The sequence below is a fragment of the Leuresthes tenuis genome, unplaced genomic scaffold, assembly GCF_036924035.1.
Source record: "Leuresthes tenuis unplaced genomic scaffold, fLeuTen1.0.hap1 SCAF_2, whole genome shotgun sequence".
Lineage (NCBI taxonomy): Eukaryota > Metazoa > Chordata > Actinopteri > Atheriniformes > Atherinopsidae > Leuresthes > Leuresthes tenuis.
The window spans coordinates 29,275,095-29,418,665 of NW_027325356.1; the positions used below are offsets into that span (position 1 = coordinate 29,275,095).

Below are 143,571 nucleotides of genomic sequence, written 5' to 3' on the forward strand. Positions count from 1 at the left end.
TTACCATCCTAAAAATGCATCCTCCAACTAGCACAAGATGAACTCAATTTGAGAAAAGGTATGGAAGACCATTTGTACTCCCACAGTCAAAACACAGTCATCAACTGACATGATGAAGAAAAAAAGAAAAAGAGAAGAAACCTTAGCAGTATACAAATATTAACAAGTAGAGAGATCTCTTCTGTTTAGTCTGTTCCAGGTGAACCGGTGAAGGAATCTCTGAAGACAGTAAAAACCGGGGACTGGATCATCATCAAAGTGATAAAGAAAAAGAACTGGTCCAGCCCAATGGGGGGAAGGTCCATTTCAGGTACTACTTACATCACCCACAGCAGCTGAAGGACTTCTTGGATTCACTTATCACATTGTACCACGACCTTCAGAAGTAGGGAAAGATTATTTACCCACCACTGTTTTCTGAGGCAAAAGTCTGACTACAAAGGGGAATTCTCTCAACAGGAGGGGGTTCATCTCAACCTCAGTGAAGAAAACAACGGCTAACATGAGAACATAGGGTGTGACTAAAATAACCATACAGAGTACCACCACTGTCCCCTTGACATAGAAAGTGCCACACTAGTAATAACATTTATTTAAACTTGGAGATAAATGGAGAAAATAATCTCATATACAATAGCTGAGACAGAAAAAACAAAAAAATTTTGAAGACACGATTAAAACAACATTTAGAACATACAATAAGCTTAAAAGGAGTGACAAAGCTGCGACTGCGAAGGCATAGAAGTCTAATTAAAAACAGGAGCAGTAGGACAGACTTTTCTGATATCTGAGTAAGCTCTGGGAATCAAATTTAGATAATGATCAGACTTGGCCTTTCTTATTTCTGCTGTACCTTTATTTCTAAGCTTCCTAAAAGCAAGGCAATGACCCGGGTCCCTCATATGCCCAGCTAGCATCCAAGGTTTATTTATTTTTTAAGTAAAGAACACAGTTCTGACGAAAGCCAGGGACTAGACCTGTTCTAAGTTCTATACTTTTTAAAAGGGGCGTGTTTATCAACTATGGAATTAGAAGATTTACAAAAATGGTCAAGTGCTAGATCTTCATCTGGGATTTTAACAGTGTCATGAGTATAACTGTTCAACAGATCAGTTAAAAAAAAATCCTGCTCATGGAGATGTTTCAGGATCTGGATACCAAGCGTGGACCTAATGTTTTCATTTTTGCAATTCTGATACAGGCTATTGAGCAGTGATAACTAACACCAAGTTCAGATACTGCGGATTTTCTACCTTTGATTTGTTAAGATTGAGCCAATCAGGGACAACCTTGAAGGATCTCTTAAGATGGTTTTGTAGGATCAGTAATTACCTGAGAAAGGTTGATATTGGTACACACCTTTTTTAAATTATCAGAGGCAGAGTTCAACTTGTTTAAATTAAAATTGCCACACAGAGATTGGGTTTAGGCCACATGCACACAGAATGACATCAACAAATATAAGAAATATTAAACATTTACACATAGATTTTTGAATACATGTAGAGGAATGATACTTTGAAATGTGCTCATTGCGGAGTTATGATGAGTTGAGTAATGAACTATTCTGGGAAAGAGGTTCTATTCCCAGCATCATGATGGACACTCCTGATATAGAAGGTTTCGCTAACGCATTGGAATTGTTGTACTATTTTCATATGCATGTGCAATGAAGAATTGCTTGCTGCTGATAAATGCAAAGAAGAACAGCTTACACATATATGCTCACATATAGGCTGCTGAATGCAATGAAGACCTGCTTATCCAGTAAAGTTCAATGTCAATGTGTAATATTCAATTAGGATTTGCAAAACAGTGAAGTTAAACAATGAATGGGTCCATAGTCGGTATGACAAGACTACAGGATTATTTACCTGGGTGTACGTTCAAACAGAGATGAGAAAATTGCGATAAATAATTGTTTGTTTGTTTGTTAGTATGTATATGAATGTTATGTGTATAAACTGTGTTGAGTTGTAGTTACTCAGTAGTGTCTCAGTGAAACAACCGACGGGGGAAGCCTTGCGGTGACAACAAAAGCAGTGTTTTACTGATCAGTCAAGTTGCTCCAGTGTACTCCATACAAACCGGTTGGTTACTGAAGGGATAAAAAATGGGGAATACTTGTTTTAAAGCAAACAAGGAATTAGATGGGAAAAATACATGTTTTAACGGGACCCAGACAATATTAAATACTCAGACAGATGGGAGAAGAAGTGTAGTTTTGTAGGAAATCACAAAATTATTACATAAAATTAGTGAAATCAATTGAAGAATGCCTTTCTGAAGAGCTGTTTACCACAGATGAGCAGCTTTGCGACCAAGCACATTGTAGATCGCTTTACTGCCAAAATGATCTAATTTAATGGATTGGTTTAGACATGCATAACAGCATTTTAAGAACAAAGAGAGAAACAAAAAGGGACAACGCTTCATGGTGGAATGTGATGTATAAATAACTGTGTTAGGAGAGACCATTTGAGCACCACAGCCATTTCGCAGCACAGGGACAGCAGTCCAAGTTAAAGGATCTCCCACGTGGTATCACCTGTCACACTGTGTCAAGGCATCAAAAGAAGAAAAAATCACCAAACTCAAGGACAAAGAGACGAAGACTCCGGTGAACGAAGAGAGAGGACTGACAAACCAGAAATACAAAAGGATGTTCGATATCAAGATCCGAAAGAAGAGGCTAACAATGCCACGAACACTTACGATGCTGGGAATGATGCCAGCAATGAACAGAGAAGAAGATTCAGTGTCATCAATCTGCAATACGTGCCTCTAATGAGGGGGTGAATATAGAATCCTCAACGATTACAACGTCTCTGGGAACTGTGACAACAACAAAGTTTAAACCATTTTGATATATATTGTAACCTATTGGCGAAGGAATAGTGCTGAAAATGAGGTAAATCTAATCCACCACTGTCCTTGGTCTTCTGTAGGGTTTTTAAACTAATACGTGGTGGTTTTGTTTTTCCACAGAAATTTGGAGATCCATGAATCTAGTGACTTAAACCAAGTAGCAGATGGTTTTATGGGGATCATTGAGAACAAATAGTTAACTTTTGGTAGTATCATCATTTTAATGGTTGTAACTCTCCCCATAAGTGATATAGGTAAGGACTTCCAACGAGAGAGCTCGTCCTCTACTCTCTTTAATAATTGCAAATAATTTAGCTTTGTTAGCTCTGAGAGCCTGGAGGAAATGTTTATGCCTAAATATCTAATATTTCCTGACTGTAAAGTGATCACAGGTATATTCTGGACCCTACAGTTAATGGGCAGAACTGTGGTCTTAGACCAGTTGATAGAGTAGTCACAAAGTGCAGAGAATTTATTTATGAGTGTGATAGTGTGAGTGAGAGACGTCTGTGAGTTCTAAAGGAAAAGTAATACATCATCAGCATAAAGACTTATTTTATGTTCAATATTTTGGGGTTGGATGCCTTTAATATTTCTATCTTGTCTGATAGCAGCTGCTAAAGGTTTGATGAAAAAAGCAAAAAGTGAGGGAGAAAGTGGGCAACCCCGTCTTGTACCTCTCTGCAGACTGAAGCTTGGAGAAGCTTGATCATTTGTCCTGATACTTGTATTTGGGGAGCTATATAATATCCTTATCCAGTTGATGAAGTGTGACACAAACCCGAATTTGTTTAATGTTGCGAATAAAAATTTCCAGTTCACTCCATCAAATGCTTTTTCTGCATCTAGAGAGTCGATTATGGTTTCCAAGTTGTTGATGGTAGAAGAGTATGAGAAAAAGCGGGTGAGAAAAGGTGCGAATTTCCAAACATACATGATCAAAAGCAGGAGTGGATGTGTTCGGCTACAAGAAGGTTTGAATGCCCGACCATAGTTTGTAAAAAGCGGGTAAGAAAAGGTTCAAATGCCCGAACATACACCATCAAAAGAGGGAGCGGAGGTGTTCCGCTGTAAGAAGGTGTGAATGTCTGACCGTAGTTGGTAAAAAGCGGGTAAGAAAAGGTTAAAATATCCGACTGTACACAATCAATAGCGGGAGCGGAGTTTTTCGGCTAAAAGAAGGTGTGAAATGGTTGGGCATTCCCACCTTTTTTTAACCATTTTTCAGGAATTATTGGTGGACATTCACACCTTCTTACAGCTGAACACCTCCGCTCCCTCATTTAATGGTATATGTTCGGGCATTCTAACCTTTTCTTACCCGCTGTTTACAAACTATGGTCGGACATTCAAACCTTATGTAGCCGAACACATCCACTCCTGCATTTGATGATGTATGGTTGGGCATTCGAACCTACTTGTTGTCCACTTTTCATTAATTATGGGTGGACATTCACACCTTGTCGCAGCCAAACACCTCCGCACCCTGTTTTAATCATGTATGGTTTAACATTTGCACCTTTTCTCACACGCTTTTTACTATTGTCGGCCATTCACAGCTTCCTCTCCACCATACTTGTATGGTGGGACATTCACACCTACTTGCAGCCGAACACCACCTCTCTCGCTTTTGATGATGTATGGACCGGCATTCTTACCTTTTATAACACATTTTTCAGCAATTATGGTCGGAGATTCACACCTACTCACAGCCGAACAACTCCGCTCCCGCATTTGATGGTGTATAGTCGGGCATTCTCACCCTTTCTCATCAGCTTTTTGCAAATTATGATCTGACATTCACACCTACTTTCAGTTGAACAGCTCTGCTCCCGCTTTTGATTATGTTTGGTTGGATATTTGCACCTTTTCTTAACTGCTTTTTACAAACTTTGTTTGGACGTTCACACCTTCTTGTAGCCGAACACATCAACTCCTGCTTTTGATGATGTATGGTTGGGCATTCGCACTTTTTTTTTACCCATTTTCCAGGAATTATGGGTGGACATTCACACCTTCTTGCAGCTGAACACCTCCTCTCCAACTTATGATCATGTGCAGTTTGATATTCGAAAATTTTCTATCATGTTTTCCAGCAATTATCGATGGACATTCAGACTTTCTTGCAGCTGAACACCTCCGCTCCCTCTTTTGATCATACATTGTCGGGCATTCGCACCTTGTCTTACCTGCTTTTTAGAAACCATGGTCGGACTTTCACACCTTTTAGTAGCCAAACAACTCCGCTCCCGCTATTGATTGTGTACAGTCGGGTATTTTAACCTTTTCTTACCCGCTGTTTACCAACTATGGTCGGACATTCACACCTTCTTACAGCGGAACAACTCCGCTCCCTCTTTTGATAGTGTATGTTCGGGCATTCAAACCTTTTCTTACCCGCTTTTTACAAACCATGGTCGGACTTTCACACCTTCTTTTAGCCGAAAAACTCCGCTCCCGCTATTGATTGTGTACAGTCGGATATTTTAACCTTTTCTTACCCGCTTTTTACCATCTACGGTCAGACATTCACACCTTCTTACAGCGGAACACCTCCGCTCCCTCTTTTGATGGTGTATGTTCGGGCATTTGAACCTTTTCTTACCCGCTTTTTACAAACTATGGTCGGGCATTCAAACCTTCTTGTAGCCGAACACATCAACTCCTGCTTTTGATCATGTATGGTTGGACATTCGCACCTTTTCTCACCCGCTTTTTCTCATAGACTATTCTACCATCAACAACTTGGAAACCATAATCGACTCTCTAGATGCAGAAAAAGCATTTGATGGAGTGAACTGGAAATTTTTATTCGCAACATTAAACAAATTCGGGTTTGTGTCACACTTCATCAACTGGATAAGGATATTATATAGCTCCCCAAATGCAAGTGTCAGGACAAATGATCAAACTTCTCCAAGCTTCAGTCTGCAGAGAGGTACAAGACAGGGTTACCAACTTTCTCCCTCACTTTTTGCTATTTTCATCAAACCTTTAGCAGCTGCTATCAGACAAGATAGAAATATTAAAGGCATCCAACCCCAAAATATTGAGCATAAAATAAGTCTTTATGCTGATGATGTATTACTTTTCCTTCAGAACTCACAGATGTCTCTCACTCACACGATCACACTCATAAATAGATTCTCTGCACTTTGTGACTACTCTATCAACTGGTCTAAGACCACAGTTCTGCCCATTAACTGTAGGGTCCAGAATATACCTGCGATCACTTTACAGTCAGGAAATATTAGATATTTAGGCATAAACATTTCCTCCAGGCTCTCAGAGCTAACAAAGCTAAATTATGTGCAATTATTAAAGAGAATAGAGGACGAGCTCTCTCGTTGGAAGTCCTTACCTATATCACTTATGGGGAGAGTTACAACCATTAAATTGATGATACTACCAAAAGTTAACTATTTGTTCTCAATGATCCCCATAAAACCATCTGCTACTTGGTTTAAGTCACTAGATTCATGCATCTCCAAATTTCTGTGGAAAAACAAACCCTTAGTTTAAAAACCCTACAGAAGACCAAGGACAGTGGTGGATTAGATTTACCTCATTTTCAGCACTAGTCCTTTGCCAATAGGTTACAATATATATCAAAATGGTTTAAACCTTGTTGTTGTCACAGTTCCCAGAGACGTTGTAATCGTTGAGGATTCTATATTCACCCCCTCATTAGAGGCACGTGTTGCAGATTGATGACACTGAATCTTCTTCTCTGTTCATTGCTGGCATCATTCCCAGCATCGTAAGTGTTCGTGGCATTGTTAGCCTCTTCTTTTGGATCTTGATATCGAGCATCCTTTTGTATTTCTGGTTTGTCAGTCCTCTCTCTTCGTTCACCGGAGTCTTCGTCTCTTTGTCCTTGAGTTTGGTGATTTTTTCTTCTTTTGATGCCTTGACACAGTGTGACAGGTGATACCACGTGGGAGATCCTTTAACTTGGACTGCTGTCCCTGTGCTGCGAAATGGCTGTGGTGCTCAAATGGTCTCTCCTTCATCATATACACAGTTATTTATACATCACCTTCCACCATGAAGCGTTGTCCCTTTTTGTTTCTCTCTTTGTTCTTAAAATGCTGTTATGCATGTCTAAACCAATCTATTAAATTAGATCATTTTGGCAGTAAAGCGATCTACAATGTGCTTGGTCGCAAAGCTGCTCATCTGTGGTAAACAGCTCTTCAGAAAGGCATTCTTCAATTGATTTCACTAATTTTATGTAATAATTTTGTGATTTCCTACAAAACTACACTTCTTCTCCCATCTGTCTGAGTATTTAATATTGTCTGGGTCCCGTTAAAACATGTATTTTTCCCATCTAATTCCTTGTTTGCTTTAAAACAAGTATTCCCCATTTTCTATCCCTTCAGTAACCAACCAGTTTGTATGGAGTACACTGGAGCAACTTGACTGATCAGTAAAACACTGCTTTTGTTGTCACCGCAAGGCTTCCCCCGTCGGTTGTTTCACTGAGACACCACTGAGTAACTACAACTCAACACAGTTTATACACATAACATTCATATACATACTAACAAACAAACAAACAATTATTTATCGCAATTTTCTCATCTCTGTTTGAACGTACACCCAGGTAAATATTCCTTTAGTCTTGTCATACCGACTATGGACCCATTCATTGTTTAACTTCACTGTTTTGCAAATCCTAATTGAATATTACACATTGACATTGAACTTTACTGGATAAGCAGGTCTTCATTGCATTCAGCAGCCTATATGTGAGCATCTATGTGTAAGCTGTTCTTCTTTGCATTTATCAGCAGCAAGCAATTCTTCATTGCACATGCATATGAAAATAGTACAACAATTCCAATGCGTTAGCGAAACCTTCTATATCAGGAGTGTCCATCATGATGCTGGGAATAGAACCTCTTTCCCAGAATAGTTCATTACTCAACTCATCATAACTCCGCAATGAGCACATTTCAAAGTATCATTCCTCTACATGTATTCAAAAATCTATGTGTAAATGTTTAATATTTCTTATATTTGTTGATGTCATTCTGTGTGCATGTGGCCTAAACCCAATCTCTGTGTGGCAATTTTAATTTAAACAAGTTGAACTCTGCCTCTGATCATTTAAAAAAGGTGTGTACCAATATCAACCTTTCTCAGGTAATTACTGATCCTACAAAACCAATCTTAAGAGATCCTTCAAGGTTGTCCCTGATTGGCTCAATCTTAACAAATCAAAGGTAGAAAATCCGCAGTATCTGAACTTGGTGTTAGTTATCACTGCTCAATAGCCTGTATCAGAATTGCAAAAATGAAAACATTAGGTCCACGCTTGGTATCCAGATCCTGAAACATCTCCATGAGAAGGATTTTTTTTTAACTGATCTGTTGAATAGTTATACTCATGACACTGTTAAAATCCCAGATGAAGATCTAGCACTTGACCATTTTTGTAAATCTTCTAATTCCATAGTTGATAAACACGCCCCTTTTAAAAAGTATAGAACTTAGAACAGGTCTAGTCCCTGGCTTTCGTCAGAACTGTCTTCTTTACTTAAAAAATAAATAAACCTTGGATGCTAGCTGGGCATATGAGGGACCCGGGTCATTGCCTTGCTTTTAGGAAGCTTAGAAATAAAGGTACAGCAGAAATAAGAAAGGCCAAGTCTGATCATTATCTAAATTTGATTCCCAGAGCTTACTCAGATTTCAGAAAAGTCTGTCCTACTGCTCCTGTTTTTAATTAGACTTCTATGCCTTCGCAGTCGCAGCTTTGTCACTCCTTTTAAGCTTATTGTATGTTCTAAATGTTGTTTTAATCGTGTCTTCAAAAGTTTTTTGTTTTTTTTTGTCTCAGCTATTGTATATGAGATTATTTTCTCCATTTATCTCCAAGTTTAAATAAATGTTATTACTAGTGTGGCACTTTCTATGTCAAGGGGACAGTGGTGGTACTCTGTATGGTTATTTTAGTCACACCCTATGTTCTCATGTTAGCCGTTGTTTTCTTCACTGAGGTTGAGATGAACCCCCTCCTGTTGAGAGAATTCCCCTTTGTAGTCAGACTTTTGCCTCAGAAAACAGTGGTGGGTAAATAATCTTTCCCTACTTCTGAAGGTCGTGGTACAATGTGATAAGTGAATCCAAGAAGTCCTTCAGCTGCTGTGGGTGATGTAAGTAGTACCTGAAATGGACCTTCCCCCCATTGGGCTGGACCAGTTCTTTTTCTTTATCACTTTGATGATGATCCAGTCCCCGGGTTTTACTGTCTTCAGAGATTCCTTCACCGGTTCACCTGGAACAGACTAAACAGAAGAGATCTCTCTACTTGTTAATATTTGTATACTGCTAAGGTTTCTTCTCTTTTTCTTTTTTTCTTCATCATGTCAGTTGATGACTGTGTTTTGACTGTGGGAGTACAAATGGTTTTCCATACCTTTTCTCAAATGGAGTTCATCTTGTGCTAGTTGGAGGATGCATTTTTAGGATGGTAAACAGTAAACCCAATATTTCCCATTTCTTCCATGATTTTTTTCAGTCTTGACTTAATTATTCCATTGTGTCTCTCCACAAAACCTGCTGATTGTGGATGATATGCACAGTCGTTTCTAAGGTCTATTTTAAGTTCTTTGCCATCAGTGAGATGACGTTGTTTACACAGTGTGTCAAATTATCACTGAAGATCTTTTCAGGAATTTCAAATGTAGAAATGATTTATTTTACCCGTGCTTTTGCTACTGAGAGTGCATCGGCTTGTGCACATGGAAATATTTCAGTCCATTTGGTAAAAACCTCTGTTGTCACTGAGCAGAATCGTTTCCCTTAACATTAATTTAGTTCAATGAAATCTACACAATAATGAAATAATGAAATCCAAACAAATATGTTGAAAAAGATACACTGGCTTAGGGAATTATCTTCGTTTTGGTCTTAGATTGCCCTGTTGATTGTATTTTGCACATATTTGACCTGCTAGACAAAACTTTATTCATTTACTTATTCTAAAAAGAAATTATTTTAGACCTGGAACGATCCATCTTTTATTTTTTATGGAACTCCAAATGGGAAAGGTTGAGGAGGGAAGTACTGAAGAAGCCAAAAGTGAAGGGAGGGAAAGCAGTACCAGATCTGTATTTGTTTTTAGGAAGTCTCTTTACCTCTGTCCAATTAAAGTGTGCAATTAACCCATCCAAAAACCCAGCGGCAGCTGCAATGGCAAGATTATGGATGGGGGCCTACATGAGAAGATTACGACTTTTACCATCAGACCTGAAAGTACCTGTGTCTTTTAATCTAACAAAAAGTTATGCTTTTATAAAGACATTTTTAAACCATTTTAATTTAGAACAAGAAGATGTACAAGTTTTAACGTGCCATCGATCTTTGCTCTCTGTTGTGCAGGAGCGGGCCCCAGTGAGTCCAGTGCTTGGGCTCACTCTTGGCGAGCCCTCAACAGTTTGGCGCAGTGTGAACCTTTCAGCTCTTCTGAACAGACTTTGGGATTTGTCATGGATGGTGGCTCACAAGATTCTCCCAGTCAGGTCATGCACTCCAGGGGTATGTCGGCGACGGCCACCTGCCCCCGTCCAGGTTGTGGCGCGCCTGAGACGGTGAGGCATTTCTTCTGGGAGTGCAGTGCTGCTGTGGACTTGTGGGCAACAGCCGACTCCTTAAATTTCCCGTACTTACCAGCAAGAGAGGTCCTGTCAGCACAACTGGTGCTTTATGGGGTGAGTCAAAATCAGAACCTCAGGAAAGAGGAATTTGTCAAAAGGTGGCTCACCCTGGCCGCCATCAAAGACGCCATATGGACCTCAAGAAACTTGCTGGTAAGAAGGCACAAGCAGATTCCCCCCGTGGCTGTGATCCAGATGGCAGTAGCAACAGCCCAAGAGGCTGCAGGCCGAGGACGCAGCCACAAAGAAGCATCGCCTCTGTGCTCACTCGGACGAAGGAGCCGGAGTCACACGAAAAAAAGGTCCAAGCAATAGCAGAAGGCAGAGAAGCAATAACTGTCCACTGGTTCACGTCCGAGGGCCCTTCCTGGCACAATGCGCACTTGTAGCGGTGTTCTTTTTATGGCCATAGGTGGCCAGAGTGTCACTTTGCACCTCCGCCCACCCGCTGCACTGAGCACTCTTCAGCCCTTAAATGGCATAACTTTGCACTCCCGCACGCTCCAGCGAGCACCATTCAAGCAACATCGGCACAGTCGCAACAAGTAAGGCAACTCTACTCAGAGAAGTCACTCTGCACAGTAACAAGATTTCTTTTTCACAGACAGAAAGGGCTTCACCCGCAAAGGTAAAGCCTGCCAAAATTAGAAACAACTCATTAGTGCTGCTCTCCACGGAAGTGTTTAGTAAAAGGCGAAAGACTTGTACGTTATGAAGAGAAACCAGAGTACGATTATCCATCACTGCGGGAGCAGGGCATCAGGCTAGTTGGCATAGCCACCTTCCCCATGGTGAGCTTTGCTTGGTTGAGATGCTTGCTCCCCCCCCTTGCTCCTCGGCTGACCAAGTAGGAACAATCGGGCCCTATTCGATGGCTGCCTTGTCTTTTACTCTGTGCAAAAGACAAGGCAGCCACAAACACCACGGGAACACCGTATTGAGGCTTTGTTCTGACCGCTCATTCGGTGTCGCGTTTCTTTCAAGCAATTCTCCCGGTTAGCCCGCAATCGGCTCGCTCCCAGATTCGTGTTAAAGTCCACTTCGCATTCACTCTCTTTTCTCAGCAGATTAAAAGAAAGTTTCATCTTGGGCTCCCTGAAACTTCCATCCTGCACCGCTGTTTGCTTTTGCACAAGAGCAGAGAAGAGCGCACCGTTCCCAGTGGCACTGCAGTACCGGGTCGATGCTTGGAGTGAACGGAGCAAGCTCCTTTTTCAACTCCTATTGCTAAAAATCCATTTAATATGTAGTCCTCGTATAGAGGACATATCAGATATTAAACTGAGTCTTTATGGTGTTATTTCACCCATTAACACTTAAGGTACCTCATACAGTGGCTGTGATATGGTTACTTAACAAAATATCTTTACCAGACATCTCTCCTACATAACTGTTCTTCTTTCACAGCCACACCTTGTTGTCGAGAGATGTGCTACACTTAATCCATCCACACTGCTACCTACCCCACAGATGGAAAGCCTCATGATTGCATGTCAGAAATACCCATCAGAAATACCCATCAGGCCAGACTTAGCTGATACAACGTTGTACTTTGTAGAATGAGAAAAAACTTCTTCAGCAATAAGCATCTCTCGACATATGACGAAATACAGATTTTGCTATAAAATTAATTCCTTCTATCGTTTGTCCTCCTTATTTATCCACTTCAAATCGAGTTTGAACAATTAAAAAAATTTTGTAGTTTTAGAAAGAACAACTTAATCTTCAGCAATCAGTATAAAAAGAAGGTAAGAAAAGGTGCAAATGCCAACCATACATCACTAAAAGGTGGAGCGGAAGTATTCGGCTGCAAGTAGGTGTGAATGTCCGACCATAATTTGTAAAAAGCTGATGAGAAAGGGTGAGAATGCCTGACTATACACCATGAAATGCGGAAGCGGAGGTGTTCGGCTGCAAGAAGGTGTGAACGCCCGACCAAAGTTTCTAAAAAGCAGTTAAGAAAAGGTTTGAATATCCATCCAAACATAATCATAAGCGGGAGCAGAGCTGTTCGACTGTAAGTAGGTGTGAATGTCAGATCATAATTTGCAAAAAGCTGATGAGAAAGGGTGAGAATGCCCAACTATACACCATCAAATGCGGGAGCGGAGTTGTTCGGCTGTGAGAAGGTGTGAATCTCCGACCATAATTGTTGAAAAATGTGTTAGAAAAGGTAAGAATGCCGGTCCATCCATCATCAAAAGCGAGAGAGGTGGTGTTCGGCTGCAAGTGGGTGTGAATGTCCAGCCATAATTACTCACAAACGGGTGAGAAAAGGTAGTATTGCCAGACCATACATGATCAAAACAGGGAAGCGGAGGTGGTTCAGCTGCAAGGAGGTGTGAATGTCCAACTAAAGTTCAAATATATTAACAAAAGCGGGAGGAGAGGTCTACGGATGAGAGTGGTTGAGAATTTCCAACCATAATCTATGAAATGCGGTGAAAAAAAGTGGGTGTGAATATCCCACCATACAAGTATGGTGGAGAGGAAGCTGTGAATGGCCGACCATAGTTTGCAAAAAACGGGTAAGAAAAGGTTCGAATGCCCGAATATATACCATCAAAAGCGGAAGCGGAGGTGTTCGGCTGCAAGAAGGTGTGAATGTCCGACCAAAGTTTGTAAAAAGCAGTTAAGAAAAGGTTCGAATATAAGGATGGACCGGCATTCTTACCTTTTCTAACACATTTTTCAACAATTATGGTCGGAGATTCACACCTTCTCACAGCCGAACAACTCCGCTCCCGCATTTGATGGTGTATAGTCAGGAATTCTCACCTTTTCTCATCAGCTTTTTGCAAATTATGATCTTACATTCACACCTACTTGCAGTCGAACAGCTCTGCTCCCGCTTTTGATTATGTTTGGTTGGATATTCGAACCTTTTCTTAACTGCTTTTTACAACCTTTGATCGGACGTTCACACATTCTTGAAGCTGAACACCTCCGCTTCCGTTTTTGATGGTGTATATTCGGGCATACGAACCTTTTCTTACCCGCTTTTTACAAACCATGGTCGGACATTCACACCTTCTCTTAGCTGAACAACTCCGCTGCCTCTTTTGATTGTGTACAGTCGGATATTTTAACATTTTCTTACCCGCTTTTTACCAACTATGGTCGGACATTCACACCCTCTTACAGCGGAACACCTCCGCTCCCTCTTTTGATGGTGTACGTTCGGGCATTCGAATCTTTTCTTACCCGCTTTTTACGAACTATGCTCGGACATTCAAACCTTCTTGTAGCCGAACACATCCACTCCTGCTTTTGATGATGTATGGTTGGGCATTCGAACCTACTTGTTGCCCGCTTTTCATTAATTATGGGTGGACATTCACACCTTGTCGCAACAAAACACCTCCGCTACCTGTTTTGATCATGTATGGTTGGACATTTGCACCTTTTCTCACCCGCTTTTCGCAAACTATGGTCGGCCATTCACAGCTTCCTCTCCACCATACTTGTATGGTGAGATATTCACACCCACTTGCATCCGAAGTCCTCCGCCCCCACTTTTGTTTATATTTAGTCGGTCATTCGCACCTTACCTGCTTATGGCAAAACTATGGCCTTCTTGCAGCCTAACACCTCTGATCTCGCTTTTGATGACGTAAGGTTGGGCATTCAGACCTTGCTTCACCTGCTTTTCACCAAATATAGTCGGACATTCACACCTTCTAGCAGCCGAACACTTCCGCTCCACCTTTTAGTGTTCTATCACACTTTCCCCCGCCCCCCATTTTATAGATTATGGTTGGAAATTCTCAACCACTCTCATCCGAAGACCTCTCCTCCCGCTTTTGTTAATATATTTGAACTTTAGTCGGACATTCACACCTACTTGCAGCCGAACACCACCTCTCTCGCTTTTGATGATGTGTGGACCGGCATTCTTACCTTTTCTAACACATTTTTCAGCAATTATGGTCGGAGATTCACACCTACTCACAGCCGAACAACTCCGCTCCCGCATTTGATGGTGTATAGTCGGGCATTCTCACCCTTTCTCATCAGCTTTTTGCAAATTATGATCTGACATTCACACCTACTTGCAGTTGAACAGCTCTGCTCCCGCTTTTGATTATGTTTGGTTGGATATTCGCACCTTTTCTTAACTGCTTTTTACAAACTTTGGTTGGACGTTCACACCTTCTTGTAGCCGAACACATCCACTCCTGCTTTTGATGATGTATGGTTGGGCATTCGCACTTTTTTTTTACCCATTTTTCAGAAATTATGGATGGACATTCACACCTTCTTGCAGCTGAACACCTCCTCTCCAACTTATGATCATGTGCGGTTTGATTTTCGAAAATTTTCTTTCATGTTCTCCAGCAATTATTGATGGACATTCAGACCTTCTTGCAGCTGAACACCTCCACTCCCTCTTTTGATGGTTTATATTCGGGCATACGAACCTTTTCTTACCCGCTTTTTAGAAACCATGGTCGGACTTTCACACCTTCTCTTTGCTGAACAACTCCGCTCCCTCTTTTGATTGTGTACAGTCGGGTATTTTAACCTTTTCTTACCCGCTTTTTACCAACTATGGTTGGACATTCACACCTTATTACAGCGGAACACCTCCGCTCCCTCTTTTGATCGTGTATGTTCGGGCATTGGCACCTTGTCTTACCCATTTTTCAGTAATTATGGGTGGACATTCACACCTTCTTGCAGCTGAACACCTCCTCTCCTGCTTATGATCATGCGCGGTTTGATATTCGAAAATTTTCTTTCATGTTTTCTAGCAATTATCGATGGACATTCAGACCTTCTTGCTGCTGAACACCTCCGCTCCCTCTTTTGATCATACATTGTCGGGCATTCACACCTTGTCTTACCCGCTTTTTAGAAACCATGGTCGGACTTTCACACCTTTTAGTAGCCGAACAACTCCGCTCCCTGTTTTGATCATTTATGGTCTGGCAATACTACCTTTTCTTACCCGTTTGTGAGTAATTTTGGCTGGACATTCACAGCTTCTTGCAGCCGAACACCTCTTCTCCCGCTTTTGATGATGAATGGTCCGGCATTCTTACCTTTTCTAACACATTTTTCAGCAGTTATTGTCGGTCATTCACACCCTTTCCCATCAGCTTTTTGCAAATTATGATCTGACATTCACACCTACTTGCAGTCGAACACCTTTGCTCCCGCTTTTGATTATGTTTGGTTGGATAATCGAACCTTTTCTTAACTGCGTTTTACAAACTTTGGTCGGACGTTCACACCTTCTTGCAGCTGAACACCTCCGCTTCCGCTTTTGATGGTGTATATTCGGGCATTCAAACCTTTTCTTACCCGCTTTTTACAAACCATGGTCGGACTTTCACACCTTCTTTTAGCCGAAAAACTCCGCTCCCGCTATTGATTGTGTACAGTCGGATATTTTAACCTTTTCTTACCCGCTTTTTACCATCTACGGTCAGACATTCACACCTTTTTACAGCGGAACACCTCCGCTCCCTCTTTTGATGGTGTATGTTCGGGCATTTGAACCTTTTCTTACCCGCTTTTTACAAACTATGGTCGGGCATTCAAACCTTCTTGTAGCCGAACACATCAACTCCTGCTTTTGATAATGTATGGTTGGACATTCGCACCTTTTCTCACCCGCTTTTTCTCATAGACTATTCTACCATCAACAACTTGGAAACCATAATCGACTCTCTAGATGCAGAAAAAGCATTTGATGGAGTGAATTGGAAATTTTTATTCGCAACATTAAACAAATTCGGGTTTGTGTCACACTTCATCAACTGGATAAGGATATTATATAGCTCCCCAAATGCAAGTGTCAGGACAAATGATCAAACTTCTCCAAGCTTCAGTCTGCAGAGAGGTACAAGACAGGGTTACCAACTTTCTCCCTCACTTTTTGCTATTTTAATCAAACCTTTAGCAGCTGCTATCAGACAAGATAGAAATATTAAAGGCATCCAACCCCAAAATATTGAGCATAAAATAAGTCTTTATGCTGATGATGTATTACTTTTCCTTCAGAACTCACAGATGTCTCTCACTCACACGATCACACTCATAAATAAATTCTCTGCACTTTGTGACTACTCTATCAACTGGTCTAAGACCACAGTTCTGCCCATTAACTGTAGGGTCCAGAATATACCTGCGATCACTTTACAGTCAGGAAATATTAGATATTTAGGCATAAACATTTCCTCCAGGCTCTCAGAGCTAACAAAGCTAAATTATGTGCAATTATTAAAGAGAATAGAGGACGAGCTCTCTCGTTGGAAGTCCTTACCTATATCACTTATGGGGAGAGTTACAACCATTAAAATGATGATACTACCAAAAGTTAACTATTTGTTCTCAATGATCCCCATAAAACCATCTGCTACTTGGTTTAAGTCACTAGATTCATGCATCTCCAAATTTCTGTGGAAAAACAAACCCTTAGTTTAAAAACCCTACAGAAGACCAAGGACAGTGGTGGATTAGATTTACCTCATTTTCAGCACTAGTCCTTTGCCAATAGGTTACAATATATATCAAAATGGTTTAAACCTTGTTGTTGTCACAGTTCCCAGAGACGTTGTAATCGTTGAGGATTCTATATTCACCCCCTCATTAGAGGCACGTGTTGCAGATTGATGACACTGAATCTTCTTCTCTGTTCATTGCTGGCATCATTCCCAGCATCGTAAGTGTTCGTGGCATTGTTAGCCTCTTCTTTTGGATCTTGATATCGAGCATCCTTTTGTATTTCTGGTTTGTCAGTCCTCTCTCTTCGTTCACCGGAGTCTTCGTCTCTTTGTCCTTGAGTTTGGTGATTTTTTCTTCTTTTGATGCCTTGACACAGTGTGACAGGTGATACCACGTGGGAGATCCTTTAACTTGGACTGCTGTCCCTGTGCTGCGAAATGGCTGTGGTGCTCAAATGGTCTCTCCTTCATCATATACACAGTTATTTATACATCACCTTCCACCATGAAGCGTTGTCCCTTTTTGTTTCTCTCTTTGTTCTTAAAATGCTGTTATGCATGTCTAAACCAATCCATTAAATTAGATCATTTTGGCAGTAAAGCGATCTACAATGTGCTTGGTTGCAAAGCTGCTCATCTGTGGTAAACAGCTCTTCAGAAAGGCATTCTTCAATTAATTTCACTAATTTTATGTAATAATTTTGTGATTTCCTACAAAACTACACTTCTTCTCCCATCTGTCTGAGTATTTAATATTGTCTGGGTCCCGTTAAAACATGTATTTTTCCCATCTAATTCCTTGTTTGCTTTAAAACAAGTATTCCCCATTTTCTATCCCTTCAGTAACCAACCAGTTTGTATGGAGTACACTGGAGCAACTTGACTGATCAGTAAAACACTGCTTTTGTTGTCACCGCAAGGCTTCCCCCGTCGGTTGTTTCACTGAGACACCACTGAGTAACTACAACTCAACACAGTTTATACACATAACATTCATATACATACTAACAAACAAACAAACAATTATTTATCGCAATTTTCTCATCTCTGTTTGAACGTACACCCAGGTAAATATTCCTTTAGTCTTGTCATACCGACTATGGACCCATTCATTGTTTAACTTCACTGTTTTGCAAATCCTAATTGAATATTACACATTGACATTGAACTTTACTGGATAAGCAGGTCTTCATTGCATTCAGCAGCCTATATGTGAGCATCTATGTGTAAGCTGTTCTTCTTTGCATTTATCAGCAGCAAGCAATTCTTCATTGCACATGCATATGAAAATAGTACAACAATTCCAATGCGTTAGCGAAACCTTCTATATCAGGAGTGTCCATCATGATGCTGGGAATAGAACCTCTTTCCCAGAATAGTTCATTACTCAACTCATCATAACTCCGCAATGAGCACATTTCAAAGTATCATTCCTCTACATGTATTCAAAAATCTATGTGTAAATGTTTAATATTTCTTATATTTGTTGATGTCATTCTGTGTGCATGTGGCCTAAACCCAATCTCTGTGTGGCAATTTTAATTTAAACAAGTTGAACTCTGCCTCTGATCATTTAAAAAAGGTGTGTACCAATATCAACCTTTCTCAGGTAATTACTGATCCTACAAAACCAATCTTAAGAGATCCTTCAAGGTTGTCCCTGATTGGCTCAATCTTAACAAATCAAAGGTAGAAAATCCGCAGTATCTGAACTTGGTGTTAGTTATCACTGCTCAATAGCCTGTATCAGAATTACAAAAATGAAAACATTAGGTCCACGCTTGGTATCCAGATCCTGAAACATCTCCATGAGAAGGATTTTTTTTTAACTGATCTGTTGAATAGTTATACTCATGACACTGTTAAAATCCCAGATGAAGATCTAGCACTTGACCATTTTTGTAAATCTTCTAATTCCATAGTTGATAAACACGCCCCTTTTAAAAAGTATAGAACTTAGAACAGGTCTAGTCCCTGGCTTTCGTCAGAACTGTCTTCTTTACTTAAAAAATGAATAAACCTTGGATGCTAGCTGGGCATATGACCCGGGTCATTGCCTTGCTTTTAGGAAGCTTAGAAATAAAGGTACAGCAGAAATAAGAAAGGCCAAGTCTGATCATTATCTAAATTTGATTCCCAGAGCTTACTCAGATTTCAGAAAAGTCTGTCCTACTGCTCCTGTTTTTAATTAGACTTCTATGCCTTCGCAGTCGCAGCTTTGTCACTCCTTTTAAGCTTATTGTATGTTCTAAATGTTGTTTTAATCGTGTCTTCAAAAGTTTTTTTTTTTTTTTTTGTCTCAGCTATTGTATATGAGATTATTTTCTCCATTTATCTCCAAGTTTAAATAAATGTTATTACTAGTGTGGCACTTTCTATGTCAAGGGGACAGTGGTGGTACTCTGTATGGTTATTTTAGTCACACCCTATGTTCTCATGTTAGCCGTTGTTTTCTTCACTGAGGTTGAGATGAACCCCCTCCTGTTGAGAGAATTCCCCTTTGTAGTCAGACTTTTGCCTCAGAAAACAGTGGTGGGTAAATAATCTTTCCCTACTTCTGAAGGTCGTGGTACAATGTGATAAGTGAATCCAAGAAGTCCTTCAGCTGCTGTGAGTGATGTAAGTAGTACCTGAAATGGACCTTCCCCCCATTGGGCTGGACCAGTTCTTTTTCTTTATCACTTTGATGATGATCCAGTCCCCGGGTTTTACTGTCTTCAGAGATTCCTTCACCGGTTCACCTGGAACAGACTAAACAGAAGAGATCTCTCTACTTGTTAATATTTGCTAAGGTTTCTTCTCTTTTTATTTTTTTCTTCATCATGTCAGTTGATGACTGTGTTTTGACTGTGGGAGTACAAATGGTCTTCCATACCTTTTCTCAAATGGAGTTCATCTTGTGCTAGTTGGAGGATGCATTTTTAGGATGGTAAACAGTAAACCCAATATTTCCCATTTCTTCCATGATTTTTTTCAGTCTTGACTTAATTATTCCATTGTGTCTCTCCACGAAACCTGCTGATTGTGGATGATATGCACAGTCGTTTCTAAGGTCTATTTTAAGTTCTTTGCCATCAGTGAGATGACGTTGTTTACACAGTGTGTCAAATTATCACTGAAGATCTTTTCAGGAATTTCAAATCTAGAAATTATTTATTTTACCCGTGCTTTTGCTACTGAGAGTGCATCGGCTTGTGCACATGGAAATATTTCAGTCCATTTGGTAAAAACCTCTGTTGTCACTGAGCAGAATCGTTTCCCTTAACATTAATTTAGTTCAATGAAATCTACACAATAATGAAATAATGAAATCCAAACAAATATGTTGAAAAAGATACACTGGCTTAGGGAATTATCTTCGTTTTGGTCTTAGATTGCCCTGTTGATTGTATTTTGCACATATTTGACCTGCTAGACAAAACTTTATTCATTTACTTATTCTAAAAAGAAATTATTTTAGACCTGGAACGATCCATCTTTTATTTTTTATGGAACTCCAAATGGGAAAGGTTGAGGAGGGAAGTACTGAAGAAGCCAAAAGTGAAAGGAGGGAAAGCAGTACCAGATCTGTATTTGTTTTTAGGAAGTCTCTTTACCTCTGTCCAATTAAAGTGTGCAATTAACCCATCCAAAAACCCAGCGGCAGCTGCAATGGCAAGATTATGGATGGGGGCCTACATGAGAAGATTACGACTTTTACCATCAGACCTGAAAGTACCTGTGTCTTTTAATCTAACAAAAAGTTATGCTTTTATAAAGACATTTTTAAACCATTTTAATTTAGAACAAGAAGATGTACAAGTTTTAACGTGCCATCGATCTTTGCTCTCTGTTGTGCAGGAGCAGGCCCCAGTGAGTCCAGTGCTTGGGCTCACTCTTGGCGAGCCCTCAACAGTTTGGCGCAGTGTGAACCTTTCAGCTCTTCTGAACAGACTTTGGGATTTGTCATGGATGGTGGCTCACAAGATTCTCCCAGTCAGGTCATGCACTCCAGGGGTATGTCGGCGACGGCCACCTGCCCCGGTCCAGGTTGTGGCGCGCCTGAGACGGTGAGGCATTTCTTCTGGGAGTGCAGTGCTGCTGTGGACTTGTGGGCAACAGCCGACTCCTTAAATTTCCCGTACTTACCAGCAAGAGAGGTCCTGTCAGCACAACTGGTGCTTTATGGGGTGAGTCAAAATCAGAACCTCAGGAAAGAGGAATTTGTCAAAAGGTGGCTCACCCTGGCCGCCATCAAAGACGCCATATGGACCTCAAGAAACTTGCTGGTAAGAAGGCACAAGCAGATTCCCCCCGTGGCTGTGATCCAGATGGCAGTAGCAACAGCCCAAGAGGCTGCAGGCCAAGGACGCAGCCACAAAGAAGCTTCGCCTCTGTGCTCACTCGGACGAAGGAGCCGGAGTCACACGAAAAAAAGGTCCAAGCAATAGCAGAAGGCAGAGAAGCAATAACTGTTCACTGGTTCACGTCCGAGGGCCCTTCCTGGCACAATGCGCACTTGTAGCGGTGTTCTTTTTATGGCCATAGGTGGCCAGAGTGTCACTTTGCACCTCCGCCCACCCGCTGCACTGAGCACTCTTCAGCCCTTAAATGGCATAACTTTGCACTCCCGCACGCTCCAGCGAGCACCATTCAAGCAACATCGGCACAGTCGCAACAAGTAAGGCAACTCTACTCAGAGAAGTCACTCTGCACAGTAACAAGATTTCTTTTTCACAGACAGAAAGGGCTTCACCCGCAAAGGTAAAGCCTGCCAAAATTAGAAACAACTCATTAGTGCTGCTCTCCACGGAAGTGTTTAGTAAAAGGCGAAAGACTTGTACGTTATGAAGAGAAACCAGAGTACGATTATCCATCACTGCGGGAGCAGGGCATCAGGCTAGTTGGCATAGCCACCTTCCCCATGGTGAGCTTTGCTTGGTTGAGACGCTTGCTCCCCCCCCTTGCTCCTCGGCTGACCAAGTAGGAACAATCGGGCCCTATTCGATGGCTGCCTTGTCTTTTACTCTGTGCAAAAGACAAGGCAGCCACAAACACCACGGGAACACCGTATTGAGGCTTTGTTCTGACCGCTCATTCGGTGTCGCGTTTCTTTCAAGCAATTCTCCCGGTTAGCCCGCAATCGGCTCGCTCCCAGATTCGTGTTAAAGTCCACTTCGCATTCACTCTCTTTTCTCAGCAGATTAAAAGAAAGTTTCATCTTGGGCTCCCTGAAACTTCCATCCTGCACCGCTGTTTGCTTTTGCACAAGAGCAGAGAAGAGCGCACCGTTCCCAGTGGCACTGCAGTACCGGGTCGATGCTTGGAGTGAACGGAGCAAGCTCCTTTTTCAACTCCTATTGCTAAAAATCCATTTAATATGTAGTCCTCGTATAGAGGACATATCAGATATTAAACTGAGTCTTTATGGTGTTATTTCACCCATTAACACTTAAGGTACCTCATACAGTGGCTGTGATATGGTTACTTAACAAAATATCTTTACCAGACATCTCTCCTACATAACTGTTCTTCTTTCACAGCCACACCTTGTTGTCGAGAGATGTGCTACACTTAATCCATCCACACTGCTACCTACCCCACAGATGGAAAGCCTCATGATTGCATGTCAGAAATACCCATCAGTGTTTTACCCAGGCCAGACTTAACTGATACAACGTTGTACTTTGTAGAATGAGAAAAAACTTCTTCAGCAATAAGCATCTCTCGACATATGACGAAATACAGATTTTGCTATAAAATTAATTCCTTCTATCAGCCTGCCGTTTGTCCTCCTTATTTATCCACTTCAAATCGAGTTTGAACAATTAAAAAAATTTTGTAGTTTTAGAAAGAACAACTTAATCTTCAGCAATCAGTATAAAAAGAAGGTAAGAAAAGGTGCAAATGCCAACCATACATCACTAAAAGGTGGAGCGGAAGTATTCGGCTGCAAGTAGGTGTGAATGTCCGACCATAATTTGTAAAAAGCTGATGAGAAAGGGTGAGAATGCCTGACTATACACCATGAAATGCGGAAGCGGAGGTGTTCGGCTGCAAGAAGGTGTGAACGCCCGACCAAAGTTTCTAAAAAGCAGTTAAGAAAAGGTTTGAATATCCATCCAAACATAATCATAAGCGGGAGCAGAGCTGTTCGACTGTAAGTAGGTGTGAATGTCAGATCATAATTTGCAAAAAGCTGATGAGAAAGGGTGAGAATGCCCGACTATACACCATCAAATGCGGGAGCGGAGTTGTTCGGCTGTGAGTAGGTGTGAATCTCCGACCATAATTGCTGAAAAATGTGTTAGAAAAGGTAAGAATGCCGGTCCATACATCATCAAAAGCAAGAGAGGAGGTGTTCGGCTGCAAGTAGGTGTGATTGTCCGACTAAAGTTCAAATATATTAACAAAAGCGGGAGGAGAGGTCTTCGGATGAGAGTGGTTGAGAATTTCCAACCATGATCTATAAAATGCGGGGGAAAAAAAAGGTGTGATAGAACACTAAAAGGTGGAGCGGAAGTGTTCGGCTGCAAGAAGGTGTGAATGTCCGACTATATTTGGTGAAAAGCAGGTGAAGCAAGATCTGAATGCCCAACCTTACATCATCAAAAGCGAGATCAGAGGTGTTTGGCTGCAAGAAGGCCATAGTTTGCCAAAAGCGGGTAAGGTGCGAATGACCGACTAAATATCAACAAAAATGGGGACGGAGGTCTTCGGATGCAAGTGGGTGTGAATATCCCACCATACAAGTATGGTGGAGAGGAAGCTGTGAATGGCCGACAATAGTAAAAAGTGTGTGAGAAAAGTGCAAATGTCAAACCATACATGATTAAAACAGGGAGCGGAGGTGTTTGGCTGCGACAAGGTGTGAATGTCCACCCATAATTAATGAAAAGCGGGCAACAAGTAGGTTCGAATGCCCAACCATACATCATCAAAAGCAGGAGTGGATGTGTTCGGCTACATAAGGTTTGAATGTCCGACCATAGTTTGTAAACAGCGGGTAAGAAAAGGTTTGAATGCCCGAACATATACCATTAAATGAGGGAGCGGAGGTGTTCCGCTGTAAGGTGTGAATGTCCACCAATAATTCCTGAAAAATGGTTAAAAAAAAGGTGGGAATGCCCAACCATACATCATCAAAAGCAGGAGTGGACGTGTTCGGCTACAAGAAGGTTTGAACGTCCAACCAAAGTTTTTAAAAAGCAGTTAAGAAAAGGTTCGAATATCCAAGCAAACATAATCAAAAGCGGGAGCAGAGCTGTTCGACTGCAAGTAGGTGTGAATGTAAGATCATAAATTGCAAAAAGCTGATGAGAAAGGGTGAGAATTCCCGACTATACACAATCAAATGCGGGAGCGGAGTTGTTCGGCTGCAATTAGGTGTGAATCTCCGACCATAATTGTTGAAAAATGTGTTAGAAAAGGTAAGAATGCCGGGTCCATACATCATCAAAAGCGAGAGAGGTGGTGTTCGGCTGCAAGTAGGTGTGAATGTCCAGCCATAATTACTCACAAACGGGTAAGAAAAGGTAGTATTGCCAGACCATACATAATCAAAACAGGGAGCGGAGGTGGTTCAACTGCAAGAAGGTGTGAATGTCCGACTAAAGTTTGTAAAAAGCGGGTAAGACAAGGTGCGAATGCCCAACAATGTAAGAGGTTTTCAGGAGGTTTTCAGCTGCAAGAAGGTCTGAATGTCTGAATTATGGGTGGTCTGAATGTCCACCCATAATTCCTGAAAAATGGGTAAAAAAAGGTGCGAATGCCCAACCATACATCATCAAAACAGGGAGCGGAGGTGGTTCAACTGCAAGAAGGTGTGAATGTCCGACTAAAGTTTGTAAAAAGCGGGTAAGACAAGGTGCGAATGCCCAACAATGTAGGAGGTTTTCAGGAGGTTTTCAGCTGCAAGAAGGTCTGACTGTCTGAATTATGGGTGGTCTGAATGTCCACCCATAATTCCTGAAAAATGGGTAAAAAAAGGTGCGCATGCCCAACCATACATCATCAAAAGCAGGAGTGGATGTTTTCGGCTGCAAGTAGGTGTGAATGTCCAGCCATAATTACTCACAAACGGGTAAGAAAAGGTAGTATTGCCAGACCATACATGATCAAAACAGGGAAGCGGAGGTGGTTCAGCTGCAAGAAGGTGTGAATGTCCAACTAAAGTTCAAATATATTGACAAAAGAGGGAGGAGAGGTCTACGGATGAGAGTGGTTGAGAATTTCCAACCATAATCTATGAAATGTGGTTAAAAAAAGGTGTGATAAAACACTAAAAGGTGGAGCGGAAGTTTTCGGCTGCAAGAAGGTGTGAATGTCCGACTATATTTGGTGAAAAGCAGGTGAAGCAAGGTCTGAATGCCCAACCTTACATCATCAAAAGCGAGATCAGAGGTGTTTGGCTGCAAGAAGGCCATAGTTTGCCATAAGCGGGTTAGGTGCGAATGACCGACTAAATATCAACAAAAATGGGGGCGGAGGACTTCGGATGCAAGTGGGTGTGAATATCTCACCATACAAGTATGGTGGAGAGGAAGCAGTGAACGGCCGACCATAGTTTGCAAAAAGCGGGTGAGAAAAGGTGGGAATGCCCAACCATACATCATCAAAAGCAGGAGTGGATGTGTTCGGCTACAAGAAGGTTTGAATGTCCGAGCATAGTTTGTAAAAAATGGGTAAGAAAAGGTTCGAATGCGCGAACATACACCATCAAAAGAGGGAGCGGAGGTGTTCCGCTGTAAGAAGGTGTGAATGTCCGACCTTAGTTCGTAAAAAGCGGGTAAGAAAAGGTTAAAATACCCGACTGTACACAATCAATAGAAGGGGGGTAATTGTTCGGCAACGAGAAGGTGTGAAAGTCCAACCATGGTTTGTAAAAAGCGGGTAAGACAAGGTTTGAATCCCGAATATATACTATCAAAAGCGGAAGCAGAGGTGTTTGGGTGCAAGAAGGTGTGAACGTCCGACCAAAGTTTGTAAAAAGCAGTTAAGAAAAGGTTCGAATATCCAACCAAACATAATCAAAAGCGGGAGCAGAGCTGTTCGACTGCAAGTAGGTGTGAATGTCCACAACGTTGTTCTTTGTTGAAATCGATATAGACATTGATAAATATGAAGGACAAAGCAGTTTCCACTTGGTTTGAGTGAAGGAATTCATTTTATACATAAAATCCCAAATCGTGCAGAACGTATGAAAAGAAGCTTATTCTCGGATTCCTCGTCCTTCACTGTTGCACTTTCTTCTACTGCAAAATACAATGTTTTTCTTTGTTGAAGTCGATCTAGACATTGATAAATATGAAGGACAAAGCAGTTTTAACTTGGTTTGAGTGAAGGAATTCATTTTATACATAAAATCCCAAATCATGCAGAACGTATGAAAAGAAGCTTATTCTCGGATTCCTGATCCTTCAGTGTTGCTCTTTCTTCTATTGCAAAATCCAATGTTCTTCTTTGTTGAAGTCGATCTAGACATTGATAAATATGAAGTTAAAAGCAATTTTAACATAGTTTGAGTGAAGGAATTCATTTTATAGTAAAATCCGAAATCGTGCAGAACTCATGAAAATAAGCTTATTCTCGGATTCCTGCACCTTTTGATTGGTTCTTTCTTTTACTGCACAGTCCAATGTTGTTTTTTGTTTAAATCTATCTAGTCATTGATAAATATGAAGGTAAAAGCCGTTTTAACATAGTTTGAGTGAAGGAATTCATTTTATAGATAAAATCCCAAATCGTGCAGAACTCATGAAAGTAAGCTTATTCTCGGATTCCTGAAACTTTAGATTTGCTCTTTCTTTTACTGCAAAGTCCAATGTTGTTTTTTTGTTTAAATCTTTCTAAACATTGATAAATATGAAGGACAAAGTAGTTTTAACATAGTTTGAGTGAAGGAATTAATTTTATACATAAAATCCCAAATCATGCAGAACGTATGAAAACAAGCTTATTCTCGGATTCCTCGTCCTTCACTGTTGCACTTTCTTCTACTGCAAAATACAATGTTTTTCTTTGTTGAAGTCGATCTAGACATTGATAAATATGAAGGACAAAGCAGTTTTAACTTGGTTTGAGTGAAGGAATTCATTTTATACATAAAATCCCAAATCATGCAGAACGTATGAAAAGAAGCTTATTCTCGGATTCCTGATCCTCCAGTGTTGCACTTTCCTATCCTGCAAAATACAACGTTCTTTGTTGAAATCGATTTAGACATTGATAAATATGAAGGACAAAGCAGTTTTCACTTGGTTTGAGTGAAGGAATTCATTTTATACATAAAATCCGAAATCATGCAGAAGATATGATAATAAGCTTATTCTCGGATTCCTGATCCTTCAGTGTTGCTCTTTCTTCTATTGCAAAATCCAATGTTCTTCTTTGTTGAAGTCGATCTAGACATTGATAAATATGAAGTTAAAAGCCGTTTTAACATAGTTTGAGTGAAGGAATTCATTTTATAGATAAAATCCCAAATCGTGCAGAACTCATGAAAGTAAGCTTATTCTCGGATTCCTGAATCTTTAGATTTGCTCTTTCTTTTACTGCAAAGTCCAATGTTGTTTTTTTTGTTGAAGTCGATTTAGACATTGATAAATATGAAGGACAAAGCAGTTTCCACTTGGTTTGAGTGAAGGAATGCATTTTATACATAAAATCCCAAATCATGCAGAACTCACGAAAAGCTTTTTCTCGGATTTCTGAACCATTAGTGTTGCTCTTTCTTTTACTGCAAAATATAACGTTGTTTTTTGTTGAAATCTATCTAGACATTGATAAATACCAGCCGATCAACTCCACTCCCACATTTGATGGTGTATAGTCAGGAATTCTCACCTTTTCTCATCAGCTTTTTGCAAATTATGATCTTACATTCACACCTACTTGCAGTCGAACAGCTAACTGCTTTTTACAACCTTTGGTCGGACGTTCACACCTTCTTGAAGCTGAACACCTCCGCTTCCGTTTTTGATGGTGTATATTCGGGCATACGAACCTTTTCTTACCCGCTTTTTTACAAACCATGGTCGGACATTCACACCTTCTCTTAGCTGAACAACTCCGCTGCCTCTTTTGATTGTGTACAGTCGGGTATTTTAACATTTTCTTACCCGCTTTTTACCAACTATGGTCGGACATTCACACCCTCTTACAGCGGAACACCTCCGCTCCCTCTTTTGATGGTGTATGTTCGGGCATTGGAATCTTTTCTTACCCGCTTTTTACGAACTATGCTCGGACATTCAAACCTTCTTGTAGCCGAACACATCCACTCCTGCTTTTGATGATGTATGGTTGGGCATTCGCACTTTTTTTTTACTCATTTTTCAGGAATTATGGGTGGACATTCACACCTTCTTGCAGCTGAACACCTCCTCTCCCACTTATGATCATGTGCGGTTTGATATTCGAAAATTTTCTTTCATGTTTTCTAGCAATTATCGATGGACATTCAGACCTTCTTGCTGCTGAACACCTCCGCTCCCTCTTTTGATCATACATTGTCGGGCATTCACACCTTGTCTTACCCGCTTTTTAGAAACCATGGTTGGACTTTCACACCTTTTAGTAGCCGAACAACTCCGCTCCCGCTATTGATTGTGTACAGTCGGGTATTTTAACCTTTTCTTACCCGCTTTTTACCAACTATGGTCGGACATTCAAACCTTCTTGCAGCGGAACAACTCAGCTCCCTGTTTTGATCATTTATGGTCTGGCAATACTACCTTTTCTTACCCGTTTGTGAGTAATTATGGCTGGACATTCACAGCTTCTTGCAGCCGAACACCTCTTCTCCTGTTTTTGATGATGCCTTTTCTAACACATTTTTCAGCAATTATTGTCGGTCATTCAAACCCTTTCCCATCAGCTTTTTGCAAATTTTGATCTGACATTCACACCTACTTGCAGTCGAACACCTTTGCTCCCGCTTTTGATTATGTTTGGTTGGATATTTGAAACTTTTCTTAACTGCGTTTTACAAACTTTGGTCGGACGTTCACACCTTCTTGCAGCCGAACACCTCCGCTTCCGCTTTTGATGGTGTATATTCGGGCATTCAAACCTTTTCTTACCCGCTTTTTACAAACCATGGTCAGACTTTCACACCTTCTTTTAGCCGAAAAACTCCGCTCCCGCTATTGATTGTGTACAGTCGGATATTTTAACCTTTTCTTACCCGCTTTTTACCAACTACGGTCAGACATTCACACCTTCTTACAGCAGAACATCTCCGCTCCCTCTTTTGATGGTGTATGTTCGGGCATTTGAACCTTTTCTTACCCGCTTTTTACAAACTATGGTCGGGCATTCAAACCTTCTTGTAGCCGAACACATCCACTCCTGCTTTTGATCATGTATGGTTGGACATTCGCACCTTTTCTCACCCGCTTTTTCTCATAGACTATTCTACCATCAACAACTTGGAAACCATAATCGACTCTCTAGATGCAGAAAAAGCATTTGATGGAGTGAACTGGAAATTTTTATTCGCAACATTAAACAAATTCGGGTTTGTGTCACACTTCATCAACTGGATAAGGATATTATATAGCTCCCCAAATGCAAGTGTCAGGACAAATGATCAAACTTCTCCAAGCTTCAGTCTGCAGAGAGGTACAAGACAGGGTTGCCCACTTTCTCCCTCACTTTTTGCTATTTTCATCAAACCTTTAGCAGCTGCTATCAGACAAGATAGAAATATTAAAGGCATCCAACCCCAAAATATTGAGCATAAAATAAGTCTTTATGCTGATGATGTATTACTTTTCCTTCAGAACTCACAGACGTCTCTCACTCACACGATCACACTCATAAATAAATTCTCTGCACTTTGTGACTACTCTATCAACTGGTCTAAGACCACAGTTCTGCCCATTAACTGTAGGGTCCAGAATATACCTGCGATCACTTTACAGTCAGGAAATATTAGATATTTAGGCATAAACATTTCCTCCAGGCTCTCAGAGCTAACAAAGCTAAATTATGTGCAATTATTAAAGAGTGTAGAGGACGAGCTCTCTCGTTGGAAGTCCTTACCTATATCACTTATGGGGAGAGTTACAACCATTAAAATGATGATACTACCAAAAGTTAACTATTTGTTCTCAATGATCCCCATAAAACCATCTGCTACTTGGTTTAAGTCACTAGATTCATGCATCTCCAAATTTCTGTGGAAAAACAAACCCTTAGTTTAAAAACCCTACAGAAGACCAAGGACAGTGGTGGATTAGATTGACCTCATTTTCAGCACTATTCCTTAGCCAATAGGTTACAATATATATCAAAATGGTTTAAACCTTGTTGTTGTCACAGTTCCCAGAGACGTTGTAATCGTTGAGGATTCTATATTCACTCCCTCATTAGAGGCACGTGTTGCAGATTGATGACACTGAATCTTCTTCTCTGTTCATTGCTGGCATCATTCCCAGCATCGTAAGTGTTCGTGGCATTGTTAGCCTCTTCTTTTGGATCTTGATATCGAGCATCCTTTTGTATTTCTGGTTTGTCAGTCCTCTCTCTTCGTTCACCGGAGTCTTCGTCTCTTTGTCCTTGAGTTTGGTGATTTTTTCTTCTTTTGATGCCTTGACACAGTGTGACAGGTGATACTACGTGGGAGATCCTTTAACTTGGACTGCTGTCCCTGTGCTGCGAAATGGCTGTGGTGCTCAATTGGTCTCTCCTTCATCATATACACAATTATTTATACATCACCTTCCACCATGAAACGTTGTCCCTTTTTGTTTCTCTCTTTGTTCTTAAAATGCTGTTATGCATGTCTAAACCAATCCATTAAATTAGATCATTTTGGCAGTAAAGCGATCTATGATTTAACAATCTATGATAGCTTTTGATTGTGTATATTCGGGCATTCGAACCTTTAGATTTGCTCTTTCTTTTACTACAAAGTACAACGTTGTTGTTTTTGTTTAAATCTTTCTAGACATGGTAAATATGAAGGACAAAACAGTTTTAACATAGTTTGAGTGAAGGAATGCATTTTATACGCAAAATCCAAAATCATGCAGAACTCACGAAAAGCTTTTTCTCGGATTTCTGAACCTTTAGTGTTGCTCTTTCTTTTACTGCAAAATACAAAGTTGTTTTTTGTTGAAATCTATCTAGACATTGATAAATACCAGCCAAACATCTCTGCTTCGATTATGGTTCGGCATTCTTACCTTTTATCACCCGCTTTTTACAAACTATAGGCAGACATTCACACCTTGCAGCTTAACAAACTCCGCTCCCTGTTTTGATTATGTATGGTCTGGCAATACTACCTTTTCTTACATGTTTGTGAGTAATTATGGCTGGACATTCACACCTTCTTGCAGCCGAACACCTCCACTTCCGCTTTTGATGGTATATATTCGGGCATTCAAACGTTTTCTTACTCGCTTTTTACAAACCATGGTCGGACTTTCACACCTTCTTGTAGCCGAACAACTCCGCTCCCACTATTGATTGTGTACAGTCGGGTATTTTACCTTTTCTTACCCGCTTTTTACCAACTATGGTCGGACATTCACACCTTCTTACAGCGGAACACCTCCGCTCCCTCTTTTGATGGTGTATGTTCTGGCATTGGCACCTTTTCTTACCCGCTTTTTACAAACTATGCTCGGACATTCAAACCTTCTTGCAGCTGAACACCTCCACTCCTGCTTATGATCATGTGCGGTTTGATATTCGAAAATTTTCTTTCATGTTTTAAAGCAATTATTGATGGACATTCAAACCTTCTTGTAGCCGAACACATCCACTCCTGCTTTTGATGATGTATGGTTGGGCATTCGTACCTTTTTTTACCCATTTTTCAGGAATTATGGGTGGACATTCAGATTTGAAGTGGATAAATAAGGAGGACAAACAGTCTTAAGTCAGGCTGATAGAAGGAATTCATTTTATTGCAAAATCTGTATTTCGTCATATGTCGAGAGATGCTTATTGCTGAAGAAGTTCTTTCTCATTCTACAAAGTACAACGTTGTATCAGTTAAGTCTGGCCTGGGTAAAACACTGATGGTTATTTCTGACATGCAATCATGAGGCTTTCCATCTGTGGGGTAGGTAGCAGTGTGGATGGATTAAGTGTAGCACATCTCTCGACAACAAGGTGTGGCTGTGAAAGAAGAACAGTTATGTAGGAGAGATGTCTGGTAAAGATATTTTGTTAAGTAACCATATCACAGCCACTGTATGAGGTACCTTAAGTGTTAATGGGTGAAATAACACCATAAAGACTCAGTTTAATATCTGATATGTCCTCTATACGAGGACTACATATTAAATGGATTTTTAGGAATAGAAGTTGAAAAAGGAGCCTTCTCCATTCACTCTTAGCATCGACCTGGTACTGCAGTGCCGCTGGGAACGGTGCGCTCTTCTCTGCTCTTGTGAAAAAGTAAACAGCGGTGCAGGATGGAAGTTTCAGGGAGCCCAAGATGAAACTTTCTTTTAATCTGCTGAGAAAAGAGAGTGAATGCGAAGTAGACTTTAACACGGCTCTGGGAGCGAGCCGAGTGCGGGCTAACCGGGAGAATTGCTTGAAAGAAACGCGACACCGAATTAGCGGTCAGAAAAAAGCCTCAATCGGGTGTTCCCGTGGTGTTTGTGGCTGCCTTGTCTTTTGCACAGAGTAAAAGACAAGGCAGCCATCGAATAGGGCCCGATTGTTCCTACTTGGTCAGCCGAGGAGAAAGGGGGGGGAGCAAGCGTCTCAACCAAGCAAAGCTCACCATGGGGAAGGTGGCTATGCCAACTAGCCTGATGACCTGCTCCCGCAGTGATGGATAATCGTACTCTGGTTTCTCTTCATAACGTAAAAGTCTTTCACCTTTTACTAAACACTTCCGTGGAGAGCAGCACTAATGAGTTGTTTCTATTTTTGGCAGGCTTTACCTTTGCGGGTGAAGCCCTTTATGTCTGTGCAAAAGAAATCTTGTTAATGTACAGAGTGACTTCTCTGAGTAGAGTCGCCTTACTTGTTGCGACTGTGCCGATGTTCGAAGCTGGAGTGCAAAGTTGTTACTTGAATGGTGCTCGCTGGAGCGTGCGGTAGTGTAAAGTTATACCATTTAAAAGGGCTGAAGAGTGCTCAGTGCAGCGGGTGGGCGGAGGTGCAAAGTGACACGCTGGCCACCTATGGCCATAAAAAGAACACCGCTACAAGTGCGCATTGTGCCAGGAAGGGCTCTCGGACGTGAACCGGTGGACAGTTGTCGCTTCTCGGCCTTTTGGCTAAGATCAAATGTAGTATCGGTTCTTATCAGTTTAATATCTGATATGTCCTCTATGCGAGGATTACATATTAAATGGATTTTTAGCAATAGGAGTTGAAAAAGGAGCTTGCTCCGTTCACTCCAAGCATCGACCCGGTACTGCAGTGCCGCTGGGAACTGTGCGCTCTTCTCTGCTCTTGTGCAAAAGCAAACAGCGGTGCAGGATGAAACTTTCTTTTAATCTGCTGAGAAAAGAGAGTGAATGCGAAGTGGACTTTAACACGACTCTGGGAGCGAGCCGAGTGCGGGCTAACCGGGAGAATTGCTTGAAAGAAACGCGACACCGAATTAGCGGTCAGAAAAAAGCCTCAATCGGGTGTTCCCGTGGTGTTTGTGGCTGCCTTGTCTTTTGCACAGAGTAAAAGACAAGGCAGCCATCGAAAAGGGCCCGATTGTTCCTACTTGGTCAGCCGAGGAGAAAGGGGGGGGAGCAAGCGTCTCAACCAAGCAAAGCTCACCATGGGGAAGGTGGCTATGCCAACTAGCCTGATGACCTGCTCCCGCAGTGATGGATAATCGTACTCTGGTTTCTCTTCATAACGTAAAAGTCTTTCACCTTTTACTAAACACTTCCGTGGAGAGCAGCACTAATGAGTTGTTTCTATTTTTGGCAGGCTTTACCTTTGCGGGTGAAGCCCTTTATGTCTGTGCAAAAGAAATCTTGTTAATGTACAGAGTGACTTCTCTGAGTAGAGTCGCCTTACTTGTTGCGACTGTGCCGATGTTCGAAGCTGGAGTGCAAAGTTGTTACTTGAATGGTGCTCGCTGGAGCGTGCGGTAGTGTAAAGTTATACCATTTAAAAGGGCTGAAGAGTGCTCAGTGCAGCGGGTGGGCGGAGGTGCAAAGTGACACGCTGGCCACCTATGGCCATAAAAAGAACACCGCTACAAGTGCGCATTGTGCCAGGAAGGGCTCTCGGACGTGAACCGGTGGACAGTTGTCGCTTCTCGGCCTTTTGGCTAAGATCAAATGTAGTATCGGTTCTTATCAGTTTAATATCTGATATGTCCTCTATGCGAGGATTACATATTAAATGGATTTTTAGCAATAGGAGTTGAAAAAGGAGCTTGCTCCGTTCACTCCAAGCATCGACCCGGTACTGCAGTGCCGCTGGGAACTGTGCGCTCTTCTCTGCTCTTGTGCAAAAGCAAACAGCGGTGCAGGATGAAACTTTCTTTTAATCTGCTGAGAAAAGAGAGTGAATGCGAAGTGGACTTTAACACGACTCTGGGAGCGAGCCGAGTGCGGGCTAACCGGGAGAATTGCTTGAAAGAAACGCGACACCGAATTAGCGGTCAGAAAAAAGCCTCAATCGGGTGTTCCCGTGGTGTTTGTGGCTGCCTTGTCTTTTGCACAGAGTAAAAGACAAGGCAGCCATCGAAAAGGGCCCGATTGTTCCTACTTGGTCAGCCGAGGAGAAAGGGGGGGGAGCAAGCGTCTCAACCAAGCAAAGCTCACCATGGGGAAGGTGGCTATGCCAACTAGCCTGATGACCTGCTCCCGCAGTGATGGATAATCGTACTCTGGTTTCTCTTCATAACGTAAAAGTCTTTCACCTTTTACTAAACACTTCCGTGGAGAGCAGCACTAATGAGTTGTTTCTATTTTTGGCAGGCTTTACCTTTGCTGGTGAAGCCCTTTATGTCTGTGCAAAAGAAATCTTGTTAATGTACAGAGTGACTTCTCTGAGTAGAGTCGCCTTACTTGTTGCGACTGTGCCGATGTTCGAAGCTGGAGTGCAAAGTTGTTACTTGAATGGTGCTCGCTGGAGCGTGCGGTAGTGTAAAGTTATACCATTTAAAAGGGCTGAAGAGTGCTCAGTGCAGCGGGTGGGCGGAGGTGCAAAGTGACACGCTGGCCACCTATGGCCATAAAAAGAACACCGCTACAAGTGCGCATTGTGCCAGGAAGGGCTCTCGGACGTGAACCGGTGGACAGTTGTCGCTTCTCGGCCTTTTGGCTAAGATCAAATGTAGTATCGGTTCTTATCAGTTTAATATCTGATATGTCCTCTATGCGAGGACTACATATTAAATGGATTTTTAGCAATAGGAGTTGAAAAAGGAGCTTGCTCCGTTCACTCCAAGCATCGACCCGGTACTGCAGTGCCGCTGGGAACTGTGCGCTCTTCTCTGCTCTTGTGCAAAAGCAAACAGCGGTGCAGGATGAAACTTTCTTTTAATCTGCTGAGAAAAGAGAGTGAATGCGAAGTGGACTTTAACACGACTCTGGGAGCGAGCTGAGTGCGGGCTAACCGGGAGAATTGCTTGAAAGAAACGCGACACCGAATGAGCGGTCAGAACAAAGCCTCAATACGGTGTTCCCGTGGTGTTTGTGGCTGCCTTGTCTTTTGCACAGAGTAAAAGACAAGGCAGCCATCGAAAAGGGCCCGATTGTTCCTACTTGGTCAGCCGAGGAGAAAGGGGGGGGAGCAAGCGTCTCAACCAAGCAAAGCTCACCATGGGGAAGCTGCCTATGCCAACTAGCCTGATGACCTGCTCCCGCAGTGATGGATAATCGTACTCTGGTTTCTCTTCATAACGTAAAAGTCTTTCACCTTTTACTAAACACTTCTGTGGAGAGCAGCACTAATGAGTTGTTTCTATTTTTGGCAGGCTTTACCTTTGCGGGTGAAGCCCTTTCTGTCTGTGCAAAAGAAATCTTGTTAATGTGCAGAGTGACTTCTCTGAGTAGAGTCGCCTTACTTGTTGCGACTGTGCCGATGTTACTTGAATGGTGCTCGCTGGAGCGTGCGGGAGTGTAAAGTTATACCATTTAGAAGGGCTGAAGAGTGCTCAGTGCAGCGGGTGGGCGGAGGTGCAAAGTGACACTCTGGCCACCTATGGCCATAAAAAGAACACCACTACAAGTGCGCATTGTGCCAGGAAGGGCTCTCGGACGTGAACCGGTGGACAGTTGTCGCTTCTCGGCCTTTTGGCTAAGATCAAGTGTAGTATCTGTTCTTATCAGTTTAATATCTGATATGTCCTCTATGCGAGGACTACATATTAAATGGATTTTTAGCAATAGGAGTTGAAAAAGGAGCTTGCTCCGTTCACTCCAAGCATGGACCCGGTACTGCATTGCCGCTGGGAACTGTGCGCTCTTCTCTGCTCTTGTGCAAAAGCAAACAGCGGTGCAGGATGGATGTTTCAGGGAGCCCAAGATGAAACTTTCTTTTAATCTGCTGAGAAAAGAGAGTGAATGCGAAGTGGACTTTAACACAACTCTGGGAGCGAGCCGAGTGCGGGCTAACCGGGAGAATTGCTTGAAAGAAACGCGACACCGAATGAGCGGTCAGAACAAAGCCTCAATACGGTGTTCCCGTTGTGTTTGTGGCTGTCTTGTCTTTTGCACAGAGTAAAAGACAAGGCAGCCATCGAATAGGGCCCGATTGTTCCTACTTGGTCAGCCGAGGAGCAAGGGTCTCAACCAAGCAAAGCTCACCATGGGGAACGTGGCTATGCCAACAAGCCTGATGCCCTGCTCCCGCAGTGATGGATAATCGTACTCTGGTTTCTCTTCATAACGTACAAGTCTTTCGCCTTTTACTAAACACTTCCGTGGAGAGCAGCACTCATGAGTTGTTTCTATTTTTGGCAGGCTTTACCTTTGCGGGTGAAGCCCTTTCTGTCTGTGCAAAAGAAATCTTGTTACTGTGCAGAGTGACTTCTCTGAGTAGAGTCGCCTTACTTGTTGCAACTGTGCCGATGTTGCTTGAATGGTGCTCGCTGGAGCGTGCGGGAGTGCAAAGTTATACCATTTAAGGGCTGAAGAGTGCTCAGTGCAGCGGGTGGGCGGAGGTGCAAAGTGACACTCTGGCCACCTATGGCCATAAAAAGAACACCGCTACAAGTGCGCATTGTGCCAGGAAGGGCCCTCGGACGTGAACCAGTGGACAGTTATTGCTTCTCTGCCTTTTGGCTAAGATCAAGTGATCCACTGCTATTGCTTGGACCTTTTGTTCGTGTGACTCCGGTTCCTTCGTCCGAGTGAGCACAGAGGCGATGCTTCTTTGTGGCTGCGTCCTTGGCCTGCAGCCTCTTGGGCTGTTGCTACTGCCATCTGGATCACAGCCACGGGGGGAATCTGCTTGTGCCTTCTTACCAGCAAGTTTCTTGAGGTCCATATGGCGTCTTTGATGGCGGCCAGGGTGAGCCACCTTTTGACAAATTCCTCTTTCCTGATGTTCTGATTTTGACTCACCCCATAAAGCACCAGTTGTGCTGACAGGACCTCTCTTGCTGGTAAGTACGGGAAATTTAAGGAGTCGGCTGTTGCCCACAAGTCCACAGCAGCACTGCACTCCCAGAAGAAATGCCTCACCGTCTCAGGCGCGCCACAACCTGGACGGGGGCAGGTGGCCATCGCCGACATACCCCTGGAGTGCATGACAGATCTGACTGGGAGAATCTCGTGAGCCACCATCCATGACAAATCCCAAAGTCTGTTCAGAAGAGCTGAAAGGTTCACACTGCGCCAAACTGTTGAGGGCTCGCCAAGAGTGAGCCCACGCACTGGACTCACTGGGGCCCGCTCCTGCACAACAGAGAGCAAAGATCGATGGCACGTTAAAACTTGTACATCTTCTTGTTCTAAATTAAAATGGTTTAAAAATGTCTTTATAAAAGCATAACTTTCTGTTAGATTAAAAGACACAGGTACTTTCAGGTCTGATGGTAAAAGTCGTAATCTTCTCATGTAGGCCCCCATCCAGAATCTTGCCATTGCAGCTGCCGCTGGGTTTTTGGATGGGTTAATTGCACACTTTAATTGGACAGAGGTAAAGAGACTTCCTAAAAACAAATACAAATCTGGTACTGCTTTCCCTCCCTTCACTTTTGGCTTCTTCAGTACTTCCCTCCTCAACCTTTCCCATTTGGAGTTCCATAAAAAATAAAAGATGGATCGTTCCAGGTCTAAAATAATTTATTTTTTGAATAAATAAATGAATAAAGTTTTGTCTAGCAGGTCAAATATGTGCAAAATACAATCCACAGGGCAATCTAAGACCAAAACGAAGATAATTCCCTAAGCCAGTGTATCTTTTTCAACATATTTGTTTGGATTTCATTATTTCATTATTGTGTAGATTTCATTGAACTAAATTAATGTTAAGGGAAACGATTCTGCTCAGTGACAACAGAGGTTTTTACCAAATGGACTGAAATATTTCCATGTGCACAAGCAGATGTACTCTCAGTAGCAAAAGCACAGGTAAAATAAATCATTTCTAGATTTGAAAATCCTGAAAAGATCTTCAGTGATAATTTGACACACTTTGTAAACAACGTCATCTCACTGATGGCAAAGAACTTAAAATAGACCTTAGAAACCACTGTGCATATCATCCACAATCAGCAGGTTTCGTGGAGAGACACAATGGAATAATTAAGTCAAGACTGAAAAAAATCATGGAAGAAATGGGAAATATTGGGTTTACTGTTTACCATCCTAAAAATGCATCCTCCAACTAGCACAAGATGAACTCAATTTGAGAAAAGGTATGGAAGACCATTTGTACTCCCACAGTCAAAACACAGTCATCAACTGACATGATGAAGAAAAAAAGAAAAAGAGAAGAAACCTTAGCAGTATACAAATATTAACAAGTAGAGAGATCTCTTCTGTTTAGTCTGTTCCAGGTGAACCGGTGAAGGAATCTCTGAAGACAGTAAAACCCAGGGACTGGATCATCATCAAAGTGATAAAGAAAAAGAACTGGTCCAGCCCAATGGGGGGAAGGTCCATTTCAGGTACTACTTACATCACCCACAGCAGCTGAAGGACTTCTTGGATTCACTTATCACATTGTACCACGACCTTCAGAAGTAGGGAAAGATTATTTACCCACCACTGTTTTCTGAGGCAAAAGTCTGACTACAAAGGGGAATTCTCTCAACAGGAGGGGGTTCATCTCAACTTCAGTGAAGAAAACAACGGCTAACATGAGAACATAGAGTGTGACTAAAATAACCATACAGAGTACCACCACTGTCCCCTTGACATAGAAAGTGCCACACTAGTAATAACATTTATTTAAACTTGGAGATAAATGGAGAAAATAATCTCATATACAATAGCTGAGACAGAAAAAACAAAAAACTTTTGAAGACACGATTAAAACAACATTTAGAACATACAATAAGCTTAAAAGGAGTGACAAAGCTGCGACTGCGAAGGCATAGAAGTCTAATTGAAAACAGGAGCAGTAGGACAGACTTTTTTGAAATCTGAGTAAGCTCTGGGAATCAAATTTAGATAATGATCAGACTTGGCCTTTCTTATTTCTGCTCTACCTTTATTTCTAAGCTTCCTAAAAGCAAGGCAATGACCCGGGTCCCTCATATGCCCAGCTAGCATCCAAGGTTTATTTATTTTTTAAGTAAAGAAGACAGTTCTGCGAAAGCCAGGGACTAGACATGTTCTAAGTTCTATACTTTTTAAAAGGGGCGTGTTTATCAACTATGGAATTAGAAGATTTACAAAAATGGTCAAGTGCTAGATCTTCATCTGGGATTTTAACAGTGTCATGAGTATAACTATTCAACAGATCAGTTAAAAAAAAATCCTGCTCATGGAGATGTTTCAGGATCTGGATACCAAGCGTGGACCTAATGTTTCATGTTCGCAATTCTGATACAGGCTATTGAGCAGTGATAACTAACACCAAGTTCAGATAATGCGGATTTTCTACCTTTGATTTGTTAAGATTGAGCCAATCAGGGACAACCTTGAAGGATCTCTTAAGATTTTGTAGGATCAGTAATTACCTGAGAAAGGTTGATATTGGTACACACCTTTTTTAAATGATCAGAGGCAGAGTTCAACTTGTTTAAATTAAAATTGCCACACAGAGATTGGGTTTAGGCCACATGCACACAGAATGACATCAACAAATATAAGAAATATTAAACATTTACACATAGATTTTTGAATACATGTAGAGGAATGATACTTTGAAATGTGCTCATTGCGGAGTTATGATGAGTTGAGTAATGAACTATTCTGGGAAAGAGGTTCTATTCCCAGCATCATGATGGACACTCCTGATATAGAAGGTTTCGCTAACGCATTGGAATTGTTGTACTATTTTCATATGCATTTGCAATGAAGAATTGCTTTCTGCTGATAAATGCAAAGAAGAACAGCTTACACATAGATGCTCACATATAGGCTGCTGAATGCAATGAAGACCTGCTTATCCATCCATCCATCATCTGCCGCTTATCCGGGGGTCGGGTCGCGGGGGCAGCAGCTTGAGCAGAGAAACCCAGACGTCTCTGTCCCCGGCCAGTAAAGTTCAATGTCAATGTGTAATATTCAATTAGGATTTGCAAAACAGTGAAGTTAAACAATGAATGGGTCCATAGTCGGTATGACAAGACTACAGGAATATTTACCTGGGTGTATGTTCAAACAGAGATGAGAAAATTGCGATAAATAATTGTTTGTTTGTTTGTTAGTATGTATATGAATGTTATATGTATAAACTGTGTTGAGTTGTAGTTACTCAGTAGTGTCTCAGTGAAACAACCGACGGGGGAAGCCTTGCGGTGACAACAAAAGCAGTGTTTTACTGATCAGTCAAGTTGCTCCAGTGTACTCCATACAAACTGGTTGGTTACTGAAGGGATAGAAAATGGGGAATACTTGTTTTAAAGCAAACAAGGAATTAGATGGGAAAAATACATGTTTTAACGGGACCCAGACAATATTAAATACTCAGACAGATGGGAGAAGAAGTGTAGTTTTGTTTCCACAGAAATTTGGAGATGCATGAATCTAGTGACTTAAACCAAGTAGCAGATGGTTTTATGGGGATCATTGAGAACAAGTAGTTAACTTTTGGTAGTATCATCATTTTAATGGTTGTAACTCTCCCCATAAGTGATATAGGTAAGGACTTCCAACGAGAGAGCTCGTCCTCTACTCTCTTTAATAATTGCACATAATTTAGCATTGTTAGCTTTGAGAGCCTGGAGGAAATGTTTATGCCTAAATATCTAATATTTCCTGACTGTAAAGTGATCGCAGGTATATTCTGGACCCTACAGTTAATGGGCAGAACTGTGGTCTTAGACCAGTTGATAGAGTAGTCACAAAGTGCAGAGAATTTATTTATGAGTCTGATCGTGTGAGTGAGAGACGTCTGTGAGTTCTGAAGGAAAAGTAATACATCATCAGCATAAAGACTTATTTTATGCTCAATATTTTGGGGTCGGATGCCTTTAATATTTCTATCTTGTCTGATAGCAGCTGCTAAAGGTTTGATGAAAATAGCAAAAAGTGAGGGAGAAAGTGTGTAACCCTGTCTTGTACCTCTCTGCAGACTGAAGCTTGGAGAAGTTTGATCATTTGTCCTGACACTTGCATTTGGGGAGCTATATAATATCCTTATCCAGTTGATGAAGTGTGACACAAACCCGAATTTGTTTAATGTTGCGAATAAAAATTTCCAGTTCACTCCATCAAATGCTTTTTCTGCATCTAGAGAGTCGATTATGGTTTCCAAGTTGTTGATGGTAGAATAGTCTATGAGAAAAAGCGGGTGAGAAAAGGTGCGAATGTGCAACCATACATGATCAAAAGCAGGAGTGGATGTGTTCGGCTACAAGAAGGTTTGAATGCCCGACTATAGTTTGTAAAAAGCGGGTAAGAAAAGGTTCGAATGCCCGAACATACAGTATCAAAAGAGGGAGCGGAGGTGTTCCGCTGTAAGAAGGTGTGAATGTCCGACCAAAGTTTGTAAAACGCAGTTAAGAAAAGGTTCGAATATCCAACCAAACATAATCAAAAGCGGGAGCAAAGGTGTTCGACTGCAAGTAGGTGTGAATGTCAGATCATAATTTGCAAAAAGCTGATGGGAAAGGATGTGAATGACCGACAATAATTGCTGAAAAATGTGTTAGAAAAGGTAAGAATGCCGGACCATTCATCATCAAAAGCGGGAGAAGAGGTGTTCGGCTGCAAGAAGCTGTGAATGTCCAGCCATAATTACTCACAAACGGGTAAGAAAAGGTAGTATTGCCAGACCATAAATGATCAAAACAGGCAGCGGAGTTGTTCAGCTGCAAGAAGGTCTGAATGTCCATCAATAATTGCTAGAGAACATGAAAGAAAATTTTCGAAAATCAAACCGCACATGATCATAAGTGGGAGCAGAGGTGTTCAGCTGCAAGAAGGTGTGAATGTCCACCCATAATTACTGAAAAATGGGTAAGACAAGGTGCCAATGCCCGAACATACACCATCAAAAGAGGGAGCGGAGGTATTCCGCTGTAAGAAGGTGTGAACGTCCGACCAAAGTTTCTAAAAAGCAGTTAAGAAAAGGTTTGAATATCGATCCAAAAATAATCAAAAGTGGGAGCAGAGCTGTTCGACTGCAAGTAGGTGTGAATGTCAGATCATAATTTGCAAAAAGCTGATGAGAAAGGGTGAGAATTCCCGACTATACACCATCAAATGCGGGAGTGGAGTTGTTCGACTGTGAGTAGGTGTGAATCTCCGACCATAATTGCTGAAAAATGTGTTAGAGAAGGTAAGAATGCCGGTCCATACATCATCAAAAGCGGGAGAGGTGGTGTTCGGCTGCAAGTAGATGGGAATGTCCAGCCATAATTACTCACAAATGGGTAAGAAAAGGTAGTATTGCCAGACCTTACATGATCAAAACAGGGAGCGGAGGTGGTTCAGCTGCAAAAAGGTGTGAATGTTCGACTAAAGTTTGTAAAAAGCGGGTAAGACAAGGTGCGAATGCCCGACAATGTATGATCAAAAGAGGGAGTGGAGGTGTTCAGCTGCAAGAAGGTCTGAATGTCCATCAATAATTGCTAGAGAACATGAAAGAAAATTTTCGAAAATCAAACCGCACATGATCATAAGTGGGAGCGGAGGTGTTCAGCTACAAGAAGGTGTGAATGTCCACCCATAATTCCTGAAAAATGGGTAAAAAAAAAGTGCGAATGCCCAACCATACATCATCAAAAGCAGGAGTGGATGTGTTCGTCTACAAGAAGGTGTGAACGTCCAAACAAAGTTTGTAAAAAGCAGTTAAGAAAAGGTTCGAATATCCAACCAAACATAATCAAAAGCGGGAGCAGAGCTGTTCAACTGCAAGTAGGTGTGAATGTCAGATCATAATTTGCAAAAAGCTGATGAGAAAGGCTGAGAATGCCCGACTATACACCATCAAATGCGGGAGCGGAGTTGTTCGGCTGTGAGTAGGTGTGAATCTCCGACCATAATTGCTGAAAAATGTGTTAGAAAAGGTAAGAATGACGGTCCATACATCATCAAAAGCGAGAGAGGAGGTGTTCGGCTGCAAGTAGGTGTGATTGTCCGACTAAAGTTCAAATATATTAACAAAAGCGGGAGAAGAGGTCTTCGGATGAGAGTGGTTGAGAATTTCCAACCATGAACTATAAAATGCGGGGGAAAAAAAAGTGTGATAGAACACTAAAAGGTGGAGCGGAAGTGTTCGACTGCAAGAAGGTGTGAATGTCCGACTATATTTGGTGAAAAGCAGGTGAAGCAAGATCTGAATGCCGAACCTTACATCATCAAAAGCGAGATCAGAGGTGTTTGGCTGCAAGAAGGCCATAGTTTGCCAAAAGCGGGTAAAAGCCGAACAACTCCGCTCCCGCATTTGATGGTGTATAGTCAGGAATTCTCACCTTTTCTCATCAGCTTTTTGCAAATTATGATCTTACATTCACCGCTACTTGCAGTCGAACAGCTCTGCTCCCGCTTTTGATTATGTTTGGTTGGATATTGGAACCTTTTCTTAACTGCTTTTTACAAACCATGGTCGGACTTTCACACCTTCTTGTAGCCGAACAATTCCCCCCCTTCTATTGATTGTGTACAGTCGGGTATTTTAACCTTTTCTTACCCGCTTTTTACCAACTATGGTCGGACATTCACACCTTCTTACAGCGGAACACCTCCGCTCCCTCTTTTGATGGTGTAAGTTCGGGCATTCGAACCTTTTCTTACCCGTTTTTTACAAACTATGCTCGGACATTCAAACCTTCTTGTTGCCGAACAGATCCACTCCTGCTTTTGATGATGTATGGTTGGGCATTCGTACCTACTTGTTGCCCGCTTTTCATTAATTATGGGTGGACATTCACACCTTATCGCAGCCAAACACCTCCGCTCCCTGTTTTACTCATGTATGGTTGGACATTTGCACCTTTTCTCACACGCTTTTTGCAAACTATGGTCGGCCATTCACAGCTTCCTCTCCACCATACTTGTATGGTGGGATATTAACACCCACTTGCATCCGAAGACCTCCGCCCCCACTTTTGTTTATATTTAGTCGGTCATTCGCACCTTACCCGCTATTGGTAAACTATGGCCTTCTTGCAGCCAAACACCTCTGATCTCGCTTTTGATGACGTAAGGTTGGATATTCAGACCTTGCTTCACCTGCTTTTCACCAAATATAGTCTGACATTCACACCTTCTTGCAGCCGAACACTTCCGCTCCACCTTTTAATGTTCTATCACACCTTATTTTTCACCGCATTTCATATATTATGGTTGGAAATTCTCAACCACTCTCATCCGAAGACCTCTCCTCTCGCTTTTGTTAATATATTTGAACTTTAGTCGGACATTCACACCTTCTTGCAGCTGAACCACCTCCGCTCCCTGTTTTGATCATGTATGATCTGGCAATACTACCTTTTCTCACCCATTTGTGAGTAATTATGGCTGGACATTCACACCTACTTGCAGCTGAACACCACCTCTATCGCTTTTGATGATGGATGGACCGGCATTCTTACCTTTTCTAACACATTTTTCAACAATTATGGTCGGAGATTCACACCTTCTCACAGCCGAACAACTCCGCTCCCGCATTTGATGGTGTATAGTCAGGAATTCTCACCTTTTCTCATCAGCTTTTTGCAAATTATGATCTTACATTCACACCTACTTGCAGTCGAACAGCTCTGCTCCCGCTTTTGATTATGTTTGGTTGGATATTCGAACCTTTTCTTAACTGCTTTTTACAACCTTTGGTCGGACGTTCACACCTTCTTGAAGCTGAACACCTCCGCTTCCGTTTTTGATGGTGTATATTCGGGCATACGAACCTTTTCTTACCCGCTTTTTACAAACCATGGTCGGACATTCACACCTTCTCTTAGCTGAACAACTCCGCTGCCTCTTTTGATTGTGTACAGTCGGGTATTTTAACATGTTCTTACCCGCTTTTTACCAACTATGGTCGGACATTCACACCCTCTTACAGCGGAACACCTCCGCTCCCTCTTTTGATGGTGTATGTTCGGGCATTCGAATCTTTTCTTACCCGCTTTTTACGAACTATGCTCGGACATTCAAACCTTCTTGTAGCCGAACACATCCACTCCTGCTTTTGATGATGTATGGTTGGGCATTCGAACCTAGTTGTTGCCCGCTTTTCATTAATTATGGGTGGACATTCACACCTTGTCGCAACCAAACACCTCCGCTACCTGTTTCGATCATGTATGGTTGGACATTTGCACCTTTTCTCACCCGCTTTTCGCAAACTATGGTCGGCCATTCACAGCTTCCTCTCCACCATACTTGTATGGTGAGATATTCACACCCACTTGCATCCGAAGTCCTCCGCCCCAACTTTTGTTTATATTTAGTCGGTCATTCGCACCTTACCCGCTTATGGTAAACTATGGCCTTCTTGCAGCCAAACACCTCTGAACTCGCTTTTGATGATGTAAGGTTGGGCATTCAGACCTTGCTTCACCTGCTTTTCACCAAATATAGTCGGACATTCACACCTTCTTGCAGCCGAACACTTCCGCTCCACCTTTTAGTGTTTTATCACACCTTTTTTTTCACCGCATTTCATATATTATGGTTGGAAATTCTCAACCACTCTCATCCGAAGACCTCTCCTCTCGCTTTTGTTAATATATTTGAACTTTAGTCGGACATTCACACCTTCTTGCAGCTGAACCACCTCCGCTCCCTGTTTTGATCATGTATGATCTGGCAATACTACCTTTTCTCACCCGTTTGTAAGTAATTATGGCTGGACATTCACACCTACTTGCAGCTGAACACCACCTCTATCGCTTTTGATGATGGATGGACCGGCATTCTTACCTTTTCTAACACATTTTTCAACAATTATGGTCGGAGATTCACACCTTCTCACAGCCGAACAACTCCGCTCCCGCATTTGATTGTGTATAGTCGGGCATTCTCACCCTTTCTCATCAGCTTTTTGCAAATTATGATCTTACATTCACACCTACTTGCAGTCGAACAGCTCTGCTCCCGCTTTTGATTATGTTTGGTTGGATATTCGAACCTTTTCTTTCCCGCTTTTTACAAACCATGGTCGGACATTCACACCTTCTCTTAGCTGAACAACTCCGCTGCCTCTTTTGATTGTGTACAGTCGGGTATTTTAACATTTTCTTACCCGCTTTTTACCAACTATGGTCGGACATTCACACCCTCTTACAGCGGAACACCTCCGCTCCCTCTTTTGATGGTGTATGTTCGGGCATTCGAATCTTTTCTTACCCGCTTTTTACGAACTATGCTCGGACATTCAAACCTTCTTGTAGCCGAACACATCCACTCCTGCTTTTGATGATGTATGGTTGGGCATTCGAACCTAGTTGTTGCCCGCTTTTCATTAATTATGGGTGGACATTCACACCTTGTCGCAACCAAACACCTCCGCTACCTGTTTTGATCATGTATGGTTGGACATTTGCACCTTTTCTCACCCGCTTTTCGCAAACTATGGTCGGCCATTCACAGCTTCCTCTCCACCATACTTGTATGGTGAGATATTCACACCCACTTGCATTCGAAGTCCTCTGCCCCAACTTTTGTTTATATTTAGTCGGTCATTCGCACCTTACCCGCTTATGGCAAACTATGGCCTTCTTGCAGCCAAACACCTCTGAACTCGCTTTTGATGATGTAAGGTTGGGCATTCAGACCTTGCTTCACCTGCTTTTCACCAAATATAGTCGGACATTCACACCTTCTTGCAGCCGAACACTTCCGCTCCACCTTTTAGTGTTTTATCACACCTTTTTTTCACCGCATTTCATATATTATGGTTGGAAATTCTCAACCACTCTCATCCGAAGACCTCTCCTCTCGCTTTTGTTAATATATTTGAACTTTAGTCGGACATTCACACCTTCTTGCAGCTGAACCACCTCCGCTCCCTGTTTTGATCATGTATGATCTGGCAATACTATCTTTTCTCACCCGTTTGTAAGTAATTATGGCTGGACATTCACACCTACTTGCAGCTGAACACCACCTCTATCGCTTTTGATGATGGATGGACCGGCATTCTTACCTTTTCTAACACATTTTTCAACAATTATGGTCGGAGATTCACACCTTCTCACAGCCGAACAACTCCGCTCCCGCATTTGATGGTGTATAGTCAGGAATTCTCACCTTTTCTCATCAGCTTTTTGCAAATTATGATCTTACATTCACACCTACTTGCAGTCGAACAGCTCTGCTCCCGCTTTTGATTATGTTTGGTTGGATATTCGAACCTTTTCTTAACTGCTTTTTACAACCTTTGGTCGGACATTCACACCTTCTTGAAGCTGAACACCTCCGCTTCCGTTTTTGATGGTGTATATTCGGGCATACGAACCTTTTCTTACCCGCTTTTTACAAACCATGGTCGGACATTCACACCTTCTCTTAGCTGAACAACTCCGCTGCCTCTTTTGATTGTGTACAGTCGGGTATTTTAACATTTTCTTACCCGCTTTTTACCAACTATGGTCGGACATTCACACCCTCTTACAGCGGAACACCTCCGCTCCCTCTTTTGATGGTGTATGTTCGGGCATTCGAATCTTTTCTTACCCGCTTTTTACGAACTATGCTCGGACATTCAAACCTTCTTGTAGCCGAACACATCCACTCCTGCTTTTGATGATGTATGGTTGGGCATTCGAACCTACTTGTTGCCCGCTTTTCATTAATTATGGGTGGACATTCACACCTTGTCGCAACCAAACACCTCCGCTACCTGTTTTGATCATGTATGGTTGGACATTTGCACCTTTTCTCACCCGCTTTTCGCAAACTATGGTCGGCCATTCACAGCTTCCTCTCCACCATACTTGTATGGTGAGATATTCACACCCACTTGCATCCGAAGTCCTCCACCCCCACTTTTGTTTATATTTAGTCGGTCATTCGCACCTTACCAGCTTATGGCAAAACTATGGCCTTCTTGCAGCCAAACACCTCTGATCTCGCTTTTGATGATGTAAGGTTGGGCATTCAGACCTTGCTTCACCTGCTTTTCACTAAATATAGTCGGACATTCACACCTTCTTGCAGCCGAACATTTCCGCTCCACCTTTGTTCTATGGGGCATTCACACCTTTTTTTTAACCGCATTTTATAGATTATGGTTGGAAATTCTCACACACTCTCATCCGAAGACCTCTTCTGCCGCTTTTGTTAATATATAGTCAGGCATTCGAACCTTTTCATACCCGCTTTTTACAAATTATGGTCCGACATTCACACCTACTTGCAGCCGAATACTTCCGCTCCACCTTTTAGTGATGTATGGTTGGCATTTGCACCTTTTCTTACCCTCTTTTTATACTGATTGCTGAAGATTAAGTTGTTCTTTCTCAAACTACAAATTTTTTTTAATTATTGAAACTCGATTTGAAGTGGATAAATAAGGAGGACAAACAGTCGTAAGTCAGGCTGATAGAAGGAATTAATTTTATAGCAAAATCTGTATTTCGTCATATGTCGAGAGATGCTTATTGCTGAAGAAGTTCTTTCTCATTCTACAAAGTACAACGTTGTATCAGTTAAGTCTGGCCTGGGTAAAACACTGATGGTTATTTCTGACATGCAATCATGAGGCTTTCCATCTGTGGGGTAGGTAGCAGTGTGGATGGATTAAGTGTAGCACATCTCTCGACAACAAGGTGTGGCTGTGAAAGAAGAACAGTTATGTAGGAGAGATGTCTGGTAAAGATATTTTGTTAAGTAACCATATCACAGCCACTGTATGAGGTACCTTAAGTGTTAATGGGTGAAATAACACCATAAAGACTCAGTTTAATATCTGATATGTCCTCTATACGAGGACTACATATTAAATGGATTTTTAGGAATAGAAGTTGAAAAGGAGCCTTCTCCATTCACTCTTAGCATCGACCCGGTACTGCAGTGCCGCTGGGAACGGTGCGCTCTTCTCTGCTCTTGTGAAAAAGCAAACAGCGGTGCAGGATGGAAGTTTCAGGGAGCCCAAGATGAAACTTTCTTTTAATCTGCTGAGAAAAGAGAGTGAATGCGAAGTAGACTTTAACACGGCTCTGGGAGCGAGCCGAGTGCGGGCTAACCGGGAGAATTGCTTGAAAGAAACGCGACACAGAATTAGCGGTCAGAAAAAAGCCTCAATCAGGTGTTCCCGTGGTGTTTGTGGCTGCCTTGTCTTTTGCACAGAGTAAAAGACAAGGCAGCCATCAAAAAGGGCCCGATTGTTCCTACTTGGTCAGCCGAGGAGAAAGGGGGGGGAGCAAGCGTCTCAACCAAGCAAAGCTCACCATGGGGAAGGTGGCTATGCCAACTAGCCTGATGACCTGCTCCCGCAGTGATGGATAATCGTACTCTGGTTTCTCTTCATAACGTAAAAGTCTTTCACCTTTTACTAAACACTTCCGTGGAGAGCAGCACTAATGAGTTGTTTCTATTTTTGGCAGGCTTTACCTTTGCGGGTGAAGCCCTTTCTGTCTGTGCAAAAGAAATCTTGTTAATGTACAGAGTGACTTCTCTGAGTAGAGTCGCCTTACTTGTTGCGACTGTGCCGATGTTCGAAGCTGGAGTGCAAAGTTGTTACTTGAATGGTGCTCGCTGGAGCGTGCGGTAGTGAAAAGTTATACCATTTAAAAGGGCTGAAGAGTGCTCAGTGCAGCGGGTGGGCGGAGGTGCAAAGTGACACTCTGGCCACCTATGGCCATAAAAAGAACACCGCTACAAGTGCGCATTGTGCCAGGAAGGGCTCTCGGACGTGAACCGGTGGACAGTTGTCGCTTCTCGGCCTTTTGGCTAAGATCAAGTGTAGTATCTGTTCTTATCAGTTTAATATCTGATATGTCCTCTATGCGAGGACTACATATTAAATGGATTTTTAGCAATAGGAGTTGAAAAAGGAGCTTGCTCCGTTCACTCCAAGCATCGACCCGGTACTGCAGTGCCGCTGGGAACTGTGCGCTCTTCTCTGCTCTTGTGCAAAAGCAAACAGCGGTGCAGGATGGAACTTTCTTTTAATCTGCTGAGAAAAGAGAGTGAATGCGAAGTGGACTTTAACACGACTCTGGGAGCGAGCTGAGTGCGGGCTAACCGGGAGAATTGCTTGAAAGAAACGCGACACCGAATGAGCGGTCAGAACAAAGCCTCAATACGGTGTTCCCGTGGTGTTTGTGGCTGCCTTGTCTTTTGCACAGAGTAAAAGACAAGGCAGCCATCGAAAAGGGCCCGATTGTTCCTACTTGGTCAGCCGAGGAGAAAGGGGGGGGAGCAACCGTCTCAACCAAGCAAAGCTCACCACGGGGAAGGTGGTTATGCCAACTAGCCTGATGACCTGCTCCCGCAGTGATGGATAATCGTACTCTGGTTTCTCTTCATGACGTAAAAGTCTTTCACCTTTTACTAAACACTTCCGTGGAGAGCAGCACTAATGAGTTGTTTCTATTTTTGGCAGGCTTTACCTTTGCGGGTGAAGCCCTTTCTGTCTGTGCAAAAGAAATCTTGTTAATGTGCAGAGTGACTTCTCTGAGTAGAGTCGCCTTACTTGTTGCAACTGTGCCGATGTTACTTGAATGGTGCTCGCTGGAGCTTGCGGTAGTGTAAAGTTATACCATTTAGAAGGGCTGAAGAGTGCTCAGTGCAGCGGGTGGGCGGAGGTGCAAAGTGACACTCTGGCCACCTATGGCCATAAAAAGAACACCACTACAAGTGCGCATTGTGCCAGGAAGGGCTCTCGGAACGTGAACCGGTGGACAGTTGTCGCTTCTCGGCCTTTTGGCTAAGATCAAGTGTAGTATCTGTTCTTATCAGTTTAATATCTGATATGTCCTCTATGCGAGGACTACATATTAAATGGATTTTTAGCAATAGGAGTTGAAAAAGGAGCTTGCTCCGTTCACTCCAAGCATCGACCCGGTACTGCAGTGCCGCTGGGAACTGTGCGCTCTTCTCTGCTCTTGTGCAAAAGCAAACAGCGGTGCAGGATGGAACTTTCTTTTAATCTGCTGAGAAAAGAGAGTGAATGCGAAGTGGACTTTCACACAACTCTGGGAGCGAGCCGAGTGCGGCCTAACCGGGAGAATTGCTTGAAAGAAACACGACACCGAATGAGCGGTCAGAACAAAGCCTCAATACGGTGTTCCCGTTGTGTTTGTGGCTGCCTTTTCTTTTGCACAGAGTAAAAGACAAGGCAGCCATCAAATAGGGCCCGATTTTTCCTACTTGGTCAGCCGGGGAGAAAGGGGGGGGAGCAACCGTCTCAACCAAGCAAAGCTCACCACGGGGATGGTGGTTATGCCAACTAGCCTGATGACCTGCTCCCGCAGTGATGGATAATCGTACTCTGGTTTCTCTTCATGACGTAAAAGTCTTTCACCTTTTACTAAACACTTCCGTGGAGAGCAGCACTAATGAGTTGTTTCTATTTTTGGCAGGCTTTACCTTTGCGGGTGAAGCCCTTTCTGTCTGTGCAAAAGAAATCTTGTTAATGTGCAGAGTGACTTCTCTGAGTAGAGTCGCCTTACTTGTTGCAACTGTGCCGATGTTGCTTGAATGGTGCTCGCTGGAGCGTGCGGGAGTGCAAAGTTATGCCATTCAAGGGCTGAAGAGTGCTCAGTGCAGCGGGTGCAGTGACACTCTGGCCACCTATGGCCATAAAAAGAACACCGCTACAAGTGGGCATTGTGCCAGGAAGGGCCCTCGGACGTGAACCAGTGGACAGTTATTGCTTCTCTGCCTTTTGGCTAAGATCAAGTGATCCACTGCTATTGCTTGGACCTTTTTTTCGTGTGACTCCGGTTCCTTCGTCCGAGTGAGCACAGAGGCGATGCTTCTTTGTGGCTGCGTCCTTGGCCTGCAGCCTCTTGGGCTGTTGCTACTGCCATCTGGATCACAGCCACGGGGGGAATCTGCTTGTGCCTTCTTACCAGCAAGTTTCTTGAGGTCCATATGGCGTCTTTGATGGCGGCCAGGGTGAGCCACCTTTTGACAAATTCCTCTTTCCTGATGTTCTGATTTTGACTCACCCCATAAAGCACCAGTTGTGCTGACAGGACCTCTCTTGCTGGTAAGTACGGGAAATTTAAGGAGTCGGCTGTTGCCCACAAGTCCACAGCAGCACTGCACTCCCAGAAGAAATGCCTCACCGTCTCAGGCGCGCCACAACCTGGACGGGGGCAGGTGGCCGTCGCCGACATACCCCTGGAGTGCATGACAGATCTGACTCGGAGAATCTCGTGAGCCACCATCCATGACAAATCCCAAAGTCTATTCAGAAGAGCTGAAAGGTTCACACTGCGCCAAACTGTTGAGGGCTCGCCAAGAGTGAGCCCACGCACTGGACTCACTGGGGCCCGCTCCTGCACAACAGAGAGCAAAGATCGATGGCACGTTAAAACTTGTACATCTTCTTGTTCTAAATTAAAATGGTTTAAAAATGTCTTTATAAAAGCATAACTTTCTGTTAGATTAAAAGACACAGGTACTTTCAGGTCTGATGGTAAAAGTCGTAATCTTCTCATGTAGGCCCCCATCCAGAATCTTGCCATTGCAGCTGCCGCTGGGTTTTTGGATGGGTTAATTGCACACTTTAATTGGACAGAGGTAAAGAGACTTCCTAAAAACAAATACAAATCTGGTACTGCTTTCCCTCCCTTCACTTTTGGCTTCTTCAGTACTTCCCTCCTCAACCTTTCCCATTTGGAGTTCCATAAAAAATAAAAGATGGATCGTTCCAGGTCTAAAATAATTTCTTTTTAGAATAAATAAATGAATAAAGTTTTGTCTAGCAGGTCAAATATGTGCAAAATACAATCCACAGGGCAATCTAAGACCAAAACGAAGATAATTCCCTAAGCCAGTGTATCTTTTTCAACATATTTGTTTGGATTTCATTATTTCATTATTGTGTAGATTTCATTGAACTAAATTAATGTTAAGGGAAACGATTCTGCTCAGTGACAACAGAGGTTTTTACCAAATGGACTGAAATATTTCCATGTGCACAAGCAGATGTACTCTCAGTAGCAAAAGCACAGGTAAAATAAATCATTTCTAGATTTGAAAATCCTGAAAAGATCTTCAGTGATAATTTGACACACTTTGTAAACAACGTCATCTCACTGATGGCAAAGAACTTAAAATAGACCTTAGAAACGACTGTGCATATCATCCACAATCAGCAGGTTTCGTGGAGAGACACAATGGAATAATTAAGTCAAGACTGAAAAAAATCATGGAAGAAATGGGAAATATTGGGTTTACTGTTTACCATCCTAAAAATGCATCCTCCAACTAGCACAAGATGAACTCCATTTGAGAAAAGGTATGGAAGACCATTTGTACTCCCACAGTCAAAACACAGTCATCAACTGACATGATGAAGAAAAAAAGAAAAAGAGAAGAAACCTTAGCAGTATACAAATATTAACAAGTAGAGAGATCTCTTCTGTTTAGTCTGTTCCAGGTGAACCGGTGAAGGAATCTCTGAAGACAGTAAAACCCAGGGACTGGATCATCATCAAAGTGATAAAGAAAAAGAACTGGTCCAGCCCAATGGGGGGAAGGTCCATTTCAGGTACTACTTACATCACCCACAGCAGCTGAAGGACTTCTTGGATTCACTTATCACATTGTACCACGACCTTCAGAAGTAGGGAAAGATTATTTACCCACCACTGTTTTCTGAGGCAAAAGTCTGACTACAAAGGGGAATTCTCTCAACAGGAGGGGGTTCATCTCAACTTCAGTGAAGAAAACAACGGCTAACATGAGAACATAGAGTGTGACTAAAATAACCATACAGAGTACCACCACTGTCCCCTTGACATAGAAAGTGCCACACTAGTAATAACATTTATTTAAACTTGGAGATAAATGGAGAAAATAATCTCATATACAATAGCTGAGACAGAAAAAACAAAAAACTTTTGAAGACACGATTAAAACAACATTTAGAACATACAATAAGCTTAAAAGGAGTGACAAAGCTGCGACTGCGAAGGCATAGAAGTCTAATTGAAAACAGGAGCAGTAGGACAGACTTTTTTGAAATCTGAGTAAGCTCTGGGAATCAAATTTAGATAATGATCAGACTTGGCCTTTCTTATTTCTGCTCTACCTTTATTTCTAAGCTTCCTAAAAGCAAGGCAATGACCCGGGTCCCTCATATGCCCAGCTAGCATCCAAGGTTTATTTATTTTTTAAGTAAAGAAGACAGTTCTGCGAAAGCCAGGGACTAGACATGTTCTAAGTTCTATACTTTTTAAAAGGGGCGTGTTTATCAACTATGGAATTAGAAGATTTACAAAAATGGTCAAGTGCTAGATCTTCATCTGGGATTTTAACAGTGTCATGAGTATAACTATTCAACAGATCAGTTAAAAAAAAATCCTGCTCATGGAGATGTTTCAGGATCTGGATACCAAGCGTGGACCTAATGTTTTCATTTTTGCAATTCTGATACAGGCTATTGAGCAGTGATAACTAACACCAAGTTCAGATACTGCGGATTTTCTACCTTTGATTTGTTAAGATTGAGCCAATTAGGGACAACCTTGAAGGATCTCTTAAGATTGGTTTTGTAGGATCAGTAATTACCTGAGAAAGGTTGATATTGGTACACACCTTTTTTAAATGATCAGAGGCAGAGTTCAACTTGTTTAAATTAAAATTGCCACACAGAGATTGGGTTTAGGCCACATGCACACAGAATGACATCAACAAATATAAGACATATTAAACATTTACACATAGATTTTTGAATACATGTAGAGGAATGATACTTTGAAATGTGCTCATTGCGGAGTTATGATGAGTTGAGTAATGAACTATTCTGGGAAAGAGGTTCTATTCCCAGCATCATGATGGACACTCCTGATATAGAAGGTTTCGCTAACGCATTGGAATTGTTGTACTATTTTCATATGCATGTGCAATGAAGAATTGCTTGCTGCTGATAAATGCAAAGAAGAACAGCTTACACATAGATGCTCACATATAGGCTGCTGAATGCAATGAAGACCTGCTTATCCAGTAAAGTTCAATGTCAATGTGTAATATTCAATTAGGATTTGCAAAACAGTGAAGTTAAACAATGAATGGGTCCATAGTCGGTATGACAAGACTACAGGAATATTTACCTGGGTGTACGTTCAAACAGAGATGAGAAAATTGCGATAAATAATTGTTAGTTTGTTTGTTAGTATGTATATGAATGTTATGTGTATAAACTGTGTTGAGTTGTAGTTACTCAGTAGTGTCTCAGTGAAACAACCGACGGGGGAAGCCTTGCGGTGACAACAAAAGCAGTGTTTTACTGATCAGTCAAGTTGCTCCAGTGTACTCCATCCAAACTGGTTGGTTACTGAAGGGATAGAAAATGGGGAATACTTGTTTTAAAGCAAACAAGGAATTAGATGGGAAAAATACATGTTTTAACGGGACCCAGACAATATTAAATACTCAGACAGATGGGAGAAGAAGTGTAGTTTTGTTTCCACAGAAATTTGGAGATGCATGAATCTAGTGACTTAAACCAAGTAGCAGATGCTTTTATGGGGATCATTGAGAACAAATAGTTAACTTTTGGTAGTATCATCATTTTAATGGTTGTAACTCTCCCCATAAGTGATATAGGTAAGGACTTCCAACGAGAGAGCTCGTCCTCTACTCTCTTTAATAATTGCACATAATTTAGCTTTGTTAGCTCTGAGAGCCTGGAGGAAATGTTTATGCCTAAATATCTAATATTTCCTGACTGTAAAGTGATCGCAGGTATATTCTGGACCCTACAGTTAATGGGCAGAACTGTGGTCTTAGACCAGTTGATAGAGTAGTCACAAAGTGCAGAGAATTTATTTATGAGTGTGATCGTGTGAGTGAGAGACGTCTGTGAGTTCTGAAGGAAAAGTAATACATCATCAGCATAAAGACTTATTTTATGCTCAATATTTTGGGGTTGGATGCCTTTAATATTTCTATCTTGTCTGATAGCAGCTGCGAAAGGTTTGATGAAAATAGCAAAAAGTGAGGGAGAAAGTGGGCAACCCTGTCTTGTACCTCTCTGCAGACTGAAGCTTGGATAAGTTTGATCATTTGTCCTGACACTTGCATTTGGGGAGCTATATAATATCCTTATCCAGTTGATGAAGTGTGACACAAACCCGAATTTGTTTAATGTTGCGAATAAAAATTTCCAGTTCACTCCATCAAATGCTTTTTCTGCATCTAGAGAGTCGATTATGGTTTCCAAGTTGTTGATGGTAGAATAGTCTATGAGAAAAAGCGGGTGAGAAAAGGTGCGAATGTCCAACCATACATGATCAAAAGCAGGAGTGGATGTGTTCGGCTACAAGAAGGTTTGAATGCCCGACCATAGTTTGTAAAAAGCGGGTAAGAAAAGGTTCGAATGCCTGAACATACACCATCAAAAGAGGGAGTGGAGGTGTTCCACTGTAAGGTGTGAATGTCTGACCGTAGTTGGTAAAAAGCGGGTAAGAAAAGGTTAAAATATCCAACTGTACACAATCAATAGCGGGAGCGGAGTTTTCCTGCTAAAAGAAGGTGTGAAAGTCCGACCATGGTTTGTAAAAAGCGGGTAAGAAAAGGTTTGAATGCCCGAATATACACCATCAAAAGCGGAAGCGGAGGTGTTCGGCTGCAAGTAGGTGTGAACGTCCGACCAAAGTTTGTAAAACGCAGTTAAGAAAAGGTTTGAATATCCAACCAAACATAATCTAAAGCGGGAGCAAAGGTGTTCGACTGCATGTAGGTGTGAATGTCAGATCATAATTTGCAAAAAGCTGATGGGAGAGGGTGTGAATGACCAACAATAATTGCTGAAAAATGTGTTAGAAAAGGTAAGAATGCCGGACCATTCATCATCAAAAGCGGGAGAAGAGGTGTTTGGCTGCAAGAAGCTGTGATTGTCCAGCCATAATTACTCACAAACGGGTAAGAAAAGGTAGTATTGCCAGACCATACATTATCAAAACAGGGAGCGGAGGTGGTTCAGCTGCAAAAAGGTTTGAATGTTCGACTAAAGTTTGTAAAAAGCGGGTAAGACAAGGTGCGAATGCCCAACAATGTATGATCAAAAGAGGGAGTGGAGGTGTTCAGCTGCAAGAAGGTCTGAATGTCCATCAATAATTGCTAGAGAACATGAAAGAAAATTTTCGAAAATCAAACCGCTCATGATCATAAGTGGGAGAGGAGGTGTTCAGCTGCAAGAAGGTGTGAATGTCCACCCATAATTCCTGAAAAATGGGTAAAAAAAAAGTGCGAATGCCACACCATACATCATCAAAAGCAGGAGTGGATGTGTTCGGCTACAAGAAGGTGTGAACGTCCAACCAAAGTTTGTAAAAAGCAGTTAAGAAAAGGTGCGAATATCACACCAAACATAACCAAAAGCGGGAGAAGAGCTGTTCAACTGCAAGTAGGTGTGAATGTCAGATCATAATTTGCAAAAAGCTGATGAGAAAGGGTGAGAATGACCGACTATACACCATCAAATGCGGGAGCGGAGTTGTTCGGCTGTGAGTAGGTGTGAATCTCCGACCATAATTGCTGAAAAATGTGTTATAAAAGGTAAGAATGCCGGTCCATACATCATCAAAAGCGAGAGAGGTTGTGTTCGGCTGCAAGTAGGTGTGAATGTCCGACTAAAGTTCAAATATATTAACAAAAGCGGGAGGAGAGGTCTTCGGATGAGAGTGGTTGAGAATTTCCATCCATAATATATAAAATGTGGGGGAAAAAAAAGTGTGCTAGAACACTAAAAGGTGGAGCGGAAGTGTTCGGCTGCAAGACGGTGTGAATGTCCGACTATATTTGGTGAAAAGCAGGTGAAGCAAGATCTGAATGCCCAACCTTACATCATCAAAAGCGAGATCAGAGGTGTTTGGCTGCAAGAAGGCCATAGTTTGCCAAAAGCGGGTAAGGTGCGAATGACCGACTAAATATCAACAAAAGTGGGGGCGGAGGACTTCGGATACAAGTGGGTGTGAATATCTCACCATACAAGTATGGTGGAGAGGAAGCTGTGAATGGCCGACCATAGTTTGCAAAAAGCGGGTGAGAAAAGGTGCAAATGTCCAACCATAATTAATGAAAAGCGGGCAACAAGTAGGTTCGAATGCCCAACCACACATCATCAAAAGCAGGAGTGGATGTGTTCGGCTACAAGAAGGTTTGAATGTGCGAGCATAGTTTGTAAAAAAACGGGTAAGAAAAGGTTCGAATGCCCGAACATACACCATCAAAAGAGGAAGTGGAGGTGTTCCGCTGTAAGACGGTGTGAATGTCCGACCATAGTTGGTAAAAAGCGGGTAAGAAAAGGTTAAAATACCCGACTGTACACAATCAATAGAAGGGGGGGGGGGATTGTTCGGCTACAAGAAGGTGTGAAAGTCCGACCATGGTTTGTAAAAAGCGTGTAAGAAAACGTTTGAATCCCGAATATATACAATCAAAAGCGGAAGCGGAGGTGTTCGGCTGCAAGAAGGTGTGAACGTCCGACCATGGTTTGTAAAAAGCAGTTAAGAAAAGGTTCGAATATCCAACCAAACATAATCAAAAGCGGGAGCAGAGCTGTTCGACTGCAAGTAGGTGTGAATGTCAAGCCATAATTACTCACAAACGGCTAAGAAAAGGTAGTATTGCCAGACCATAGATAATCAAAACAGGGAGCGGAGGTGGTTCAGCTGCAAGGTGTGAATGTCTGACTATAGTTTGTAAAAAGCGGGTAAGAAAAGGTAAGAAAGCCTTTCAGAGATGTTCGGCTGGTATTTATCAATGTCTAGATAGATTTCAACAAAAAACAACGTTGCATTTTGCAGTAAAAGAAAGAGCAACACTAATGGTTCAGAAATCCGAGAAAAAGCTTTTCGTGAGTTCTGCATGATTTGGGATTTTGCTTATAAAATCCATTCCTTCACTCAAACTATGTTAAAATTGTTTTGTCCTTCATATTTACCATGTCTAGAAAGATTTAAACAAAAAAACAACGTTGTACTTTGCAGTAGAAGAAAGAGCAACACTGAAGGATCAGGAATCCGAGAATAAGCTTATTTTCATACGTCCTGCATGATTTGGGATTTTATGTATAAAATTAATTCCTCCACTCAAACCAAGTGAAAACTGCTTTGTCCTTCATATTTATCAATGTCTAGATCGACTTCAACAAAGAACAACATTGTATTTTGCAGTAGAAGAAAGAGCAACACTGAAGGATCAGGAATCCGAGAATAAGCTTGTTTTCATACGTTCTGCACGATTTTGGATTTTATCTATAAAATTAATTCCTTCACCCAAACTATGTTAAAACGGCTTTTACCTTCATATTTGTCAATGACTAGATAGATGTAAACAAAGAACAACATTGGACTGTGCAGTAAAAGAAAGAACAAATCAAAAGGTGCATGAATCCGAGAATAAGCTTATTTTCATGAGTTCTGCACGATTTCGGATTTTACTATAAAATGAATTCCTTCACTCAAACTATGTTAAAATTGCTTTTAACTTCATATTTATCAATGTCTAGATCGACTTCAACAAAGAACAACATTGGATTTTGCAGTATAGGAAAGTGCAACACTGGAGGATCAGGAATCCGAGAATAAGCTTATTTTGATACGTTCTGCATGATTTGGGATTTTATGTATAAAATGAATTCCTTCACTAAAACCAAGTTAAAACTGCTTTGTCCTTCATATTTATCAATGTCTAGATCGACTTCAACAAAGAAAAACATTGTATTTTGCAGTAGAAGAAAGTGCAATACTGAAGGACGAGGAATCAGAGAATAAGCTTCTTTTCATACGTTCTGCACGATTTGGGATTTTATGTATAAAATGAATTCCTTCACTCAAACCAAGTGGAAACTGCTTTGTCCTTCATATTTATCAATGTCTAGATCAATTTCAACAAAGAACAACGTTCTGGACATTCACACCTTCTTGCAGTCGAACAGCTCTGCTCCCGCTTTTGATTATGTTTGGTTGGATATTCGACGAACCTTTTCTTAACTGCTTTTTACAAACTTTGGTCGGACGTTCACACCTTCTTGCAGCCGAACACCTCCGCTTCCGCTTTTGATGGTATATATTCGGGATTCAAACGTTTTCTTACCCGCTTTTTACAAACCATGGTCGGACTTTCACACCTTCTTGTAGCCGAACAATTCCCCCCCCCCCCCCCCCCCCCCCTTCTATTGATTGTGTACAGTTGGGTATTTTAACCTTTTCTTACCCGCTTTTTACCAACTATGGTCGGACATTCACACCTTCTTGCAGCCGAACACTTCCGCTCCACCTTTTAGTGTTTTATAACACCTTTTTTTTCACCGCATTTCATAGATTATGGTTGGAAATTCTCAACCACTCTCATCCGTAGACCTCTCCTCCCGCTTTTGTTAATATATTTGAACTTTAGTTGGACATTCACACCTTCTAGTAGCCGAACAACTCCGCTTCCCTGTTTTGATCATGTATGGTCTGGCAATACTACCTTTTCTCACCCGTTTGTGAGTAATTATGGCTGGACATTCACACCTACTTGCAGCCGAACACCACCTCTCTCGCTTTTGATGATGTATGGACCGGCATTCTTACCTTTTCTAACACATTTTTCAACAATTATGGTCGGAGATTCACACCTTCTCACAGCCGAACAACTCCGCTCCCGCATTTGATGGTGTATAGTCAGGAATTCTCACCTTTTCTCATCAGCTTTTTGCAATTTATGATCTGACATTCACACCTACTTGCAGTCGAACAGCTCTGCTCCCGCTTTTGATTATGTTTGGTTGGATATTCGAACCTTTTCTTAACTGCTTTTTATAAACTTTGGTCGGACGTTCACACCTTCTTGCAGCCGAACACCTCCGCTTCCGCTTTTGATGGTGTATATTGGGGCATTCGAACCTTTTCTTACCCGCTTTTTACAAACCATGGTCGGACTTTCACACCTTCTTGTAGCCGAACAACTCTGCTCCCGCTATTGATTGTGTACAGTCGGGTATTTTAACCTTTTCTTACCCGCTTTTTACCAACTACGGTCAGACATTCACACCTTCTTACAGCGGAACACCTCCGCTCCCTCTTTTGATGGTGTATGTTCGGGCATTCGAACCTTTTCTTACCCGCTTTTTACAAACTATGGTCGGGCATTCAAACCTTCTTGTAGCCGAACACATCCACTCCTGCTTTTGATCATGTATGGTTGGACATTCGCACCTTTTCTCACCCGCTTTTTCTCATAGACTATTCTACCATCAACAACTTGGAAACCATAATTGACTCTCTAGATGCAGAAAAAGCATTTGTTGGAGTGAACTGGAAATTTTTATTCGCAACATTAAACAAATTCGGGTTTGTGTCACACTTTTTCAACTGGATAAGGATATTATATAGCTCCCCAAATGCAAGTGTCAGGACAAATGATCAAACTTCTCCAAGCTTCAGTCTGCACAGAGGTACAAGACTGGGTTGCCCACTTTCTCCCTCACTTTTTGCTATTTTCATCAAACCTTTAGCAGCTGCTATCAGACAAGATAAAAATATTAAAGGCATCCAACCCCAAAATATTGAGCATAAAATAAGTCTTTATGCTGATGATGTATTACTTTTCTTTCAGAACTCACAGACGTCTCTCACTCACACGATCACACTCATAAATAAATTCTCTGCACTTTGTGACTACTCTATCAACTGGTCTAAGACCACAGTTCTGCCCATTAACTGTAGGGTCCAGAATATACCTGCGATCACTTTACAGTCAGGAAATATTAGATATTTAGGCATAAACATTTCCTCCAGGCTCTCAGAGCTAACAAAGCTAAATTATGTGCAATTATTAAAGAGAGTAGAGGACAAGCTCTCTCGTTGGAAGTCCTTACCTATATCACTTATGGGGAGAGTTACAACCATTAAAATGATGATACTACCAAAAGTTAACTATTTGTTCTCAATGATCCCCATAAAACCATCTGCTACTTGGTTTAAGTCACTAGATTCATGCATCTCCAAATTTCTGTGGAAAAACAAACCACCACGTATTAGTTTAAAAAGACAGAAGACCAAGGACAGTGGTGGATTAGATTTACCTCATTTTCAGCACTATTCCTTAGCCAATAGGTTACAATATATATCAAAATGGTTTAAACCTTGTTGTTGTCACAGTTCCCAGAGACGTTGTAATTTGAGGATTCTATATTCACCCCCCCATTAGAGGCACGTGTTGCAGATTGATGACACTGAATCTTCTTCTCTGTTCATTGCTGGCATCATTCCCAGCATCGTAAGTGTTCGTGGCATTGTTAGCCTCTTCTTCTGGATCTTGATATCGATCATCCTTTTGTATTTCTGGTTTGTCAGTCCTCTCTCTTCGTTCACCCGAGTCTTCGTCTTTTTGTCCTTGAGTTTGGGGATTTTTTCTTCTTTTGATGCCTTGACACAGTGTGACAGGTGATACCACGTGGGAGATCCTTTAACTTGGACTGCTGTCCCTGTGCTGCGAAATGGCTGTGCTGCTCAAATGGTCTCTCCTTCATCATATACACAGTTATTTATACATCACCTTCCACCATGAAGCGTTGTCCCTCTTTTTTTCTCTCTTTGTTCTTAAAATGCTGTTATGCATGTCTAAACCAATCCATTAAATTAGATAATTTTGGCAGTAAAGCGATCTACAATGTGCTTGGTCGCAAAGCTGCTCATCTGTGGTAAACAGCTCTTCAGAAAGGCATTCTTCAATTGATTTCACTAATTTTATGGAATAATTTTGTGATTTCCTACAAAACTACACTTCTTCTCCCATCTGTCTGAGTATTCAATATTGTCTGGGTCCCGTTAAAACATGTATTTTTCCCATCTAATTCCTTGTTTGCTTTAAAACAAGTATTCCCCATTTTCTATCCCTTCAGTAGCCAACCAGTTTGTATGGAGTACACTGGAGCAACGTGACTGATCAGTAAAACACTGCTTTTGTTGTCACCGCAAGGCTTCCACCTACTGAGTAACTACAACTCATTACAGTTTATACACATAACATTCATATACATACTAACAAACAAACAAACAATTATTTATCGCAATTTTCTCATTTCTGTTTGAACGTAAACCCAGGTAAATATTCCTGTAGTCTTGTCATACCGACTATGGACCCATTCATTGTTTAACTTCACTGTTTTGCAAATCCTAATTGAATATTACACATTGACATTGAACTTTACTGGATAAGCAGGTCTTCATTGCATTCAGCAGCCTATATGTGAGCATCTATGTGTAAGCTGTTCTTCTTTGCATTTATCAGCAGCAAGCAATTCTTCATTGCACATGCATATGAAAATAGTAAAACAATTCCAATGCGTTAGCGAAACCTTCTATATCAGGAGTGTCCATCATGATGCTGGGAATAGAACCTCTTTCCCAGAATAGTTCAACCTTCATTACTCAACTGATCATAACTCCGCAATGAGCACATTTCAAAGTATCATTCCTCTACATGTATTCAAAAATCTATGTGTAAATGTTTAATATTTCTTATATTTGTTGATGTCATTCTGTGTGCATGTGGCCTAAACCCAATCTCTGTGTGGCAATTTTAATTTAAACAAGTTGAACTCTGCCTCTGATCATTTAAAAAAGGTGTGTACCAATATCAACCTTTCTCAGGTAATTACTGATCCTACAAAACCAAACTTAAGAGATCCTTCAAGGTTGTCCCTGATTGGCTCAATCTTAACAAATCAAAGGTAGAAAATCCACAGTATCTGAAGTTGGTGTTAGTTATCACTGCTCAATAGCCTGTATCAGAATTGCAAAAATGAAAACATTAGGTCCACGCTTGGTATCCAGATCCTGAAACATCTCCATGAGCAGGATTTTTTTTTAACTGATCTGTTGAATAGTTATACTCATGACACTGTTAAAATCCCAGATGAAGATCTAGCACTTGACCATTTTTGTAAATCTTCTAATTCCATAGTTGATAAACATGCCCCTTTTAAAAAGTATAGAACTTAGAACAGGTCTAGTCCCTGGCTTTCGTCAGAACTGTCTTCTTTACTTAAAAAATAAATAAACCTTGGATGCTAGCTGGGCATATGAGGGACCCGGGTCATTGCCTTGCTTTTAGGAAGCTTAGAAATAAATGTACAGCAGAAATAAGAAAGGCTAAGTCTGATCATTATCTAAATTTGATTCCCAGAGCTTACTCAGATTTCACAAAAGTCTGTCCTACTGCTCCTGTTTTTAATTAGACTTCTATGCCTTCGCAGTCGCAGCTTTGTCACTCCTTTTAAGCTTATTGTATGTTCTAAATGTTGTTCTTCAAAAGTTTTTTGTTCTTTCTGTCTCAGCTATTGTATATGAGATTATTTTCTCCATTTATCTCCAAGTTTAAATAAATGTTATTACTAGTGTGGCACTTTCTATGTCAAGGGGACAGTGGTGGTACTCTGTCCTGCATCATCTTTATTTCTGCTAATCCATGCTTCATACCATAAAATTGGGAATACTATAATAAGAGTAATGATTAATAATACACAGCTGGTTCCTCTTAACCCACAAAATTCTGGTAATCTGAATGAATGCTACGGCCTTTGTACATCCATTTTCCCTGTCTTGTTTTAGTCACACCCTATGTTCTCATGTTAGCCGTTGTTTTCTTCACTGGGGTTGAGATGAACCCCCTCCTGTTGAGAGAATTCCCCTTTGTAGTCAGACTTTTGCCTCAGAAAACAGTGGTGGGTAACTAATCTTTCCCTACTTCTGAAGGTCGTGGTACAATGTGATAAGTGAATCCAAGAAGTCCTTCAGCTGCTATGGGTGATGTAAGTAGTACCTGAAATGGACCTTCCCCCCATTGGGCTGGACCAGTCCTTTTTCTTTATCACTTTGATGATGATCCAGTCCCCAGGTTTTACTGTCTTCAGAGATTCCTTCACCGGTTCACCTGGAACAGACTAAACAGAAGAGATCTCTCTACTTGTTAATATTTGTATTCTGCTAAGGTTTCTTCTCTTTTTCTTTTTTTCTTCATCATGTCAGTTGATGACTGTGTTTTGACTGTGGGAGTACAAATGGTCTTCCATACCTTTTCTCAAATGGAGTTCATCTTGTGCTAGTTGGAGGATGCATTTTTAGGATGGTAAACAGTAAACCCAATATTTCCCATTTCTTCCATGATTTTTTTCAGTCTTGACTTAATTATTCCATTGTGTCTCTCCACAAAACCTGCTGATTGTGGATGATATGCACAGTGGTTTCTAAGGTCTATTTTAAGTTCTTTGCCATCAGTGAGATGACATTGTTTACAAAGTGTGTCAAATTATCACTGAAGATCTTTTCAGGAATTTCAAATCTAGAAATGATTTATTTTACCCGTGCTTTTGCTACTGAGAGTGCATCTGCTTGTGCACATGGAAATATTTCAGTCCATTTGGTAAAAACCTCTGTTGTCACTGAGCAGAATCGTTTCCCTTAACATTAATTTAGTTCAATGAAATCTACACAATAATGAAAAAATGAAATCCAAACAAATATGTTGAAAAAGATACACTGGCTTAGGGGATTATCTTCGTTTTGGTCTTAGATTGCCCTATGGGTTGTATTTTGCACATATTTCACCTGCTAGACAAAACTTTATTCATTTATTTATTCTAAAAAGAAATTATTTTAGACCTGGAACGATCCATCTTTTATTTTTTATGGAACTCCAAATGGGAAAGGTTGAGGATGGAAGTACTGAAGAAGCCAAAAGTGAAGGGAGAGAAAGCAGTACCAGATCTGTATTTGTTTTTAGGAAGTCTCTTTACCTCTGTCCAATTAAAGTGTGCAATTAACCCATCCAAAAACCCAGCGGCAGCTGCAATGGCAAGATTCTGGATGGGGGCCTACATGAGAAGATTACGACTTTTACCATCAGACCTGAAAGTATCTGTGTCTTTTAATCTAACAGAAAGTTATGCTTTTATAAAGACATTTTTAAACCATTTTAATTTAGAACAAGAAGATGTACAAGTTTTAACGTGCCATCGATCTTTGCTCTCTGTTGTGCATGAGCGGGCCCCAGTGAGTCCAGTGCGTGGGCTCACTCTTGGCGAGCCCTCAACAGTTTGGCGCAGTGTGAACCTTTCAGCTCTTCTGAACAGACTTTGGGATTTGTCATGGATGGTGGTTCACGAGATTCTCCCAGTCAGATCTGTTATGCACTCCAGGGGTATGTCGGCGACGGCCACCTGCCCCCGTCCAGGTTGTGGCGCACCTGAGGCGGTGAGGCATTTCTTCTGGGAGTGCAGTGCTGCTGTGGACTTGTGGGCAACAGCCGACTCCTTAAATTTCCCGTACTTACCAGCAAGAGAGGTCCTGTCAGCACAACTGGTGCTTTATGGGGTGAGTCAAAATCAGAACCTCAGGAAAGAGGAATTTGTCAAAAGGTGGCTCACCCTGGCCGCCATCAAAGACACCATATGGACCTCAAGAAACTTGCTGGTAAGAAGGCACAAGCAGATTCCCCCCGTGGCTGTGATCAAGATGGCAGTAGCAACAGCCCAAGAGGCTGCAGGCCAAGGACGCAGCCACAAAGAAGCATCGCCTCTGTGCTCACTCGGACGAAGGAGCCGGAGTCACACGAAAAAAAGGTCCAAGCAATAGCAGTGGATCACTTGATCTTAGCCAAAAGGCAGAGAAGCAATAACTGTCCACTGGTTCACGTCCGAGGGCCCTTCCTGGCACAATGCCCACTTGTAGCGGTGTTCTTTTTATGGCCATAGGTGGCCAGAGTGTCACTGCACCCGCTGCACTGAGCACTCTTCAGCCCTTGAATGGCATAACTTTGCACTCCCGCACACTCCAGCGAGCACCATTCAAGCAACATCGGCACAGTTGCAACAAGTAAGGCGACTCTACTCAGAGAAGTCACTCTGCACAGTAACAAGATTTCTTTTGCACAGACAGAAAGGGCTTCACCCGCAAAGGTAAAGCCTGCCAAAAATAGAAACAACTCATTAGTGCTTCTCTCCACGGAAGTGTTTAGTAAAAGGCGAAAGACTTGTACCTTATGAAGAGAAACCAGAGTACGATTATCCATCACTGCGGGAGCAGGGCATCAGGCTAGTTGGCATAGCCACGTTCCCCATGGTGAGCTTTGCTTGATTGAGACGCTTGCTCCCCCCCCTTGCTCCTTGGCTGATCAAGTAGGAACAATCGGGCCCTATTCGATGGCTGCCTTGTCTTTTACTCTGTGCAAAAGTCAAGGCAGCAACAAACACCACGGGAAGACCGTATTGAGGCTTTGTTCTGAACGCTCATTCGGTGTCGCGTTTCTTTCAAGCAATTTTCCCGGTCAGCCCGCACTCGGCTCGCTCCCAGAGTTGTGTTAAAGTCCACTTCGCATTCACTCTCTTTTCTGAGCAGATTAAAAGAAAGTTTCATCTTGGGCTCCCTGAAACTTCCATCCTGCACCGCTGTTTGCTTTTGCACAAGAGCAGAGAAGAGCGCACAGTTCCCAGCGGCACTGCAGTACCGGGTCGATGCTTGGAGTGAATGGAGAAGGCTCCTTTTTCAACTTCTATTCCTAAAAATGCATTTAATATGTAGTCCTCGTATAGAGGACATATCAGATATTAAACTGAGTCTTTATGGTGTTATTTCACCCATTAACACTTAAGGTACCTCATACAGTGGCTGTGATATGGTTACTTAACAAAATATCTCTCCTACATAACTGTTCTTCTTTCACAGCCACACCTTGTTGTCGAGAGATGTGCTACACTTAATCCATCCACACTGCTACCTACCCCACAGATGGAAAGCCTCATGATTGCATGTCAGAAATAACCATCAGTGTTTTACCCAGGCCAGACTTAACTGATACAACGTTGTACTTTGTAGAATGAGAAAGAACTTCTTCAGCAATAAGCATCTCTCGACATATGACGAAATACAGATTTTGCTATAAAATTAATTCCTTCTATCAGCCTGACTTAAAACTGTTTGTCCTTATTTATCCACTTCAAATCGAGTTTCAACAATTAAAAAAATGTTGTAGTTTGAGAAAGAACAACTTAATCTTTCAGCAATCAGTATAAAAAGAGGGTAAGAAAAGGTGCAAATGCCAACCATACATCACTAAAAGGTGGAGCGGAAGTATTCGGCTGCAAGTAGGTGTGAATCTCCGACCATAATTTGTAAAAAGCGGGTAAGAAAAGGCTCGAATGCCGGACTATATATCAACAAAAGCGGCAGAAGAGGTCTTCGGATGAGAGTGGGTGAGAATTTCCACCCATAATCTATAAAATGCCGTTAAAAAAAAGGTGTGAATGCCCCATAGAACAATAAAAGGTGCAGCGGAAGTGTTCGGCTGCAAGAAGGTGTGAATGTCCGACTATATTTGGTGAAAAGCAGGTGAAGCAAGGTCTGACTGCCCAACCTTACATCATCAAAAGCGAGATCAGAGGTGTTTGGCTGCAAGAAGGCCATAGTTTGCAAAAAGCGAGTAAGGTGCGAATGACCGACTAAATATCAACAAAAGTGGGGGCGGAGGTCTTCGGATGCAAGTGGGTGTGAATATCACACCATACAAGTATGGTGGAGAGGAAGCTGTGAATGGCCGACCATAGTAAAGATCGAGTGAGAAAAGGTACGAATGTCAAACCATACATGATCAAAACAGGGAGCGGAGGTCTTTGGCTGCGACAAGGTGTGAATGTCTACCCATAATTAATGAAAAGCGGGCAACAAGTAGGTTCGAATGCCCAACCATACATCATCAAAAGCAGGAGAGGATGTGTTCGGCTACATAAGGTTTGAATATCCGACCATAGTTTGTGGTGGGAAAGAAAAGGTTCGAATGCCCGAACATACAACATCAAAAGAGGGAGCGGAGGTGTTCCGCTGTAAGAAGGTGTGAATGTCCGACCATAGTTGGTAAAAAGCGGGTAAGAAAAGGTTAAAATACCCGACTGTACACAATCAATAGCGGGAGCAGAGTTGTTCGTTTACTAAAAGGTGTGAAAGTCTGACCAAGGTTTGTAAAAAGCGGGTAAGAAAAGGTTCGAATGCCCGAACATACACCATTAAATGAGAGAGCGGAGGCGTTCCGCTGTAAGAAGGTGTGAATGTCCACCAATAATTCCTGAAAAATGGTTAAAAAAAAGGTGGGAATGCCCAACCATACATCATTAAAAGCAGGAGTGGATGTGTTCGGCTACAATAAGGTTTGAACGTCCTACCAAAGTTTTTAAAAAGCAGTTAAGAAAAGGTTCGAATATCCAAGCAAACATAATCAAAAGTGGGAGCAGAGCTGTTCGACTGCAAGTAGGTGTGAATGTAAGATCATAATTTGCAAAAAGCTGATGAGAAAGGGTGAGAATGCCCGACTATAAACAATCAAATGCGGGAGCGGAGTTGTTCGGCTGTGAGTAGGTGTGAATCTCCGACCATAATTGTTGAAAAATGTGTTAGAAAAGGTAAGAATGCCGGTCCATACATCATCAAAAGCGAGAGAGGTGGTGTTCGGCTGCAAGTAGGTGTGAATGTCCAGCCATAATTACTCACAAACGGGTAAGAAAAGGTAGTATTGCCAGACCATACATGATCAAAACAGGGAAGCGGAGGTGGTTCAGCTGCAAGAAGGTGTGAATGTCCGACTAAAGTTCAAATATATTAACAAAAGCGGGAGGAGAGGTCTACGGATGAGAGTGGTTGAGAATTTCCAACCATAATCTATGAAATGCAGTGAAGAAAATGGTGTGATAAAACACTAAAAAGTGGAGCGGAAGTGTTCGGCTCCAAGAAGGTGTGAATGTCCGACTATATTTGGTGAAAAGCAGGTGAAGCAAGGTCTGAATGCCCAACCTTACATCATCAAAAGTTAGATCAGAGGTGTTTGGCTGCAAGAAGGCCATAGTTTGCCAAAAGCGGGTAAGGTGCGAATGACCGACTAAATATCAACAAAAGTGGGGGCGGAGGTCTTCGGATGCAAGTGGGTGTGAATATCCCACCATACAAGTATGGTGGAGAGGAAGCTGTGATTGGCCGACCATAGTTTGCAAAAAGCGGATAAGAAAAGGTGCAAATGTCCAACCATACATGATCAAAACAGGGAGCGGAGGTGTTTGGCTGCGACAAGGTGTGAATGTCCACCCATAATTAATAAAAAGCGGGCAACAAGTAGGTTCGAATGCCCAACCATACATCATCAAAAGCAGGAGTGGATGTGTTCGGCTACAAGAAGGTTTGAATGTCCGACCAAAGTTTGTAAAAAGCAGTTAAGAAAAGGTTCGAATATCCAACCAAACATAATCAAAAGCGGGAGCAGAGCTGTTCCGCTGTAAGAAGGTGTGAATGTCCGACCATAGTTGGTAAAAAGCGGGTAAGAAAAGGTTAAAATACCCGACTGTACACAATCAATAGAAGGGGGGGAATTGTTCGGCTACAAGAAGGTGTGAAAGTCCGACCATGGTTTGTAAAAACGTTTGAAAACGTTTGAAATGCCCGAATATATACCATCAAAAGCGGAAGCGGAGGTGTTCGGCTGCAAGAAGGTGTGAACGTCCGACCAAAGTTTGTAAAAAGCATTTAAGAAAAGGTTCGAATATCCAACCAAACATAATCAAAAGCGGGAGCAGAGCTGTTCGACTGCAAGTAGGTGTGAATGTCCACTACGTTGTTCTTTGTTGAAATCGATCTAGACATTGATAAATATGAAGGACAAAGCAGTTTCCACTTGGTTTGAGTGAAGGAATTCATTTTATACATAAAATCCCAAATCGTGCAGAACGTATGAAAAGAAGCTTATTCTCGGATTCCTCGTCCTTCAGTATTGCACTTTCTTCTACTGCAAAATACAATGTTTTTCTTTGTTGAAGTCGATCTAGACATTGATAAATATGAAGGACAAAGCAGTTTTAACTTGGTTTGAGTGAAGGAATTCATTTTGTAGTAAAATCCGAAATCGTGCAGAACTCATGAAAATAAGCTTATTCTCGGATTCCTGCACCTCTTGATTTGTTTTTTCTTTTACTGCACAGTCCAATGTTGTTTTTTTGTTTAAATCTATCTAGTCATTGATAAATATGAAGGTAAAAGCCGTTTTAACATAGTTTAAGTGAAGGAATTCATTTTATAGATAAAATCCAAAATCGTGCAGAACTCATGAAAGTAAGCTTATTCTCGGATTCCTGAAACTTTAGATTTGCTCTTTCTTTTACTGCAAAGTCCAATGTTGTTTTTTTGTTTAAATCTTTCTAAACATTGAAAAATATGAAGGACAAAGTTTTAACATAGTTTGAGTGAAGGAATTAATTTTATACATAAAATCCCAAATCATGCAGAACGTATGAAAACAAGCTTATTCTCGGATTCCTGATCCTTCAGTGTTGCTCTTTCTTCTACTGCAAAATACAATGTTGTTCTTTGTTGAAGTCGATCTAGACATTGATAAATATGAAGGACAAAGCAGTTTTCACTTGGTTTGAGTGGAGGAATTAATTTTATACATAAAATCTCAAATCATGCAGGACGTATGAAAATAAGCTTATTCTCGGATTCCTGATCCTTCAGTGTTGCTCTTTCTTCTACTGCAAAGTACAACGTTGTTTTTTTGTTTAAATCTTTCTAGACATGGTAAATATGAAGGACAAAACAATTTTAACATAGTTTGAGTGAAGGAATGGATTTTATAAGCAAAATCCCAAATCATGCAGAACTCACGAAAAGCTTTTTCTCGGATTTCTGAACCATTAGTGTTGCTCTTTCTTTTACTGCAAAATACAACGTTGTTTTTTGTTTAAATCTATCTAGACATTGATAAATACCAGCCGAACATCTCTGAAAGGCTTTCTTACCTTTTCTTACCCGCTTTTTACAAACTATAGTCAGACATTCACACCTTGCAGCTGAACCACCTCCGCTCCCTGTTTTGATTATCTATGGTCTGGCAATACTACCTTTTCTTAGCCGTTTGTGAGTAATTATGGCTTGACATTCACACCTACTTGCAGTCGAACAGCTCTGCTCCCGCTTTTGATTATGTTTGGTTGGATATTCGAACCTTTTCTTAACTGCTTTTTACAAACCATGGTCGGACGTTCACACCGTCTTGCAGCCGAACACTTCCGCTCCACCTTTTAGTGTTCTAGCACACTTTTTTTTCCCCCGCATTTTATATATTATGGATGGAAATTCTCAACCACTCTCATCCGAAGACCTCTCCTCCCGCTTTTGTTAATATATTTGAACTTTAGTCGGACATTCACACCTACTTGCAGCCGAACACAACCTCTCTCGCTTTTGATGATGTATGGACCGGCATTCTTACCTTTTATAACACATTTTTCAGCAATTATGGTGGGAGATTCACACCTACTCACAGCCGAACAACTCCGCTCCCGCATTTGATGGTGTATAGTCGGGCATTCTCACCCTTTCTCATCAGCTTTTTACAAATTATGGTCGGACATTCACACCTACTTGCAGCCGAATACTTCCGCTCCACCTTTTAGTGATGTATGGTTGGCATTTGCACCTTTTCTTACCCTCTTTTTATACTGATTGCTGAAGATTAAATTGTTCTTTCTCAAACTACAAAATTTTTTTAATTGTTGAAACTCGATTTGAAGTGGATAAATAAGGAGGACAAACGGTTTTAAGTCAGGCTGATAGAAGGAATTAATTTTATAGCAAAATCTGTATTTCGTCATATGTCGAGAGATTCTTATTGCTGAAGAAGTTCTTTCTCATTCTACAAAGTACAACGTTGTATCAGTTAAGTCTGGCCTGGGTAAAACACTGATGGTTATATCTGACATGCAATCATGAGGCTTTCCATCTTTGGGGTAGGTAGCAGTGTGGATGGATTAAGTGTAGCACATCTCTCGACAACAAGGTGTGGCTGTGAAAGAAGAACAGTTATGTAGGAGAGATGTCTGGTAAAGATATTTTGTTAAGTAACCATGTCACAGCCACTGTATGAGGTACCTTAAGTGTTAATGGGTGAAATAACACCATAAAGACTCAGTTTAATATCTGATATGTCCTCTATACGAGGACTACATATTAAATGGATTTTTAGCAATAGGAGTTGAAAAAGGAGCTTGCTCCGTTCACTCCAAGCATCGACCCGGTACTGCAGTGCCGCTGGAAACTGTGCGCTCTTCTCTGCTCTTGTGCAAAAGCAAACAGCGGTGCAGGATGGAAGTTTCAGGGAGCCCAAGATGAATCTTTCTTGCATGCGAAGTGGACTTTAACACGACTCTGGGAGCGAGCCGAGTGCGGGCTAACCGGGAGAATTGCTTGAAAGAAACGTGACACCGAATGAGCGGTCAGAACAAAGCCTCAATACGGTGTTCCCGTGGTGTTTGTGGCTGCCTTGTCTTTTGCACAGAGTAAAAGACAAGGCAGCCATCGAATAGGGCCCGATTGTTCCTACTTGGTCAGCCGAGGAGCAAGGGGGGGGGAGCAAGCGTCTCAACCAAGCAAAGCTCACCATGGGGAACGTGGCTATGCCAACTAGCCTGATGCCCTGTTCCCGCAGTGATGGATAATCATACTCTGGTTTCTCTTCATAAGGTACAAGTCTTTCGCCTTTTACTAAACACTTACGTGGAGAGCAGCACTAATGAGTTGTTTCTATTTTTGGCAGGCTTTACCTTTGCGGGTGAAGCCCTTTCTGTCTGTGCAAAAGAAATCTTGTTACTGTGCAGAGTGACTTCTCTGAGTAGAGTCGCCTTACTTGTTGCAACTGTGCCGATGTTGCTTGAATGGTGCTCGCTGGAGCGTGCGGGAGTGCAAAGTTATACCATTTAAGGGCTGAAGAGTGCTCAGTGCAGCGGGTGGGCGGAGGTGCAAAGTGACACTCTGGCCAACTATGGCCATAAAAAGAACACCGCTACAAGTGCGCATTGTGCCAGGAAGGGCCCTCGGACGTGAACCAGTGGACAGTTATTGCTTCTCTGCCTTCTGCTATTGCTTGGACCTTTTTTTCGTGTGACTCCGGCTCCTTCGTCCGAGTGAGCACAGAGGCGATGCTTCTTTGTGGCTGCGTCCTTGGCCTGCAGCCTCTTGGGCTGTTGCTACTGCCATCTTGATCACAGCCACGGGGGGAATCTGCTTGTGCCTTCTTACCAGCAAGTTTCTTGAGGTCCATATGGCGTCTTTGATGGCGGCCAAGGTGAGCCACCTTTTGACAAATTCCTCTTTCCTGAGGTTCTGATTTTGACTCACCCCATAAAGCACCAGTTGTGCTGACAGGACCTCTCTTGCTGGTAAGTACGGGAAATTTAAGGAGTCGGCTGTTGCCCACAAGTCCACAGCAGCACTGCACTCCCAGAAGAAATGCCTCACCGTCTCAGGCGCGCCACAACCTGGACGGGGGCAGGTGGCCGTCTCCGACATACCCCTGGAGTGCATGACAGATCTGACTGGGAGAATCTCGTGAGCCACCATCCATGACAAATCCCAAAGTCTGTTCAGAAGAGCTGAAAGGTTCACACTGCGCCAAACTGTTGAGGGCTCGCCAAGAGTGAGCCCACGCACTGGACTCACTGGGGCCCGCTCCTGCACAACAGAGAGCAAAGATCGATGGCACGTTAAAACTTGTACATCTTCTTGTTCTAAATTAAAATGGTTTAAAAATGTCTTTATAAAAGCATAACTTTCTATTAGATTAAAAGACACAGGTACTTTCAGGTCTGATGGTAAAAGTCGTAATCTTCTCATGTAGGCCCCCATCCAGAATCTTGCCATTGCAGCTGCCACTGGGTTTTTGGATGGGTTAATTGCACACTTTAATTGGACAGAGGTAAAGAGACTTCCTAAAAACAAATACAGATCTGGTACTGCTTTCCCTCCTTTCACTTTTGGCTTCTTCAGTACTTCCCTCCTCAACCTTTCCCATTTGGAGTTCCATAAAAAATAAAAGATGGATCGTTCCAGGTCTAAAATAATTTCTTTTTAGAATAAATAAATGAATAAAGTTTTGTCTAGCAGGTCAAATATGTGCAAAATACAATCAACAGGGCAATCTAAGACCAAAACGAAGATAATTCCCTAAGCCAGTGTATCTTTTTCAACATATTTGTTTGGATTTCATTATTTCATTATTGTGTAGATTTCATTGAACTAAATTAATGTTAAGGGAAACGATTCTGCTCAGTGACAACAGAGGTTTTTACCAAATGGACTGAAATATTTCCATGTGCACAAGCAGATGCACTCTCAGTAGCAAAAGCACGGGTAAAATAAATCATTTCTAGATTTGAAATTCCTGAAAAGATCTTCAGTGATAATTTGACAAACTTTGTAAACAACGTCATCTCACTGATGGCAAAGAACTTAAAATAGACCTTAGAAACCACTGTGCATATCATCCACAATCAGCAGGTTTCGTGGAGAGACACAATGGAATAATTAAGTCAAGACTGAAAAAAATCATGGAAGAAATGGGAAATATTGGGTTTACTGTTTACCATCCTAAAAATGCATCCTCCAAATAGCACAAGATGAACTCAATTTGAGAAAAGGTATGGAAGACCATTTGTACTCCCACAGTCAAAACACAGTCATCAACTGACATGATGAAGAAAAAAAGAAAAAGAGAAGAAACCTTAGCAGTATACAAATATTAACAAGTAGAGAGATCTCTTCTGTTTAGTCTGTTCCAGGTGAACCGGTGAAGGAATCTCTGAAGACAGTAAAACCCGGGGACTGGATCATCATCAAAGTGATAAAGAAAAAGAACTGGTCCAGCCCAATGGGGGGAAGGTCCATTTCAGGTACTACTTACATCACCCACAGCAGCTGAAGGACTTCTTGGATTCACTTATCACATTGTACCACGACCTTCAGAAGTAGGGAAAGATTATTTACCCACCACTGTTTTCTGAGGCAAAAGTCTGACTACAAAGGGGAATTCTCTCAACAGGAGGGGGTTCATCTCAACCTCAGTGAAGAAAACAACGGCTAACATGAGAACATAGGGTGTGACTAAAATAACCATACAGAGTACCACCACTGTCCCCTTGACATAGAAAGTGCCACACTAGTAATAACATTTATTTAAACTTGGAGATAAATGGAGAAAATAATCTCTTATACAATAGCTGAGACAGAAAAAACAAAAAACTTTTGAAGACACGATTAAAACAACATTGAGAACATACAATAAGCTTAAAAGGAGTGACAAAGCTGCGACTGCGATTTATCAACTATGGAATTAGAAGATTTACAAAAATGGTCAAGTGCTAGATCTTCATCTGGGATTTTAACAGTGTCATGAGTATAACTATTCAACAGATCAGTTAAAAAAAAATCCTGCTCATGGAGATGTTTCAGGATCTGGATACCAAGCGTGGACCTAATGTTTTCATTTTTGCAATTCTGATACAGGCTATTGAGCAGTGATAACTAACACCAAGTTCAGATACTGCAGATTTTCTACCTTTGATTTGTTAAGATTGAGCCAATCAGGGACAACCTTGAAGGATCTCTTAAGATTGCTTTTGTAGGATCAGTAATTACCTGAGAAAGGTTGATATTGGTACACACCTTTTTTAAATGATCAGAGGCAGAGTTCAACTTGTTTAAATTAAAATTGCCACACAGAGATTGGGTTTAGGCCACATGCACATAGAATGACATCAACAAATATAAGAAATATTAAACATTTACACATAGATTTTTGAATACATGTAGAGGAATGATACTTTGAAATGTGCTCATTGCGGAGTTATGATCAGTTGAGTAATGAACTATTCTGGGAAAGAGGTTCTATTCCCAGCATCATGATGGACACTCCTGATATAGAAGGTTTCGCTAACGCATTGGAATTGTTGTACTATTTTCATATGCATATGCAATGAAGAATTGCTTGCTGCTGATAAATGCAAAGAAGAACAGCTTACACATAGATGCTCACATATAGGCTGCTGAATGCAATGAAGACCTGCTTATCCAGTAAAGTTCAATGTCAATGTGTAATATTCAATTAGGATTTGCAAAACAGTGAAGTTAAACAATGAATGGGTCCATAGTCGGTATGACAAGACTACAGGAATATTTACCTGGGTGTACGTTCAAACAGAGATGAGAAAATTGCGATAAATAATTGTTTGTTTGTTTGTTAGTATGTATATGAATGTTATGTGTATAAACTGTGTTGATTTGTAGTTACTCAGTAGTGTCTCAGTGAAACAACCGACGGGGGAAGCCTTGCGGTGACAACAAAAGCAGTGTTTTACTGATCAGTCAAGTTGCTCCAGTGTACTCCATACAAACTGGTTGGTTACTGAAGGGATAGAAAATGGGGAATACTTGTTTTAAAGCAAACAAGGAATTAGATGGGAAAAATACATGTTTTAACGGGACCCAGACAATATTGAATACTCAGACAGATGGGAGAAGAAGTGTAGTTTTGTAGGAAATCACAAAATTATTACATAAAATTAGTGAAATAAATTGAAAAATGCATTTCTGAAGAGCTGTTTACCACAGATGAGCAGCTTTGCGACCAAGCACATTGTAGATCGCTTTACTGCCAAAATGATCTAATTTAATGGATTGGTTTAGACATGCATAACAGCATTTTAAGAACAAAGAGAGAAACAAAAAGGGACAACGCTTCATGGTGGAAGGTGATGTATAAATAACTGTGTATATGATGAAGGAGAGACCATTTGAGCACCAAAGCCATTTCGCAGCACAGGGACAGCAGTCCAAGTTAAAGGATCTCCCACGTGGTATCACCTGTCACACTGTGTCAAGGCATCAAAAGAAGAAAAAATCACCGAACTTTAAGACAAAGAGACGAAGACTCCGGTGAACAAAGAGAGAGGACTGACAAACCAGAAATACAAAAGGATGCTCGATATCAAGATCCAAAAGAAGAGGCTAACAATGCCACGAACACTTACGATGCTGGGAATGATGCCAGCAATGAACAGAGAAGAAGATTCAGTGTCATCAATCTGCAACACGTGCCTCTAATGAGGGGGTGAATATAGAATCCTCAACGATTACAACGTCTCTGGGAACTGTGACAACAACAAGGTTTAAACCATTTTGATATATATTGTAACCTATTGGCTAAGGAATAGTGCTGAAAATGAGGTAAATCTAATCCACCACTGTCCTTGGTCTTCTGTAGGGTTTTTAAACTAATACGTGGTGGTTTGTTTTTTCACAGAAATTTGGAGATGCATGAATCTAGTGACTTAAACCAAGTAGCAGATGGTTTTATGGGGATCATTGAGAACAAATAGTTAACTTTTGGTAGTATCATAATTTTAATGGTTGTAACTCTCCCCATAAGTGATATAGGTAAGGACTTCCAACGAGAGAGCTCGTCCTCTACTCTCTTTAATAATTGCACATAATTTAGCTTTGTTAGCTCTGAGAGCCTGGAGGAAATGTTTATGCCTAAATATCTAATATTTCCTGAATGTAAAGTGATCGCAGGTATATTCTGGACCCTACAGTTAATGGGCAGAACTGTGGTCTTAGACCAGTTGATAGAGTAGTCACAAAGTGCAGAGAATTTATTTATGAGTGTGATAGTGTGAGTGAGAGACGTCTGTGAGTTCTAAAGGAAAAGTAATACATCATCAGCATAAAGACTTATTTTATGCTCAACATTTTGGGGTTGGATGCCTTTAATATTTCTATCTTGTCTGATAGCAGCTGCTAAAGGTTTGATGAAAGTAGCAAAAAGTGAGGGAGAAAGTGGGCAACCCTGTCTTGTACCTCTCTGCAGACTGAAGCTTGGAGAAGCTTGATCATTTGTCCTGATACTTGCATTTGGGGAGCTATATAATATCCTTATCCAGTTGATGAAGTGTGACACAAACCCGAATTTGTTTAATGTTGCGAATAAAAATTTCCAGTTCACTCCATCAAATGCTTTTTCTGCATCTAGAGAGTCGATTATGGTTTCCAAGTTGTTGATGGTAGAAGAGTCTATGAGAAAAAGCGGGTGAGAAAAGGTGCGAATGTCCAAACATACATGATCAAAAGCAGGAGTGGATGTGTTCGGCTACAAGAAGGTTTGAATGCCCGACCATAGTTTGTAAAAAGCGGGTAAGAAAAGGTTCAAATGCCCGAACATACACCATCAAAAGAGGGAGCGGAGGTGTTCCGCTGTAAGAAGGTGTGAATGTCCACCAATAATTCCTGAAAAATGGTTAAAAAAAAGGTGGGAATGCCCAACCATACATCAACAAAAGCAGGAGTTGATATGTTCGGCTACAAGAAGGTGTGAACGTCCAACCAAAGTTTGTAAAAAGCAGTTAAGAAAAGGTGCAAATATCCAACCAAACATAATCAAAAGCGGGAGCAGAGCTGTTCAACTGAAAGTAGGTGTGAATGTCAGATCATAATTTGCAAAAAGCTGATGAGAAAGGGTGAGAATGCCCGACTATACACCATCAAATGCGGGAGCGGAGTTGTTCGGTTGTGAGTAGGTGTGAATCTCCTACCATAATTGCTGAAAAATGTGTTATAAAAGGTAAGAATGCCGGTCCATACATCATCAAAAGCGAGAGAGGTGGTGTTCGGCTGCAAGTAGGTGTGAATGTCCCACCATACAAGTATGGTGGAGAGGAAGCTGTGAATGGCCGACAATAGTAAAAAGCGTGTGAGAAAAGGTGCAAATGTTAAACCATACATGATTAAAACAGGGTGCGGAGGTGTTTGGCTGCGACAAGGTGTGAATGTCCACCCATAATTAATGAAAAGTGGACAACAAGTAGGTTCGAATGCCCAACCATACATCATCAAATGCAGGAGTGGATGTGTTCGGCTACATAAGGTTTGAATGTCCGACCATAGTTTGTAAACAGCGGGTAAGAAAAGGTTCGAATGCCCGAACATATACCATTAAATGAGGGAGCGGAGGTGTTCCGCTGTAAGAAGGTTTGAATGTCCACCAATAATTCCTGAAAAATGGTTAAAAAAAGGTGGGAATGCCCAACCATACATCATCAAAAGCAGGAGTGGATTTTGTAAAGTGGAGTGGAGTTTGTAAAAAGCAGTTAAGAAAAGGTTTGAATATCCAACCAAACATAATCAAAAGCGGGAGCAGAGCTGTTCGACTGCAAGTAGGTGTGAATGTCCAGCCATAATTACTCACAAACGGGTAAGAAAAGGTAGTATTGCCAGACCATAGATAATCAATAACAGGGAGCGGAGGTGGTTCAGCTGCAAGGTGTGAATGTCTGACTATAGTTTGTAAAAAACGGGTAAGAAAAGGTAAGAAAGCCTTTCAGAGATGTTCGGCTGGTATTTATCAATATCTAGATAGATTTCAACAAAAAACAACGTTGTATTTTGCAGTAAAAGAAAGAGCAACACTAATGGTTCAGAAATCCGAGAAAAAGCTTTTCGTGAGTTTTTCATTATTTGGGATTTTATGTATAAAATTAATTCCTTCAATCAAACCAGGTGAAAACTGCTTTGTCCTTCATAATTATCAATGTCTAGAGCGACTTCAACAAAGAATAACATTGTATTTTGCAGTAGAAGAAAGAGCAACACTGAGGGATCAGGAATCCGAGAATAAGCTTGTTTTCATACGTTCTGCATGATTTGGGATTTTATGCTCCCGCTGTTGATTATGTTTGGTTGGATATTCGAACCCTTTCTTAACTGCTTTTTAGAAACTTTGGTCGGACGTTCACACCTTCTTGCAGCCGAACACCTTCGCTTTCGCTTTTGATGGTATATATTCGGGCATTCAAACGTTTTCTTACCCGCTTTTTACAAACCATGGTCGGACTTTCACACCTTCTTGCAGCCGAACAATTCCCCCCCTTCTATTGATTGTGTACAGTCGGGTATTTTAACCTTTTCTTACCAGCTTTTTACCAACTCTGGTCTGACATTCACACCGTCTTACAGCGGAACACCTCCGCTCCCTCTTTTGATGGTGTATGTTCGGGCATTCGAACCTTTTCTTACCCATTTTTTACAAACTATGCTCGGACATTCAAACCTTCTTGTAGCCGAACACATCCACTCCTGCTTTTGATGATGTATGGTTGGGCATTAGAACCTACTTGTTGCCCGCTTTTCATTAATTATGGGTGGACATTCACACCTTGTCGCAACCAAAAACCTCCGCTACCTCTTTTGATCATGTATGGTTGGACATATGCACCTTTTCTCACCCGCTTTTTGCAAACTATGGTCGGCCATTAACAGCTTCCTCTCCACCATACTTGTATGGTGAGATATTCACACCCACTTGCATCCGAAATCCTCCGCCCCAACTTTTGTTGATATTTAGTCGGTCATTCGCACCTTACCCGCTTATGGCAAACTATGGCCTTCTTGCAGCCAAACACCTCTGATCTCGCTTTTGATGATGTAAGGTTGGGCATTCAGACCTTGCTTCACCTGCTTTTCACCAAATATAGTCGGACATTCACACCTTCTTGCAGCCGAACACTTCCGCTCCACCTTTTAGTGTTCTATCACACCTTTTTTTTAACCGCATTTCATAGATTATGGTTGGAAATTCTCAACCACTCTCATCCGAAGACCTCTCCTCCCGCTTTTGTTAATATATTTGAACTTTAGTCGGACATTCACATCTTCTTGCAGCTGAACCACCTCCGCTTCCCTGTTTTGATCATGTATGGTCTCACAATACTACCTTTTCTTACCCGTTTGTGAGTAATTATGGCTGGACATTCAGACCTACTTGCAGCCGAACACCACCTCTCTCGCTTTTGATGATGTATGGACCGGCATTCTTACCTTTTATAACACATTTTTCAGCAATCATGGTCGGAGATTCACACCTACTCACAGCCGAACAACTCCGCTCCCGCATTTGATGGTGTATAGTCGGGCATTCTCACCCTTTCTCATCAGCTTTTTGCAAATTATGATCTGACATTCACACCTACTTGCAGTTGAACAGCTCTGCTCCCGCTTTTGATTAGTTTTGTTTGGATATTCGCACCTTTTCTTAACTGCTTTTTACAAACTTTAGTTGGACGTTCACACCTTCTTGTAGCCAAACACATCCACTCCTGCTTTTGATGGTGTATATTCGGGCATACGAACCTTTTCTTACCCGCTTTTTACAAACCATGGTCGGACTTTCACACATTCTATTAGCTGAACAACTCCGCTCCCTCTTTTGATTGTGTACAGTTGGGTATTTTAACCTTTTCTTACCCGCTTTTTACCAACTATGGTCGGACATTCACACCTTCTTACAGCGGATCACCTCCGCTCCCTCTTTTGATGGTTTATGTTCGGCAATTGGCACCTTGTGTTACCCATTTTTCAGTAATTATGGGTGGATATTCACACCTTCTTGCAGCTGAACACCTCCGCTCCCGCTTTTGATGGTGTATAGTCGGGCTTTCGAGCCTTTTCTTCCCTGGTTTTTACAAATTATGGTTGGACATTCAGACCTTCTTTCAGCCGAAAACCTCCGCTCCCTCTTTTCATTTATACATTGTCAGGCATTCGCACCTTTTCTTACCCGTTTTTTACAAACTATGCTCGGACATTCAAACCTTCTTGTAGCCGAACACATCCACTCCTGCTTTTGATGATATATGTTTGGGCATTCGCACCTTTTTTTTTACCCATTTTTCAGGAATTATGGGTGGACATTCACACCTTCTTGCAGCTGAACCCCTCCGCTCCCGCTTTTGATCATACATTGTCGGGCATTCGCACCTTGTCTTATCAGCTTTTTACAAACTTTAGTCGAACATTCAAACCTTCTTGCAGCTGAACACCTCCGCTCCCGCTGTTGATGGTGTATAGTTGGGCTTTCGAGCCTTTTCTTCCCCGGTTTTTACAAATTATGGTTGGACATTTAGACCTTCTTGCAGCCGAAAACCTCCACTCCCTCTTTTGATCATACATTGTCGGGCATTCGCACCTTTTCATACCCGCTTTTTACAAACCATGGTCGGACTTTCACAGCTTTTAGTAGCCGAACAACTCCGCTCCCGCTATTGATTTTGTACAGTCGGGTATTTTAATCTTTTCTTACCCGCTTTTTACCAACTATGGTCGGACAATCACACCGTCTTAGAGCCGAACACCTCCGCTCCCTCTTTTGATGGTGTATGTTCGGGCATTCGAACCTTTTCTTACCCGCTTTTTACAAACTATGGTCGCATATTCAAACCTTCTCGTAGCCGAACACATCCACTCCTGCTTTTGATGATGTATGGTTGGGCATTCGCACATTTTCTTACCCATTTTTCAGTAATTATGGGTGGACATTCACACCTTCTTGCAGCTGAACAACTCCTCTCCCGCTTATGATCATGTGCGGTTTGATATTCGAAAATTCTCTTTCATGTTTTCTAGCAATTATTGATGGACATTCAGACCTTCATGCAGCTGAACACCTCCGCTCCCGCTTTTGATGGTGTATAGTCGGGCTTTCCAACCTTTTCTTCCCTGGTTTTTACAAATTATGGTCGGACTTTCACACCTTTTAGTAAACGAACAACTCTGCTCCCGCTATTGATTGTGTACAGTCAGGTATTTTAACCTTTTCTTACCCGCTTTTTACCAACTATGGTCGGACATTCACACCTTCTTACAGCGGAACACCTCCGCTCCCTCTTTTGATGTTGTATGTTCCGACATTCGAACCTTTTCTTACCCGCCACATACTATGGTCGGATATTCAAACCTTATGTAGCCGAACACATCCTCTCCTGCTTTTGATGATGTATGGTTGGGCATTCGAACCTACTTGTTGCCCGCTTTTCATTAATTATGGGTGGACATTCACACCTTGTCGCAGCCAAAGACCTCCGCTCCCTGTTTTGATCATGTATGGTTTGACATTCGCACCTTTTCTCACTCGATTTTTAATATGGTCGGCCATTCACAGCTTCCTCTCAACCATACTTGTATGGTGGGATATTCACACCCACTTGCATCCGAAGACCTCCGCCCCCACTTTTGTTAATATTTAGTCGGTCATTCGCACCTTACTCGCTTTTTGCAAACTATGGCCTTCTTGCAGCCAAACACCTCTGATCTCGCTTTTGATGATGTAAGGTTGGGCATTCAGACCTTGCTTCACCTGCTTTTCACCAAATATAGTCGGACATTCACACCTTCTTGCAGCCGAACACTTCCGCTCCACCTTTTAGTGTTCTATGGGGCATTCACACCTTTTTTTTAACCGCATTTTATAGATTATGGTTGGAAATTCTCACCCACTCTCATCCGAAGACCTCTTCTGCCGCTTTTGTTAATATATAGTCTGGCATTCGAACCTTTTCTTACCCGCTTTTTACAAATTATGGTCGGACATTCACACCTACTTGCAGCCGAATACTTCCGCTCCACCTTTTAGTGATGTATGGTTGGCATTTGCACCTTTTCTTACCCTCTTTTTATACTGATTGCTGAAGATTAAGTTGTTCTTTCTCAAACTACAAAATTTTTTTAATTGTTGAAACTCGATTTGAAGTGGATAAATAAGGAGGACAAACAGTTTTAAGTCAGGCTGATAGAAGGAATTAATTTTATAGCAAAATCTGTATTTCGTTATATGTCGAGAGATGCTTATTGCTGAAGAAGTTCTTTCTCATTCTACAAAGTACAACGTTGTATCAGTTAAGTGTGGCCTGGGTAAAACACTGATGGTTATTTCTGACATGCAATCGTGAGGCTTTCCATCTGTGGGGTAGGTAGCAGTGTGGATGGATTAAGTGTAGCACATCTCTCGACAACAAGGTGTGGCTGTGAAAGAAGAACAGTTATGTAGGAGAGATGTCTGGTAAAGATATTTTGTTAAGTAACCATATCACAGCCACTGTATGAGGTACCTTAAGTGTTAATGGGTGAAATAACACCATAAAGACTCAGTTTAATATCTGATATGTCCTCTATACGAGGACTACATATTAAATGCATTTTTAGGAATAGAAGTTGAAAAAGGAGCCTTCTCCATTCACTCTTAGCATCGACCCGGTACTGCAGTGCCGCTGGGAACGGTGCGCTCTTCTCTGCTCTTGTGAAAAAGCAAACAGCGGTGTTGGATGGAAGTTTCAGGGAGCCCTAGATGAAACTTTCTTTTAATCTGCTGAGAAAAGAGAGTGAATGCGAAGTAGACTTTAACACGACTCTGGGAGCGAGCCGAGTGCGGGCTAACCGGGAGAATTGCTTGAAAGAAACGTGACACCGAATGAGCGGTCAGAACAAAGCCTTAATACGGTGTTCCCGTGGTGTTTGTGGCTGCCTTGTCTTTTGCACAGAGTAAAAGACAAGGCAGCCATCGAATAGGGCCCGATTGTTCCTACTTGGTCAGCCGAGGAGCAAGGGGGGGGAGCAAGCGTCTCAACCAAGCAAAGCTCACCATGGGGAAGGTGGCTATCCCAACTAGCCTGATGCCCTGCTCCCGCAGTGATGGATAATCGTACTCTGGTTTCTCTTCATAACGTACAAGTCTTTCGCCTTTTACTAAACACTTCCGTGGAGAGCAGCACTAATGAGTTGTTTCTAATTTTGGCAGGCTTTACCTTTGCGGGTGAAGCCCTTTCTGTCTGTGCAAAAGAAATCTTGTTACTGTGCAGATTGACTTCTCTGAGTAGAGTCGCCTTACTTGTTGCAACTGTGCCGATGTTGCTTGAATGGTGCTCGCTGGAGCGTGCAGGAGTGCAAAGTTATACCATTTAAGGGCTGAAGAGTGCTCAGTGCAGCGGGTGGGCGGAGGTGCAAAGTGACACTCTGGCCACCTATGGCCATAAAAAGAACACCGCTACAAGTGCGCATTGTGCCAGGAAGGGCCCTCAGACGTGAACCAGTGGACAGTTATTGCTTCTCTGCCTTTTGGCTAAGATCAAGTGATCCACTGCTATTGCTTGGACCTTTTTTTCGTGTGACTCCGGCTCCTTCGTCCGAGTGAGCACAGAGGCGATGCTTCTTTGTGGCTGCGTCCTTGGCCTGCAGCCTCTTGGGCTGTTGCTACTGCCATCTGGATCACAGCCACGGGGGGAATCTGCTTGTGCCTTCTTACCAGCAAGTTTCTTGAGGTCCATATGGCGTCTTTGATGGCGGCCAAGGTGAGCCACCTTTTGACAAATTCCTCTTTCCTGAGGTTCTGATTTTGACTCACCCCATAAAGCACCAGTTGTGCTGACAGGACCTCTCTTGCTGGTAAGTACGGGAAATTTAAGGAGTCGGCTGTTGCCCACAAGTCCACAGCAGCACTGCACTCCCAGAAGAAATGCCTCACCGTCTCAGGCGCGCCACAACCTGGCCGGGGGCAGGTGGCCGTCGCCGACATACCCCTGGAGTGCATGACCTGACTGGGAGAATCTCGTGAGCCACCATCCATGACAAATCCCAAAGTCTGTTCAGAAGTGCTGAAAGGTTCACACTGCGCCAAACTGTTGAGGGCTCGCCAATAGTGAGCCCACGCACTGGACTCACTGGGGCCCGCTCCTGCACAACAGAGAGCAAAGATCGATGGCACGTTAAAACTTGTACATCTTCTTGTTCTAAATTAAAATGGTTTAAAAATGTCTTTATAAAAGCATAACTTTCTGTTAGATTAAAAGACACAGGTACATTCAGGTCTGATGGTAAAAGTCGTAATCTTCTCATGTAGGCCCCCATCCAGAATCTTGCCATTGCAGCTGCCGCTGGGTTTTTGGATGGGTTAATTGCACACTTTAATTGGACAGAGGTAAAGAGACTTCCTAAAAACAAATACAGATCTGGTACTGCTTTCCCTCCCTTCACTTTTGGCTTCTTCAGTACTTCCCTCCTCAACCTTTCCCATTTGGAGTTCCATGAAAAATATAAGATGGATCGTTCCAGGTCTAAAATAATTTCTTTTTAGAATAAATAAATGAATAAAGTTTTATCTAGCAGGTCAAATATGTGCAAAATACAATCAACAGGGCAATCTAAGACCAAAACGAAGATAATTCCCTAAGCCAGTGTATCTTTTTCAACATATTTGTTTGGATTTCATTATTTCATTATTGTGTAGATTTCATTGAACTAAATTAATGTTAAGGGAAACGATTCTGCTCAGTGACAACAGAGGTTTTTACCAAATGGACTGAAATATTTCCATGTGCACAAGCAGATGCACTCTCAGTAGCAAAAGCACGGGTAAAATAAATCATTTCTAGATTTGAAATTCCTGAAAAGATCTTCAGTGATAATTTGACACACTTTGTAAACAACGTCATGTCACTGTTGGCAAAGAACTTAAAATAGACCTTAGAAACGACTGTGCATATCATCCACAATCAGCAGGTTTCGTGGAGAGACACAATGGAATAATTAAGTCAAGACTGAAAAAAATCATGGAAGAAATGGGAAATATTGGGTTTACTGTTTACCATCCTAAAAATGCATCCTCCAACTAGCACAAGATGAACTCCATTTGAGAAAAGGTATGGAAGACCATTTGTACTCCCACAGTCAAAACACAGTCATCAACTGACATGATGAAGAAAAAAAGAAAAAGAGAAGAAACCTTAGCAGTATACAAATATTAACAAGTAGAGAGATCTCTTCTGTTTAGTCTGTTCCAGGTGAACCGGTGAAGGAATCTCTGAAGACAGTAAAACCCGGGGACTGGATCATCATCAAAGTGATAAAGAAAAAGAACTGGTCCAGCCCAATGGGGGGAAGGTCCATTTCAGGTACTACTTACATCACCCACAGCAGCTGAAGGACTTCTTGGATTCACTTATCACATTGTACCACGACCTTCAGAAGTAGGGAAAGATTATTTACCCACCACTGTTTTCTGAGGCAAAAGTCTGACTACAAAGGGGAATTCTCTCAACAGGAGGGGGTTCATCTCAACCTCAGTGAAGAAAACAACGGCTAACATGAGAACATAGGGTGTGACTAAAATAACCATACAGAGTACCACCACTGTCCCCTTGACATAGAAAGTGCCACACTAGTAATAACATTTATTTAAACTTGGAGATAAATGGAGAAAATAATCTCATATACAATAGCTGAGACAGAAAAAACAAAAAACTTTTGAAGACACGATTAAAACAACATTTAGAACATACAATAAGCTTAAAAGGAGTGACAAAGCTGCGACTGCGAAGGCATAGAAGTCTAATTAAAAACAGGAGCAGTAGGACAGACTTTTCTGATATCTGAGTAAGCTCTGGGAATCAAATTTAGATAATGATCAGACTTGGCCTTTCTTATTTCTGCTGTACCTTTATTTCTAAGCTTCCTAAAAGCAAGGCAATGACCCGGGTCCCTCATATGCCCAGCTAGCATCCAAGGTTTATTTATTTTTTAAGTAAAGAAGACAGTTCTGACGAAAGCCAGGGACTAGACCTCTTCTAAGTTCTATACTTTTTAAAAGGGGCGTGTTTATCAACTATGGAATTAGAAGATTTACAAAAATGGTCAAGTGCTAGATCTTCATCTGGGATTTTAACAGTGTCATGAGTATAACTGTTCAACAGATCAGTTAAAAAAAAAGCCTGCTCATGGAGATGTTTCAGGATCTGGATACCAAGCGTGGACCTAATGTTTTCATTTTTGCAATTCTGATACAGGCTATTGAGCAGTGATAACTAACACCAAGTTCAGATACTGCAGATTTTCTACCTTTGATTTGTTAAGATTGAGCCAATCAGGGACAACCTTGAAGGATCTCTTAAGATGGTTTTGTAGGATCAGTAATTACCTGAGAAAGGTTGATATTGGTACACACCTTTTTTAAATTATCAGAGGCAGAGTTCAACTTGTTTAAATTAAAATTGCCACACCGAGATTGGGTTTAGGCCACATGCACACAGAATGACATCAACAAATATAAGAAATATTAAACATTTACACATAGATTTTTGAATACATGTAGAGGAATGATACTTTGAAATGTGCTCATTGCGGAGTTATGATGAGTTGAGTAATGAACTATTCTGGGAAAGAGGTTCTATTCCCAGCATCATGATGGACACTCCTGATATAGAAGGTTTCGCTAACGCATTGGAATTGTTGTACTATTTTCATATGCATGTGCAATGAAGAATTGCTTGCTGGTGATAAATGCAAATAAGAACAGCTTACACATAGATGCTCACATATAGGCTGCTGAATGCAATGAAGACCTGCTTATCCAGTAAAGTTCAATGTCAATGTGTAATATTCAATTAGGATTTGCAAAACAGTGAAGTTAAACAATGAATGGGTCCATAGTCGGTATGACAAGACTACAGGAATATTTACCTGGGTGTACATTCAAACAGAGATGAGAAAATTGCGATAAATAATTGTTTGTTGGTTTGTTAGTATGTATATGAATGTTATGTGTATAAACTGTGTTGAGTTGTAGTTACTCAGTAGTGTCTCAGTGAAACAACCGACGGGGGAAGCCTTGCGGTGACAACAAAAGCAGTGTTTTACTGATCAGTCAAGTTGCTCCAGTGTACTCCATACAAACCGGTTGGTTACTGAAGGGATAGAAAATGGGGAATACTTGTTTTAAAGCAAACAAGGAATTAGATGGGAAAAATACATGTTTTAACGGGACCCAGACAATATTAAATACTCAGACAGATGGGAGAAGAAGTGTAGTTTTGTAGGAAATCACAAAATTATTACATAAAATTAGTGAAATCAATTGAAGAATGCCTTTCTGAAGAGCTGTTTACCACAGATGAACAGCTTTGCGACCAAGCACATTGTAGATCGCTTTACTGCCAAAATGATCTAATTTAATGGATTGGTTTAGACATGCATAACAGCATTTTAAGAACAAAGAGAGAAACAAAAAGGGACAACGCTTCATGGTGGAAGGTGATGTATAAATAACTGTGTTAGGAGAGACCATTTGAGCACCACAGCCATTTCGCAGCACAGGGACAGCAGTCCAAGTTAAAGGATCTCCCACGTGGTATCACCTGTCACACTGTGTCAAGGCATCAAAAGAAGAAAAAATCACCAAACTCAAGGACAAAGAGACGAAGACTCCGGTGAACGAAGAGAGAGGACTGACAAACCAGAAATACAAAAGGATGCTCGATATCAAGATCCAAAAGAAGAGGCTAACAATGCCACGAACACTTACGATGCTGGGAATGATGCCAACATTGAACAGAGAAGAAGATTCAGTGTCATCAATCTGCAACACGTGCCTCTAATGAGGGGGTGAATATAGAATCCTCAACGATTACAACGTCTCTGGGAACTGTGACAACAACAAGGTTTAAACCATTTTGATATATATTGTAACCTATTGGCTAAGGAATAGTGCTGAAAATGAGGTAAATCTAATCCACCACTGTCCTTGGTCTTCTGTAGGGTTTTTAAACTAATACGTGGTGGTTTTGTTTTTCCACAGAAATTTGGAGATGCATGAATCTAGTGACTTAAACCAAGTAGCAGATGGTTTTATGGGGATCATTGAGAACAAATAGTTAACTTTTGGTAGTATCATCATTTTAATGGTTGTAACTCTCCCCATAAGTGATATAGGTAAGGACTTCCAACGAGAGAGCTCGTCCTCTACTCTCTTTAATAATTGCACATAATTTAGCTTTGTTAGCTTTGAGAGCCTGGAGGAAATGTTTATGCCGAAATATCTAATATTTCCTGACTGTAAAGTGATCACAGGTATATTCTGGACCCTACAGTTAATGGGCAGAACTGTGGTCTTAGACCAGTTGATAGAGTAGTCACAAAGTGGAGAGAATTTATTTATGAGTGTGATAGTGTGAGTGAGAGACGTCTGTGAGTTCTAAAGGAAAAGTAATACATCATCAGCATAAAGACTTATTTTATGCTCAATATTTTGGGGTTGGATGCCTTTAATATTTCTATCTTGTCTGATAGCAGCTGCTAAAGGTTTGATGAAAATAGCAAAAAGTGAGGGAGAAAGTGGGCAACCCTGTCTTGTACCTCTCTGCAGACTGAAGCATGGAGAAGTTTGATCATTTGTCCTGATACTTGCATTTGGCGAGCTATATAATATCCTTATCCAGTTGATGAAGTGTGACACAAACCCGAATTTGTTTAATGTTGCGAATAAAAATTTCCAGTTCACTCCATCAAATGCTTTTTCTGCATCTAGAGAGTCGATTATGGTTTCCAAGTTGTTGATGGTAGAATAGTCTATGAGAAAAAGCGGGTGAGAAAAGGTGCGAATGTCCAACCATACATCATCAAAAGCAGGAGTGGATGTGTTCGGCTACAAGAAGGTTTGAATGCCTGACTATAGTTTGTAAAAAGCGGGTAAGAAAAGGTTCGAATGCCCGAACATACAGTATCAAAAGAGGGAGCGGAGGTGTTCCGCTGTAAGAAGGTGTGAATGTCTGACCGTAGTTGGTAAAAAGCGGGTAAGAAAAGGTTAAAATATCCGACTGTACACAATCAATAGCGGGAGCGGAGTTTTTCGGCTAAAAGAAGGTGTGAAAGTCCAACCATGGTTTATAAAAAGCGGGTAAGAAAAGGTTTGAATGCCCGAATATACACCATCAAAAGTGGAAGCGGAGGTGTTCGGCTGAAAGAAGGTGTGAACGTCCGACCAAAGTTTGTAAAACGCAGTTAAGAAAAGGTTCGAATATCCAACCAAACATAATCAAAAGCGGGAGCAGAGCTGTTCGACTGCAAGTAGGTGTGAATGTCAGATCATAATTTGCAAAAAGCTGATGGGAAAGGATGTGAATGACCGACAATAATTGCTGAAAAATGTGTTAGAAAAGGTAAGAATGCCGGACCATTCATCATCAAAAGCGGGAGAAGAGGTGTTCGGTTGCAAGAAGCTGTGAATGTCCAGCCATAATTACTCACAAACGGGTAAGAAAAGGTAGTATTGCCAGACCATAAATGATCAAAACAGGCAGCGGAGTTGTTCCGCTGTAAGAAGGTGTGAATGTCCGACCATAGTTGGTAAAGAGCGGGTAAGAAAAGGTTAAAATGCCCGACTGTACACAATCAATAGCGGGAGCGGAGATGTTTGGCTACTAAAAGGTGTGAAAGTCCGACCATGGATTCTAAAAAGCGGGTAAGACAAGGTGCGAATGCCCGACAATGTATGATCAAAAGAGTGAGCGGAGGTGTTCAGCTGCAAGAACGTCTGAATGTCCATCGATAATTGCTAGAAAACATGAAAGAAAATTTTCGAATATCAAACCGCACATGATCATAAGCGGGAGAGGAGGTGTTCAGCTGCAAGAAGGTGTGAATGTCCACCCATAATTACTGAAAAATGGGTAAGACAAGGTGCCAATGCCCGAACATACACCATCAAAAGAGGGAGCGGAGGTGTTCCGCTGTAAGAAGGTGTGAATGTCCGACCATAGTTGGTAAAAAGCGGGTAAGAAAAGGTTAAAATACCCGACTGTACACAATCAAAAGAGGGAGCGGAGTTGTTCAGCTAAGAGACGGTGTGAAAGTCCGACCATGGTTTGTAAAAAACGGGTAAGAAAAGGTTCGTATGCCCGAATATACACAATCAAAAGCGGAAGCGGAGGTTTTCGGCCGCAAGAAGGTGTGAACGTCCGACCAAAGTTTCTAAAAAGCAGTTAAGAAAAGGTTTGAATATCCATCCAAACATAATCAAAAGCGGGAGCAGAGCTGTTCGACTGCAAGTAGGTGTGAATGTCAGATCATAATTTGCAAAAAGCTGATGAGAAAGGGTGAGAATGCCCGACTATACACCATCAAATGCGGGAGTGGAGTTGTTCGGCTGTGAGTAGGTGTGAATCTCCGACCATAATTGCTGAAAAATGTGTTAGAAAAGGTAAGAATGCCGGTCCATACATCATCAAAAGCGGGAGAGGTGGTGTTCGGCTGCAAGTAGATGGGAATGTCCAGCCATAATTACTCACAAATGGGTAAGAAAAGGTAGTATTGCCAGACCTTACATGATCAAAACAGGGAGCAGAGGTGGTTCAGCTGCAAAAAGGTGTGAATGTTCGACTAAAGTTTGTAAAAAGCGGGTAAGACAAGGTGCGAATGCCCGACAATGTATGATCAAAAGAGGGAGTGGAGGTGTTCAGCTGCAAGAAGGTCTGAATGTCCATCAATAATTGCTAGAGAACATGAAAGAAAATTTTCGAAAATCAAACCGCACATGATCATAAGTGGGAGCGGAGGTGTTCAGCTGCAAGAAGGTGTGAATGTCCACCCATAATTCCTGAAAAATGGGTAAAAAAAAGTGCGAATGCCCAACCATACATCATCAAAAGCAGGAGTGGATGTGTTCGTCTACAAGAAGCTGTGAACGTTCAACCAAAGTTTTTAAAAAGCAGTTAAGAAAAGGTTCGAATATCCAACCAAACATAATCAAAAGCGGGAGCAGAGCTGTTCAACTGCAAGTAGGTGTGAATGTCAGATCATAATTTGCAAAAAGCTGATGAGAAAGGGTGAGAATGCCCGACTATACACCATCAAATGTGGGAGCGGAGTTGTTCGGCTGTGAGTAGGTGTGAATCTCCGACCATAATTGCTGAAAATTGTGTTAGAAAAGGTAAGAATGCCGGTCCATACATCATCAAAAGCGAGAGAGGAGGTGTTCGGCTGCAAGTAGGTGTGATTGTCCAACTAAAGTTCAAATATATTAACAAAAGCGGGAGGAGAGGTTTTCGGATGAGAGTGGTTGAGAATTTCCAACCATGATCTATAAAATGCGGTGGAAAAAAAAGTGTGATAGAACACTAAAAGGTGGAGCGGAAGTGTTCGGCTGCAAGAAGGTGTGAATGTCCGACTATATTTGGTGAAAAGCAGGTGAAGCAAGGTCTGAATGCCCAACCTTACATCATCAAAAGCGAGATCAGAGGTGTTTGGCTGCAAGAAGACCATAGTTTGCCATAAGCGGGTTAGGTGCGAATGACCAACTAAATATCAACAAAAATGGGGGCGGAGGACTTCGGATGCAAGTGGGTGTGAATATCTCACCATACAAGTATGGTGGAAAGGAAGCAATGAATGGCCGACCATAGTTTGCAAAAAGCGGGTGAGAAGAGGTGGGAATGCCCAACCATACATCATCAAAAGCAGGAGTGGATGTGTTCGGCTACAAGAAGGTTTGAATGTCCGAGCATAGTTGGTAAAAAATGGGCAAGAAAAGGTTCGAATGCGCGAACATACACCATCAAAAGAGGGAGCGGAGGTGTTCCGCTGTAAGAAGGTGTGAATGTCCGACCATAGTTGGTAAAAAGCGGGTAAGAAAAGGTTAAAATACCCGACTGTACACAATCAATGGAAGGGGGGGAATTGTTCGGCAACGAGAAGGTGTGAAAGTCCGACCATGGTTTGTAAAAAGCGGGTAAGAAAACGTTTGAATCCCGAATATATACCATCAAAAGCGGAAGCAGAGGTGTTCGGCTGCAAGAAGGTGTGAACGTCCGACCAAAGTTTGTAAAAAGCAGTTAAGAAAAGGTTCGAATATCCATCCAAACATAATCAAAAGCGGGAGGAGAGCTGTTCGACTGCAAGTAGGTGTGAATGTCCACAACGTTGTTCTTTGTTGAAATCGATCTAGACATTGATAAATATGAAGGACAAAGCAGTTTCCACTTGGTTTGAGTGAAGGAATTCATTTTATACATAAAATCCCAAATCGTGCAGAACGTATGAAAAGAAGCTTATTCTCGGATTCCTGCACCTTTTGATTTGTTCTTTCTTTTACTGCACCGTCCAATGTTGTTTTTTTGTTTAAATCTATCTAGTCATTGATAAATATGAAGGTAAAAGCCGTTTTAACATAGTTTCAGTGAAGGAATTCATTTTATAGATAAAATCCCAAATCGTGCAGAACTCATGAAAGTAAGCTTATTCTCGGATTCCTGAAACTTTAGATTTGCTCTTTCTTTTACTGCAAAGTCCAATATTGTTTTTTTTTAAATCTTTCTAAACATTGATAAATATGAAGGACAAAGCAGTTTTAACATAGTTTGAGTGAAGAAATTCATTTTATACATCAAATCCCAAATCATGCAGAGCGTATGAAAACAAGCTTATTCTCGGATTCCTCGTCCTTCACTGTTGCACTTTCTTCTACTGCAAAATACAATGTTTTTCTTTGTTGAAATCGATTTAGACATTGGTAAATATGAAGGACAAAGCATTTTTCACTTGGTTTGAGTGAAGGAATTCATTTTATACATAAAATCCCAAATCGTGCAGAACGTATGATAATAAGCTTATTCTCGGATTCCTTGATCCTTCAGTGTTGCTCTTTCTTCTATTGCAAAATCCAATGTTCTTCTTTGTTGAAGTCGATCTAGACATTGATAAATATGAAGTTAAAAGCCGTTTTAACATAGTTTGAGTGAAGGAATTCATTTTATAGATAAAATCCCAAATCGTGCAGAACTCATGAAAGTAAGCTTATTCTCGGATTCCTGAACCTTTAGATTTGCTCTTTCTTTTACTGCAAAGTCCAGTGTTGTTTTTTTGTTTAAATCTTTCTAAACATTGATCAATATGAAGGACAAAGCAGTTTTAACATAGTTTGAGTGAAGGAATTCATTTTATACATAAAATCCCAAATCATGCAGAACGTATGAAAATAAGCTTATTCTCGGATTCCTCGTCCTTCAGTGTTGCACTTTCTTCTACTGCAAAATACAATGTTTTTCTTTGTTGAAGTCGATCTAGACATTGATAAATATGAAGGACAAAGCAGTTTTCACTTGGTTTGAGTGAAGGAATTAATTTTATACATAAAATCTCAAATCATGCAGAACATATGAAAATAAGCTTATTCTCGGATTCCTGATTCTTCAGTGTTGCTCTTTCTTCTACTGCAAAGAACAACGTTGTTTTTTTGTTGAAATCTATCTAGACATTGATAAATACCAGCCGAACATCTCTGAAAGGCTTTCTTACCTTTTCTTACCCGCTTTTTACAAACTATAGTCAGACATTCACACCTTGCAGCTGAACCATCTCCGCTCCCTGTTTTGATTATCTATGGTCTGGCAATACTAACTTTTCTTACCCGTTTGTGAGTAATTATGGCTGGACATTCACACCTACTTGCAGTCTAACAGCTCTGCTTTTTGATTATGTTTGGTTGGATATTCGAACCTATTCTTAACTGCTTTTTACAAACTTTGGTCGGACGTTCACACCTTCTTGCAGCCGAACACCTCCGCTTCCGCTTTTGATGGTATATATTCGGGATTCAAACGTTTTCTTACCCGCTTTTTACAAACCATGGTCGGACTTTCACATCTTCTTGTAGCCGAACAATTCCCCCCCCTTCTATTGATTGTGTACAGTCGGGTATTTTAACCTTTTCTTACCCGCTTTTTACCAACTATGGTCGGACATTCACACCGTCTTACAGCGGAACACCTCCGCTCCCTCTTTTGATGGTGTAAGTTCGGGCATTCGAACCTTTTCTTACCCGTTTTTTACAAACTATGCTCGGACATTCAAACAACCTTCTTGTAGCCGAACAGATCCACTCCTGCTTTTGATGATGTATGGTTGGGCATTCGAACCTACTTGTTGCCCGCTTTTCATTAATTATGGGTGGACATTCACACCTTGTCGCAACCAAACACCTCCGCTACCTGTTTTGATCATGTATGGTTGGACATTTGCACCTTTTCTCACCCGCTTTTCGCAAACTATGGTCGGCCATTCACAGCTTCCTCTCCACCATACTTGTATGGTGAGATATTCACACCCACTTGCATCCGAAGTCCTCCGCCCCAACTTTTGTTTATATTTAGTCGGTCATTCGCACCTTACCCGCTTATGGCAAACTATGGCCTTCTTGCAGCCAAACACCTCTGATCTCACTTTTGATGATGTAAGGTTGGGCATTCAGACCTTGCTTCACCTGCTTTTCACCAAATATAGTCGGACATTCACACCTTCTTGCAGCCGAACACTTCCGCTCCACCTTTTAGTGTTTTATCACACCTTTTTTTTCACTGCATTTCATAGATTATGGTTGGAAATTCTCAACCACTCTCATCCGAAGACCTCTCCTCCCGCTTTTGTCAATATATTTGAACTTTAGTCGGCAATCACACCTTCTTGCAGCTGTACCACCTCCGCTTCCCTGTTTTGATCATGTATGGTCTGGCAATACTACCTTTTCTTACAAGTTTGTGAGTAATTATGGCTGGACTTTCACACCTACTTGCAGCCGAACACCACCTCTCTCGCTGTTGATGATATATGGACCGGCATTCTTACCTTTTCTAACACATTTTTCAACAATTATGGTCGGAGATTCACACCTACTCACAGCCGAACAACTCCGCTCCCGCATTTGATTGTGTATAGTCGGGCATTCTCACCCTTTCTCATCAGCTTTTTGCAAATTATGATCTTACATTCACACCTACTTGCAGTCGAACAGCTCTGCTCCCGCTTTTGATTATGTTTGCTTGGATATCCTAACCTTTTCTTAACTGCTTTTTAAAAACTTTGGTTGGATGTTCAAACCTTCTTGTAGCCGAACACATCCACTCCTGCTTTTGATGATGTATGGTTGGGCATTCGAACCTACTTATTGCCCGCTTTTCATTAATTATTGGTGGACATTCACACCTTGTCGCAGCCAAAGACCTCCGCTCCCTGTTTTGATCATGTATGGTTTGACATTCGCACCTTTTCTCACTCGATTTTTACTATGGTCGGCCATTCACAGCTTCCATCTCCACCATACTTGTATGGTAGGATATTCACACCCACTTGCATCCGAAGACCTCCGCCCCCACTTTTGTTAATATTTAGTCGGTCATTCGCACCTTACTCGCTTTTTGCAAACTATGGCCTTCTTGCAGCAAAACACCTCTGATCTCGCTTTTGATGATGTAAGGTTGGGCATTCAGACCTTGCTTCACCTGCTTTTCACCAAATATAGTCGGACATTCACACCTTCTTGCAGCCGAACACTTCCACTCCACCTTTTAGTGTTCTATGGGGCATTCACACCTTTTTTTTAACCGCATTTTATAGATTATGGTTGGAAATTCTCACCCACTCTCATCCGAAGACCTCTTCTGCCGCTTTTGTTAATATATAGTCGGGCATTCGAACCTTTTCTTACCCGCTTTTTACAAATTATGGTCGGACATTCACACCTACTTGCAGCCGAATACTTCTGCTCCACCTTTTAGTGATGTATGGTTGGCATTTGCACCTTTTCTTACCCTCTTTTTATACTGATTGCTGAAGATTAAGTTGTTCTTTCTCAAACTACAAAATTTTTTTAATTGTTGAAACTCGATTTGAAGTGGATAAATAAGGAGGACAAACAGTTTTAAGTCAGGCTGATAGAAGGAATTAATTTTATAGCAAAATCTGTATTTCGTCATATGTCGAGAGATGCTTATTGCTGAAGAAGTTCTTTCTCATTCTACAAAGTACAACGTTGTATCAGTTAAGTCTGGCCTGGGTAAAACACTGATGGGTATTTCTGACATGCAATCGTGAGGCTTTCCATCTGTGGGGTAGGTAGCAGTGTGGATGGATTAAGTGTAGCACATCTCTCGACAACAAGGTGTGGCTGTGAAAGAAGAACAGTTATGTAGGAGAGATGTCTGGTAAAGATATTTTGTTAAGTAACCATATCACAGCCACTGTATGAGGTACCTTAAGTGTTAATGGGTGAAATAACACCATAAAGACTCAGTTTAATATCTGATATGTCCTCTATACGAGGACTACATATTAAATGCATTTTTAGGAATAGAAGTTGAAAAAGGAGCTTGCTCCATTCACTCTTAGCATCGACCCGGTACTGCAGTGCCGCTGGGAACGGTGCGCTCTTCTCTGCTCTTGTGAAAAAGCAAACAGCGGTGTTGGATGGAAGTTTCAGGGAGCCCTAGATGAAACTTTCTTTTGATCTGCTGAGAAAAGAGAGTGAATGCGAAGTAGACTTTAACACGGCTCTGGGAGCGAGCCGAGTGCGGGCTAACCGGGAGAATTGCTTGAAAGAAACGCGACACCGAATTAGCGGTCAGAAAAAAGCCTCAATCAGGTGTTCCTGTGGTGTTTGTGGCTGCCTTGTCTTTTGCACAGAGTAAAAGACAAGGCAGCCATCGAATAGGGCCCGATTGTTCCTACTTGGTCAGCCGAGGAGAAAGGGGGGGGAGCAAGCGTCTCAACCAAGCAAAGCTCACCATGGGGAAGGTGGCTATGCCAACTAGCCTGATGACCTGCTCCCGCAGTGATGGATAATCGTACTCTGGTTTCTCTTCATAACGTAAAAGTCTTTCACCTTTTACTAAACACTTCTGTGGAGAGCAGCACTAATGAGTTGTTTCTATTTTTGGCAGGCTTTACCTTTGCGGGTGAAGCCCTTTCTGTCTGTGCAAAAGAAATCTTGTTAATGTGCAGAGTTACTTCTCTGAGTAGAGTCGCCTTACTTGTTGCGACTGTGCCGATGTTCGAAGCTGGAGTGCAAAGTTGTTACTTGAATGGTGCTCGCTGGAGCCTGCGGTAGTGTAATTTTGATATATATTGTAACCTATTGGCTAAGGAATAGTGCTGAAAATGAGGTAAATCTAATCCACCACTGTCCTTGGTCTTCAGTAGGGTTTTTAAACTAATACGTGGTGGTTTTGTTTTTCCACAGAAATTTGGAGATGCATGAATCTAGTGACTTAAACCAAGTAGCAGATGGTTTTATGGGGATCATTGAGAACAAATAGTTAACTTTTGGTAGTATCATCATTTTAATGGTTGTAACTCTCCCCATAAGTGATATAGGTAAGGACTTCCAACGAGAGAGCTCATCCTCTACTCTCTTTAATAATTGCACATAATTTAGCTTTGTTAGCTTTGAGAGCCTGGAGGAAATGTTTATGCCTAAATATCTAATATTTCCTGACTGTAAAGTGATCGCAGGTATATTCTGGACCCTACAGTTAATGGGCAGAACTGTGGTCTTAGACCAGTTGATAGAGTAGTCACAAAGTGCAGAGAATTTATTTATGAGTCTGATCGTGTGAGTGAGAGACGTCTGTGAGTTCTGAAGGAAAAGTAATACATCATCAGCATAAAGACTTATTTTATGCTCAATATTTTGGGGTTGGATGCCTTTAATATTTCTATCTTGTCTTATAGCAGCAGCTAAAGGTTTGATGAAAATAGCAAAAAGTGAGGGAGAAAGTTGGTAACCCTGTCTTGTACCTCTCTGCAGACTGAAGCTTGGAGAAGTTTGATCATTTGTCCTGATACTTGCATTTGGCGAGCTATATAATATCCTTATCCAGTTGATGAAGTGTGACACAAACCCGAATTTGTTTAATGTTGCGAATAAAAATTTCCAGTTCACTCCATCAAATGCTTTTTCTGCATCTAGAGAGTCGATTATGGTTTCCAAGTTGTTGATGGTAGAATAGTCTATGAGAAAAAGCGGGTGAGAAAAGGTGCGAATGTCCAACCATACATCATCAAAAGCAGGAGTGGATGTGTTCGGCTACAAGAAGGTTTGAATGCCCGACTATAGTTTGTAAAAAGCGGGTAAGAAAAGGTTCGAATGCCCGAACATACAGTATCAAAAGAGGGAGCGGAGGTGTTCCGCTGTAAGAAGGTGTGAATGTCTGACCGTAGTTGGTAAAAAGCGGGTAAGAAAAGGTTAAAATATCCGACTGAACACAATCAATAGCGGGAGCGGAGTTTTTCGGCTAAAAGAAGGTGTGAAAGTCCAACCATGGTTTGTAAAAAGCGGGTATGAAAAGGTTTGAATGCCCGAATATACACCATCAAAAGTGGAAGCGGAGGTGTTCGGCTGAAAGAAGGTGTGAACGTCCAACCAAAGTTTGTAAAACGCAGTTAAGAAAAGGTTCGAATATCCAACCAAACATAATCAAAAGCGGGAGCAAAGGTGTTCGACTGCAAGTAGGTGTGAATGTCAGATCATAATTTGCAAAAAGCTGATGGGAAAGGAGGTGAATGACCGACAATAATTGCTGAAAAATGTGTTAGAAAAGGTAAGAATGCCGGACCATTCATCATCAAAAGCGGGAGAAGAGGTGTTCGGCTGTGCATATCATCCACAATCAGCAGGTTTCTTGGAGAGACACAATGGAATAATTAAGTCAAGACTGAAAAAAATCATGGAAGAAATGGGAAATATTGGGTTTACTGTTTACCATCCTAAAAATGCATCCTCCAACTAGCACAAGATGAACTCAATTTGAGAAAAGGTATGGAAGACCATTTGTACTCCCACAGTCAAAACACAGTCATCAACTGACATGATGAAGAAAAAAAGAAAAAGAGAAGAAACCTTAGCAGTATACAAATATTAACAAGTAAAGAGATCTCTTCTGTTTAGTCTGTTCCAGGTGAACCGGTGAAGGAATCTCTGAAGACAGTAAAACCCAGGGACTGGATCATCATCAAAGTGATAAAGAAAAAGAACTGGTCCAGCCCAATGGGGGGAAGGTCCATTTCAGGTACTACTTACATCACCCACAGCAGCTGAAGGACTTCTTGGATTCACTTATCACATTGTACCACGACCTTCAGAAGTAGGGAAAGATTATTTACCCACCACTGTTTTCTGAGGCAAAAGTCTGACTACAAAGGGGAATTCTCTCAACAGGAGGTGGTTCATCTCAACCTCAGTGAAGAAAACAACGGCTAACATGAGAACATAGGGTGTGACTAAAATAACCATACAGAGTACCACCACTGTCCCCTTGACATAGAAAGTGCCACACTAGTAATAACATTTATTTAAACTTGGAGATAAATGGAGAAAATAATCTCATATACAATAGCTGAGACAGAAAAAACAAAAAACTTTTGAAGACACGATTAAAACAACATTTAGAAAATACAATAAGCTTAAAAGGAGTGACAAAGCTGCGACTGCGAAGGCATAGAAGTCTAATTAAAAACAGGAGCAGTAGGACAGACTTTTCTGATATCTGAGTAAGCTCTGGGAATCAAATTTAGATAATGATCAGACTTGGCCTTTCTTATTTCTGCTGTACCTTTATTTCTAAGCTTCCTAAAAGCAAGGCAATGACCCGGGTCCCTCATATGCCCAGCTAGCATCCAAGGTTTATTTATTTTTTAAGTAAAGAAGACAGTTCTGACGAAAGCCAGGGACTAGACCTGTTCTAAGTTACATACTTTTTAAAAGGGGCGTGTTAATCAACTATGGAATTAGAAGATTTACAAAAATGGTCAAGTGCTAGATCTTCATCTGGGATTTTAACAGTGTCATGAGTATAACTGTTCAACAGATCAGTTAAAAAAAAAGCCTGCTCATGGAGATGTTTCAGGATCTGGATACCAAGCGTGGACCTAATGTTTTCATTTTTGCAATTCTGATACAGGCTATTGAGCAATGATAACTAACACCAAGTTCAGATACTGTGGATTTTCTACCTTTGATTTGTTAAGATTGAGCCCATCAGGGACAACCTTGAAGGATCTCTTAAGATGGTTTTGTAGGATCAGTAATTACCTGAGAAAGGTTGATATTGGTACACACCTTTTTTAAATGATCAGAGGCAGAGTTCAACTTGTTTAAATTAAAATTGCCACACAGAGATTGGGTTTAGGCCACATGCACACAGAATGACATCAACAAATATAAGAAATATTAAACATTTACACATAGATTTTTGAATACATGTAGAGGAATGATACTTTGAAATGTGCTCATTGCGGAGTTATGATGAGTTGAGTAATGAACTATTCTGGGAAAGAGGTTCTATTCCCAGCATCATGATGGACACTCCTGATATAGAAGGTTTCGCTAACGCATTGGAATTGTTGTACTATTTTCATATGAATGTGCAATGAAGAATTGCTTGCTGCTGATAAATGCAAAGAAGAACAGCTTACACATAGATGCTCACATATAGGCTGCTGAATGCAATGAAGACCTGCTTATCCAGTAAAGTTCAATGTCAATGTGTAATATTCAATTAGGATTTGCAAAACAGTGAAGTTAAACAATGAATGGGTCCATAGTCGGTATGACAAGACTAAAGGAATATTTACCTTGGTGTACGTTCAAACAGAGATGAGAAAATTGCGATAAATAATTGTTTGTTTGATTGTTAGTATGTATATGAATGTTATGTGTATAAACCGTGTTGAGTTGTAGTTACTCAGTAGTGTCTCAGTGAAACAACCGACGGGGGAAGCCTTGCGGTGACAACAAAAGCAGTGTTTTATTGATCAGTCAAGTTGCTCCAGTGTACTCCATACAAACCGGTTGGTTACTGAAGGGATAGAAAATGGGGAATACTTGTTTTAAAGCAAACAAGGAATTAGATGGGAAAAATACATGTTTTAACGGGACCCAGACAATATTAAATACTCAGACAGATGGGAGAAGAAGTGTAGTTTTGTAGGAAATCACAAAATTATTACATAAAATGAGTGAAATCAATTGAAGAATGCCTTTCTGAAGAGCTGTTTACCACAGATGAGCAGCTTTGCGACCAAGCACATTGTAGATCGCTTTACTGCCAAAATGATCTAATTTAATGGATTGGTTTAGACATGCATAACAGCATTTTAAGAACAAAGAGAGAAACAAAAAGGGACAACGCTTCATGGTGGAAGGTGATGTATAAATAACTGTGTTAGGAGAGACCATTTGAGCACCACAGCCATTTCGCAGCACAGGGACAGCAGTCCAAGTTAAAGGATCTCCCACGTGGTATCACCTGTCACACTGTGTCAAGGCATCAAAAGAAGAAAAAATCACCAAACTCAAGGACAAAGAGTCGAAGACTCCGGTGAATGAAGAGAGAGGACTGACAAACCAGAAATACAAAAGGATGCTCGATATCAAGATCCAAAAGAAGAGGCTAACAATGCCACGAACACTTACGATGCTGGGAATGATGCCAGCAATGAACAGAGAAGAAGATTCAGTGTCATCAATCTGCAACACGTGCCTCTAATGAGGGGGTGAATATAGAATCCTCAACGATTACAACGTCTCTGGGAACTGTGACAACAACAAGGTTTAAACCATTTTGATATATATTGTAACCTATTGGCTAAGGAATAGTGCTGAAAATGAGGTAAATCTAATCCACCACTGTCCTTGGTCTTCAGTAGGGTTTTTAAACTAATACGTGGTGGTTTTGTTTTTCCACAGAAATTTGGAGATGCATGAATCTAGTGACTTAAACCAAGTAGCAGATGGTTTTATGGGGATCATTGAGAACAAATAGTTAACTTTTGGTAGTATCATCATTTTAATGGTTGTAACTCTCCCCATAAGTGATATAGGTAAGGACTTCCAACGAGAGAGCTCATCCTCTACTCTCTTTAATAATTGCACATAATTTAGCTTTGTTAGCTTTGAGAGCCTGGAGGAAATGTTTATGCCTAAATATCTAATATTTCCTGACTGTAAAGTGATCGCAGGTATATTCTGGACCCTACAGTTAATGGGCAGAACTGTGGTCTTAGACCAGTTGATAGAGTAGTCACAAAGTGCAGAGAATTTATTTATGAGTCTGATCGTGTGAGTGAGAGACGTCTGTGAGTTCTGAAGGAAAAGTAATACATCATCAGCATAAAGACTTATTTTATGCTCAATATTTTGGGGTTGGATGCCTTTAATATTTCTATCTTGTCTTATAGCAGCAGCTAAAGGTTTGATGAAAATAGCAAAAAGTGAGGGAGAAAGTTGGTAACCCTGTCTTGTACCTCTCTGCAGACTGAAGCTTGGAGAAGTTTGATCATTTGTCCTGATACTTGCATTTGGCGAGCTATATAATATCCTTATCCAGTTGATGAAGTGTGACACAAACCCGAATTTGTTTAATGTTGCGAATAAAAATTTCCAGTTCACTCCATCAAATGCTTTTTCTGCATCTAGAGAGTCGATTATGGTTTCCAAGTTGTTGATGGTAGAATAGTCTATGAGAAAAAGCGGGTGAGAAAAGGTGCGAATGTCCAACCATACATCATCAAAAGCAGGAGTGGATGTGTTCGGCTACAAGAAGGTTTGAATGCCCGACTATAGTTTGTAAAAAGCGGGTAAGAAAAGGTTCGAATGCCCGAACATACAGTATCAAAAGAGGGAGCGGAGGTGTTCCGCTGTAAGAAGGTGTGAATGTCTGACCGTAGTTGGTAAAAAGCGGGTAAGAAAAGGTTAAAATATCCGACTGAACACAATCAATAGCGGGAGCGGAGTTTTTCGGCTAAAAGAAGGTGTGAAAGTCCAACCATGGTTTGTAAAAAGCGGGTATGAAAAGGTTTGAATGCCCGAATATACACCATCAAAAGTGGAAGCGGAGGTGTTCGGCTGAAAGAAGGTGTGAACGTCCAACCAAAGTTTGTAAAACGCAGTTAAGAAAAGGTTCGAATATCCAACCAAACATAATCAAAAGCGGGAGCAAAGGTGTTCGACTGCAAGTAGGTGTGAATGTCAGATCATAATTTGCAAAAAGCTGATGGGAAAGGAGGTGAATGACCGACAATAATTGCTGAAAAATGTGTTAGAAAAGGTAAGAATGCCGGACCATTCATCATCAAAAGCGGGAGAAGAGGTGTTCGGCTGTGCATATCATCCACAATCAGCAGGTTTCTTGGAGAGACACAATGGAATAATTAAGTCAAGACTGAAAAAAATCATGGAAGAAATGGGAAATATTGGGTTTACTGTTTACCATCCTAAAAATGCATCCTCCAACTAGCACAAGATGAACTCAATTTGAGAAAAGGTATGGAAGACCATTTGTACTCCCACAGTCAAAACACAGTCATCAACTGACATGATGAAGAAAAAAAGAAAAAGAGAAGAAACCTTAGCAGTATACAAATATTAACAAGTAAAGAGATCTCTTCTGTTTAGTCTGTTCCAGGTGAACCGGTGAAGGAATCTCTGAAGACAGTAAAACCCAGGGACTGGATCATCATCAAAGTGATAAAGAAAAAGAACTGGTCCAGCCCAATGGGGGGAAGGTCCATTTCAGGTACTACTTACATCACCCACAGCAGCTGAAGGACTTCTTGGATTCACTTATCACATTGTACCACGACCTTCAGAAGTAGGGAAAGATTATTTACCCACCACTGTTTTCTGAGGCAAAAGTCTGACTACAAAGGGGAATTCTCTCAACAGGAGGTGGTTCATCTCAACCTCAGTGAAGAAAACAACGGCTAACATGAGAACATAGGGTGTGACTAAAATAACCATACAGAGTACCACCACTGTCCCCTTGACATAGAAAGTGCCACACTAGTAATAACATTTATTTAAACTTGGAGATAAATGGAGAAAATAATCTCATATACAATAGCTGAGACAGAAAAAACAAAAAACTTTTGAAGACACGATTAAAACAACATTTAGAAAATACAATAAGCTTAAAAGGAGTGACAAAGCTGCGACTGCGAAGGCATAGAAGTCTAATTAAAAACAGGAGCAGTAGGACAGACTTTTCTGATATCTGAGTAAGCTCTGGGAATCAAATTTAGATAATGATCAGACTTGGCCTTTCTTATTTCTGCTGTACCTTTATTTCTAAGCTTCCTAAAAGCAAGGCAATGACCCGGGTCCCTCATATGCCCAGCTAGCATCCAAGGTTTATTTATTTTTTAAGTAAAGAAGACAGTTCTGACGAAAGCCAGGGACTAGACCTGTTCTAAGTTACATACTTTTTAAAAGGGGCGTGTTAATCAACTATGGAATTAGAAGATTTACAAAAATGGTCAAGTGCTAGATCTTCATCTGGGATTTTAACAGTGTCATGAGTATAACTGTTCAACAGATCAGTTAAAAAAAAAGCCTGCTCATGGAGATGTTTCAGGATCTGGATACCAAGCGTGGACCTAATGTTTTCATTTTTGCAATTCTGATACAGGCTATTGAGCAATGATAACTAACACCAAGTTCAGATACTGTGGATTTTCTACCTTTGATTTGTTAAGATTGAGCCCATCAGGGACAACCTTGAAGGATCTCTTAAGATGGTTTTGTAGGATCAGTAATTACCTGAGAAAGGTTGATATTGGTACACACCTTTTTTAAATGATCAGAGGCAGAGTTCAACTTGTTTAAATTAAAATTGCCACACAGAGATTGGGTTTAGGCCACATGCACACAGAATGACATCAACAAATATAAGAAATATTAAACATTTACACATAGATTTTTGAATACATGTAGAGGAATGATACTTTGAAATGTGCTCATTGCGGAGTTATGATGAGTTGAGTAATGAACTATTCTGGGAAAGAGGTTCTATTCCCAGCATCATGATGGACACTCCTGATATAGAAGGTTTCGCTAACGCATTGGAATTGTTGTACTATTTTCATATGAATGTGCAATGAAGAATTGCTTGCTGCTGATAAATGCAAAGAAGAACAGCTTACACATAGATGCTCACATATAGGCTGCTGAATGCAATGAAGACCTGCTTATCCAGTAAAGTTCAATGTCAATGTGTAATATTCAATTAGGATTTGCAAAACAGTGAAGTTAAACAATGAATGGGTCCATAGTCGGTATGACAAGACTAAAGGAATATTTACCTGGGTGTACGTTCAAACAGAGATGAGAAAATTGCGATAAATAATTGTTTGTTTGATTGTTAGTATGTATATGAATGTTATGTGTATAAACTGTGTTGAGTTGTAGTTACTCAGTAGTGTCTCAGTGAAACAACCGACGGGGGAAGCCTTGCGGTGACAACAAAAGCAGTGTTTTACTGATCAGTCAAGTTGCTCCAGTGTACTCCATACAAACCGGTTGGTTACTGAAGGGATAGAAAATGGGGAATACTTGTTTTAAAGCAAACAAGGAATTAGATGGGAAAAATACATGTTTTAACGGGACCCAGACAATATTAAATACTCAGACAGATGGGAGAAGAAGTGTAGTTTTGTAGGAAATCACAAAATTATTACATAAAATGAGTGAAATCAATTGAAGAATGCCTTTCTGAAGAGCTGTTTACCACAGATGAGCAGCTTTGCGACCAAGCACATTGTAGATCGCTTTACTGCCAAAATGATCTAATTTAATGGATTGGTTTAGACATGCATAACAGCATTTTAAGAACAAAGAGAGAAACAAAAAGGGACAACGCTTCATGGTGGAAGGTGATGTATAAATAACTGTGTTAGGAGAGACCATTTGAGCACCACAGCCATTTCGCAGCACAGGGACAGCAGTCCAAGTTAAAGGATCTCCCACGTGGTATCACCTGTCACACTGTGTCAAGGCATCAAAAAAAGAAAAAATCACCAAACTCAAGGACAAAGAGACGAAGACTCCGGTGAACGAAGAGAGAGGACTGACAAACCAGAAATACAAAAGGATGCTCGATATCAAGATCCAAAAGAAGAGGCTAACAATGCCACGAACACTTACGATGCTGGGAATGATGCCAGCAATGAACAGAGAAGAAGATTCAGTGTCATCAATCTGCAACACGTGCCTCTAATGAGGGGGTGAATATAGAATCCTCAACGATTACAACGTCTCTGGGAACTGTGACAACAACAAGGTTTAAACCATTTTGATATATATTGTAACCTATTGGCTAAGGAATAGTGCTGAAAATGAGGTAAATCTAATCCACCACTGTCCTTGGTCTTCAGTAGGGTTTTTAAACTAATACGTGGTGGTTTTGTTTTTCCACAGAAATTTGGAGATGCATGAATCTAGTGACTTAAACCAAGTAGCAGATGGTTTTATGGGGATCATTGAGAACAAATAGTTAACTTTTGGTAGTATCATCATTTTAATGGTTGTAACTCTCCCCATAAGTGATATAGGTAAGGACTTCCAACGAGAGAGCTCATCCTCTACTCTCTTTAATAATTGCACATAATTTAGCTTTGTTAGCTTTGAGAGCCTGGAGGAAATGTTTATGCCTAAATATCTAATATTTCCTGACTGTAAAGTGATCGCAGGTATATTCTGGACCCTACAGTTAATGGGCAGAACTGTGGTCTTAGACCAGTTGATAGAGTAGTCACAAAGTGCAGAGAATTTATTTATGAGTCTGATCGTGTGAGTGAGAGACGTCTGTGAGTTCTGAAGGAAAAGTAATACATCATCAGCATAAAGACTTATTTTATGCTCAATATTTTGGGGTTGGATGCCTTTAATATTTCTATCTTGTCTTATAGCAGCAGCTAAAGGTTTGATGAAAATAGCAAAAAGTGAGGGAGAAAGTTGGTAACCCTGTCTTGTACCTCTCTGCAGACTGAAGCTTGGAGAAGTTTGATCATTTGTCCTGATACTTGCATTTGGCGAGCTATATAATATCCTTATCCAGTTGATGAAGTGTGACACAAACCCGAATTTGTTTAATGTTGCGAATAAAAATTTCCAGTTCACTCCATCAAATGCTTTTTCTGCATCTAGAGAGTCGATTATGGTTTCCAAGTTGTTGATGGTAGAATAGTCTATGAGAAAAAGCGGGTGAGAAAAGGTGCGAATGTCCAACCATACATCATCAAAAGCAGGAGTGGATGTGTTCGGCTACAAGAAGGTTTGAATGCCCGACTATAGTTTGTAAAAAGCGGGTAAGAAAAGGTTCGAATGCCCGAACATACAGTATCAAAAGAGGGAGCGGAGGTGTTCCGCTGTAAGAAGGTGTGAATGTCTGACCGTAGTTGGTAAAAAGCGGGTAAGAAAAGGTTAAAATATCCGACTGAACACAATCAATAGCGGGAGCGGAGTTTTTCGGCTAAAAGAAGGTGTGAAAGTCCAACCATGGTTTGTAAAAAGCGGGTATGAAAAGGTTTGAATGCCCGAATATACACCATCAAAAGTGGAAGCGGAGGTGTTCGGCTGAAAGAAGGTGTGAACGTCCAACCAAAGTTTGTAAAACGCAGTTAAGAAAAGGTTCGAATATCCAACCAAACATAATCAAAAGCGGGAGCAAAGGTGTTCGACTGCAAGTAGGTGTGAATGTCAGATCATAATTTGCAAAAAGCTGATGGGAAAGGAGGTGAATGACCGACAATAATTGCTGAAAAATGTGTTAGAAAAGGTAAGAATGCCGGACCATTCATCATCAAAAGCGGGAGAAGAGGTGTTCGGCTGCAAGAAGCTGTGAATGTCCAGCCATAATTACTCACAAACGGGTAAGAAAAGGTAGTATTGCCAGACCATAAATGATCAAAACAGGCAGCGGAGTTGTTCCGCTGTAAGAAGGTGTGAATGTCCGACCATAGTTGGTAAAGAGCGGGTAAGAAAAGATTAAAATGCCCGACTGTACACAATCAATAGCGGGAGCGGAGTTGTTTGGCTACTAAAAGGTGTGAAAGTCCGACCATGGTTTCTAAAAAGCGGGTAAGACAAGGTGTGAATGCCCAACAATGTATGATCAAAAGAGGGAGCGGAGGTGTTCAGCTGCAAGAACGTCTGAATGTCCATCGATAATTGCTAGAAAACATGAAAGAAAATTTTCGAATATCAAACCGCACATGATCATAAGCGGGAGAGGAGGTGTTCAGCTGCAAGAAGGTGTGAATGTCAACCCATAATTACTGAAAAATGGGTAAGACAAGGTGCCAATGCCCGAACATACACCATCAAAAGAGGGAGCGGAGGTGTTCCGCTGTAAGAAGGTGTGAATGTCCGACCAAAGTTGGTAAAAAGCGGGTAAGAAAAGGTTAAAATACCCGACTGTACACAATCAATAGAAGGGGGGGAATTGTTCGGCAACGAGAAGGTGTGAAAGTCCGACCATGGTTTGTAAAAAGCGGGTAAGAAAACGTTTGAATCCCGAATATATACCATCAAAAGCGGAAGCGGAGGTGTTCGGCTGCAAGAAGGTGTGAACGTCCGACCAAGGTTTGTAAAAAGCAGTTAAGAAAAGGTTCGAATATCCAACCAAACATAATCAAAAGCGGGAGCAGAGCTGTTCGACTGCAAGTAGGTGTGAATGTCCACAACGTTGTTCTTTGTTGAAATCAATCTAGACATTGATAAATATGAAGGACAAAGCAGTTTCCACTTGGTTTGAGTGAAGGAATTCATTTTATACATAAAATCCCAAATCGTGCAGAACGTATGAAAAGAAGCTTATTCTCGGATTCCTCGTCCTTCAGTGTTGCACTTTCTTCTACTGCAAAATACAATGTTTTTCTTTGTTGAAGTCGATCTAGACATTGATAAATATGAAGGACAAAGCAGTTTTAACTTGGTTTGAGTGAAGGAATTCATTTTATACATAAAATCCCAAATCATGCAGAACGTCTGAAAAGAAGCTTATTCTCGGATTCCTGATTCTTCAGTGTTGCTCTTTCTTCTATTGCAAAATCCAATGTTCTTCTTTGTTGAAGTCGATCTAGACATTGATAAATATGAAGTTAAAAGCAATTTTAACATAGTTTGAGTGAAGGATTTCATTTTATAGTAAAATCCGAAATCGTGCAGAACTCATGAAAGTAAGCTTATTCTCGGATTCCTGAAACTTTAGATTTGCTCTTTCTTTTACTGCAAAGTCCAATATTGTTTTTTTTGTTTAAATCTTTCTAAACATTGATAAATATGAAGGACAAAGCAGTTTTAACATAGTTTGAGTGAAGGAATTCATTTTATACATAAAATCCCAAATCATGCAGAACGTATGAAAACAAGCTTATTCTCGGATTCCTCGTACTTCACTGTTGCACTTTCCTCTACTGCAAAATACAATGTTTTTCTTTGTTGAAGTCGATCTAGACATTGATAAATATGAAGGACAAAGCAGTTTTAACTTGGTTTGAGTGAAGGAATTCATTTTATAGATAAAATCCCAAATCGTGCAGAACTCATGAAAGTAAGCTTATTCTCGGATTCCTGAAACTTTAGATTTGCTCTTTCTTTATAAAATGAATTCCTTCACTCAAACCAAGTGGAAACTGCTTTGTCCTTCATATTTATCAATGTCTAGATCGATTTCAACAAAGAACAACGTTGTGGACATTCACACCTACTTGCAGTCGAACAGCTCTGCTCCCGCTAATGATTATGTTTGGTTGGATATTGGAACCTTTTCTTAACTGCTTTTTACAAACCATGGTCGGACTTTCACACCTTCTTGTAGCCGAACAATTCCCCCCCTTCTATTGATTGTGTACAGTCGGGTATTTTAACCTTTTCTTACCCGCTTTTTACCAACTATGGTCGGACATTCACACCGTCTTACAGCGGAACACCTCCGCTCCCTCTTTTGATGGTGTAAGTTCGGGCATTCGAACCTTTTCTTACCCGTTTTTTACAAACTATGCTCGGACATTCAAACCTTCTTGTAGCCGAACAGATCCACTCCTGCTTTTGATGATGTATGGTTGGGCATTCGAACCTACTTGTTGCCCGCTTTTCATTAATTATGGGTGGACATTCACACCTTGTCACAGCCAAACACCTCCGCTCCCTGGTTTAATCATGTATGGTTGTCGGGTATTTTAACCTTTTCTCACACGCTTTTTGCAAACTATGGTCGGCCATTCACAGCTTCCTCTCCACCATACTTGTATGGTGGGATATTCACACCCACTTGCATCCGAAGACCTCCGCCCCCATTTTTGTTGATATTTAGTCGGTCATTCGCACCTTACCCGCTGTTGGTAAACTATGGCCTTCTTGCAGCCAAACACCTCTGATCTCGCTTTTGATGACGTAAGGTTGGATATTCAGACCTTGCTTCACCTGCTTTTCACCAAATATAGTCGGACATTCACACCTTCTTGCAGCCGAACACTTCCGCTCCACCTTTTAGTGTTTTATCACACCTTATTTTTCACCGCATTTCATATATTATGGTTGGAAATTCTCAACCACTCTCATCCGAAGACCTCTCCTCTCGCTTTTGTTAATATATTTGAACTTTAGTCGGACATTCACACCTTCTTGCAGCTGAACCACCTCCGCTCCCTGTTTTGATCATGTATGATCTGGCAATACTACCTTTTCTCACCCGTTTGTGAGTAATTATGGCTGGACATTCACACCTACTTGCAGCTGAACACCACCTCTATCGCTTTTGATGATGGATGGACCGGCATTCTTACTTTTTCTAACACATTTTTCAACAATTATAGTCGGAGATTCACACCTTCTCACAGCCGAACAACTCCGCTCCTGCATTTGATTTTGTATAGTCAGGAATTCTCACCTTTTCTCATCAGCTTTTTGCAAATTATGATCTTACATTCACACCTACTTGCAGTCGAACAGCTCTGCTCCCGCTTTTGATTATGTTTGGTTGGATATTCGAACCTTTTCTTAACTGCTTTTTACAACCTTTGGTCGGACGTTCACACCTTCTTGAAGCTGAACACCTCCGCTTCTGTTTTTGATGGTGTATATTCGGGCATACGAACCTTTTCTTACCCGCTTTTTACAAACCATGGTCGGACATTCACACCTTCTCTTAGCTGAACAACTCCGCTGCCTCTTTTGATTGTGTACAGTCGGGTATTTTAACATTTTCTTACCCGCTTTTTACCAACTATGGTCGGACATTCACACCCTCTTACAGCGGAACACCTCCGCTCCCTCTTTTGATGGTGGATGTTCGGGCATTCGAATCTTTTCTTACACGCTTTTTACGAACTATGCTCGGACATTCAAACCTTGTAGCCGAACACATCCACTCCTGCTTTTGATGATGTATGGTTGGGCATTCGAACCTACTTGTTGCCCGCTTTTCATTAATTATGGGTGGACATTCACACCTTGTCGCAACCAAACACCTCCGCTACCTGTTTTGATCATGTATGGTTGGACATTTGCACCTTTTCTCACCCGCTTTTCGAAAACTATGGTCGGCCATTCACAGCTTCCTCTCCACCATACTTGTATGGTGAGATATTCACACCCACTTGCATCCGAAGTCCTCCGCCCCAACTTTTGTTTATATTTAGTCGGTCATTCGCACCTTACCCGCTTATGGCAAACTATGGCCTTCTTGCAGCCAAACACCTCTGATCTCGCTTTTGATGATGTAAGGTTGGGCATTCAGACCTTGCTTCACCTGCTTTTCACCAAATATAGTCGGACATTCACACCTTCTTGCAGCCGAACACTTCCGCTCCACCTTTTAGTGTTTTATCACCCCTTTTTTTTCACAGCATTTCATATGTTATGGTTGGAAATTCTCAACCACTCTTATCCGAAGACCTCTCCTCTCGCTTTTGTTAATCTATTTGAACTTTATTCGGACATTCACACCTTCTTGCAGCTGAACCACCTCCGCTCCCTGTTTTGATCATGTATGATCTGGCAATACTACCTTTTCTCACCCGTTTGTGAGTAATTATGGCTGGACATTCACACCTACTTGCAGCTGAACACCACCTCTATCGCTTTTGATGATGGATGGACCGGCATTCTTACCTTTTCTAACACATTTTTCAACAATTATGGTCGGAGATTCACACCTTCTCACAGCCGAACAACTCCGCTCCTGCATTTGATGGTGTATAGTCAGGAATTCTCACCTTTTCTCATCAGCTTTTTGCAAATTATGATCTTACATTCACACCTACTTGCAGTCGAACAGCTCTGCTCCCGCTTTTGATTATGTTTGGTTGGATATTCGAACCTTTTCTTAACTGCTTTTTACAACATTTGGTCGGACGTTCACACCTTCTTGAAGCTGAACACCTCCGCTTCCGTTTTTGATGGTGTATATTCGGGCATACGAACCTTTTCTTACCCGCTTTTTACAAACTATGGTCGGACATTCACACCTTCTCTTAGCTGAACAACTCCGCTGCCTCTTTTGATTGTGTACAGTCGGGTATTTTAACATTTTCTTACCCGCTTTTTACCAACTATGGTCGGACATTCACACCCTCTTACAGCGGAACACCTCCGCTCCCTCTTTTGATGGTGTATGTTCGGGCATTCGAATCTTTTCTTACCCGCTTTTTACGAACTATGCTCGGACATTCAAACCTTGTAGCCGAACACATCCACTCCTGCTTTTGATGATGTATGGTTGGGCATTCGAACCTACTTGTTGCCCGCTTTTCATTAATTATGGGTGGACATTCACACCTTGTCGCAACAAAACACCTCCGCTACCTGTTTTGATCATGTATGGTTGGACATTTGCACCTTTTCTCACCCGCTTTTCGCAAACTATGGTCGGCCATTCACAGCTTCCTCTCCACCATACTTGTATGGTGAGATATTCACACCCACTTGCATCCGAAGTCCTCCGCCCCCACTTTTGTTTATATTTAGTCGGTCATTCGCACCTTACCCGCTTATGGCAAAACTATGGCCTTCTTGCAGCCAAACACCTCTGATCTCGCTTTTGATTATGTAAGGTTGGGCATTCAGACCTTGCTTCACCTGCTTTTCACCAAATATAGTCGGACATTCACACCTTCTTGCAGCCGAACACTTCCGCTCCACCTTTTAGTGTTCTATCACACCTTTTTTTTCACTGCATTTCATAGATTATGGTTGGAAATTCTCAACCACTCTCATCCGAAGACCTCTCCTCCCGCTTTTGTCAATATATTTGAACTTTAGTCGGCAATCACACCTTCTTGCAGCTGAACCACCTCCGCTTCCCTGTTTTGATCATGTATGGTCTGGCAATACTACCTTTTCTTACAAGTTTGTGAGTAATTATGGCTGGACATTCACACCTACTTGCAGCCGAACACCACCTCTCTCGCTTTTGATGATGTATGGACCGGCATTCTTACCTTTTCTAACACATTTTTCAACAATTATGGTCAGAGATTCACACCTACTCACAGCCGAACTACTCCGCTCCCGCATTTGATTGTGTATAGTCGGGCATTCTCACCCTTTCTCATCAGCTCTTTGCAAATTATGATCTTACATTCACACCTACTTGCAGTCGAACAGCTCTGCTCCCGCTTTTGATTATGTTTGCTTGGATATTCGAACCTTTTCTTAACTGCTTTTTAAAAACTTTGGTTGGACGTTCAAACCTTCTTGTAGCCGAACACATCCACTCCTGCTTTTGATGATGTATGGTTGGGCATTCCCACCTTTTTTTTAACCATTTTTCAGGAATTATTGGTGGACATTCACACCTTTTTGCAGCGGAACACCTCCGCTCCCTCATTTAATGGTATATGTTTGGACATTCGAACCTTTTCTTACCCGCTGTTTACAAACTATGCTCGGACATTCAAACCTTATGTAGCCGAACACATCCACTCCTGCTTTTGATGATGTATGGTTGGGCATTCGAACCTACTTGTTGCCCGCTTTTCATTAATTATGGGTGGACATTCACACCTTGTCGCAGCCAAACACCTCCGCTCCCTGTTTTAATCATGTATGGTTGGACATTTGCACCTTTTCTCACACGCTTTTTACTATTGTCGGCCATTCACAGCTTCCTCTCCACCATACTTGTATGGTGGGATATTCACACCCACTTGCATCCGAAGACCTCCGCCCCCATTTTTGTTGATATTTAGTCGGTCATTCGCACCTGGCAAACTATGGCCTTCTTGCAGCCAAACACCTCTGATCTCGCTTTTGATTATGTAAGGTTGGGCATTCAGATCTTGCTTCACCTGCTTTTCACCAAATATAGTCGGACATTCACACCTTCTTGCAGCCGAACACTTCCGCTCCACCTTTTAGTGTTCTATCACACTTTTTTTTCCCCCGCATTTTATAGATTATGGTTGGAAATTCTCAACCACTCTCATCAGAAGACCTCTCCTCCCGCTTTTGTTAATATATTTGAACTTTAGTCGGACATTCACACCTACTTGCAGCCGAACACCACTTCTCTCGCTTTTGATGATGTATTGACCGGCATTCTTACCTTTTATAACACATTTTTCAGCAATTATGGTCGGAGATTCACACCTACTCACAGCCGAACAACTCCGCTCCCGCATTTGATGGTATATAGTCGGGCATTCTCACCCTTTCTCATCAGCTTTTTGCAAATTATGATCTGACATTCACACCTACTTGCAGTTGAACAGCTCTGCTCCTGCTTTTGATTATGTTTGGTTGGATATTCGCACCTTTTCTTAACTGCTTTTTACAAACTTTGGTTGGACGTTCACACCTTCTTGTAGCCGAACACATCCACTCCTGCTTTTGATGATGTATGGTTGGGCATTCGCACTTTTTTTTTACCCATTTTTCAGAAATTATGGGTGGACATTCACACCTTCTTGCAGCTGAACACCTCCTCTCCCACTTATGATCATGTGCGGTTTGATTTTCGAAAATTTTCTTTCATGTTCTCCATTAATTATTGATGGACATTCAGACCTTCTTGCAGCTGAACACCTCCACTCCCTCTTTTGATCATACATTGTCGGGCATTCGAACCTTGTCTTACCCGCTTTTTACAAACTTTAGTCGAACATTCACACCTTTTTGCAGCTGAACCACCTCCGCTCCCTGTTTTGATCATGTATTGTCTGGCAATACTACCTTTTCTTACCCATTTGTGAGTAATTATGGCTGGACATTCCCACCTTCTTGCAGCCGAACACCTCCGCTTCCGCTTTTGATGGTGTATATTCGGGCATACGAACCTTTTCTTACCCGCTTTTTAGAAACCATGGTCGGACTTTCACACCTTCTCTTTGCTGAACAACTCCGCTCCCTCTTTTGATTGTGTACAGTCGGGTATTTTAACCTTTTCTTACATGCTTTTTATCAACTATGGTTGGACATTCACACCTTCTTACAGCGGAACACCTCCGCTCCCTCTTTTGATCGTGTATGTTCGGGCATTGGCACCTTGTCTTACCCATTTTTCAGTAATTATGGGTGGACATTCACACCTTCTTGCAGCTGAACACCTCCTCTCCTGCTTATGATCATGCGCGGTTTGATATTCGAAAATTTTCTTTCATGTTTTCTAGCAATTATCGATGGACATTCAGACCTTCTTGCAGCTGAACACCTCCGCTCCCTCTTTTGATCATACATTGTCGGGCATTCACACCTTGTCTTACCCGCATTTTAGAAACCATGGTCGGACTTTCACACCTTTTAGTAGCCGAACAACTCCGCTCCCTGTTTTGATCATTTATGGTCTGGCAATACTACCTTTTCTTACCCGTTTGTGAGTAATTTTGGCTGGACATTCACAGCTTCTTGCAGCCGAACACCTCTTCTCCCGCTTTTGATTATGAATGGTCCGGCATTCTTACCTTTTCTAACAAATTTTTCAGCAATTATTGTCGGTCATTCACACCCTTTCTCATCAGGTTTTTGCAAAATAGGATCTGACATTCACACCTACTTGCAGTCGAACACCCTTGCTCCCGCTTTTGATTATGTTTGGTTGGATATTCGAACCTTTTCTTAACTGCGTTTTACAAACTTTGGTCGGACGTTCACACCTTCTTGCAGCCGAACACCTCCGCTTCCGCTTTTGATGGTGTATATTCGGGCATTCAAACCTTTTCTTACCCGCTTTTTACAAACCATGGTCGGACTTTCATACCTTCTTTTAGCCGAAAAACTCCGCTCCCGCTATTGATTGTGTACAGTCGTATATTTTAACCTTTTCTTACCCGCTTTTTACCAACTACGGTCAGACATTCACACCTTCTTACAGCGGAACACCTCCGCTCCCTCTTTTGATGGTGTATGTTCGGGCATTTGAACCTTTTCTTACCCGCTTTTTACAAACTATGGTCGGGCATTCAAACCTTCTTGTAGCCGAACACATCAACTCCTGCTTTTGATCATGTATGGTTGGACATTCGCACCTTTTCTCACCCGCTTTTTCTCATAGACTATTCTACCATCAACAACTTGGAAACCACAATCGACTCTCTAGATGCAGAAAAAACATTTGATGGAGTGAACTGGAAATTTTTATTCGCAACATTAAACAAATTCGGGTTTGTGTCACACTTTGTGTCAACTGGATAAGGATATTATATAGCTCCCCAAATGCAAGTGTCAGGACAAATGATCAAACTTCTCCAAGCTTCAGTCTGCAGAGAGGTACAAGACAGGGTTACCAACTTTCTCCCTCACTTTTTGCTATTTTCATCAAACCTTTAGCAGCTGCTATCAGACAAGATAGAAATATTAAAGGCATCCAACCCCAAAATATTGAGCATAAAATAAGTCTTTATGCTGATGATGTATTACTTTTCCTTCAGAACTCACAGATGTCTCTCACTCACACGATCACACTCATAAATAGTGTGCACTTTGTGACTACTCTATCAACTGGTCTAAGACCACAGTTCTGCCCATTAACTGTAGGGTCCAGAATATACCTGCGATCACTTTACAGTCAGGAAATATTAGATATTTAGGCATAAACATTTCCTCCAGGCTCTCAGAGCTAACAAAGCTAAATTATGTGCAATTATTAAAGAGAATAGAGGACGAGCTCTCTCGTTGGAAGTCCTTACCTATATCACTTATGGGGAGAGTTACAACCATTAAAATGATGATACTACCAAAAGTTAACTATTTGTTCTCAATGATCCCCATAAAACCATCTGCTACTTGGTTTAAGTCACTAGATTCATGCATCTCCAAATTTCTGTGGAAAAACAAAACCACCACGTATTAGTTTAAAAACCCTACAGAAGACCAAGGACAGTGGTGGATTAGATTTACCTCATTTTCAGCACTATTCCTTAGCCAATAGGTTACAATATATATCAAAATGGTTTAAACCTTGTTGTTGTCACAGTTCCCAGAGACGTTGTAATCGTTGAGGATTCTATATTCACCCCCTCATTAGAGGCACGTGTTGCAGATTGATGACACTGAATCTTCTTCTCTGTTCATTGCTGGCATCATTCCCAGCATCGTAAGTGTTTGTGGCATTGTTAGCCTCTTCTTTTGGATCTTGATATCGAGCATCCTTTTGTATTTCTGGTTTGTCAGTCCTCTCTCTTCGTTCACCGGAGTCTTCGTCTCTTTGTCCTTGAGTTTGGTGATTTTTTCTTTTTTTGATGCCTTGACACAGTGTGACAGGTGATACCACGTGGGAGATCCTTTAACTTGGACTGCTGTCCCTGTGCTGCGAAATGGCTGTGGTGCTCAAATGGTCTCTCCTTCATCATATACACAGTTATTTATACATCACCTTCCACCATGAAGCGTTGTCCCTTTTTGTTTCTCTCTTTGTTCTTAAAATGCTGTTATGCATGTCTAAACCAATCCATTAAATTAGATCATTTTGGCAGTAAAGCGATCTACAATGTGCTTGGTCGCAAAGCTGCTCATCTGTGGTAAACAGCTCTTCAGAAAGGCATTCTTCAATTGATTTCACTAATTTTATGTAATAATTTTGTGATTTCCTACAAAACTACACTTCTTCTCCCATCTGTCTGAGTATTTAATATTGTCTGGGTCCAGTTAAAACATGTATTTTTCCCATCTAATTCCTTGTTTGCTTTAAAACAAGTATTCCCCATTTTCTATCCCTTCAGTAACCAACCGGTTTGTATGGAGTACACTGGAGCAACTTGACTGATCAGTAAAACACTGCTTTGTTGTCACCGCAAGGCTTCCCCCGTCGGTTGTTTCACTGAGACACTACTGAGTAACTACAACTCAACACAGTTTATACACATAACATTCATATACATACTAACAAAAAAACAAACAATTATTTATCGCAATTTTCTCATCTCTGTTTGAACGTACACCCAGGTAAATATTCCTTTAGTCTTGTCATACCGACTATGGACCCATTCATTGTTTAACTTCACTGTTTTGCAAATCCTAATTGAATATTACACATTGACATTGAACTTTACTGGATAAGCAGGTCTTCGTTGCATTCAGCAGCCTATATGTGAGCATCTATGTGTAAGCTGTTCTTCTTTGCATTTATCAGCAGCAAGCAATTCTTCATTGCACATGCATATGAAAATAGTACAACAATTCCAATGCGTTAGTGAAACCTTCTATATCATGTCCATCATGATGCTGGGAATAGAACCTCTTTCCCAGAATAGTTCATTACTCAACTGATCATAACTCCGCAATGAGCACATTTCAAAGTATCATTCCTCTACATGTATTCAAAAATCTATGTGTAAATGTTTAATATTTCTTATATTTGTTGATGTCATTCTGTGTGCATGTGGCCTAAACCCAATCTCTGTGTGGCAATTTTAATTTAAACAAGTTGAACTCTGCCTCTGATAATTTAAAAAAGGTGTGTACCAATATCAACCTTTCTCAGGTAATTACTGATCCTACAAAAGCAATCTTAAGAGATCCTTCAAGGTTGTCCCTGATTGGCTCAATCTTAACAAATCAAAGGTAGAAAATCCGCAGTATCTGAACTTGGTGTTAGTTATCACTGCTCAATAGCCTGTATCAGAATTGCAAAAATGAAAACATTAGGTCCACGCTTGGTATCCAGATCCTGAAACATCTCCATGAGCAGGATTTTTTTTTAACTGATCTGTTGAATAGTTATACTCATGACACTGTTAAAATCCCAGATGAAGATCTAGCACTTGACCATTTTTGTAAATCTTCTAATTCCATAGTTGATAAACACGCCCCTTTTAAAAAGTATAGAACTTAGAACATGTCTAGTCCCTGGCTTTCGTCAGAACTGTCTTCTTTACTTAAAAAATAAATAAACCTTGGATGCTAGCTGGGCATATGAGGGACCCGGGTCATTGCCTTGCTTTTAGGAAGCTTAGAAATAAAGGTACAGCAGAAATAAGAAAGGCCAAGTCTGATCATTATCTAAATTTGATTCCCAGAGCTTACTCAGATTTCAGAAAAGTCTGTCCTACTGCTCCTGTTTTTAATTAGACTTCTATGCCTTCGCAGTCGCAGCTTTGTCACTCCTTTTAAGCTTATTGTATGTTCTAAATGTTGTTTTAATCGTGTCTTCAAAAGTTTTTTGTTTTTTCTGTCTCAGCTATTGTATATGAGATTATTTTCTCCATTTATCTCCAAGTTTAAATAAATGTTATTACTAGTGTGGCACTTTCTATGTCAAGGGGACAGTGGTGGTACTCTGTATGGTTATTTTAGTCACACCCTATGTTCTCATGTTAGCCGTTGTTTTCTTCACTGAGGTTGAGATGAACCCCCTCCTGTTGAGAGAATTCCCCTTTGTAGTCAGACTTTTGCCTCAGAAAACAGTGGTGGGTAAATAATCTTTCCCTACTTCTGAAGGTCGTGGTACAATGTGATAAGTGAATCCAAGAAGTCCTTCAGCTGCTGTGGGTGATGTAAGTAGTACCTGAAATGGACATTCCCCCCATTGGGCTGGACCAGTTCTTTTTCTTTATCACTTTGATGATGATCCAGTCCCCGGGTTTTACTGTCTTCAGAGATTCCTTCACCGGTTCACCTGGAACAGACTAAACAGAAGAGATCTCTCTACTTGTTAATATTTGTATACTGCTAAGGTTTCTTCTCTTTTTCTTTTTTTCTTCATCATGTCAGTTGATGACTGTGTTTTGACTGTGGGAGTACAAATGGTCTTCCATACCTTTTCTCAAATGGAGTTCATCTTGTGCTAGTTGGAGGATGCATTTTTAGGATGGTAAACAGTAAACCCAATATTTCCCATTTCTTCCATGATTTTTTTCAGTCTTGACTTAATTATTCCATTGTGTCTCTCCACGAAACCTGCTGATTGTGGATGATATGCACAGTCGTTTCTAAGGTCTATTTTAAGTTCTTTGCCATCAGTGAGATGACGTTGTTTACACAGTGTGTCAAATTATCACTGAAGATCTTTTCAGGAATTTCAAATCTAGAAATGATTTATTTTACCCGTGCTTTTGCTACTGAGAGTGCATCGGCTTGTGCACATGGAAATATTTCAGTCCATTTGGTAAAAACCTCTGTTGTCACTGAGCAGAATCGTTTCCCTTAACATTAATTTAGTTCAATGAAATCGACACAATAATGAAATAATGAAATCCAAACAAATATGTTGAAAAAGATACACTGGCTTAGGGAATTATCTTCGTTTTGGTCTTAGATTTCCCTGTTGATTGTATTTTGCACATATTTGACCTGCTAGACAAAACTTTATTCATTTACTTATTCTAAAAAGAAATTATTTTAGACCTGGAACGATCCATCTTTTATTTTTTATGGATCTCCAAATGGGAAAGGTTGAGGAGGGAAGTACTGAAGAAGCCAAAAGTGAAGGGAGGGAAAGCAGTACCAGATCTGTATTTGTTTTTAGGAAGTCTCTTTACCTCTGTCCAATTAAAGTGTGCAATTAACCCATCCAAAAACCCAGCGGCAGCTGCAATGGCAAGATTATGGATGGGGGCCTACATGAGAAGATTACGACTTTTACCATCAGACCTGAAAGTACCTGTGTCTTTTAATCTAACAAAAAGTTATGCTTTTATAAAGACATTTTTAAACCATTTTAATTTAGAACAAGAAGATGTACAAGTTTTAACGTGCCATCGATCTTTGCTCTCTGTTGTGCAGGAGCAGGCCCCAGTGAGTCCAATGCGTGGGCTCACTCTTGGCGAGCCCTCAACAGTTTGGCGCAGTGTGAACCTTTCAGCTCTTCTGAACAGACTTTGGGATTTGTCATGGATGGTGGCTCACGAGATTCTCCCAGTCAGGTCATGCACTCCAGGGGTATGTCGGCGACGGCCACCTGCCCCCGTCCAGGTTGTGGCGCGCCTGAGACGGTGAGGCATTTCTTCTGGGAGTGCAGTGCTGCTGTGGACTTGTGGGCAACAGCCGACTCCTTAAATTTCCCGTACTTACCAGCAAGAGAGGTCCTGTCAGCACAACTGGTGCTTTATGGGGTGAGTCAAAATCAGAACCTCAGGAAAGAGGAATTTGTCAAAAGGTGGCTCACCCTGGCCGCCATCAAAGACGCCATATGGACCTCAAGAAACTTGCTGGTAAGAAGGCACAAGCAGATTCCCCCCGTGGCTGTGATCCAGATGGCAGTAGCAACAGCCCAAGAGGCTGCAGGCCAAGGACGCAGCCACAAAGAAGCATCGCCTCTGTGCTCACTCGGACGAAGGAGCCGGAGTCAGACGAAAAAAAGGTCCAAGCAATAGCAGAAGGCAGAGAAGCAATAACTGTCCACTGGTTCATGTCCGAGGGCCCTTCCTGGCACAATGCGCACTTGTAGCGGTGTTCTTTTTATGGCCATAGGTGGCCAGAGTGTCACTTTGCACCTTCGCCCACCCGCTGCACTGAGCACTCTTCAGCCCTTAAATGGCATAACTTTGCACTCCCGCACGCTCCAGCGAGCACCATTCAAGCAACATCGGCACAGTCGCAACAAGTAAGGCAACTCTACTCAGAGAAGTCACTCTGCACAGTAACAAGATTTCTTTTTCACAGACAGAAAGGGCTTCACCCGCAAAGGTAAAGCCTGCCAAAATTAGAAACAACTCATTAGTGCTGCTCTCCACGGAAGTGTTTAGTAAAAGGCGAAAGACTTGTACGTTATGAAGAGAAACCAGAGTACGATTATCCATCACTGCGGGAGCAGGGCATCAGGCTAGTTGGCATAGCCACGTTCCCCATGGTGAGCTTTGCTTGGTTGAGACGCTTGCTCCCCCCCCTTGCTCCTCGGCTGACCAAGTAGGAACAATCGGGCCCTATTCGATGGCTGCCTTGTCTTTTACTCTGTGCAAAAGACAAGGCAGCCACAAACACCACGGGAACACCGTATTGAGGCTTTGTTCTGACCGCTCATTCGGTGTCGCGTTTCTTTCAAGCAATTCTCCCGGTTAGCCCGCAATCGGCTCGCTCCCAGAGTCGTGTTAAAGTCCACTTCGCATTCATTCTCTTTTCTCAGCAGATTAAAAGAAAGTTTCATCTTGGGCTCCCTGAAACTTCCATCCTGCACCGCTGTTTGCTTTTGCACAAGAGCAGAGAAGAGCGCACCGTTCCCAGTGGCACAGCAGTACCGGGTCGATGCTTGGAGTGAACGGAGCAAGCTCCTTTTTCAACTCCTATTGCTAAAAATCCATTTAATATGTAGTCCTCGTATAGAGGACATATCAGATATTAAACTGAGTCTTTATGGTGTTATTTCACCCATTAACACTTAAGGTACCTCATACAGTGGCTGTGATATGGTTACTTAACAAAATATCTTTACCAGACATCTCTCCTACATAACTGTTCTTCTTTCACAGCCACACCTTGTTGTCGAGAGATGTGCTACACTTAATCCATCCACACTGCTACCTACCCCACAGATGGAAAGCCTCATGATTGCATGTCAGAAATACCCATCAGTGTTTTACCCAGGCCAGACTTAACTGATACAACGTTGTACTTTGTAGAATGAGAAAAAACTTCTTCAGCAATAAGCATCTCTCGACATATGACGAAATACAGATTTTGCTATAAAATTAATTCCTTCTATCAGCCTGACTTAAAACCGTTTGTCCTCCTTATTTATCCACTTCAAATCGAGTTTGAACAATTAAAAAAATTTTGTAGTTTGAGAAAGAACAACTTAATCTTCAGCAATCAGTATAAAAAGAAGGTAAGAAAAGGTGCAAATGCCAACCATACATCACTAAAAGTTGGAGCGGAAGTATTCGACTGCAAGTAGGTGTGAATGTCCGACCATAATTTGTAAAAAGCTGATGAGAAAGGGTGAGAATGCCCGACTATACACCATGAAATGCGGAAGCGGAGGTGTTTGGCTGCAAGAAGGTGTGAACGCCCGACCAAAGTTTCTAAAAAGTAGTTAAGAAAAGGTTCGAATATCCATCCAAACATAATCATAAGCGGGAGCAGAGCTGTTCGACTGTAAGTAGGTGTGAATGTCAGATCATAATTTGCAAAAAGCTGATGAGAAAGGGTGAGAATGCCCGACTATACATCATCAAATGCGGGAGCGGAGTTGTTCGGCTGTGAGTAGGTGTGAATCTCCGACCATAATTGCTGAAAAATGTATTATAAAAGGTAAGAATGCCGGTCGATACATCATCAAAAGCGGGAGAGGTGGTGTTCGGCTGCAAGTAGGTGGGAATGTCCAGCCATAATTACTCACAAATGGGTAAGAAAAGGTAGTATTGCCAGACCATACATGATCAAAACAGGGAGCGGAGGTGGTTCAGCTGCAAAAAGGTGTGAATGTTCGACTAAAGTTTGTAAAAAGCGGGTAAGATAAGGTGCGAATGCCCGACAATGTATGATCAAAAGAGGGAGTGGAGGTGTTCAGCTGCAAGAAGGTCTGAATGTCCTTCAATAATTGCTAGAGAAAATTAAAGAAATTTTTCGAAAATCAACCCGCACATGATCATAAGCATTAGTGGAGGTGTTCAGCTGCAAGAAGGTTTGAATGTCCGAGCATAGTTTGTAAAAAGCGGGTAAGAAAAGGTGCCAATGCCCGAACATACACCATCAAAAGAGGGAGCGGAGGTGTTCCGCTGTAAGAAGGTGTGAATGTCCGACCATAGTTGGTAAAAAGCGGGTAAGAAAAGGTTAAAATACCCGACTGTACACAATTAAAAGAGGGAGCGGAGTTGTTCAGCTAAGAGAAGGTGTGAAAGTCCGACCATGGTTTGTAAAAAGTGGGTAAGAAAAGGTTCGTATGCCCGAATATAAACCATCAAAAGCGGAAGCGGAGGTGTTCGGCTGCAAGAAGGTGTGAACGTCCGACCAAAGGTTGTAAAAAGCAGTTAAGAAAAGGTTCGAATATCCAACCAAACATAATCAAAAGCGGGAGCAGAGCTGTTCGACTGCAAGTAGGTGTGAATGTCAGATCATAAATTGCAAAAAGCTGATGAGAAAAGGTGAGAATTCCTGACTATACACCATCAAATGCGGGAGCGGAGTTGTTCGGCTGTGAGTAGGTGTGAATCTCCGACCATAATTGTTGAAAAATGTGTTAGAAAAGGTAAGAATGCCGGTCCATCCATCATCAAAAGCGAGAGAGGTGGTGTTCGGCTGCAAGTAGGTGTGAATGTCCAGCCATAATTACTCACAAACGGGTGAGAAAAGGTAGTATTGCCAGACCATACATGATCAAAACAGGGAAGCGGAGGTGGTTCAGCTGCAAGAAGGTGTGAATGTCCAACTAAAGTTCAAATATATTAACAAAAGCGGGAGGAGAGGTCTACGGATGAGAGTGGTTGAGAATTTCCAACCATAATCTATGAAATGCGTTAAAAAAAAGTGGGTGTGAATATCCCACCATACAAGTATGGTGGAGAGGAAGCTGTGAATGGCCGACCATAGTTTGCAAAAAACGGGTAAGAAAAGGTTCGAATGCCCGAACATACACCATCAAAAGAGGGAGCGGAGGTGTTCCGCTGTAAGAAAGTGTGAATGTTCGACCATAGTTGGTAAAAAGCGGGTAAGAAAAGGTAACAAAGCCTTTCAGAGATGTTCGGCTGGTATTTATCAATGTCTAGATAGATTTCAACAAAAAACAACGTTGTATTTCGCAGTAAAAGAAAGAGCTGAACCATCTCCGCTCCCTGTTTTGATTATCTATGGTCTGGCAATACTAACTTTTCTTACCCGTTTGTGAGTAATTATGGCTGGACATTCACACCTACTTGCAGTCTAACAGCTCTGCTCCCTCTTTTGATGGTGTATGTTCGGGCATTCAAACCTTTTCTTACCCGTTTTTTACAAACTATGCTCGGACATTCAAACCTTCTTATAGCTGAACACATCCACTCCTGCTTTTGATGATTTATGGTTGGGCATAAGAACCTACTTGTTGCCCGCTTTTCATTAATTATGGGTGGACATTCAGACCTTGTCGCAGCCAAACACCTCCGCTCCCTGTTTTGATCATGTATGGTTGGACATTTGCACCTTTTCTCATCCGCTTTTTGCAAACTATGGTCGGCCATTCACAGCTTCCTCTCCACCATACTTGTATGGTGGGATATTCACACCCACTTAAATCCGAAGACCTCCGGCCCCACTTTTGTTTATATTTAGTCGGTCATTCGCACCTTACCCGCTTATGGCAAACTATGACCTTCTTGCAGCCAAACACCTCTGATCTCGCTTTTGATGATGTAAGGTTGGGCATTCAGACCTTGCTTCACCTGCTTTTCACCAAATACAGTCACACCTTCTTGCAGCCGAACACTTCCGCTCCACCTTTTAGTGTTCCATCACACCTTTTTTTTAACCGCATTTCATAGATTATGGTTGGAAATTCTCAACCACTCTCATCCGAAGACCTCTCCTCCCGCTTTTGTTAATATATTTGAACTTTAGTCGGACATTCACATCTTCTTGCAGCTGAACCACCTCCGCTTCCCTGTTTTGATCATGTATGGTCTTGCAATACTACCTTTTCTTACCCGTTTGTGAGTAATTATGGCTGGACATTCACACCTACTTGCAGCCGAACACCACCTCTCTCGCTTTTGATGATGGATGGACCGGCATTCTTACCTTTTATAACACATTTTTCAGCAATCATGGTCGGAGATTCACACCTACTCACAGCCGAACAACTCCGCTCCCGCATTTGATGGTGTATAGTCGGGCATTCTCACCCTTTCTCATCAGCTTTTTGCAAATTATGATCTGACATTCACAACTACTTGCAGTTGAACAGCTCTGCTCCCGCTTTTGATTATGTTTGGTTGGATATTCGCAACTTTTCTTAACTGCTTTTTACAAACTTTGGTTGGACGTTCACACCTTCTTGTAGCCAAACACATCCACTCCTGCTTTTGATGGTGTAAATTCGGGCATACGAACCTTTTCTTACCCGCTTTTTACAAACCATGGTCGGACTTTCACACATTCTCTTAGCTGAACAACTCCGCTCCCTCTTTTGATTGTGTACAGTCGGGTATTTTAACCTTTTCTTACCCGCTTTTTACCAACTATGGTCGGACATTCACACCTTCTTACAGCGGAACACCTCCGCTGCCTCTTTTGATGGTGTATGTTCGGGCATTGGCACCTTTTCTTACCCGCTTTTTACAAACTATGCTCGGACATTCAAACCTTCTTGCAGCTGAACACCTCCACTCCTGCTTATGATCATGTGCGGTTTGATTTTCGAAAATTTTCTTTCATGTTTTCTAGCAATTATCGATGGACATTCAGACCTTCTTGCAGCTGAACACCTCCGCTCCCGCTATTGATTGTGTACAGTCGGGTATTTTAACCTTTTCTTACCCGCTTTTTACCAACTATGGTCGGACATTCACACATTCGGACATTACAGCGGAACACCTCCGCTCCCTCTTTTGATGGTGTATGTTCGGGCATTCCCACCTTTTTTTTAACCATTTTTCAGGAATTATTGGTGGACATTCACACCTTCTTACATCGGAACACCTCCGCTCCCTCATTTAATGGTATATGTTTGGGCATTCGAACCTTTTCTTACCCGCTGTTTACAAACTATGGTCGGACATTCAAACCTTATGTAGCCGAACACATCCACTCCTGCTTTTGATGATGTATGGTTGGGCATTCGAACCTACTTGTTGCCCGCTTTTCATTAATTATGGGTGGATATTCACACCTTGTCGCAGCCAAACACCTCCGCTCCCTGTTTTAATCATGTATGGTTGGACATTTGCACCTTTTCTCACACGCTTTTTACTATTGTCGGCCATTCACAGCTTCCTCTCCACCATACTTGTATGGTGGGATATTCACACCCACTTGCATCCGAAGACCTCCGCCCCCATTTTTGTTGATATTTAGTCGGTCATTCGCACCTTACCCGCTTTTGGCAAACTATGGCCTTCTTGCAGCCAAAGACCTCTGATCTCGCTTTTGATTATGTAAGGTTGGGCATTCAGACCTTGCTTCACCTGCTTTTCACCAAATATAGTCGGACATTCACACCTTCTTGCAGCCGAACACTTCCGCTCCACCTTTTAGTGTTCTATCACACTTTTTTTTCCCCCGCATTGTATAGATTATGGTTGGAAATTCTCAACCACTCTCATCCGAAGACCTCTCCTCCCGCTTTTGTTAATATATTTGAACTTTAGTCGGACATTCACACCTACTTGCAGCCGAACACCACCTCTCTCGCTTTTGATGATGTATGGACCGGCATTCTTACCTTTTATAACACATTTTTCAGCAATTATGGTCGGAGATTCACACCTACTCACAGCCGAACAACTCCGCTCCCGCATTTGATGGTATATAGTCAGGCATTCTCACCCTTTCTCATCAGCTTTTTGCAAATTATGATCTGACATTCACACCTACTTGCAGTTGAACAGCTCTGCTCCCGCTTTTGATGATGAATGGTCCGGCATTCTTACCTTTTCTAACACATTTTTCAGCAATTATTGTCGGTCATTCACACCCTTTCCCATCAGCTTTTTGCAAATTATGATCTGACATTCACACCTACTTGCAGTCGAACACCCTTGCTCCCGCTTTTGATTATGTTTGGTTGGATATTCGAACCTTTTCTTAACTGCGTTTTACAAACTTTGGTCGGACGTTCACACCTTCTTGCAGCCGAACACCTCCGCTTCCGCTTTTGATGGTGTATATTCGGGCATTCAAACCTTTTCTTACCCGCTTTTTACAAACCATGGTCGGACTTTCATACCTTCTTTTAGCCGAAAAACTCCGCTCCCGCTATTGATTGTGTACAGTCGGATATTTTAACCTTTTCTTCCCCGTTTTTACCAACTACGGTCAGACATTCACACCTTCTTACAGTGGAACACCTCCGCTCCCTCTTTTGATGGTGTATGTTCGGGCATTTGAACCTTTTCTTACCCGCTTTTTACAAACTATGGTCGGGCATTCAAACCTTCTTGTAGCCGAACACATCAACTCCTGCTTTTGATCATGTATGGTTGGACATTCGCACCTTTTCTCACCCGCTTTTTCTCATAGACTATTCTACCATCAACAACTTGGAAACCACAATCGACTCTCTAGATGCAGAAAAAACATTTGATGGAGTGAACTGGAAATTTTTATTCGCAACATTAAACAAATTCGGGTTTGTGTCACACTTTGTGTCAACTGGATAAGGATATTATATAGCTCCCCAAATGCAAGTGTCAGGACAAATGATCAAACTTCTCCAAGCTTCAGTCTGCAGAGAGGTACAAGACAGGGTTACCAACTTTCTCCCTCACTTTTTGCTATTTTCATCAAACCTTTAGCAGCTGCTATCAGACAAGATAGAAATATTAAAGGCATCCAACCCCAAAATATTGAGCATAAAATCAGTCTTTATGCTGATGATGTATTACTTTTCCTTCAGAACTCACAGATGTCTCTCACTCACACGATCACACTCATAAATAAATTCTCTGCACTTTGTGACTACTCTATCAACTGGTCTAAGACCACAGTTCTGCCCATTAACTGTAGGGTCCAGAATATACCTGCGATCACTTTACAGTCAGGAAATATTAGATATTTAGGCATAAACATTTCCTCCAGGCTCTCAGAGCTAACAAAGCTAAATTATGTGCAATTATTAAAGAGAATAGAGGACGAGCTCTCTCGTTGGAAGTCCTTACCTATATCACTTATGGGGAGAGTTACAACCATTAAAATGATGATACTACCAAAAGTTAACTATTTGTTCTCAATGATCCCCATAAAACCATCTGCTACTTGGTTTAAGTCACTAGATTCATGCATCTCCAAATTTCTGTGGAAAAACAAACCCTTAGTTTAAAAACCCTACAGAAGACCAAGGACAGTGGTGGATTAGATTTACCTCATTTTCAGCACTATTCCTTTGCCAATAGGTTACAATATATATCAAAATGGTTTAAACCTTGTTGTTGTCACAGTTCCCAGAGACGTTGTAATCGTTGAGGATTCTATATTCACCCCCTCATTAGAGGCACGTGTTGCAGATTGATGACACTGAATCTTCTTCTCTGTTCATTGCTGGCATCATTCCCAGCATCGTAAGTGTTTGTGGCATTGTTAGCCTCTTCTTTTGGATCTTGATATCGAGCATCCTTTTGTATTTCTGGTTTGTCAGTCCTCTCTCTTCGTTCACCGGAGTCTTCGTCTCTTTGTCCTTGAGTTTGGTGATTTTTTCTTCTTTTGATGCCTTGACACAGTGTGACAGGTGATACCACGTGGGAGATCCTTTAACTTGGACTGCTGTCCCTGTGCTGCGAAATGGCTGTGGTGCTCAAATGGTCTCTCCTTCATCATATACACAGTTATTTATACATCACCTTCCACCATGAAGCGTTGTCCCTTTTTGTTTCTCTCTTTGTTCTTAAAATGCTGTTATGCATGTCTAAACCAATCCATTAAATTAGATCATTTTGGCAGTAAAGCGATCTACAATGTGCTTGGTCGCAAAGCTGCTCATCTGTAGTAAACAGCTCTTCAGAAAGGCATTCTTCAATTGATTTCACTAATTTTATGTAATAATTTTGTGATTTCCTACAAAACTACACTTCTTCTCCCATCTGTCTGAGTATTTAATATTGTCTGGGTCCCGTTAAAACATGTATTTTTCCCATCTAATTCCTTGTTTGCTTTAAAACAAGTATTCCCCATTTTCTATCCCTTCAGTAACCAACCAGTTTGTATGGAGTACACTGGAGCAACTTGACTGATCAGTAAAACACTGCTTTTGTTGTCACCGCAAGGCTTCCCCCGTCGGTTGTTTCACTGAGACACTACTGAGTAACTACAACTCAACACAGTTTATACACATAACATTCATATACATACTAACAAACAAACAAACAATTATTTATCGCAATTTTCTCATCTCTGTTTGAACGTACACCAAGGTAAATATTCCTTTAGTCTTGTCATACCGACTATGGACCCATTCATTGTTTAACTTCACTGTTTTGCAAATCCTAATTGAATATTACACATTGACATTGAACTTTACTGGATAAGCAGGTCTTCGTTGCATTCAGCAGCCTATATGTGAGGATCTATGTGTAAGCTGTTCTTCTTTGCATCTATCAGCAGCAAGCAATTCTTCATTGCACATGCATATGAAAATAGTACAACAATTCCAATGCGTTAGCGAAACCTTCTATATCAGGAGTGTCCATCATGATGCTGGGAATAGAACCTCTTTCCCAGAATAGTTCATTACTCAACTGATCATAACTCCGCAATGAGCACATTTCAAAGTATCATTCCTCTACATGTATTCAAAAATCTATGTGTAAATGTTTAATATTTCTTATATTTGTTGATGTCATTCTGTGTGCATGTGGCCTAAACCCAATCTCTGTGTGGCAATTTTAATTTAAACAAGTTGAACTCTGCCTCTGATCATTTAAAAAAGGTGTGTACCAATATCAACCTTTCTCAGGTAATTACTGATCCTACAAAACCAATCTTAAGAGATCCTTCAAGGTTGTCCCTGATTGGCTCAATCTTAACAAATCAAAGGTAGAAAATCCGCAGTATCTGAACTTGGTGTTAGTTATCACTGCTCAATAGCCTGTATCAGAATTGCAAAAATGAAAACATTAGGTCCACGCTTGGTATCCAGATCCTGAAACATCTCCATGAGCAGGATTTTTTTTTAACTGATCTGTTGAATAGTTATACTCATGACACTGTTAAAATCCCAGATGAAGATCTAGCACTTGACCATTTTTGTAAATCTTCTAATTCCATAGTTGATAAACACGCCCCTTTTAAAAAGTATAGAACTTAGAACATGTCTAGTCCCTGGCTTTCGTCAGAACTGTCTTCTTTACTTAAAAAATAAATAAACCTTGGATGCTAGCTGGGCATATGAGGGACCCGGGTCATTGCCTTGCTTTTAGGAAGCTTAGAAATAAAGGTACAGCAGAAATAAGAAAGGCCAAGTCTGATCATTATCTAAATTTGATTCCCAGAGCTTACTCAGATTTCAGAAAAGTCTGTCCTACTGCTCCTGTTTTTAATTAGACTTCTATGCCTTCGCAGTCGCAGCTTTGTCACTCCTTTTAAGCTTATTGTATGTTCTAAATGTTGTTTTAATCGTGTCTTCAAAAGTTTTTTGTTTTTTCTGTCTCAGCTATTGTATATGAGATTATTTTATCCATTTATCTCCAAGTTTAAATAAATGTTATTACTAGTGTGGCACTTTCTATGTCAAGGGGACAGTGGTGGTACTCTGTATGGTTATTTTAGTCACACCCTATGTTCTCATGTTAGCCGTTGTTTTCTTCACTGAGGTTGAGATGAACCCCCTCCTGTTGAGAGAATTCCCCTTTGTAGTCAGACTTTTGCCTCAGAAAACAGTGGTGGGTAAATAATCTTTCCCTACTTCTGAAGGTCGTGGTACAATGTGATAAGTGAATCCAAGAAGTCCTTCAGCTGCTGTGGGTGATGTAAGTAGTACCTGAAATGGACCTTCCCCCCATTGGGCTGGACCAGTTCTTTTTCTTTATCACTTTGATGATGATCCAGTCCCCGGGTTTTACTGTCTTCAGAGATTCCTTGACCCGTTCACCTGGAACAGACTAAACAGAAGAGATCTCTCTACTTGTTAATATTTGTATACTGCTAAGGTTTCTTCTCTTTTTCTTTTTTACTTCATCATGTCAGTTGATGACTGTGTTTTGACTGTGGGAGTACAAATGGTCTTCCATACCTTTTCTCAAATGGAGTTCATCTTGTGCTAGTTGGAGGATGCATTTTTAGGATGGTAAACAGTAAACCCAATATTTCCCATTTCTTCCATGATTTTTTTCAGTCTTGACTTAATTATTCCATTGTGTCTCTCCACGAAACCTGCTGATTGTGGATGATATGCACAGTCGTTTCTAAGGTCTATTTTAAGTTCTTTGCCATCAGTGAGATGACGTTGTTTACACAGTGTGTCAAATTATCACTGAAGATCTTTTCAGGAATTTCAAACCTAGAAATGATTTATTTTACCCGTGCTTTTGCTACTGAGAGTGCATCGGCTTGTGCACATGGAAATATTTCAGTCCATTTGGTAAAAACCTCTGTTGTCACTGAGCAGAATCGTTTCCCTTAACATTAATTTAGTTCAATGAAATCTACACAATAATGAAATAATGAAATCCAAACAAATATGTTGAAAAAGATACACTGGCTTAGGGAATTATCTTCGTTTTGGTCTTAGATTGCCCTGTTGATTGTATTTTGCACATATTTGACCTGCTAGACAAAACTTTATTCATTTACTTATTCTAAAAAGAAATTATTTTAGACCTGGAACGATCCATCTTTTATTTTTTATGGAACTCCAAATGGGAAAGGTTGAGGAGGGAAGTACTGAAGAAGCCAAAAGTGAAGGGAGGGAAAGCAGTACCAGATCTGTATTTGTTTTTAGGAAGTCTCTTTACCTCTGTCCAATTAAAGTGTGCAATTAACCCATCCAAAAACCCAGCGGCAGCTGCAATGGCAAGATTATGGATGGGGGCCTACATGAGAAGATTACGACTTTTACCATCAGACCTGAAAGTACCTGTGTCTTTTAATCTAACAAAAGGTTTTGCTTTTATAAAGACATTTTTAAACCATTTTAATTTAGAACAAGAAGATGTAAAAGTTTTAACGTGCCATCGATCTTTGCTCTCTGTTGTGCAGGAGCAGGCCCCAGTGAGTCCAGTGCGTGGGCTCACTCTTGGCGAGCCCTCAACAGTTTGGCGCATTGTGAACCTTTCAGCTCTTCTGAACAGACTTTGGGATTTGTCATGGATGGTGGCTCACGAGATTCTCCCAGTCAGGTCATGCACTCCAGGGGTATGTCGGCGACGGCCACCTGCCCCCGTCCAGGTTGTGGCGCGCCTGAGACGGTGAGGCATTTCTTCTGGGAGTGCAGTGCTGCTGTGGACTTGTGGGCAACAGCCGACTCCTTAAATTTCCCGTACTTACCAGCAAGAGAGGTCCTGTCAGCACAACTGGTGCTTTATGGGGTGAGTCAAAATCAGAACCTCAGGAAAGAGGAATTTGTCAAAAGGTGGCTCACCCTGGCCGCCATCAAAGACGCCATATGGACCTCAAGAAACTTGCTGGTAAGAAGGCACAAGCAGATTCCCCCCGTGGCTGTGATCCAGATGGCAGTAGCAACAGCCCAAGAGGCTGCAGGCCAAGGACGCAGCCACAAAGAAGCATCGCCTCTGTGCTCACTCGGACGAAGGAGCCGGAGTCACACGAAAAAAAGGTCCAAGCAATAGCAGAAGGCAGAGAAGGAATAACTGTCCACTGGTTCACGTCCGAGGGCCCTTCCTGGCACAATGCGCACTTGTAGCGGTGTTCTTTTTATGGCCATAGGTGGCCAGAGTGTCACTTTGCACCTTCGCCCACCCGCTGCACTGAGCACTCTTCAGCCCTTAAATGGCATAACTTTGCACTCCCGCACGCTCCAGCGAGCACCATTCAAGCAACATCGGCACAGTCGCAACAAGTAAGGCAACTCTACTCAGAGAAGTCACTCTGCACAGTACCAAGATTTCTTTTTCACAGACAGAAAGGGCTTCACCCGCAAAGGTAAAGCCTGCCAAAATTAGAAACAACTCATTAGTGCTGCTCTCCACGGAAGTGTTTAGTAAAAGGCGAAAGACTTGTACGTTATGAAGAGAAACCAGAGTACGATTATCCATCACTGCGGGAGCAGGGCATCAGGCTAGTTGGCATAGCCACGTTCCCCATGGTGAGCTTTGCTTGGTTGAGACGCTTGCTCCCCCCCCTTGCTCCTCGGCTGACCAAGTAGGAACAATCGGGCCCTATTCGATGGCTGCCTTGTCTTTTACTCTGTGCAAAAGACAAGGCAGCCACAAACACCACGGGAACACCGTATTGAGGCTTTGTTCTGACCGCTCATTCGGTGTCGCGTTTCTTTCAAGCAATTCTCCCGGTTAGCCCGCAATCGGCTCGCTCCCAGAGTCGTGTTAAAGTCCACTTCGCATTCACTCTCTTTTCTCAGCAGATTAAAAGAAAGTTTCATCTTGGGCTCCCTGAAACTTCCATCCTGCACCGCTGTTTGCTTTTGCACAAGAGCAGAGAAGAGCGCACCGTTCCCAGTGGCACTGCAGTACCGGGTCGATGCTTGGAGTGAACGGAGCAAGCTCCTTTTTCAACTCCTATTGCTAAAAATCCATTTAATATGTAGTCCTCGTATAGAGGACATATCAGATATTAAACTGAGTCTTTATGGTGTTATTTCACCCATTAACACTTAAGGTACCTCATACAGTGGCTGTGATATGGTTACTTAACAAAATATCTTTACCAGACATCTCTCCTACATAACTGTTCTTCTTTCACAGCCACACCTTGTTGTCGAGAGATGTGCTACACTTAATCCATCCACACTGCTACCTACCCCACAGATGGAAAGCCTCATGATTGCATGTCAGAAATACCCATCAGTGTTTTACCCAGGCCAGACTTAACTGATACAACGTTTTACTTTGTAGAATGAGAAAAAACTTCTTCAGCAATAAGCATCTCTCGACATATGACGAAATACAGATTTTGCTTTAAAATTAATTCCTTCTATCAGCCTGACTTAAAACCGTTTGTCCTCCTTATTTATCCACTTCAAATCGAGATTGAACAATTAAAACATTTTTGTAGTTTTAGAAAGAACAACTTAATCTTCAGCAATCAGTATAAAAAGAAGGTAAGAAAAGGTGCAAATGCCAACCATACATCACTAAAAGGTGGAGCGGAAGTATTCGGCTGCAAGTAGGTGTGAATGTCCGACCATAATTTGTAAAAAGCTGATGAGAAAGGGTGAGAATGCCCGACTATACACCATGAAATGCGGAAGCGGAGGTGTTCGGCTGCAAGAAGGTGTGAACGCCCGACCAAAGTTTCTAAAAAGAAGTTAAGAAAAGGTTTGAATATCCATCCAAACATAATCAAAAGCGGGAGCAGAGCTGTTCAACTGCAAGTAGGTGTGAATGTCAGATCATAATTTGCAAAAAGCTGATGAGAAAGGGTGAGAATGCCCGACTATACATCATCAAATGCGGGAGCGGAGTTGTTCGGCTGTGAGTAGGTGTGAATCTCCGACCATAATTGCTGAAAAATGTATTATAAAAGGTAAGAATGCCGGTCGATACATCATCAAAAGCGGGAGAGGTGGTGTTCGGCTGCAAGTAGGTGGGAATGTCCAGCCATAATTACTCACAAATGGGTAAGAAAAGGTAGTATTGCCAGACCATACATGATCAAAACAGGGAGCGGAGGTGGTTCAGCTGCAAAAAGGTGTGAATGTTCGACTAAAGTTTGTAAAAAGCGGGTAAGATAAGGTGCGAATGCCCGACAATGTATGATCAAAAGAAGGAGTGGAGGTGTTCAGCTGCAAGAAGGTCTGAATGTCCTTCAATAATTGCTAGAGAAAATTAAAGAAATTTTTCGAAAATCAAACCGCACATGATCATAAGCGGGAGTGGAGGTGTTCAGCTGCAAGAAGGTTTGAATGTCCGAGCATAGTTTGTAAAAAGCGGGTAAGAAAAGGTGCCAATGCCCGAACATACACCATCAAAAGAGGGAGCGGAGGTGTTCCGCTGTAAGAAGGTGTGAATGTCCGACCATAGTTGGTAAAAAGCGGGTAAGAAAAGGTTAAAATACCCGACTGTACACAATTAAAAGAGGGAGCGGAGGTGTTCGGCTGCAAGAAGGTGTGAACGTCCGACCAAAGGTTGTAAAAAGCAGTTAAGAAAAGGTTCGAATATCCAACCAAACATAATCAAAAGCGGGAGCAGAGATGTTCGACTGCAAGTAGGTGTGAATGTCAGATCGTAAATTGCAAAAAGCTGATGAGAAAAGGTGAGAATTTCTGACTATATACCATCAAATGCGGGAGCGGAGTTGTTCGGCTGTGAGAAGGTGTGAATCTCCGACCATAATTGTTGAAAAATGTGTTAGAAAACGTAAGAATGCCGGTCCATCCATCATCAAAAGCGAGAGAGGTGGTGTTCGGCTGCAAGTAGGTGTGAATGTCCAGCCATAATTACTCACAAACGGGTGAGAAAAGGTAGTATTGCCAGACCATACATGATCAAAACAGGGAAGCGGAGGTGGTTCAGCTGCAAGAAGGTGTGAATGTCCAACTAAAGTTCAAATATATTAACAAAAGCGGGAGGAGAGGTCTACGGATGAGAGTGGTTGAGAATTTCCAACCATAATCTATGAAATGCGGTGAAAAAAAGTGGGTGTGAATATCCCACCATACAAGTATGGTGGAGAGGAAGCTGTGAATGGCCGACCATAGTTTGCAAAAAACGGGTAAGAAAAGGTTCGAATGCCCGAACATACACCATCAAAAGAGGGAGCGGAGGTGTTCCGCTGTAAGAAAGTGTGAATGTCCGACCAAAGTTTGGAAAAAGCAGTTAAGAAAAGGTTCGAATATCCAACCAAATATAATCAAAAGCGGGAGCAGAGCTGTTCGACTGCAAGTAGGTGTGAATGTCCTCAACGTTTTTCTTTGTTGAAATCGATCTAGACATTGATAAATATGAAGGACAAAGCAGTTTCCACTTGGTTTGAGTGAAGGAATTCATTTTATACATAAAATCCCAAATCATGTAGAACGTATGAAAAGAAGTTTATTCTCGGATTCCTCGTCCTTCAGTGTTGCACTTTCTTCTACTGCAAAATACAATGTTTTTTTTTGTTGAAGTCGATCTAGACATTGATAAATATGAAGGACAAAGCAGTTTTAACTTGGATTGAGTGAAGGAATTCATTTTATTCATAAAATCCCAAATCATGCAGAACATATGAAAAGAAGCTTATTCTCGGATTCCTGATCCTCCAGTGTTGCACTTTCCTATACTGCAAAATCCAATGTTGTTCTTTGTTGAAGTCGATCTAGACATTGATAAATATGAAGGACAAAGCAGTTTCCACTTGGTTTGAGTGAAGGAATTCATTTTATAGATAAAATCCAAAATCGTGCAGAAGTCATGAAAGTAAGCTTATTCTCGGATTCCTGAAACTTTAGATTTGCTCTTTCTTTTACCGCAAAGTCCAGTGTTGTTTTTTTGTTTAAATCTTTCTAAACATTGATCAACATGAAGGACAAAGCAGTTTTAACATAGTTTGAGTGAAGGAATTAATTTTATACATAAAATCCCAAATCATGCAGAACGTATGAAAAGAAGCTTATTCTCGGATTCCTCGTCCTTCAGTGTTGCACTTTCTTCTACTGCAAAATACAATGTTTTTCTTTGTTGAAGTCGATCTAGACATTGATAAATATGAAGGACAAAGCAGTTTTCACTTGGTTTGAGTGAAGGAATTAATTTTATACATAAAATCTCAAATCATGCAGAACATATGAAAATAAGCTTATTCTCGGATTCCTGATTCTTCAGTGTTGCTCTTTTTTTCTACTGCAAAGAACAACGTTGTTTTTTTTGTTTAAATCTTTCTAGACATGGTAAATATGAAGGACAAAACAATTTTAACATAGTTTGAGTGAAGGAATGCATTTTATAAGTAAAATCGCAAATCATGCAGAACTCACGAAAAGCTTTTTCTCAGATTTCTGAACCATTAGTGTTGCTCTTTCTTTTACTGCAAAATACAACGTTGTTTTTTGTTGAAATCTATCTAGACATTGATAAATACCAGCCGAACATCTCTGAAAGGCTTTCTTACCTTTTCTTACCCGCTTTTTACAAACTATAGTCAGACATTCACACCTTGCAGCTGAACCATCTCCGCTCCCTGTTTTGATTATCTATGGTCTGGCAATACTAACTTTTCTTACCCGTTTGTGAGTAATTATGGCTGGACATTCACACCTACTTGCAGTCTAACAGCTCTGCTCCCGCTTTTGATTATGTTTGGTTGGATATTCGAACCTTTTCTTAACTGCTTTTTACAAACTTTGGTCGGACGTTCACACCTTCTTGCAGCCGAAACCTCCACTTCCGCTTTTGATGGTATATATTCGGGCATTCAAAAGTTTTCTTACCCGCTTTTTACAAACCATGGTCGGACTTTCACACATTCTCTTAGCTGAACAACTCCGCTCCCTCTTTTGACTGTGTATGTTCGGACATTGGCACCTTGTGTTACCCATTTTTCAGTAATTATGGGTGGACATTCACACCTTCTTGCAGCTGAAAACCTCCTCTCCCGCTTATGATCATGTGCGGTTTGATATTCGAAAATTTTCTTTCATGTTTTCTAGCAATTATCGATGGACATTCAGACCTTGTTGCAGCTGAACACCTCCGCTCCCTCTTTTGATCATACATTGTCGGGCATTCGCACCTTTTCTTACCCGCTTTTTACAAATTTTGGGACTTTCACACCTTTTAGTAGCCGAACAACTCCGCTCCCTCTATTGATTGTGTACAGTCGGGTATTTTAACCTTTTCTTACCCGCTTTTTACCAACTATGGTCGGACATTCACACATTCGGACATTACAGGGGAACACCTCCGCTCCCTCTTTTGATGGTGTATGTTCGGGCATTCGAACCTTTTCTTAACCGTTTTTTACAAACTATGCTCGGACATTCATACCTTCTTGTAGCCGAACACATCCACTCCTGCTTTTGATGATGTATGGTTGGGCATTCGAACCTACTTGTTGCCCGCTTTTCATTAATTATGGGTGGACATTCACACCTTGTCGCAGCCAAACACCTCCGCTCCCTGTTTTGATCATGTATGGTTTGACATTTGCACCTTTTCTCACACGCTTTTTACTATTGTCGGCCATTCACAGCTTCCTCTCCAGCATACTTGTATGGTAGGATATTCACACCCACTTGCATCCGAAGACCTCCGCCCCCACTTTTGTTGATATTTAGTTGGTCATTCGCACCTTACCCGCTTTTGGCAAACTATGGCCTTCTTGCAGCCAAACACCTCTGATCTCGCTTTTGATGATGTAAGGTTGGGCATTCAGATCTTGCTTCACCTGCTTTTCACCAAATATAGTCGGACATTCACACCTTCTTGCAGCCGAACACTTCCGCTCCACCTTTTAGTGTTCTATCACACTTTTTTTCCCCCCGCATTTTATAGATTATGGATGGAAATTCTCAACCACTCTCATCCGAAGACCTCTCCTCCCGCTTTTGTTAATATATTTGAACTTTAGTCGGACATTCACACCTACTTGCAGCCGAACACCACCTCTCTCGCTTTTGATGATGTATGGACCGGCATTCTTACCTTTTCTAACACATTTTTCAGCAATTATGGTCGGAGATTCACACCTACTCACAGCGGAACAACTCCGCTCCCGCATTTGATGGTGTATAGTCGGGCATTCTCACCCTTTCTCATCAGCTTTTTGCAAATTATGATCTGACATTCACACCTACTTGCAGTTGAACAGCTCTGCTCCCGCTTTTGATTATGTTTGGTTGGATATTCTCACCTTTTCTTAACTGCTTTTTACAAACTTTGGTTGGACGTTCACACCTTCTTGTAGCCGAACACATCCACTCCTGCTTTTGATGATGTATGGTTGGGCATTCGCACTTTTTTTTTACCCATTTTTCAGGAATTATGGGTGGACATTCACACCTTCTTGCAGCTGAACACCTCCTCTCCCACTTATGATCATGTGCGGTTTGATTTTCGAAAATTTTCTTTCATGTTCTCTAGCAATTATTGATGGACATTCAGACCTTCTTGCAGCTGAACACCTCCACTCCCTCTTTTGATCATACATTGTCGGGCATTCGCACCTTGTCATACCCGCTTTTTACAAACGTTTAGTCGAACATTCACACCATTTTGAAGCTGAACCACCTCCGCTCCCTGTTTTGATCATGTATGGTCTGGCAATACTACTTTTTGTTACCCATTTGTGAATAATTATGGCTGGACGTTCACACCTTCTTTCAGCTGAACACCTCCTCTCCCACTTATGATCATGTGCGGTTTGATATTCGAAAATTTTCTTTCATGTTTTCTAGCAATTATCGATGGACATTCAGACCTTCTTGCAGCCGAACACCTCCGCTTCCGCTTTTGATGGTGTATATTCGGGCATACAAACCTTTTCTTACCCGCTTTTTACAAACCATGGTCGGACTTTCACACCCTCTCTTAGCTGAACAACTCCGCTCCCTCTTTTGATTGTGTACAGTCGGGTATTTTAACCTTTTCTTACCCGCTTTTTACCAACTATGGTCGGACATTCACACCTTCTTACAGCGGAACACCTCCGCTCCCTCTTTTAATGGTGTATGTTCGGGCATTGGCACCTTGTCTTACCAATTTTTCAGTAATTATGGGTGGACATTCACACCTTCTTTCAGCTGAACACCTCCTCTCCCACTTATGATCA

At 41.5% G+C, this 143,571-nt stretch overlaps 32 non-coding genes across 32 annotated transcripts; 22 read left to right on the forward strand and 10 right to left on the reverse strand.

Annotated features, from left to right (window-relative positions):
- Positions 1 to 11,153: 11,153 nt before the first annotated feature.
- Positions 11,154 to 11,266, reverse strand: LOC140302614 (U5 spliceosomal RNA). Its single transcript, XR_011915068.1, has one exon. It is a non-coding gene; the product is annotated as a U5 spliceosomal RNA (small nuclear RNA).
- Positions 11,267 to 11,677: 411 nt separating this feature from the next.
- LOC140302523 (U2 spliceosomal RNA) lies at positions 11,678 to 11,860 on the reverse strand. Its single transcript, XR_011914986.1, has one exon. It is a non-coding gene; the product is annotated as a U2 spliceosomal RNA (small nuclear RNA).
- Positions 11,861 to 21,720: 9,860 nt separating this feature from the next.
- LOC140302615 (U5 spliceosomal RNA) lies at positions 21,721 to 21,833 on the reverse strand. The gene has a single exon (XR_011915069.1). It is a non-coding gene; the product is annotated as a U5 spliceosomal RNA (small nuclear RNA).
- Positions 21,834 to 22,244: 411 nt separating this feature from the next.
- LOC140302524 (U2 spliceosomal RNA) lies at positions 22,245 to 22,427 on the reverse strand. Its single transcript, XR_011914987.1, has one exon. It is a non-coding gene; the product is annotated as a U2 spliceosomal RNA (small nuclear RNA).
- A 9,756-nt stretch (positions 22,428 to 32,183) lies between these two features.
- LOC140302549 (U2 spliceosomal RNA) lies at positions 32,184 to 32,366 on the forward strand. Its single transcript, XR_011915009.1, has one exon. It is a non-coding gene; the product is annotated as a U2 spliceosomal RNA (small nuclear RNA).
- A 411-nt stretch (positions 32,367 to 32,777) lies between these two features.
- Positions 32,778 to 32,891, forward strand: LOC140302653 (U5 spliceosomal RNA). The gene has a single exon (XR_011915103.1). It is a non-coding gene; the product is annotated as a U5 spliceosomal RNA (small nuclear RNA).
- A 308-nt stretch (positions 32,892 to 33,199) lies between these two features.
- On the forward strand, positions 33,200 to 33,390 carry LOC140302565 (U2 spliceosomal RNA). Its single transcript, XR_011915023.1, has one exon. It is a non-coding gene; the product is annotated as a U2 spliceosomal RNA (small nuclear RNA).
- A 388-nt stretch (positions 33,391 to 33,778) lies between these two features.
- On the forward strand, positions 33,779 to 33,892 carry LOC140302654 (U5 spliceosomal RNA). Its single transcript, XR_011915104.1, has one exon. It is a non-coding gene; the product is annotated as a U5 spliceosomal RNA (small nuclear RNA).
- A 308-nt stretch (positions 33,893 to 34,200) lies between these two features.
- On the forward strand, positions 34,201 to 34,391 carry LOC140302577 (U2 spliceosomal RNA). Its single transcript, XR_011915034.1, has one exon. It is a non-coding gene; the product is annotated as a U2 spliceosomal RNA (small nuclear RNA).
- A 388-nt stretch (positions 34,392 to 34,779) lies between these two features.
- LOC140302647 (U5 spliceosomal RNA) lies at positions 34,780 to 34,896 on the forward strand. Its single transcript, XR_011915098.1, has one exon. It is a non-coding gene; the product is annotated as a U5 spliceosomal RNA (small nuclear RNA).
- A 305-nt stretch (positions 34,897 to 35,201) lies between these two features.
- LOC140302552 (U2 spliceosomal RNA) lies at positions 35,202 to 35,392 on the forward strand. Its single transcript, XR_011915012.1, has one exon. It is a non-coding gene; the product is annotated as a U2 spliceosomal RNA (small nuclear RNA).
- A 388-nt stretch (positions 35,393 to 35,780) lies between these two features.
- Positions 35,781 to 35,894, forward strand: LOC140302660 (U5 spliceosomal RNA). Its single transcript, XR_011915110.1, has one exon. It is a non-coding gene; the product is annotated as a U5 spliceosomal RNA (small nuclear RNA).
- Positions 35,895 to 36,179: 285 nt separating this feature from the next.
- On the forward strand, positions 36,180 to 36,370 carry LOC140302696 (U2 spliceosomal RNA). The gene has a single exon (XR_011915141.1). It is a non-coding gene; the product is annotated as a U2 spliceosomal RNA (small nuclear RNA).
- Positions 36,371 to 36,768: 398 nt separating this feature from the next.
- LOC140302570 (U5 spliceosomal RNA) lies at positions 36,769 to 36,882 on the forward strand. The gene has a single exon (XR_011915028.1). It is a non-coding gene; the product is annotated as a U5 spliceosomal RNA (small nuclear RNA).
- A 12,444-nt stretch (positions 36,883 to 49,326) lies between these two features.
- On the forward strand, positions 49,327 to 49,508 carry LOC140302551 (U2 spliceosomal RNA). Its single transcript, XR_011915011.1, has one exon. It is a non-coding gene; the product is annotated as a U2 spliceosomal RNA (small nuclear RNA).
- Positions 49,509 to 49,919: 411 nt separating this feature from the next.
- Positions 49,920 to 50,033, forward strand: LOC140302655 (U5 spliceosomal RNA). The gene has a single exon (XR_011915105.1). It is a non-coding gene; the product is annotated as a U5 spliceosomal RNA (small nuclear RNA).
- A 308-nt stretch (positions 50,034 to 50,341) lies between these two features.
- On the forward strand, positions 50,342 to 50,532 carry LOC140302516 (U2 spliceosomal RNA). Its single transcript, XR_011914980.1, has one exon. It is a non-coding gene; the product is annotated as a U2 spliceosomal RNA (small nuclear RNA).
- Positions 50,533 to 50,920: 388 nt separating this feature from the next.
- Positions 50,921 to 51,034, forward strand: LOC140302657 (U5 spliceosomal RNA). The gene has a single exon (XR_011915107.1). It is a non-coding gene; the product is annotated as a U5 spliceosomal RNA (small nuclear RNA).
- Positions 51,035 to 51,320: 286 nt separating this feature from the next.
- Positions 51,321 to 51,511, forward strand: LOC140302528 (U2 spliceosomal RNA). The gene has a single exon (XR_011914991.1). It is a non-coding gene; the product is annotated as a U2 spliceosomal RNA (small nuclear RNA).
- A 388-nt stretch (positions 51,512 to 51,899) lies between these two features.
- On the forward strand, positions 51,900 to 52,013 carry LOC140302658 (U5 spliceosomal RNA). The gene has a single exon (XR_011915108.1). It is a non-coding gene; the product is annotated as a U5 spliceosomal RNA (small nuclear RNA).
- A 15,516-nt stretch (positions 52,014 to 67,529) lies between these two features.
- Positions 67,530 to 67,643, reverse strand: LOC140302569 (U5 spliceosomal RNA). The gene has a single exon (XR_011915027.1). It is a non-coding gene; the product is annotated as a U5 spliceosomal RNA (small nuclear RNA).
- A 411-nt stretch (positions 67,644 to 68,054) lies between these two features.
- On the reverse strand, positions 68,055 to 68,237 carry LOC140302547 (U2 spliceosomal RNA). The gene has a single exon (XR_011915007.1). It is a non-coding gene; the product is annotated as a U2 spliceosomal RNA (small nuclear RNA).
- A 5,303-nt stretch (positions 68,238 to 73,540) lies between these two features.
- LOC140302537 (U2 spliceosomal RNA) lies at positions 73,541 to 73,723 on the forward strand. Its single transcript, XR_011914999.1, has one exon. It is a non-coding gene; the product is annotated as a U2 spliceosomal RNA (small nuclear RNA).
- Positions 73,724 to 74,112: 389 nt separating this feature from the next.
- On the forward strand, positions 74,113 to 74,226 carry LOC140302659 (U5 spliceosomal RNA). The gene has a single exon (XR_011915109.1). It is a non-coding gene; the product is annotated as a U5 spliceosomal RNA (small nuclear RNA).
- Positions 74,227 to 85,377: 11,151 nt separating this feature from the next.
- Positions 85,378 to 85,560, forward strand: LOC140302545 (U2 spliceosomal RNA). The gene has a single exon (XR_011915005.1). It is a non-coding gene; the product is annotated as a U2 spliceosomal RNA (small nuclear RNA).
- Positions 85,561 to 85,971: 411 nt separating this feature from the next.
- LOC140302616 (U5 spliceosomal RNA) lies at positions 85,972 to 86,084 on the forward strand. The gene has a single exon (XR_011915070.1). It is a non-coding gene; the product is annotated as a U5 spliceosomal RNA (small nuclear RNA).
- A 13,028-nt stretch (positions 86,085 to 99,112) lies between these two features.
- LOC140302538 (U2 spliceosomal RNA) lies at positions 99,113 to 99,295 on the forward strand. Its single transcript, XR_011915000.1, has one exon. It is a non-coding gene; the product is annotated as a U2 spliceosomal RNA (small nuclear RNA).
- Positions 99,296 to 99,706: 411 nt separating this feature from the next.
- Positions 99,707 to 99,820, forward strand: LOC140302661 (U5 spliceosomal RNA). Its single transcript, XR_011915111.1, has one exon. It is a non-coding gene; the product is annotated as a U5 spliceosomal RNA (small nuclear RNA).
- Positions 99,821 to 124,748: 24,928 nt separating this feature from the next.
- LOC140302617 (U5 spliceosomal RNA) lies at positions 124,749 to 124,861 on the reverse strand. The gene has a single exon (XR_011915071.1). It is a non-coding gene; the product is annotated as a U5 spliceosomal RNA (small nuclear RNA).
- Positions 124,862 to 125,272: 411 nt separating this feature from the next.
- LOC140302534 (U2 spliceosomal RNA) lies at positions 125,273 to 125,455 on the reverse strand. Its single transcript, XR_011914996.1, has one exon. It is a non-coding gene; the product is annotated as a U2 spliceosomal RNA (small nuclear RNA).
- Positions 125,456 to 136,778: 11,323 nt separating this feature from the next.
- LOC140302618 (U5 spliceosomal RNA) lies at positions 136,779 to 136,891 on the reverse strand. Its single transcript, XR_011915072.1, has one exon. It is a non-coding gene; the product is annotated as a U5 spliceosomal RNA (small nuclear RNA).
- Positions 136,892 to 137,302: 411 nt separating this feature from the next.
- LOC140302525 (U2 spliceosomal RNA) lies at positions 137,303 to 137,485 on the reverse strand. The gene has a single exon (XR_011914988.1). It is a non-coding gene; the product is annotated as a U2 spliceosomal RNA (small nuclear RNA).
- Positions 137,486 to 143,571: the final 6,086 nt, after the last annotated feature.